The sequence below is a fragment of the Lacerta agilis genome, chromosome 8 (genome assembly GCF_009819535.1).
Source record: "Lacerta agilis isolate rLacAgi1 chromosome 8, rLacAgi1.pri, whole genome shotgun sequence".
Lineage (NCBI taxonomy): Eukaryota > Metazoa > Chordata > Lepidosauria > Squamata > Lacertidae > Lacerta > Lacerta agilis.
In genome coordinates, this window is record NC_046319.1 from 58008520 (window position 1) to 58151301 (window position 142782).

Below are 142782 nucleotides of genomic sequence, written 5' to 3' on the forward strand. Positions count from 1 at the left end.
TCAAAATATGTTTTTCTGGAACTTAAAAAAAAAATAAAAGTCCCTCACATTTTTTTAAAAAAAGATGAGAGCTTTTTTGGGTTGTTGTTGTTTTTTTAAACAAACAGGTACAATCAACTTACTGTATGGCTATAACAAAAGAAATGTTTTTTAAAAGTGGTGTCTTGGTTGCATGTAAATTGTCCTCCTATGAGTCTATAATTGGGAAGCCCACAGTAGGTGGGAAGACCTTCAGACATGCAGCTATATCTGTCTGTCAGACTGTTTTGTGTTCTCCTTAGAAATTTGTGTGGATTTCTTTGTTTTTCTGTTCCTGCAGGGAATAAGCAGCAAGGGAATATATCCAAACCATCTTGTTGATTTTTTTTTGTTAAAAAAAAACCAAAACATTTCCCCGGTTTTTCCCCTTGGTAGAACTTAACACAAAGATTCCCCTAGAATAAAACAGTATATTTGTATACGATGGATGAGTTTTAAGTTTTCTTTATGCCTCTGAAGTTCCCCAGAGGAATTTCTGTTTCTTACTCTTAAGGAAAACATAGGCCCTCCTTGAAGTTTGGCTACTGGAGCTGTGGGGACCCTGGACATCTTAAGAGCTACAGCCCTGTCTCTGTCCAGGCAGAAGCTTCAGGAGGAAGAGACATTGAGCTCCGTCTACAGATTGGAGAAAGGCTTTGGTAGCTCTTTGGATTTAATGTTAACTGGCACAGAGAGTGCATTTTTAAAACAGGGATGGGAAAACCTTTTTTTTCCAGTTAAAAAAGGGCCACGTTTGCTATTAGTAAACTTGGGGGGCAGACAAAATGTGGGGTCAGAGACAGATACAGTAGTGCAACAGCTGTGACACTGCTTTTGTCCAGCAGACCACATTCCAGCCTTGCAGGAAAACTGTTTTTACAGTCATTTACAAACCCATATACACAAGAGTCATTATCGCTGTTCATTCTAGCCAGGCAAAAGCATGTGAGAGCATAGAGCAGGGCTCACAAGAGACAGCAAGGTGGCAGCACAGGCCCCATCGTTCATAACTCATGAGCTTTAAGAAGCCAGCAAGGCAGGCACCAGTTGGCGTGGGGAGCTGCTGAAGTCCTCTCAGGGAGAGTAGGCAGGCGCCCAAGTCTGACAGTCCCCCTCTTCCCATCCTGTAATCGCTGACTTGAAGGGGACTGAATTTTCTCAAGACACCTACAAAACTGACAGCAGACAAAACCCCTCCAGGCTGCCTTTTTGAAAATCAGTTAAGTTAAAAGCCTGCTTTGGGTGTGGGAGCTCAAAGGAGGGTTCTCCTTACTGCACAGCAGGCGATGTACGGTTGGGAATGTAAGAGGGCCCCAACTTATACTCTCTTCAACAGTGCTGTTTTTGTTAATACTTCGCAAAACCCATTGGTGTCTGCCCATCAAGGGTGGGTGAGAATAGTCACTGTATACTTCAACAATTATGAACTTTCTTAATGCATTGAAAACAACTCATACACTGATATAAATGAAGGTTTTATTAAAACAGTTGAATACACTAACCAAGATGAGCTAAAAAGGTTTTCCAGAAGAGGACACTAACTAGACTTGGCTGTCAGTGGTACCTCTCGTGCAGCTCTTATTCTGTGATGCTGAGCACTCAAGGTGGTCCATATAGCAGACATTACTGACATTATTAAGGCAACAACCGATTAAGACCATGAGTAAATAGGTGTCCAATGACATGTTTTTGGTTGGCAATGTCACTACAGGATAGCCAGATTCCTGCTTTGCAATAAAAAAAAGTTCTGTAATTTGTTGAGAGTATATGATGTCACTCTGCCCTTTTGGCTGGTAACTGATAAAACCGGGTGTTTGTCTGGCAGGCCAACAGCATTCATATTGAGCAAAAGTTCTTTGCTATTAAAGCTTGCTTGCCTCTGGCGTGTATCCTATTTGCTATGGACCTCTCAATTTTTAACTGGCTGTTCATGAGTTGCTATCATTTCACATTAACTAGCAACAAACAAACAAACCCCAAGCCTTGTATTAGTTCAGGTAAGGCATCTACCACTGCTCTTCCTGTTGTGGCTGCAGTGTTACTGCAACTGGCACCCCTGCAGCACCTGGGGTGAAAAGAAGTCAAAAGAGATTAGAAATTGCAAATCTGAGTGGATGAAGCCCAAACCCTGCTTCACTCCCCTTAATAGTGGACATACTGTACTACTTAATTGCAACATGGCAAAAAGGCTACCACCAGCTATTCCTCAGTAAAGACAGTTGCTGACATCATTTTTCCAGCCACCGATTCAGTTGCAGTGTAACCTAAGCAGTGTTAGGAATTCAGATATATAAACTAATCCTTAAACCTGGGTTACGGTTGCCACAATGGAATGTCTATGCCTTTTTTGCAGTTATTAATAATAATCATTTCATTTCAATACCACTTTATATTTTAAAGGAAAAAGTCTCAAAAGTGGTTTACAACACATTAAAACATCAAATAAAACAATCCAGCATATAACAAATTTCAAGCTTCAAGATCCTTCTCCAAGTGACATTTTGCTTCCACATATTTATTTACCTAGTTAATTTATATTGCTGCCGCATAGCAGCAATATACTCAGAAAGCCAATGTGCTGTAGTGGTTAGAATGTCCAACTCTAACCTGGGAGATCATGGCTTAAATCCCCACTCAAGTCATGAAGCTCGCTGGGTGACCTCGGGCCAGTCACAGCCTCTTAATCTACCTCACAGGGTCGTTGTAGGGATTAACTGAAGAGGTACATAAACCATGTACTCCTTGGAGGAAAAGGTGGGATAGAAATGCAGTTAGCTCTTCTGCTTACCTGCTTAAGAAAGCTGAAGGGGCCGGCCAGATCGAGATGTCAGTTGCCAACCTGGCATCCAGATCTCTCTACATGTTTGCAATTGGACCTGTGCCAGTAGCAACACATGCCTGGGAATTTCTAGCTCTGAACCCAAGGTTCCAACTGCAACAGCTGCAGCAACGCCTGCCTTTACAAGAACATACAACTGAGGTGCATTATTTTAATAATTTGTAGATATCCTTCAGCATGGTGTTCAGCATGGTGAAAAACCGACAATAAAAATCAATAACATAATTATCAGCAGCTGCCCACCTAATATTTAGATACTTAAAACTTGAAGGTGGGGCTGCCCAGCTGTCAAAATCCCTTGTTCAGCTTTGCGAGTCTCCCATTTTAACGAGAGCATTCTCTGCAGCAGCAATCCCCACCCCCCTTAACATATTGGAGCAAGTGGGTAGCTGCTGCAAATACGTTTGCAAAGGATTTCTTTGTGCCGCCAATGTCCAGGGTGCAAAGGGGAGGCGTGGAGATGCTCGCAAGGCCCTTTATGATCCTCCCATTTTCCGTTCTGTATCCAGATGTCAGAAGCTAGCAAATGGCTCTGTGATCCTCCCACGTGCTTCTTTGCAAGAGGCAGGGATTCTTCCAGCTTGTTCTTGGGCAACTTGGAAGCTGCTCAAGTGGGCTTGGTCTTTTGGCCAAGCTGCACATATGGAATCAAATGTGGGGCAGGTTTGGGGAAAACATCCCTGCAGACCATACAATCCTGTGCCAGGCCAAATTTGGCTTGCAGGCTAAAAGCTCCCCATGCCTGGTCTAGGGGCAAACCGGTAGGGGCTTTCCAGGATTTTGGACAGGCGTCTTTTCCAGCCGAATCCACGAGACTGAAGATTGAATGTGGGGCCCACCACTGAGTCCTTCCCCATAGCTTGGAATACCTGTCTGTTTTTGAGCACCTCACACACGAAGGAGGGGGCTGAGTGAGATTCCCCACAGGACCAACACAGTACACGTGAACAAACTACAGAGCAGATAGGAGGATGCCGTGGCCCTCCAGAGTCTGTTTGGACCCAACTCTCAACAGCTCCATCCAGCATGGCAACCAGACAGGAATGCTGGGAATTGAAGTCTAGCGCCATCTGCAGGGCTACAGTTGGCTCCCCATCCCTGTGATAAAGCAAGTTACCCTGGAGAAAGGTTTGGGGAGGCGGAGAATAGCAAACTGTCCCTGACAGCCACAAAATAAAAATTACAAGGGTGGGCAGCAAAATCCTTAAAAGAAAACATCTGCATTTTTAGCTGGAGGAAGGAATTTAAAAAGGAGAACTCACTTTGTTTCTTCTGTCTTTACTCTCCTTTCTAATCTTCCAGGTGTGGCAAAATTTAGTAGTCCCCAAGGGGGCGCTGGACACATGCACAAGGCAGCATCAAGTGTACAGGCACCAACCAACCCTTGGAGATGCCAGCATCTATCTCTAGAAAGTAACTCTAAGCAAGCATAGAAAGGATGAGTTAATTACAAATCAAGAGATAGGACTATTCAGCGGTCTCTCACTTCAGTGACCTGCATAAGGATGCAAGAACCAAAATGGATTGAGAACTGGCCCTACTGGCTGGGATTCATGAGAGGAACCATCTCTGTATTTCACACTAGAACCTTGCCCCGAAATACATATGCTTCCAAGTCTCACTGGTTTCCAATTCATGTTTAGGATTATTTTATTAAGGTTGCTGTCTCCAGCTGCTGAAAATGCAAACCTTTTTTCCTGCTTGGAAAACAGACAGAAGCCCATTTTATCCAGATGTTGAACCCAAACTTGTGAAACTGTTACCATTGCAGCTTTTCTCCCCAGCAGAGAAACTACTTGGTCGTTTCCAGTTATCAATTAGATCTCAAGGTCTAAAACCACCTGGGAGGGAGACGAGGTGAGAGCTCATTTGAAGAGCTCAGCTGGTGCTCCAAACAAGCAATTCAGAGAAATGGGAACGTCCAGAACCATCAGTACTAAAACCATCTCGCATTCAGCACTGCATCAAGAGTTTCAGCCGGCAGGCAATGCAAACAGGATGTGGCCTACTGGGGAAATTGCATCCCTTGCCCTGACTAGGGGTAAAAAAAAGGGGGGGAGGGAAAAATATCTTTGAAACCATCCTCTTCACTTCTCTAACAGTAACAAGAACCTTGCAAACTGAGCTCCAAAGAAAGCCAGCTCACAAGACAGTTTGCAGGACTGAAATCAGGATTCCAGCTTCCCCATCCCATCCTCTCCCGCCTGCAGATGCTCTTTGCTCTGTGCTAGCGCAGGAAAGCTCTATTAAGTAGGGTTGCCATATGTCTGCAATTCCCTGGACATAGTGGGATTTGGTTGTCGAAAACAGTGCCCGGGTGGAAAATCGCTAAAAATGTCCGGGAAAATCTGGACGTATGGCAACCCATGTCGGAAGTGTAGATTTTTTGGTAAATTTCCTAAAAATAGCTCAAAACCGTAATTTTTTTTTTTTGTTTTGAGATTTTGGCAACCCTATATTAAGAAGTCCCCAGGAGGGGATGGCAGGGCCATCAACAGACAGCAGCCTCTGCCAATGGCAACAGGTGTGGGAGGGGGGCTCTCCCCGACTCCCACGCTGCATGCACACAATTCCCACCCCCCACCCCATTTCGGCTACTTGGGCTTCTCAGGTTTCAATTCCTCCGGAAGGTGTGGAGGAAAAGGTGAAACTTTAGTGGCTTCTTCTCTTTAGGTATTTCTTTGTAGGGATCCCACTGGCTCTCTGCCAGGCTCCCGGGTAAGTGGCATCTCCATCCCCTCCTCTCGCAAGCATCTGATGGGTTTTTAGTCAGTGGGTGGTCGTCTGGGTTTTCCTGTGCTGCTTGTTGTTAGGTTTGTGGTGCACGTGCAATTTATATATTTACTGTACGTTGCCTTATGCTTGAGAAGGAGGCATTGCTCTCTCTCCCCCACCCCCATGATGCTCCTGGCAGTGGAGGAACCATTGTCCCTCCAGCGCATTGCATTATTATACATTGTTCCACAGGAATTAATGGCAGCTGTTCGGTTATAGAAGAGGAAATAAGGCGTGCAGATGGGGACGCGCTGGGGTTGTTTGCTGGTCAGCCCAGCCATTGAGATTTCCTCTGCATAGCACCATCCTGGACTCAGATTCTTGGAGGAGATAAGACTGGTATCTTTTTGTATTTTCAGTACTCTCTCCCCATCCCCCACAGAAAACTCCAGAAAAGTTCCACTTCCTTTTCCTCTTCATCCTGAAGTGGTACTGTTCAGGAAAAGTCACTTGATTCTAGTAACTGTCTAAAGTGACAATCAGAGCATCAAAATTACTAAGGCTGTGTGCATACTATTCCATCTGCTTCTATCTACCTGTCTCCAGGGTCTGAATTGCTCCATCCCAGTACACTGGGATGGAGAACATGGCTACTGTCCCATAGCTCCAAACCACTGTAAACTGTAGGAGTAAACTGTCCTTGAGGTGACATGAGGTTGCTTACTGTCCCAATCCTTCCAGTGGGTAAATCCAGCACAGCCTGTAAACATTCAGCACAAAGAAGAGATGTCACCTGCCGTTTCTCCATTTTATTGTCCACAAAAGGTTGTTCAGATGCATAATACTGTCACAATGACTCTGAGCGAAACACAGCCCCAGCCTTCGCTCGCACGGAACACATACACACACACAGAGAAACAGCAGCACCCAAAAAAAGCACAGTGTGTAGGACAACGGCAGTTGTTGAGTGGCTAATGGTGCACGCGTGCACACACACACACACAAAATCCTGCAGGCATTCTGGCTGGGACCAATAGTGAGAGTTTAAATTAGAAATCTAGACACTTTCCATTGGCTGTAACAGGCAGACACACACACACACACACACACACACTCTTGCACACAGACCCCAACCGTGTACAAGGGATCAATCACCCCTGCCATGACTCAGCCCACATTAAAAAAAGTAACCCACCAAAGGCATCTCCCATGAATACATGTTTTGGGGCAGTGATACCACAGAGGTAACTGCTTGCGTAATCCCATGCTAACACTGAAGTTTATGTACATTATTAACATCCTTTGTACCCAGCCAGTTAAATAACTATGTGATTATATCGTCTGGGATGAGCTATGGGTTGAGGGTCAGTCTGATAAGGTGCATATTAAAAAAATAATAATAATCATAAAATGAGAACAGTAAGAGAAAAGAGAAGAGTCCGTGGGGCTGGGCTGCCCCCAGCCTGGCTCCTGACACCTCCTCGATCCTTGCAGGGTGGGGAGCCTTGGGCTGATCTTCTGGTTAGAGCTAGCCTGGAGTTGGCACCTTGTTTGCACCCATCCTTTGGGGTGGGGGAGGGTGGCGTCGCTGCTTTACAGAACCTCTGCAGGAGAGAAAGAAGTTAAAAAGGGATCAGAGAGACTTGGAGGAGCTGCAGGGGATCTTCTAGTCTGCCTCTAAAAAAGAATCGGCCAAAACCAGCTGCTTCTTGTTGTTCAGTCATTCAGTCGTGTCCGACTCTTTGTGACCCCATGGACCAGAGCACGCCAGGCACACCTATCTTTCACTGCCTCCCGCAGTTTGGCCAAACTCATGCTAGTTGCTTAGCTGCTGCCATTTAGGAACTGATTATGGCTTTTCAAAAGCACCAAGAAGCCTGGGCTTCTGGAATCAGTGTAACAGGCAATGCTGCGTTAGGGGGACCATGTTTACCACTAGGCCAGGTTCAACGGTTATGTGCTAATTAACAAAGCCCTGAACAACTTGGGCCCATGGGACCTTAAGGACCGTTTGATCCCAATAAAAGTTCACATCCTCTGCCTGACTTCCAGACCATTTGCCTGCCTGCTACTGCCTCTATTCAGGGCATTTGTTGGGCCAGATTTTTGGATATGAAGCACGCCCTTTAACTTGCTTAAAGCTGGCGATTGAGAGGGGGACAAAGAAGGGGGCAGCCCCTCACCTGTGATCTGTGGGGGCTTGGCTACCGCCTTGCTGAGGAAGGGCTCCTTGTTGGCAAAAGGCAGGATGGGCTCGCCAGCCATGCTCAGCCCGGGGCTTGTGGAGTGCTCCCGCCCGCTGGGCTCCTTGGGGGAGGAAAAGCCGTTCTCGTGCTTGCTGGGCTGCAGGCCGTTCACCAGGGACAGGGCAGGAGCCACAGGACAGCTGCAACCAAAAGAGGAGAGGGTGTCAAACGGAGATGTGGCAAGCAAAGGCCAGTCTCAAAGAGGGAAGAAGAAAGCAAGGTGGGCGGGTGGCAGTGTACAACAAAAAAAGAAGAAAATCCTGTACCACAGAGTGTGGAAAACTGCAATCATGATCAAGCCCTCCTCAAGTTGCATACGCTGCACAATCTGCTCTGTTCCTGGTAAGAAAGAAACACACACACACACACACACACACACACACACACACTCACACTCCCTCTGGGTTCTGAGATTACACCAAGCACTGTCCACTTATTTTTTTGGCCTATCTCCACCCATAAGGACTAGTAACCTGCTTTTTTTTTTTAAGGAAAGTATTCAGAATCGTGTATTCTGAATAAAGTATTCAGTAGTGGGCAGAATATGCAGACACTGCACCATGGGAAAAGCACAACTCTTACAAATGCTTTCCCCCCCCCCCCACTGAAATTTCCTAGGCACGACCATGTGAGAGGGTCTAGTCTTAAAGCAGGTTACCCCAGATAAAGGTTCTGGTGATCCAAGGAACGTTGGGCTTGGTGTCTGTGTTACAATAAACCACCCTTTCCCAACCTAGTGCCCTACAGTTGTTTTGGACTGCAGTTCCCGTTAGCCTGCTGATGAGAATTGTAGCCCGAAGCATATTGGGCGTGGCTATAATAAACCATCTCCTGGCAATGTGTTTAAAATGCTTCTCTGTTTCTTGGTTTATTCTGCTTCCCACAAACTCCACAGGTCACACAACCATGAGGAAGAAGGACAGGAAGCCCTGGGGAAGAGTAGCACCATAGATGCTTCTCCTGCCCCTGGTGGTCCTTTGCACACAAGACCCCCCCCTCCCCTTGGCCTGCCATGTACACATTCCTTCATTTTGGTGTAGGAAGGATCTCAGGGAAGTAGCAACTATGCTGCTCCTGTAACAGAGGAACTGGGACCAACTTGAGCTAAGAACATGTCACTCCTGCTGTAGGTGGTACCTGTGCTGGGTCCCCTCAAGGGCTGGCCCCTTGCGACTGGCTGGACTTGACGCCTGCATCTCGGGCAGCTCCTCTTCCTTGGGAAGGCTTCCAGGGCGCTTTTCTCCATCTGGGAATGTAGGGAAAGAGGTTGTTATGGGCCACAAGAGGCCTTTGAATCCAGGGACAGAGACCTCAGCCATGCAGCCCTCTGAGGTGGCCTCAGGCTTCGACACAGGCAACAACTTGTTTGCTACAAAAACCTTTCAATTGCTTGGAAGTGCTACAAAGACTTCTTTGGTCAAGTTATGCCCTCTTCTTGGTCAGGCCCATCTCACTGTCTATGTCCAGATGCTTGCAAGTCAGGTCTTTGCTAACTGGGACTGCAGCTCCCTCTCCTTGTCCTTGACTACAGTGGTGCCCCGCTAGACGAAAATAATTCGTTCTGCGAGTATTTTCGTCTAGCGGGTTTTTCGTCTAGCGAAGCGGCAATGTAAACCGCGGTTTTCGCTAGACGAAAAAAACAACAACAAAAAATTCATCCTGCGGGGCAGCCTTCCGCTAGACGAATGCCTTCGTCTAGCGAGTTTTTCGTCTAGCGAGGCATTCGTCTAGCGGGGCACCACTGTATTTGTTATGGACACAACCTGGACAAAAGCATAGCTGACTAGAGAGTGGGCATTATCCTGCAGTTAGGACCTGGATTCAGAACTGCAGGGGGCCAGATTCCAAAACCAGCCTGTGATCCTGCCCTTTCAGAATTAGCAGAGCATCCGGTACAAGGGGTAGTTCTCACCTGTGTCTGCCTCGCCCTCTTGTTTCCCTTCCTTCCCATTCACAAGTTTCTTGTTGTCTTTCTTCTGCAAAAACAAATGCCAACAGTTAAATTTGCCTGATTCTTCACGCAATAAGAGGGAGAAAATCTGTTACTGTATTTGTTCATGGACAGGGATAAATACACTACATATAAGGTTCCTGTGTTGTTTTAGCAGCTCAAAGGATCAGGTGTAATTTCACTGTACAACATGGAGCAGGGGGGGTCCTGTGTGCTGGACACCAACAATGCTAAAATGTACTTCTAGTGAAATGTACTTCTAACTAAATTTAACTCTGAGTAGACCCATTGAAATAAATGGAACTAAGTTAGTCATGTCCAATAGATTACAATGGGGTAATCCGAGGACCTGCCCTGGCTACAACCCACACTGGCTTTGTATTTTTGTGATGAACAAATAAATCTGATTGATTGACTACTGTACTGTCATCCTGTCCCAGAGGCCATGGAGAAAGCAGGTCTGGAACAAGCACACTGCAGAAGTTAAGCTTGGCCCGTTTTGTTTCCTGGGGTAGAAGTAGGCCTGCCTTGCCTTGCAGGAGGTCCTGCAAAAGTCCCTGGGATGAAGAGCTCAAGGGCCCAGAGAGTGTCAGACCATGAGATGGCAGATTATGGGAGGCACTGAGGTCAGATCCGAAAAGCCCTCCTGCAAAAGTACCATAGAAGCATACAGAGGTGTTGTGCAAGAGCAGTTGGTGTATCATTAATAATGAGGGCTGCGAGCTGCATGTTCTGCTTCAGGTACCAAAGTCCCTTGGCCCAGCAAACAGTGGCTCACCACCTGCTTAAGGACAAGCCAGCCCTAGGGCATGGGGTATGAAGGCACCTGATGCTTTGCTGAAGTTAAGCAGGTCAAGGTCTGGTCAGTGCATGGATTGGGGGACCTTGTGAGAACCACACGTATGCAGCCTTGGGGGTCCATGATGGAAGAACGGCCAGACATAAATTAAATAAAAATACGTCATCCTTGACCCATTTTCTAGAGAATGACTCACCTTGGTATCAGCGCCATCTGCTTTTCGTGTCCTCTTCATGATCTCCTCCAACCGCTGCAGACAGAAAGAGGAGGAGGAAGGTTGTCAGACATTGTCCCTGTTCACAGGCAAACATTTGCCACTTTCTCAGCCACAGGTGCCAAATGGGAGTGGGAGGAAGCTTCAATATACAGGCAGTGCAAGCCTTTGCTTGTGGTGTACAAGTGAGCACTTTGCATTTTGCAACAGTGTAGGACCGGCCGCCTTCTCTCTTTCTTCTGCCTAGCCAGCCAATCTGGGCTGTTCAGCCACCCCACCACACACCCCTGCAGAGAAAGGGCACACCCACCTTCTTCCGCTCCAGCCGCTCTTGTTCTTCCCGCTGGAAATGCTTTTCACGCTCCACCCGCTGGCGCTCGGCCTCCTCGCGTGAACGGGCCTCTGCTTCCTCCCTCTGCAGCCAACAGGAGGAGAAGTTCATACATTTGGGTGGAGTTACCTGCCCAGCCACTAAGCAAGAGGTGATGGGACATCTGGAATGGGGGCAACTGGGGACATTCCTGGTCTAACTCCAGGGCGAAAGGAATGCCAATCAATTTATTGTATATAGCCAAATGCCTTTACAATGTACAGCAGGGAATTAGAACAAGACTGAAAGCACAGAACATGATCTATAAAAGTTAAAACATAAAAAATTTACTGCATGAGTTTTTAAAATTAGGAAGCATTAATGTATCTGCTTTGCACAGTAGCAGTATCGTAACTCCTGGGAGACGGAGGGCATCCACTATATATTGAACCAGTGCTGAAAATTCTGGTTAAGCACTCACCCCAAGGTTAGATGGTGTTGGCTATTTATTGAGTATTTATCCTGATTTGTTTGCAGGGAGGTTATACAGCATAGCATCTATCAACTGTTATCCTACACTTTCTAGTGCAGTTTTCTTACTGCAAAAGTCTAACTTTTCTGTGGAAGCAGGTTTCGTTGTGCAAGAGTGTCAAAACAAAGCACGCAACCTGAATTTGCTGGTTAAATGCCAGCACGTGTGTGCACTTCAATCACGCCTATCCTAATTTGCTTGCCAGGGACACTTCAATCACGCCTATCCTAATTTGCTTGCTCAACACAGTAATCAAAGAGAGAGATTGCAGGGACCCACTCCCCCAAATTCATAGGGAATCAAAACGTAATTTCTCTCCAAGAAAATGTAATCAGTTGCTACCACTAGATGGCAGTGCTTCTCCATCCTGTCTGATTCCCTAAAATGCCCCCAAGTGCCTGAAAGCACCCCCTCCCTTGAAAAGCACACCAACCCTGCATTACAGCACCAGTCCAAGACATTCTGTCATCTGAGGCAAAGATGTCCACACACACACACACACACACACACACACACACACACACACACACACACACAAGTATGACCAGACTGGCAGTTGAGTCTTAGGGTGCCTTTAGCATGGTATTATTTTGCTGGAGGGATTCAAGCACAGACCATAAAATTTAAGTCTGCACAATCAAAGTGCCCCATAGCAGTCTGTGGCCTAGCATAGGAGGTGCAGCACAGGCTGCATGATGCCTTGCTCTCCAACATCTTGCCAATCCCTGCCTGCCCTCCAGCATTTGCCACCTGAGGCGGCCATCTCAAGTTTCCCCAATGATAGGGCCAGCCCTGCTCTACTGTAGACTGGACCATTGTTTACACTGACAGGCAGTGGCTCTCCAGGACTTCAGACAGGGTCTCTCCCGTCCCTACCTAGAGGTAATTTTTTTAACTGTAAGTTTTAAAAACTGTTAAAAACTGTTTTATATTGTTTCTTGCAGTCCCTGAGAAGCAGCACCCCCCCCCCCAGCAAACACACTTGTTTCTGCAGCCGTTCTTGCTCTTCCTGCTCAGCTCGGGCCCGATCCTGGGCCTCGCGCTCCTCCTGCTGAGCCCGCTCCTCCTCCTGCCGCCGCCGCTCCTCCTCCAACCTGGTGAGCTCAGCCTGTTGCTGTAGCCGTTCTTTGGCATCCTGCTGAGCCCGCTCCTCTGCTAGGCGCCTAAGAGTACCAAACACCACCATTACAACTGCTGCTTCGGCCCATCGACCCTCCCACTTCCACGGGGAGAACATAGCAAGTTGCCTTATACGGAGTCTGGCCACTGGTCCACTTAGCTTAGTATATGGTTTACACCAGGGCTGTCCCAATACATTTTGACACCTGAGGCGAACCACAAAATGGCACCTTCCTCCCTGCCAGGGAAAAAGGGCTGAGTGAAGATCTACATCAGAAACAAGGGGGGGGGGAGAGAAAGATCTACATTGGTATCTGCTGCCTTTCTGCATCCTGCTGCCTAAGGCAGTCACTTCGCTTTGCCTCATGCATAGTGGCTTTCCAGGATTTCAGATGATGTCTCTCCCAGCCTTACCTAGGGATACCGAATATTGAACCTGAGATATGTATGAAAAGCAGGTGTTTTGCCCTTCAGCCCTTCCTCTATACTGTTGGGGGGGACACACACAAAAAATGGGATCTGATATTATGCTAAGACTGGGCTGCCTGGAAGCCACATCCCCTGTTCTGGGAAGATTTTGCCCTAATTCCAGAGATCTGGACAATGATGGAATATACACATGCTAAAATGCACTGCGTTATTATCATTCAAGGGCCTGAAAACAGGTTTGCAAGCTAAACACGAGTGAAGCATCCCTCAGGATGGAGAACAAGCCTTTTCTGCCGAAGCCCCACCCCTTGCCCCGATTATGGAATGCTTTCCCCAAGGAGGTTTGCCTGGCACATATTTATTTAATCACAGGCATCTGGAGAACAATAATGATTTTGGCTTTCAGTTGCTATTTTGTGGTGTTGACATTTGTTTTGGAGAGGTGTGGCTATATTTGCTTTTAATTGGATGGACACTTTTAGTATATTTGTATTATTTTACAGGATAGATTGCCACTGAATGTTTGATTTCTCTTTCTGCAAGCTGTTTCGGAGCTTCCCTTGGTTGTATGATGCCAGTGAACAAATTTAATAAAGCTAAACCAAGCCCTCACTTGGCTGCATGTGCCCTGTGGCGCTGTGGTCTAAACCACTGAGCCTAGGGCTTGCCGATCGGAAGGTCGGTGGTTTGAATCCCTGCGACAGGGTGAGCTCCTGTTGCTTGGTCCCAGCTCCTGCCCACCTAGCAGTTTGAAAGCATGTCAAGTGCAAGTAGATAAATAGGTACCACTCTGGTGGGAAGGTAAACAGCATTTCCGTGCGCTGCTCTGGTTCACCAGAAGCGGCTTAGTCATGCTGGCCACATGTCTGCGGACAAACGCCAGCTCCCTTGGCCTATAGAGCGAGATGAGCACGCAACCCCAGAGTCGTCCACGACTGGACCTAACGGTCAGGGGTACCTTTACCTTTACCTTATGTGCATAACATCTAAATTCTCTACTGAAAACCTCTAAATGATTTGCCAACAAAGCCCACATCTTGCAGCCTAATGGAGATGCATGCATTTATTTATTCTGCTTCCCTTTTCCCCTCAAAAGAAACTGAAATCTTTGCACAAGAACTTGGTAGAAAGGGAAGAGGCAACAATGTGGAGACCAAAAGGCTGGTGGGTTGTGGGGACAACATGCCAGCAAAACATTGCCTGCAAGGGATTAATGCCTCTTATGCCTCAGCTTCATCTGGGATTCTTAAGATTTCACCAGCTTTACGTTTATGATCCACCTGCGCAATGAACACCCTAAGGTCTAGAAACCTGAATGTCTCAATGGCTGATCAATCTCAACCCAGGGACTCACCGCTTCTGCTCCTCCTGCTCCCTGCGCTCTTGCTCCTCTCGTTCCCGCTGCTCCCGTGCCTGGCGCCGTTTCTCAGCCAAGAGCCGGGCAGCTTCCTCTCGGTCTGTGGTGCCTGCCATGGGTTTGCCTGGAGTTGGAGGAGGAGGAGCTGGCACTGGACTCGCAGCCCCAGAGGGAGCAGCAGCATCTGCAGAGCCCCAAACACATTGTCATCTTCACTGAATTTTAATTTATGTACTGCTTAGAGGCAGAGTAGCCTTCCTGGCAGTTTAGAAAGCATGAAAACCAGTTACACAATAACTAAAAACAGAATCATTCATAATTAAAATACACAACGAAACAATCCCATTAAAACATTGCAATAATTGTTGGTGGTGCCCCCACCTGGGAAGCTGCCCAGCTGGCAGTGAAATGCAACACAGCGCCTTCTTGGTGGTGCTTCCCAGGTTGTCTGCCTCCTTTTAGGAGGAAATTAAAAACATTCCTGTTTGCTCAGGCATTGGGTGGCTGAAAGACCTGTCCCTGGCAACCCTGAAATTATTAGTTTTGAGAGGAGGTGATGGTTTTTAGGAGTTTTCACCTGGTTTTAGAAGGCTCTTTAAACATTTTTAAGAAGTTTTAATTGTATTGTTTTAGTACTGACATACTTGCCACTCTGGGCTCCTTTGGAAGAAGGGCAGGATATAAATTTTACTTGCTATAAAAACATCCGTAATAAACAATAAAAACACCAGTAATTAAGATATGCCATATATCAATCTTATTTAAAACAACACAGCAATTGAAACAGGACTTGTTCAAAGGGACCAAAGAAAAGTGTCTTTTCAAAAGTCAGCAGAATACCAATATGTGGTTAGACCACCTCACTAAGAAGAGGAGAAAACCTTCACTCAAAATCCCTCCACAATGGAGACCAGGATATCGCTCCGGAGCACTAAGACATTTTATAGCATACTAGAGGACATTCTCTTGGTGACACACAAGGTTTGCACTACACTCCAGCCCATAAGGCCTCACCTTGTGCTGTTTCGCTGCTCCCCGTGACCTTGGGGGTCTCACTTGGAGCCAGGGAGGCTGACCCTCGTTCCTTCTGCTCATCCTTCCGTTCACGGACCTTTGGCTGCCCGTCGTGCTCCCTGCGAGGCTGCACTTTGGGCGAGGACTGAGCGCTGCGATTCAGGCCTGCCCGATGTGGAGAACCAGGGCCTGTGCTAGGTGAGGCTGGGCGTTGCTTGGCAACAGCTGGAGATGCAGGCCTGGGCTTGGGGCCTGGGCTGCTGGAACACAAATACACACAGTCAGGTGGGAAAGGAAAAGCTGCTGCACCTTACCAGCCAACCAGCACTGTCCTGCTGACCTGATGCCAGGCTAGGCCCAAATTACCAAGAGCCAGTGAGGGCAAATGTGCACTTATTCCTACTTCACTCAGTATGTGGCCACAGCCTAATAGCAGAACTGGGGAATCTTTTTTTAGCTTGGGGGCCACATTCCCTCATGGGTTGCCTTCCAGGTGCCTCATGCCAGTGGCGGTGCGACAATGGTTGTGATTCTAGTAGGCCACTCAAAAAAGTCAAGAGGTGTCTATACTGTCCATCTATACATCCAAGCAAGCAAGCAAGCAAGAGCCATTGTTACATGTCAAGAATAAAGTCAAGCCCAGCAGAAGAATGGAAGGGGAGCGTGGACCATGGCCAGTCAGCGGTGTGGCCTGAGGAGGAGGCCAAGTTGGAGAATGGTCTCAAGGGCCAGACAGAGAGGTCTGGAGGGCAGCATTCGGCTCCTGAGCCTGAGGTTCCCCGTGCCTAATAAAAGGTAACCACGGCTACTGTCCTGATGTTCCTGAGGATAGGTAGGAAACAGCACTGCTGCCAAGCCTGATGCAGAGCCCAGCTTGGCAGTGCCAAACTAAGATCTGCCAAATCTCAAGTGAAGATGGAGTACCAGAACCACACAAACACCCTAGGAGCTCCTCCTACCTGTTCTCAGGTGTGTGCTGCTGGCGAGGCTGGCATGACGGCATAGACTTGTGTTTGCGAAGCGCTAGGGCGTTTTTCTCTTGGGCATTTTCCCGATCTTTATCCTTCTTCTCCTTCTTTTTCTGAGGAAATGAGGCAGGGCAGAGGGGGTGGGCGATTGGTAGAAGCACCAACAAAGTCAACGGGAGTCAGGCTCAAATACAAAACGTTCAAAGAGCATTCTATGTCACAGACATGGGCATAGGCGGCTCATCAGTGGTAGGGATGGGGGGGAGAGAGAAAGAGCACACAGTCACTCACAGGGGAGGCCTGAGCCTTGCGCCGGGGTGTCACATCAGGGCTGCTGGTTGCCGGCCGCCGTCGCTCTGAGCAGCGATGATGCAGGCGCTGGTTGTTGCAGGGGCTGACGGGGCTGGCAGAGGCTGAGCGGGGGCACACGGGTACTGCTGGGACAGGAGAGAGAGGAGTTGTCAATAGGCCAGCCAGAGAGCACAGCACAAGAAGGCCTAAGAGTATTTTATTTATTTAGAAAGATTTATATACTGCTTAATCACAAAGCGCACTAAGAGAAATACATAATACAACTGTAGATAAAGCACAGCTGATACCCACAAACATATATGTGCACGCACAGAAAACAAACACAGATAAGTAAATTGTATGCCTGGGTAGGGCTGCTGAAATACAAATAAGTTTTCAGCAGGCATCTAAAACAATAGAATGTGGGCACCTGCCTAGTGTCAACAGGCAGGGAGTTCCAAAGCACAGGTGCTGTCCCACTGAAAGATAAAACTATTTGCAAATAGAAGTCTGTAAATGAAATCTGACAATACAGAGATACTACTTTGTTCCCACTCACAACCTTTACAAACAGTGGGTGGATCTAGACCCACGGGGGGGGGGGACATCCTATAAATAAGTCAGAAATTAGATTGTTATAACAAAAGAAAAAAACCTCTCTGGAAAAATCATGTTTTAAAACTTCCTGCTCTCTGGCACCATCTGGTGTTGCATGTTTTGTAGTGCATTCAAATCGCTGTTTCTTTACTAATGTAGCTGAGTGCAATGTTCTGAAAACAGGGCAAGCTAAGCATAATCAGCGTTCCTTAATTTTGCTTCTAAAATATCTCATTCTGAAATACGAAGTACTAATACAGCTGCTTTAGAAATATTGATGAAACATGCTAAATTCACCTGGCTGATACCCTTCATTATGCTACTGTTTTACCCTTGCTACACTGTAGCACTGATTTTATTTTGTTTTAATTATTGATGTTCTATTCCTGCTTTCAAATTGTAAGCCACCTGGAGGTTGCTTTAAAAAAAAGGGGGGGGGGAGTTGGGATACAAGTTTTGTAAATGAATAAAGATGAGAGTTGGGTGAAAACAAATGAAATGCTAGTTGTCTTTCATACTCATTGGCACAATGGTTAGCAGCAAAAGGGTGCCTCTTTCCCCCACCAATTAAATGGGGCACAGGGGGGGGGGGAGTTACATGCTTATAAGAAAAGGGTGGAGGATTCAAAGTGTGGGATTTATGGGGGGGTTTAGAAGAACAGCAAAGGTGCTGCATCAAGGCCAACTCTACCATTAGGCAGAGTGAGGCAGCTGCCTCAGCCAGTGGATTTTAGGTGTCACAAATATCATTAAATTCGGTAATTTATTACTGTTGTTGTTGTTGTTTCTGCCAGTGTTGAGAGAGAGGCTTGGCTGGTCTTGGGGGTACAAATCACCTTGACTTGGTTGGTTGGTGGGTGGGTGAGTGGTGCCATTTGCTCTTCTACCTCAGGCAGCAAAATGTCTTGGGCCAGCCCTGGCAAAAAAGAACTATCCCCACCCAGTTGCGATAGTGTTGAACCAGAGATGGGACAAGTCCTCCCCCTCAACATCATTTCAGTTCCCTCATCTGCTCCCACTTACCCTGGTCTTTGCCGTTGCCGGCAAGTGTCACAGCACTCCGGCTGCGTGCCAAGAAAGACAGTGTTGGCGTCATGAGTCGGTCCACAATGCTGCTCTCCCAGGGGCTGAGCTGTAGGCTACGATCTGGTGGGGGAAAGGGAGACAAAATGCTCCTAGTTAGGCCTGCTAGTTCCAGTTTCAACTACTCCGCAAGGCCCAGCTTCAGCCTCCAGCTCTCAGCTGAGGGGAGTCTTGGTGCCATTTCGTTGTTTGCTTCCTGGTGACTTCCAAACAGGGCACAAACTCCGGAACCACTTTCTCCTCAAAAGTAGGCCAGGGACCAAGCCTACCTAGTAGACGCCGTTTTGTCTCCTAAGCAACATGCAGGGCTGGTTGCAGAGGAACAGTTCAGAAGGGAGAAAGGTGTCTGCCAGATGCAGGGCTTGTACTTAGGCCCACTTGGTTGCGAAACTAACCAAAGCCAGAGGAGTAAAAGGACTCTGCAGTGACAAGCTGACTTTCTGGGCAAGGCACACAATTTGGCAAACAATATTGACACATATTAAGATTTGGACCAGGAGCACCTGATAAAAGTCTTCAGTGTATGGATTTAGCCAGTAGGCAGCAAGTCACAATATTGACAAATGTGATGTTTGCAGTATCAAAGAGGGGGAGGAAGCAAAAGGTGTGTACAGTATCTTAAGCACGGGCATGACATATCCCACAACAAGACACAAGCATATTCCAGAAAGAAATCCTTATTTTCAATGGTCACAGTTAGGCAGATTTTTAATTCACTTTAAATAATACCACATAACTTTTTTTTGTAGGGTATTTCATCTTTGTGTTATCAGATATTGTAGGAATTGCTTCCTGTACCAAGCTTATAGCATAACATTTGTGTTTTTTTTAAAAAAAAGATTATATTAAATCAGATAAAATAGAGACACTTCTCAACAATCACTTGGAACAGAGGAATTTTGGGGTTGGGGTAGAGAGGAGTAACAAATGACACAAATATATTTTTCAAAGCCTTGAATGGGATGCTACTCTTCTCTCAGCGGGTGTGGGGGGGCACCACTCAACCCTACATTCCACATGGACAATCCCTCTGAGGCTAATGGTTCTCTTCGCAGGCCCCTCTTGACTCAGACACAGGCCTCTCCTCACTCTGCTGTTCACTTAGCCTCTTCCGGAATCTTGTTCAGATGGCCAGGGTATTTTTAATCATCACTAAGCAACTAGGAAACAAAACAACTAAGGGGAAAAATACTATCCTTTGCAGCACAGAGAGAGATAGATAGATAGATAGATAGAGAGAGAGAGAGAGAGAGAGAGAGAGAGAGAGAGACTTGGGGAAGGGTGTAGAAAGAGCAGTAAGTGGAGCAAGTATATCTCAGCACTGTGTCCAAGATCAGTGGCAAGTCAGCTCTCTCTCTCTCTCTCCCCCCCCCCCCGTGTGTGTGTGTGTTGGAGAGGTTCTTCTGCAGAGGGCACCGGTGGTCACGTATGCTTGTTTTGCACGGACTCATTCCTGACATCTCCAGCTAAAAGTTCATTGGAGTGGAAAGGCTCGGGTAACTGCCCAACCCCTAGCTGAGGCCTTAGGGAGCCAGTGGCACTCACCCTTGGCATTACTGGGATAAAACAGACAAGCCTTCTCCAACCCGTTGCCCTCCAGATGTTTTGGACTACAAATTCCATCAGCCCCAGACAGCACTTCTGTGCCACAAGCTAATCAGGCAGGCTATTGAAACGCCCTAATTTCTTAACCTCAGACCAACCCACCTGATCTGAAATATGGGGACAACAATGTCACCCTGCCTCTCAAGCGTCTTGTAAGGACAACTGTGATAGTATGCATGAACCATTTTGAATACTCAGAAAGCACTATATGAAAACCAGCTTTCTTAACTGTTCCCCTCGCCAGCAAGCAAGATGGCTCAATGCCACAGATGTCCCAACACCTGGTTAGCATCTCCACCTCCATCCATATTACCCACCCTCAATTCTGGCTTCTTCCATCTTCAACCACTCCCCCCCCCCAATCTGACCTAGCTTGTGTGGTCACCAACCATGATAGCTGGACATCCTACACCTGGAGGGCCACAGGGTCTCCATCCCTGATGTAGGAACACCTAGATTATGGAACACTCTCCCCATGAACTGGCTCCATCCTTGCTTGCCTTTCAAAGGTCAGGATTTAAACTGATTTACTATTATCTAACCAATTGGTTGATTCTGAATACTGCTATTCATATCTCATTTCTTTTAAATGCCGCTTTTATAGTACTTACTTGTTTTCAATGATTTTGGTATATTTGGTGGTATCTGTATCTATTTTTTTTTTATTTTAAAAAAATGGAAGGCAGACAGGCAGGAAGGAAGAATCACTCGGACCAGGGCTGGTTATTTTATCTGGTGTCAAACCTAGGATTAGCTATAGGAAATAGGAAAGGAGCGACTAATATGGCAAGAATACAGCTGAAAAGCAAGTGTTCAAATAATAGCCCTTACAATGTAGTCCAGTGTTAATATTGCAGGTTGAAGTTAGGCTGAAGTGAAGAGTAAGAGCAGTTTAGAACAACCTTGGAGAGTAGACCAGTGTTAGCAATGCAGCATAGGGGCTGGGCTGTGAAAGTAGCACATTAATATTGCCGGTTAAAAGGTGCAACCTACAGGTAATGTTGCAGAAGAAGTAGATCTGAGCATGTTGCCTACTCAGAACCACTCCAAGCCCAAATCCAGCACCTGGCTGCCTTGTGCCCCATCATCTTGAATGGAGCCTGGGACTAAGGAATTTTCTCTAATAGCTCTGGGAAAAGCGATAGTTTGTTAAACCACTCTGGGAACTGTAGCTCCTTGAGAAGAATTCAGATATCCTAACAAATCTCAGCACCCTTAACGAACTACAGTTCCCATGATTATTTGGGGGAGTGGCATAAGGGGAGTGGTTCGTTTCCTCAGAATCAGAGTTGATTGCAGGAAGTCCAGAATGAGCGCCTTCCCGGCACATGACTTGGTCCAACCTCTGCTTGAAGACCGCCAGCAAGGGAGAGCCCACTAACTCTATTTTTATCTAGACCATTGGTTCCATTGTCAAATGGCTCTTATTACTGTCATCATCTTTCTCCTAATGTTCAGCCACAATCTCTCCTTCTACACGTACTGCAGATATGTGGGCACAACAGGGGCTCTGATATCACTGTGCCTATCACCCAGATCTACCCGTTTACTTTCCCTATTGCATACCCTGCCGTTCAGGATCCATGTTCACAAAGGAGGACTAGAAACTTGCATTTAAAAAAAGGATTAAAGCTGAGGTCCTTACAATGCTGAATTATTTGCTGAATACCAAATTCTGTACTTCTGTGCTTAGGTGGAATTGCTACCCAAACTCTACCTATATCTTTAAAAAAAAATTGCTTTAAACGTGTTCGCCAGCCCTTGGCCAATGGGATAGGAATGGATACAGGTTTTAAATCAGTATCGCCCCTTGCCCTCCCTCACCCTGGCACTGCTGGGTGCCCCAAGGGGTCTCTTACTTCTACTGGGCGAGTTCCAGAGAGTGGCGGAAGATTTGGAGAGGCGCTTGTTGATTATAGAATCCACATGTTTGGGGAGATTTACGGCAGAGAGGGAGCACCTGCCCGCACCTACGAGAGGGAAAAGACACACGGGTGTTAAGGGCGGTGGGGGTGGGAAGTGGCGGACATGCTAGCATGCAGCGGCAGAGGGCAAAAGGTCATGCAGTGGAAGGAGCAGGAAAGGAACGTAGACATTTGGTGGAGGGGTTTCGGAGTGTGCTGCTTGGTTCGCCAGCTTGCACCATCTTGTGTCATGTCTGCAAGGGTAAAAGACCAGCACCACCTGATCACGTGCTGATCCACAGCACAACCACACCTTGCTCAATGGCATGCCAAGGCACAGTTCAGCTTGACAAAAGGAGGGTTGGCACATTCACTGTCTGAGAGTATACAGCTCCAGGAAACAGTACATCCTGGGTTTTGTGACACAAAAACGCCCTGTTTGGTAAGATATAAAGAGCCTAGTACCCTTTCCTTCTACATCCAAAGCAGAAAGTGCAGGCACTGATTTATAGCCTGTTCCTGCTGCACTTTGGGTCCCATCAAACTGCCATGATTAGTACATATAGGCTGGGACATTAGTAGCAGATTTTAAATACCAGGTTCCTGGCCTCCCTGAACACTGTTATGAAACATTTCCATTATCACAGGGAATACAAGATGGAGGCCAGACTGTGGTACAGGAAATAGCTGTGCCCAACCACAGGTGTGTCCCTCTTCAGGCTCAGACACCAAACAACAAACTGGGCTGAAAACAATCAAGACGCTTTAAATCAAAATGGCAAGATTTGTGGTTTTCCAAGGAAGGAATCTCCATTCTGAAGCAACAATGCTGAGGTTCGGGCCTGAATAGGTAACCAAACACCTCAAAAGATAGCTGGATCTTCTTTCTCAATATTTAGCAGTTGTTGGTACCCCAACTATTAAGATGTTATAATAGTTCAATATATAATGATAGTTAGTTTTTGCCTGGCTTCCACTCCTGCCACCACCATCAGAAGCCCACCAGCCCATATTCCCTGCCATGGCAACCAAGTCACCTGCCACTCAGTAGGCCTTTCATTGATTCTGGGGAAGGACAGAACTGATGTAAGCCTGATCACAAAACATATAGGGTCAGATGCAATGTTAGTTATACCTGAAATTAATGGATAAGATTAACTGAGGTCCAACAACTTTTATTAAAATCTAGTACCTTTTTAAGAGTCCACAGAGAGAGATGGCAAAGCCCTGGAGCTGCAGGTGCCCCAGTTGGTTGCATTTTCTGAGGTAAACTGTGGAGGAAATTTCCCCCGAGGCAAATTTCTGACAGACAAAGATTTCTATGGCATTTGGACAGGCCCTCAGCAATTTGATAGGAGATAGTGGGAAGTAAAAGAGTTTTTATCTGGGTATATATGTATGTGAGATGGTTGTAGCTCATGATAGTAAAATATTAAGTTTGTTGCATAGTTTGCTTGAAGGAACTATGATGCAGCCCCATGAGAGAAAGTTCCACAATGACTTGTTTCCCCCTCTCACTCCTCTGGTAGCAGGGATGGAGAACCTGTGGCCCCCCAGATACTGCTGAACTACAACTCCCCTCAGCTCCAGCACACATGGCTAGGGATTATGGAAATTATAGTTTAGCAAAATTTAGGGGACCAAGGGTTCCCCACACCTACCTTAACAGCTTACAATGAGTATCCTGGAGCTGTAAAATCCCTAAGATGCTAACTCAAACCCTTCTAGCTCTAGCAGGGGAAAACAGAGGAAGGAAAATATGTGATTTGTCCTCTTTTTGCAAAATGCAGTCCTCCCCGGTAAGAACAAAGCTCACATTTCAGACTGGCTGGAGCTCTAGATGGAAGCATTCCTCTAAGATCAGGTTCCCCAACCTTCGATTTTCAGATCCTCTTGGACAATATACCAGCCCCAGCCAGCACAGCCAATGGCAAGGAAGGATGGGAGTTGCAAACTAGCAGCCTGTGGGACCCTAAAGTGGGAAGGTTGTCTCAGAAGGGGGGGATATGCCGCAACATTTTGTTGCAGGTCTCACTTGTCATAACAAACTGCAATTTGGAGACGGTATGCCCCCTGCCCTGGAGGAAGAGCTGTCCTGTACAGAGTCACACAACCAAACAGCACTAGGTATAGATTACAACCAGGGCACAATGAGAAGTCATTACAATCCACTGGAAAAGACATGCAGATGATCAAGCTCTTAGGCAGTCACCATGAGCTGTAAGGGTTGTGGTCTTGGAGTAGGGGAGACAGGGTACTGATCCCCTGCTCAGCCACAAAAGTCACAAACAAGCAAATAAATAATGTTAAAAGAGGTACTTAAAACATGCATAGAGCATCCTTCTGCCACCATTGTAACCACCCATCAACCAACCTCAGTCCATCTAGGACTAAGGGTAAGAACATCCAGGTTGAAGGGCAAGTTTCTCAGCAGGCATGAACCCTAGTACCTATCATTTCAGAAAGGTATTTAGTTATTTATTTGGACTAGTGACCTATCCTACCTCAAAACCGAACACAGCTAATAAAATTTGAAACATACTCCGTGATACCAAAACTATAAAAAGCAAAAGAAGCCAATTAAGTAAATACACTACATTAACCCACATATACATAAAACCTCAAGTGAGACTCATAACCAGCCCCAATGCCTGTGGAAATTAATTAGATGGTTTGGGTCTTTCTGAAAAGCTGAAGCGTTTGGGAACTTATTTATGAGATTTCTTACCCGACCTTCACCAGAAGGTCACAGAGTGGGTTACAACAATAAAATATACTATAACACACACACACACACACACAGTTAACAACTGTAAAACAAGAAATGTATCACATCAGTTAAAAAACAGTTCTATATATAAAAGAAAGCAAACATTTAAGAACAACCCCATGCACATGGTTGCATATGGAATTGTTTTTAAAAGTTTGCATTGTTTGGGGTTCCATTCATGAAAGAAAGATTCTTAGGGGTGGAACCAAACAGAGGAGGCCACAACCATTGCCCTATAACCAAGTAAAAATATAGGACTTTGGAGGAGGGTCCCCAGTTCCTGATCTGAGGGCTTCTATAGGAAGAAGATCTCTCTTGAGAGGAGAGGAGACTGAGTTGTTTGTTAGGAAGTTCTCAGATTGAATTTTGCCCTTGCAATACACTCACTGAGCTTACTTTAGGCAAGCCACTTCCTCTCTCCCAGCTAAGACAGTAACACTGAGCTACATAAGAAAGTAAAGCAAGCCCCACTGGATCAGGCTAAAGGTCATTCAAGTCCAGCATCCTGTTTCCCACAGAGACGAATCAGGTGTCTCCAAGAAGCCCACAAGCAGGCATGAAAGCAACAGCCCTCTCCCCTAAGGTTTGCTTCCAGACTCTGGTACTCAGAGGTATACTGCCCCTGATCATGGGGGTTCCATTTAACAGCTGTCATGGCCAACAGACCTACCTTACAAGGCTGCTATAAGGATTCCAAAACCGTAATACATGTAAAGTGCTTCGAACACTCTAAAGTGCTTATAATGCTAATTAGGAGGAGGAGGTTTAGTCCCAGCCCACTCAGGACTTCAGAGTTCAAAACCAAACTGAGCACTGCAATAATCCGGAAAGCATTACTAGTTCACAAACATTTTCACTTGCTTGCCTGTCCAGATATAGCTATGCTAATCACTCATGGCCCAGAAGAAAATAAAAACTGATTTTAGCAAAGCTTCCCCGTCTGATTGCCTGGAGGGAATAGTTACTCACCACAAGTGACCAGGCAAGCTTTGATTATTGTCTTGTCCGCTGTCTGTAGGGAGCCCTGCTAAGCCTGCATAGCAAACTGTATACTCTCTTGCAAGCTCTTCTCCATAACCATAAGGGCTCGAAACTATCTTCGATCACAAATCTTAGCTTCTTGGGATGGAAAATTCCCCTGCAGATACTGAGCCCTTATATGTTTGTGCACTCAATTACAAAAAAAGCCTTGCACCTAAGCTTGTGCTGCCAGTGCCAACAGCATCACGTGCCTCACTGCCCAGCCCCAAGAAGACCCGCGTTGTCCAGAAAAACCTGATGTCCAGAAAATGCAAACAAGTGAGGAAACAGATGTGGGAGGTTCTGAATAGCACGGAGGCAAGGAAGGGGAGTCACCACACCAGCGCATCCAACCCCATAGTTACCACGCCAGAGCATCCACTGGCCAGTGGCCCTACTGAACAGCAAGCTGCAAAGAAAAGGCCAGCCGCCCCCATGCAAAAAGGGCTGGTTTGCAATCAATCTAATTACAAATCAGCATGCAAAGGCCCCTTCTTGGTCAAGCGCATGCACGTGCAAAAGCACTGGGCCCCACTCCCCCCATGCTACCATTAGTGATCCTATCAAGCTCACTCTGGTCAGCCTACATGCGCTTATTTATTGGCTCCCCAGCCCCAGTGGATGCATGTCTGTGCCCACACAAAAATGCACACGTGCCAGGTGTCTCCACTCACCATCCTTGTGAGCAGGGGAACCCTGGTGAAGGGCACCAGCCCATGACCACCGGTGCTGCCGGATTTCAGCCCAGGTTTTCTTTGTTGAGCGCTGGATGGCAGCTTCATAACGCTCCTGATGAAGAAGGGAAAGGGGATGAGTCAGGAAGGACAGAACCTCTGTCTGAATCCCTAGAGAGCTGCTGCCAGCCAGCATAGACAGTACTAAGCTAGGTGGACCATTGCTTTGACTGTCTAAGGCCTATCCTGTAAAAACAAGCCTTGTGTCATCTATGAGGCAGGGGCTGCTGTTGTGTGCAGAAGGCCCCTGGTTCAATCCCTAGCATCTCCATAGCATCTGACTGGCATCTGAATCCTGGGAAAGCCTCTGCCAGTCAGTGTAGGCAATACTGAGTGAGATGGACCAATGGCCTGACTCAAGATTAGGCAGCTTTCTATGTTCTGTGAGAGACACGAAACCTTCACCTGACATTCCAGAGCCTTGGAGGTGAGGGTTTGGATGGAGTGAATAACAAAGGAGGAGACAAAAACCCTTCCCCAAGATCTCTAGGTGGATATGAAGTTGCCTGGTTTACCTTTTTGGAAAAGGTACGGTATTTCATAAGCAACGTGCTCCCCCCGCCCCCAAATGAAAAGTCTCTCTTTAAACCACAAACCACTAAAAGGCTCTGGAGGTGTCAAAATAATTAATTCAGATCTCTGGAGAATAGATTTAGAGATATTTTGCTGCTTAATGCAGCTGGATTTTATTACTTGGAAAACACTGTTTCTCTGTATTATTAATATCATACTATTGGTTTTGTATTATTATTTTTTGAAGGGAGCTGTTGTCCAATATGCATTTGCAGAGCACCACAGGTTAATAGCTACCCTTCTCCTATGCAATTCCATTTCCTGCTGCCTGGCATTTGCACTGCAATCCGCAGCTTTACTCTTCATGTGCCTTGTCACCGGCTCTCCTCCCCTCTGCCTGCCTCCCTTCCTGCTCCCAAGCCACCCCAAGCCCACCTTGTTCTTCTCCAGCTTTTGACGCTGGCGTTCCTCCAGCACAGCTCGTCGCTTCTCGGCACGAACCCGCTGCTCCTCCAGTCGCCGCCTCCGCTCCTCCAGTTGCTTTTCCCGCAGCACCCGAGCCTTCTCCTCCTTCTCCAGCCACAGGGCCCGCTTGGCAGCTACTGGGGCGAAGACCAAGGAATAAAGAGGCAGGAAAGCAGACAGATGAGATAAAGCAATGTAGTGCATAGACAGCCCTGCACACACACACACACACACACACACACACACACACACACACACACTTCCTCACTCCTGGGACATATTACATTGCAAGGAAACGGTGTGGTTTTCATTTCATCCAACAAGTCCCTTAGGCAGAGAGAAGGAGAGCATTTTGTGGAAGTCTTGCAATTTGAATATATATCTGAAACAAACACTCTGCCGCCTTCCTGCTTATAGCCAGATCCTTCCAGGAATCTTGCAAACCCAGCATGAAGGCAACAGCCTTCCCCACCATTTGCCCCATAGCACCTGGTATTCAGAGGTAGGCTGCCTCTGCAGCTGGAGGCCCCACTTAGCCATCATGCCCAATAGCCACTAACAGACCTTCTCCTCCATATATTTGTCTAAAACGATATGGCCTCTTGTTCAGCTTTTAGAAACTGTTTTAATGAATGTGTATTATTATCGCTTTTAGCTCGCCACCTAGGGAAGGTATAGCAGGCTGGATGTGGAGGGATGGAAATTCTGAGACAGAATACAACAAAACAGTTCTTGCCAACCTGGCTCCCTCTGGGTGTTTTGCACTGCAACTCCCATCAGCCCCAAGGCAGAGGTGGGCCAAATGCCACACCCTCGAGGCCTCCTTTTGCCTGACAGTTGGGACTTTACCCAGGCCACACCTCTTCCCCAGCCACATCCTCTCCCCACAGGCCATGCCCGCCCCCCCATTAGCCTGGCTGGAAATAATCACTGAACTCTAATAATGGCCGAGTGTTGTGTGAAATTTAGATAGCAGGTTGCAGATCCAGCCAGCAGGCATATGTTAGCTCTGATGGGCTCTGATGAGCACTAGGATGTCAGATGCTGGGCCTTCATGCTTACACACAAACCCAAGCATTTTAGGTAGTGTATAAGTGGGAAGGTTAGACTAGTCTCTGCCTGGAGACCAAACTTGGGACTTTCTGCACACAATGCAGATGTTCTCCAAGAGTTATGGCCCTTCACCAAACAATTAAGATGCCTTATGCAGTGGTACCTCGGTTTATGAACTTAATCTGTTCCTGAAGTCCGTTCTTAAACCAAATCTGTTCTTAAACCAAGGCGTGCTTTCCCAAATAAGGCCTCCTGCCGCCGGTGCCCTTCCACCGTTCAGCTTCCGTTCATAGACCGAGGTAAAGTTTGCAAACCGGAACACAACTTCTGGTTTTGCGGAGTTCGTAAACCGAATCGCTCGTAAACAGGATTGTTCTTAAACCGAGGTACCACTGTACTGAGTCAAGGTATTGGCCCATTTAGTTCAATGTGACGGCAGAGGCTCTCAGACAGGGCTTTCCAACCCTACCTGGAGATGCCAGCCCTTGAGCCTAGGGCCTTCTCCATTCAAAGCAGATGCTCTGCCATTGGGCTGTGGCCCTTCCCCTTTAACTGCATTCCATTACTGCCACCATCATCTTCCTCATCCCCAGCGCCTCTGGATCCCACCCTCGTCCTGCACCTCAGGGGGCAAGGCCCTGAGTCGCTGGGGCTAAGGAGGGGACCAGTGGTTACAACTCTCCCCAGTGCATCACTTTGCAGTGCTGGACCATTAAAAAATAATAATAAACATTAGAAAGAGGGAGCTGGCACTAGCTACAATAGGACCCTGGCATTTGCTTCTGTGCTGATGCCAGGCCTGGGAACAGTCCAGAAAGAGGCCGACTACCTCATCTGATGCTTGTGATAACTAGCCCTGTCTTTTCATTAGGGATTTTATTTATTTTGGGGGGGGGGGGAGTAAGAAGGTGGGAGGAGATTTGAAGAGGTTGTAGTGTAAACAAGGAAAATGTCTGCACTTTTAAAGTTAGGTGAGGGGATAGATGGCTGCTTCCGTCTGCCTTGTTCCATCCTGCAGCACTGGGAGCCTTCATAAGGCAGCTGTTTCCAGAAGAACCATTGAGAGGGGTTTCTGGTCTTTGGGGTTGAGGCATAACCGATGAAGGGGAGGAGTTGCTCATTGCTAAAGAATTGATGCTTTTGAATTATGGTGCTGGGGGAAACTCTTGAGAGTCCCATGGACTGCAAGAAGATCAAACCTATCCATTCTGAAGGAAATCAGCCCTGAGTGCTCACTGCAAGGACAGATCCTGAAGCTGAGGCTCCAATACTTTGGCCACCTCATGAGAAGAGAAGACTCCCAAGAAAAGACCCTGATGTTGGGAAAGATTGAGGGCGCAAGGAGAAGGGAACGACAGAGGATGAGATGGTTGGACAGTGTTCTCGATCAAACTGCGGGAGGCAGTGGAAGACAGGAGTGCCTGGCATGCTCTGGTCCATGGGGTCACAACAATGCTTTGGCGCTACTTCTGGACATGAAGTTATTGGATATTTTTACTTTATCAGCTGGTGAACTTTATGCTCACTTTAATTTTGATGGATGTTAAATAAAGAGTTAATTGTTGATTTGTTTAGTGTTATGTTGTTACGTTATTGTAGTGATAATTCAACTTTTTATTATGCAATTATTACTCTGCAGCATTTAGACTGCTTTAAAAATGCAAACAGCTTTAGAGAACAGTTGTATTTTGTGGGACGTGGTATATAAACAAACTGACTTTGACTTAAGGTTATGGTTTAATTGTTTTTATGCATTTTGCATGCACAATGCTTTCAAATGCTTACGAGCTGCCTTGAAGCAAACTTTGAAAGGCAGGGCACAAATATTTTAACTAAATAAAAATGGGACCCATCTGCAATGGAAAGCTGGGTTGGCAGGAGAGTTGGAAGGAACGAGGGAAGATCCTGCAGGAATTCACTCAAACAAGGAGTGTGTTGCAGTAACTGAACCCCTAGCTTCAGGAATGAAGCCCACAGCTGGTGACAGCAAGCTGGGGGGAGGGGGAGGGGGGAAGACCCTAAACAACAAAGTGGATCAGGATACTAGCAGAGAGGGAGGGAGGGGGCAATGCAGTCAACAAAGGGAATGGGAAGCTGGCCTGAAAAACACATTCAGGCCAAACAATGGGGGAATGAGGGTGGAAAGTGATTTAGACTGGAGCGGCAAAAGTATCAGGAGGGGGAGTGATGGTGTGGGCAGTGCGGTGCAGAGGGAAAGCAGGAGAGAGGCCGCAGAACAGAGAGCAGCACCCAGCAAAATTAATGACTAGAGGTCTACTGCATGGGAAAGGAATCTTCTTTGCCAAGACATTACCTACAACACATCTCACAGATGCACATGACGGGGGCAGAAGGGGGGGGGGTGCATAACTGGCTGAAGTTTGTGTGTTTGTCTAGACTTGCTGGCCCAATGGAACGAAGGAAGAAAGGAAGGAAGGAAGGAGTGCAATGATTTCTCTCCCACTCACAATTCGGTACACGTGAGAGATGAATTTTCTCAAAATACAAGAGCCGTGAAAAAGTCGTGTTCTCCCAGACTCCGCACACGCAGAATTACTGTTGCGGGAGGGTGCAGGGATAAAGATCAACACCCTCACCCCACTACTGCATGTTCCTGTTGCTGCTCCTGCAGACATTCACGTGTCGGGAGCTGAATGTCTGCCATAGGGAGCCTGCCTTGTTCATTCGGAGGTGCTCTCTGGGTGATTTAGAGTCGTGGAGGATCAGGACTCTAAATTGCACAGGGAGCCTGCATACTGTGCTGCAAAAGGTCAGCTACAAATATGGGGGAATGGGTATAGGGCGGGGCTGGGAAGGTGTAAGAGGTTACTGGTCAGGGTTAAGAAGCTTCTGCTTGCTCTGCTGCTTACATGATGGGAGGTGGGGAACACAACTGATTAGGCAAATTGCATGTAAGTAAACGCATGTTATGGTTTTAATTCACCTAACTAAATCCACAGGAAAGGGTGGAGAGAAAGCTATCTATTCTGTGAAAATTTACTTATCTGGCAATTCTTTTTCCGCATTATCATATGTTTGTACCAGCCTGCTGACAAATTAGCTGCCTGCGCTTCTGTACTGGCGGAAGAGGAAACAAAATCCCCTCTTCCAAGGACAGCAAGGAATTTTTTTTAGCAGGCAAAAAAAAAAAAAAAAACCTACTCTGGTGTCTATCAGGTGGACTGACTGCCAGAGGAAGCACCAAGCAATCTGTGCCCCTTTTGGCAGTCTACTTTGTGTGCCAGCTGTGGAAGAAGCGGCTTTCCTCCATGGCCATCATAGAAACTAAGTTGACTGGTAGAGGAGGGACAGAGAGATTGATCCCTTCTTCATCTGCCTTCTCACTCACCTGTATGAGACCTTGGAGACCACTGTCAGTCAGTGTGCAATAGATAGATGGACCAAAGAGTCCTGGGCAAGGATCCCAGCAGATCTGCATGCTTCGTTGCCTGGAGAGGGCCTGAAGCTTCCTCTGCCCCACAAACACAAGCTTGCTTCTTACCTAGATGTTTGGCTCGTTCTTCCCGTCGCTCTCGAGCGAGTTTGTGCCTGGCTTGCGCCTTCTGGGTATCTGGGGAAGAGGAGGAAGAGGTATGGCTAGTTAGAAAAGTCATGTGCAAGTCCACCCCACCCCCTGCAACCCTGACGTTGATCAAATCCTCTTCATTTCTGCACCAGTCTTTCTAGACTACTGTGTCCCACTTGGATCTGAAGGGGGTCACACCAGTGGCATCACTGGCAGTATTATTACTATTACTATTATTATTATTAAACAAAGGAGAAACAAAAACAAACTATCAATGTTTATATTTTTAGAGAAGTAAAACAGCAGGGTGGGGGGGAGGAGGAAGACAAGTAAGGAAGAGCAAAATCACACAGCAAATAATATGAACAGGGAGGACTAAGGCTCCAAGTAGGACCAAAAATCTGAAAAGAAGCAAGAGAACTGCTGCAGATGGTACTGTGACTTTGCCAGCCACCATGCGTCCTTCTCTAGCACCAATTCAGGGAGCCAACTCTAGATGCCTTGTGGTGATATACCCCATGGAGGAGCAGCAGCAGCAGCAGGAGGAGGAGGAGGAGGAGGAGGAGGAGGTTATCAAGCCAGGCACATAAATAAGGAAAAAAACTACTAGCTTGCAAATGTTTGTACTAGCTATTTCCATGATGGACTCAGGGGAGTGGAGGCCCTCTTCTCCCTGGGCAGCATGGAAACGTAAGCTACTCATCTCTGAGCAGGCCAGAATGAAATGTTGCCTTCTACCAAGTCAAATGGAGATGGAGGAGGAGGAGGAGGAGGAGGAGGAGATGGAGGAGGAGGAGAGACAGAGGAATCCATCCCCTGCTCTTCTAGCCTGCTACATTTCCAGGCTGGTTGCACAAAAAGAGATTTACGGAAGAAGAGATTTTCCTTCCTCCATAGCTAGGGCAGAAATGGAGCAACCTGCCTCTCCTCTCCCAGCCAGCTCACACGCCTGCACAGAACTTGTGGTGGCCTGCTGCTAAATATGACACTTTCCTCTTTCTCCGGTTTACTAAGGACATAAAAGAATAAGAGCCTGCTGGATCAGGCCAAGGGCCCATCTAGCCCAGCATCCTGCTCCCACAGCAGCCAACCAGATGCCCGAGGCAAGCCTGCAAGCAGGACTTGAGCACAAGAGCCCTCTCCCATCCGGTGGTTTACAGCAACTGGTATTCAGAAGCATTACTTCCACCGACCATGAAGGCAGAGCATAACCATCCTGGCTAGTAGCCACTGAATTTATTCATTCCTCTTTTAAAGCCAACCATTTTGGTGGCCACCACTTCCCCCTTGTAGCAGTGAGTTCCATAATTTAACTAGGTGCTACGTGAAAAAGTACTTTCTTTTTTCTGACTTGAATCTTCCAACAATCCTCAGATGTCCACAAGTTTTAGCATTATGAGAGGGAATCCTTTCTCCTGTTGCCTTATTATATTTCTTATCACAGGTGTTTAAAAATTGTTTTATTATACTGCTGTAATTTTTAGCGCAAGCTGTCCAGAAAATTTTGTACTGAAGGGTGAAATGAAAGCATTTTAAATAAAGAATAAAAACAACACTCACATGGGACAGAGATGGGGAGCCTGTGGCCCATGGGATACTAGACTCCAAATGGGGGAGGCCTAGGATTCCTAATGAAGCCCACAGGCCAGAGGTTCTCTATTTCTTCAGACTCCACCCATCATAATGACAAACCCCAATGTGTGTGCTTTATGGGTGTGTGGGTGTGTTTCAAGCAGAGAAGCTGCAAACTTATCCTCTGTCTTTCCACAATAAATAAAACAGTTCAGGAAAATTACGTGGTGACAAAGATTCTCACCCGGCAAATTTCTGATCAGCTTCGAGTTCTGCCCCCACCCTCTGACATGCCCCAAACATACCTTGTTTGGTCCGGGGTCTGGAAGGCCCCTGGGCAGGGGAAGGCTGTTCACTCTTGGGTGCTGGTTGCTGGGTGCTTTCCTGGTGATGTTCTTCTGTGGGAGGCGATGCCTGGGCACCTATCGGCGGGGGGCGGCCATTCTTAGGGGGCAGGGCCTCTGCAGCCAGGAGCGTCGTGGCAGGCAGTGGGCCAGCCTGGTTAGTCTGAAGGGAAGGTTTCACTTCCACAGGGGGCACCACGGCAGTCTTGACACCCGGGGGACCATTTTGAGCAGGCGGCGTTGCCCCTGTGGGAGTGGCAGCAGGCGGCAGAGGGGCGGCTTCTGGTGTGAGGGGAGGGAGAGGCTGGTCACTTGGGTGTGATTCTGTCTCCCTCATGAGGGGCGCTGTGGCAGGCGAATGGCTAGTCCGTTCACTGAGGGGGAGCGGGGTTGCTTCCGGGAGGGTCCCTTCCGGGGCTGTAAGACAGAAGGAGGCAAGAAGGCTTATGAGGAGACCCCCTCCGAATACTTCTCAGGCAAGCTCTCCAGAGTTAGGCAGGCAATCCCTCCCTCCCCTCACAGCTTGAGGCAGGGGTGCCAGGCACAGCTCATTCAAAGTAAACAGCAATTGCAGCTGGGCACAGCGCCAGCAGGGCACAAAGACCCCTTTCCCCTCAGGCCCGGAAACTGGCATACTCAGACGAAGCAGCAAAGTATCATTTTATGGGCCCTACGTAAAGTTGCCACCTTTAGGGTGGTTGTCGTTCCCCCTCACCCGATAGGGTCCTTGTGCCTCTAACATCTGCACAGCAGGCCAAACACAAAACACAAAACCATCTCCTGACACCAAGTGCAGTTCACTTTTTGCTTCTGTAAGTTTTCCTGAGGCGGCTGTTTCCAAGCTTCCCTCCTCTAATTGTTAAATAGAGATGGAGGACTTCAAAGGATCTGTGGGCCCCCATTCTTCTACCCACCCACCCTGCCTGGAGCACGGGCACCCTCAGGAATTTTTCCAGGGTGTGTGTGTGCATGTGCAAAAGAAAGCACTGAAAAGTGGGGGAGCAGGATAGTTTCTTGCCAAAAAATTTGAGGATAATATTGCCTCCTATCTCAGCTTCTACAAATATTTTACACTTTCTATTAACTGGTTCATGTAGGGGGAGAAACTCACGCCCACCCTCCGCCCCCAGGTGCCTTGGCCCAGCCCATGATCTGGACCAGGAAGAGTCAACAATCCACTCCTGCTTCCAGTTACATAATTCACCGCCATCCCCAACACACACACACACACACAGTTCCCTCGTAGCAACAGAGTCCTTCGCAGACAACAATTAAGTAATGTAGCAAGAATGTCCAGCGTGAGACCTGGCGGAGGCCACAAAAGAAGGCTATAAATGCTCGCCCCGCCTTGTGCTGAAGAAGGCTCCTTGCAGACTCCTGCAGGATGGAAAGCATGAAGAAGAGGCAGGGGAGAGGGTGGGGTGAGGCCAGCCAGCTAGGTCAAGATTCAAGGGAGATAAAAGTCCCGGGGAAGGGAGGGGTCACAGTGGCAACAAAAAGGTCTGGGGTGAGCAACAAGTGGAAACCAAATATCCTGCATCAAGCCATTATTTTTGAACGGGAAAAGTGGGGGTTTGCAAGTGTTCTGACTCAAGAGAAGCTCCTCCATCAGATCGAAGCCCCCTCAAAGCTACACGAAACACCATGTCAGGAGCAATTCTTGACATCCGTGGGAGGTCATGTAAAAAGCTTAAGGGAAATTGCAAAATAAAGCAGCCTTCTCCAACCTAGGGTCCTCCAGCTGTGCTGGCTGGGGCTCATAGCCCAAAACATCTGGAAGGCCCAGATGGACCGTTAAAAGAAAAGAAAAGAACAGCAGTTAATACAAACTCCTAGCTTTGGATAGTTATTTTCATATCTAGAAGTCATTTGCCATGCTGAGCTCTTGGAATGAGCATTCCCCCAACCTGGACTCACCAGTGACTAAGTTGTTATGCTGCTGTTTTCTGCTTTCTTCTTGCACAGCTTCATAGCAAGGATAATTTGCTAAGCATGCTTCTCAGCTTGCAGGAATTCCTGATCTGAGTCACCTTTGTCCCTTGCATCTCTGTGTCACAACCCTCCATCATCACTCTGGCTGTAAACAGCCTGCAGCGGCTGCCTGCAGAGAATCCTCCTTTAAGGCAAGAGGTTGTCCTATCCTCACATATATCCTCTCTGCTCTTCAGTCTGAAGGCATCCCTTCTCCTTGAGCGAGTGGAAAGACTTGCTGTTGCACTCGGGTCATGCTTGTGGGCTTCCCATGGGGGCAGTGTTTCTCAAATGTGGGTCCCCAGCTGTTGTTGGGACTACAGCTCACATCATCCCTGACCACCGGCCCTGCTAACTAGGGATGGTGGGAGTTGTAGTCCAACAACAGCTGGGGACCCAAGTTTGAGAAACACTGCACATAGGGACATCTGATTGGCCAATGTGAGGACAGGATGTTGAGCTAGATGGGCCTCTGGTCTGATTCAGCAGCCAGGCTCTTCTGAGGTTCATCCCTGCAACTCAACTAGCCTCACTTCCTGCAAGCAACTCTGCCCATTCTCCTATACTTCCCCTTATGCCTAGAACTCTGTCCCAGAACACCTTCTGTAGGACATCACTTCCCTTTGCTTCTTTGGACCCCAACACAAAATGCATGTTTCAGTGAAGCCTATAACTTCAATCTTCAGTCCTTATTCTGAAGTGATATACATCCCAAGTGCATGTAACAGAATTCATACACTTTTTATCCCTGCAGTACAGGCAACTGGGGTGGGAGAAAACGAATGAAAGCAACCCAGCAAGGTAAGGGGGGGGATGTGTTGAACTCCCCCCCCCCAAATTATTACATGTATAAAACTGAAACACACCCACACCCAGCTTTATATCTCAACAGGCCACATACAGTGGTACCTTGGGTTACAAACACCTCGGGTTACAAACTCCGCTAACCTGGAAGTAGTACCTCAGGTTAAGCACTTTACCTCAGAAATTGTGTGCCAGCGGTGCGGCAGCAGTGGGAGGCCCCATTAGCTAAAGTGGTACCTCAGGTTAAGAACGGTTTCAGGTTGAGAACAGAACTCTGGAACAAATTAAGTTCGTAACCAGAGGTACCACTGTACTTTGGTATCAGCCCTGTCATTTGGCCCTTAGTCGGTGTTAGAAATTCCCTTGGTGCCAGGCGCATTTTACTACTGACACGGGTTCAATTGCAACTATGTGGAGATTTCTGGGTGCCAGGCTGGTGACGGACATCCCCATCAAGCCAGTTTAAAAACCTCTGCCTTAGTCCATAGTTAATACCATTTCCATTTCCACTATGTGTGTTTCTCCTTCTTGCATATTAGGACAAGTGCAAGCTATAGGCAAGCAATGTAGTTGAGATGATAGAATCGCAGAATTGTAGCGTTGGAAGGGACCCCGAGGGTCATCTAGCACAACCCCCTGGAGAATAGACATTCCACTGTGGCCACCATAACCCAGGTTTAAAGTGCCATTTGGTGCCTAGCTTAGATAGCTGAGTTTCTAACACTGCCTTCGTAGGCTCTTTGGGTGCTGTCTTTACATTTCCAGAATTCTGTAGAATTCTCATGTACATTGCTGCCTGGGAGCCATCGCCAAGACCACATAACACCAGTCTTGAAAGACCTACATTGGCTCCCAGTACGTTTCTGAGCACAATTCAAAGTGTTGGTGCTGACCTTTAAAGCCCTAAATGGCCTCAGTCCAGTATACCTAAAGGAGCGTCTCCACCCCCATCATTCTGCCCGGACACTGAGATCCTGTGCCAAGGGCGTTGTGGCGGCTCCCTCGCTGCAAGAAGTCAAGTTACAGGGAACCAGGCAGAGGGCCTTCTCGGTAGTGGCACCTGCCCTGTGGAACGCCCTTCCACCAGATGTCAAAGAGAAAAACAACTACCAGACTTTAAGAAGACATCTGAAGGCAGCCCTGTTTAGGGAGGCTTTTAATGTTTGACAGACTATTGTATTTTAATATTTTGTTGGAAGCCGCCCGCAGTGGCTGGGGAAACCCAGCCAGATGGGTGGTGTATAAATAATTTATTATTATTATTATTATTATTAGGAGCAGTAGCAAAGCGTCACATGGAAACACCTTAGGGAGCCTCATTCTGTCAGTCCCCTGAAGCCCACTATAGCGCAGCCTTCACTAGAAGGTGCTTTCTCAGTCCTCGGGCCTCAGAGAGGTACCATCACCAAACTTTATTACGGTTACAGACCAGCGTAAGATAAAAACATGCTAATAAAATAAAGCACATAAGACTTAAAAAGAGGAAAAGGATCAAAGTAATTATAACTCACAAAACTTAAGATAGAAACAAAAGACAAGCAGTTAAAAGCAACTATATAAGGTGGGGGGGGGCAAGAAAGTCAAGAGCTTAAGAGCACAGGAAGAGAATCTACTGAATCAGGCTAAAGGCCCACCTAGCCCAAAAACCTGATCTGAAACCACAGACCCCCTTGAGATACCCAGCAACTGATATTCAGAGACATAACAATTTTTATAACGATTTTTTTTATTTGCACCCCGCTTATCTGACAGAGTTGCCCCAGCCACGTAACACCTCCGACACTCCATGCATTTTTTCTGATCCTCTTTTAGAGTCATATAGGTTGGTTGCCATCACTGTGGGGGCCAACTCCACAACAGCTTCATGCCCTGCATGAAGAAGATGTAGCGTGTCTTAGGAGCAGAGCTGAGTGGACTCCCTGATGGTGCCCTCCTGGCAGGCCCTTGCAGAGCCAGGCAGAGGCCCGGGCCAGGTAGATAATGTGCCCCCCCCTTTTTTTACCCTGGGGATCTACAAAGTCTTATAAATAAGTAAGTATATAAATAATTTTCACAAAAGTTATGCTGACAAACAATTTTATTTCAAGGCTTGAACCATATCTGCATATAAAGACAAAATGGAAAATATAGATATACAATAGTGCTTTTTAAAAATACATAGGGAAAAGGATTATTTTAAGTATTTACATTTAAATAATGGTGAGCAATTGTGAATATGCTGACCGAGGCCCCCTTTGGAATCGGAGGCCCGGGCCAAGTGGCCCATATGACCCCCCCCCCCCGACTGGGTCTGCCTCCTGGTCTTGCTCATCACCTGCCCACTGTTCCTTTCTTAAGACTCGAGGTGCCCAGGATTGAACCAGGGACAGTCTGCTCACGAAGCTTGAGCTGTGCCTCTGAACTCTTGCCCCACCAAGAGACATGCAGGCAACAGAAAATGCTGTATATTTTCTGCTATCCCCAATCCCCCCCCCCCGCCATTCCTTTAAACCTTTAACCATCTCTGCATTGTGTAATTAGCAGCTACAAGTTGCACAGTCAACAGAATCGCTCTGTTGGGTAATGATGGATGGTGCATTTCCATGCACGAGACAAAGGGACCTCAGCAGACAGAAAGTAAAGAGAGAGGGAGGTGGAAATGGGGGGTGGGGGGGAGGACCGGCGGAGGAGAACAACCGAGTGGCAAGTATGGAAGGGATGGCGGTTGGCAAGGAGATCTGGAGACAACCAGACCCCAGAGCATTTGCGAAATCGATTCCAAACAGCGCTGCAAGTTTATTCTAAACAGCATTAACAAGTTTCCTTTTCATTCTGCTCCTCTTCCACAGCCAAATCAGTTTAATCATGCCACCCAGGAATGCCAAACAGGGGTGGTGGTGTGGGCTTTCCTGCGCTATCATAATTAATGTTTTGACTAACAAAGCCGTTCTTCCAATCCATGTTAATTAAGGCCCATGCCACAGCTGCTGCAGAGTATCCAGGTGATTTGGGGGGCAGGTCTTGGGGAAACATCACTGCTGCCTGAAGAAGTGGGGAAAAGAAGCAGGACTGCAAAAAGAAAGCCCACCATGACTCTTCCCGGAAACTTCTGAATGACATTTGGCGGGGTCTGCTGAAGACAGCTGTTTCTGCAGCCACGTCTCTGTCGAGGGAGGATGGACTTGGCCCTTCTCTGATGGCCTTCTGCCACTGTGCAACAGCCTTTCTTTTCCAAGCTGCTAATTTTAGGAAGGAAATTTTATGGAGTCCAGCCATTGGTATCGTCTCTATGTCATGCGTAGTGGACTTTTTTTTGGCCTGAGGGCCACATATCCCATCAGCTAACGCTCCAGGGGCCACATCTGTCCATTTTTGTTTCTCATTTTAAATCTTAAGAGTTCAGTTCTCCACTCTTCTACTTGAGTTTGGGATTATTATTTTTAAGTCCCAAAGAAAATTCACCAGCATTCTAATGTGAATTTCTCCAAATATTTGTTTGCAATTTCCTCCAATATACAATTTTCGCAAAGCAATTTCCCCATTACTGTATCCTATTTCCAAGAATATACGTATTTTGTGCATACGGTACTTTACCTCAGTATATGCATTTTTGTACACTTTATTTGGCAACGGAACTGCACAGAAAAATCAGGGAGTTTTGAAGGACAGCGGTGTTTCAGTTTGCATGTTGTTTCAGAAGTGCAAATTAGCTAAATGTACCCACTACTATGCTGAGCTTTCCAGTCCCCACCCCCACTTTTTGCTGTCCTCACCACTCAAACGGGTGAGTTTCTGGGGGGGGGGAAGTGAGCAAGCAAGCACTGACAGATGCTCTATCAGCGAATCACAACCCTTCCTTAATTTTATTCTGATGTGTTTCTTTGGCTATGTCCCCACCCCAGCCCCAATATTTGGCATTCAGAGGATTGGCAAATAGTGCCCTAGGAGATGACATCATTGTTCTTGCTGTGAAATAAGTGGCTGTGCTTTATCCCATCTCTGCCCTACTCTGGGGAAGGGCCATAGCTCAGTGGCAGAGCACATGCTTTCCATGCAGAAAGTCCCAGGTTCAATCCCCAACATCTCCAGAGAAGGCTGGGAGGGATTCTTTCCTGAAATTCTGGAGACTCGCCGCCAGTCAGCACAGATGAACAAACGCCCAACTCGTTATAAGACAGTTTAGTAGGTCCGTACCTACACCACTGTCTGTAACTGTAGGCTCTTGTAAGAACCTCCAGCTCCAGATTCACCAATATCCTGTTCTTTGTTCATATAGCTAGAACACTGGCAAAGACGGAACATGTACACACAGAGAGAGACAAACACAGAGATGCGCCCATCTCCTTCCTTCTTTGGCACCTGCTGTAACCCAGGCTGCATGAGGACACATTAATGGCAAGACTATAGTAGAGTCAGTCTGCAAGCTCAAACAGGAATATTCTTTGTAAGTAAATACCATTTTCAGAAACACAGCATGTGACTTTGGTACAAGGTTCCAAAAACTGATCATAGCAGACACTGTTGGTGCACCTGGCCAATAAAGCACTTGCCTTAAATTCTGCATCTTGCCCCAATTATGCAGCTGGAGGTGGAAACGTCATCACTTAGCTACCATAGCACAACCTATTCAGATTGCAAAAACAGTGGGTTTTGGAGAGGAGGGAGGAAGGCAGATTGCTTCTTTTTTATTATTAAGGATTTTCTTGTTTTACAAAGGTATATGCAATGTCTCTCTCGTATGCTTCTGAGCTAATCCTTCCTCCTAGAATTGCCACCCTTTGTTTACTCACTTTTTACGGAGTTCCCAGTTAATGTCACTGTCAGCCTGTTTGTGGTGTTCTGTTGTGGTCTCCCCTCAGGCCAGATTTGTGGCAATTTTGGGGTAGTAAAATACAGCTGCTGCACAATTTTGTTTTGTGCAGACAAGTGATGATGACTCTAAATGGCTACTATAGCTTTAATTAAACACTTCCTGTTTGCAGTCTCGGGTAATTTATTGCTTTGCATTCAGTGTGGCAGTAAAACTAGTGGTGAATGTCCTATTAATTGCCTGCCATGAATAGCCTTTTTAATACAGCCTCCCAGAGTCCATTTCTCTTCCCAAGGAAGGGGGACGATTTAACTATAAAAAGTAGAATTAAAGCTTTCTCCCCTTGCAGAAAAAGAAACTGACATGGGGTGGGCAATTTTGAGGCAACATTTAAGGGGAAATAAATCTGTCACTAATCTTATTGCCATGCTCAACATGAAACAATAACAACATCAAATAAAAACTGAATACAGGAAACTTTTAATTAACATTAGAAAGGACATTTTGCTGAATGGAACTTGCTTATGAGTAATATTATAGAAGGGATCTTGGCCATGGGGAACAGCATTGCAGTATAATCTAGCACTATATGCTTACGTCGAACTTCTAATTTCACTTTCACAAAATTGTGGGAAAGCACTGCATAAGTAGGGCTAAAGGCTCTAATCTAGAATTAAGCAATAACAGTACAGTGGTACCTCGGTTTAAGAACAGCCGTGTATACAAACTATTCGGTTTACGAACTCTACAAAACTGGAAGTAGTGCCCCGGTTTGCGAACGTTAACTCGGTCTAAGAACAGAATCCAAACAGTGGAAGGGCACCGGCGGCAATAGGCCTCATTAGGGAATGCACGCATCAGTTTAAGAATGGTTTCAGTTTAAGAACGGATTCCAGAACAGATTAAGTTTGTAAACCAAGGTACCACTGTATTTGCTGTTTATACTAGAAGAAGGGTATATTGGGGCTTGCCGAATGCAGGCAGGAATGGGCTTGGTATCATTAGAAGCTTCACAGTGCAGAAGGGATGAGTAGAGAAATCCAGCAGACAAAACTGGTTTGCATGAAGTAGCGGATTAATTACTTATTTTTAAGGGGGGGGACAGTAAATGCCTGGGGCCCATGTTGAATTACTAAGATTATTATATCCTCTGGCCAAAGGTAGTCTGATGTAAGTCCACTTTTTTATCTTACTCTTTTGCTGTAGACTATCCATGCTGTTTTTTGTGTGAACATGAGGACTAGAAGCATGCTCTCAAAAAGATTAAATAACTACTACATTTAAAAAGGAAGTAGTTGCACATTTTCTAATCTCTGGTGTGTTCACAGATGACTCTAATCCCCATCTCAGGGTGTGTTCACATTACCGCCTTAAAGACGCCAGTGAATGCATTTCCCAGCTCTTTCCCCTCCTAGCTGTTCACATCAGCAGGGCTTCATAGTGTCATATTCATTGCTGTTTGTGTTAGCACACAGGGAGCATGGGAGGGGATATCTCTACCCTATGCAAAGGTGTTTACATCTTGGCTAGAGAGGATAGGAACTGGCTTAAGGATCCCAAGGCTTAAGGACTCCAATCAGATTGAAGCTTGTTTGAGAAGCATCACATCAAACAATAGTTTTCTGTAACGAAGAACTACAGGATACATATGTCCTGTGATCATGCATTAAAAACCCACCAAGCACTGGAAACGCAGTCAGTGTGCAGGAAATGGGAGTAAGATGGACACAGTCTCAGTGCAAATGCCAATTTAGCATCCAAGTTCCAGCAAGACTCCGGGCAAAGCAATGTAGAGTTACTTTCTATTGACTTTAAAAGGCCAGAGGCAGAGAGCCGAGTTCTTCCAGTCTGACCACACACACACACACACACTTAGAAAAAGAGATGCAAAAGTTGAGCAATCTCCTCCAGCTATTTTTCCACCAAACTGCATTCAGTTAAAAAGTATATTTCCACAAGTGTGGACAGGTTCTGGGTGCAAGGTTCCCTTCCATCACCGGCAGCTCGGTTTTAAAGGGTTGGGGGGGGGGGTCCTGCACTTTCTGTCCATGCACGATGGCATCTGCTAATGGAAAGATGTAACTCTGGGTAGCCTGCAGGACTCTTGAAGCTGGGAGTGCTTTCAAATTGGTCACAAGATCTCCCTTCTTTCAGTTTTTATTCCACACCCGTGATTCTTTCCAGTTTACTGCGGGACAGGGTGGGGGGCTGGGGAAGGAAAGATGCTCAGTTATTCTGTACACACACACACACACACGTGTCAAACCAAGGCCAAATGAGCAAGATGGGAAAGGCCCGAAGCGGGGGGGGGGGGGGAGTGAGGCAGGAGGGAGAAGGATGGAATTGCTTGATGTAGTTAAGTCATGGGAACCATGAGTGATTGGGGTGGGGTGGGGTGGGGGTGAGCAGGAGGTGATGGATAACATAAAAAAAGGTTGTGGCAGGGCAGAGATACATTTGGCATCAGGGACGGCTTTGCTTTGAAAATTGCTGTTATGACAAAAATTACATAAGGCTGTCAAGTAACTCAAGAACGCGTGGCTAATTGAATCAACTGCTTTCCGCAACCCCCCCCCCCACGTTTTTCTTTTTACTAAGCCTGAGCCCCAAAGCAATCTAAACACACACAGACACTGTTATGTATAGAAACACACAGTCACATCCACGTTTGAAGCACAAGGCTCCCCCAAAGTATCCTGGGAACCTACAGAGCTGAAATTCCCTTAAACTACAACTCCCAGCATTCTTTGCGGGAAGGCATGTGCTTGAAATGCACGGTGTGGGTGGGTGTGAACCAAGTCACCACACGAGATCCCAGCAGTGGGTTCCACATAACACACCTTCCAACATTTCGTAGACCTTTCGTAACATTCCTGCCCGCACGCAAGGATCGCTGCTGCTCAAAGCCCCCCTATCAAATGGTCATGCATTACTGATGGCTCTGGATCAGGTAGAGCTTTGGCCTGACCCAGCAGCCAGGCTCCTCTTCTTGTGTTCTTATGACCACTCTCAGGTTCTCCCGATGACATGTTCCAGGCCAGATAATCAGATCGACACTTGTGTGGTGAAGCCAGAGAACATTCAAGACTCCAAATTTAGTGGCACTCAGTTAAACCACTGCAGTCGGGAGGCTGCCGGTTCTCCATCAGACTGCTTCTGAAATAAAGATTAGACGCTTAAAATAGGCACTTTCACCCCCACGCAACCTTTGTGGCCATAATTCGGCAATAACGGGAGGCAATTTCCTGAGTGGTGGTATGTTGGCATCCTATTACCTCTCATGCTAGAGATCCGCCTTGTATACAGGTGGTCAGGTTTAAGAAATGCCTACAGGATCTGATCAGCATCTATCTAGTCAAGGGGTCTGTTTCCAGGCCTTCAGAAGCTCACAAACAGGATGTGACCACAGCACTCCCCACAAGTTTTTTGTACCCAGCATCTGGCAACCCTAGCTCCAACTATGTAAACGTTCAGCAGCTTCTGCCACCAACGGCAGAACAGACTGCAAAACAGACGGCAGCAAATTGAATTTTGATACTTTAATGGAATGCAACTGAGCATAATTCTGCATATTACTTGAAAAGCAACAGCAGGTGCCCTGCAACAGGTGGTGGATGCAGTATGCCTGAATTGGGAAACCCTCTTCCTCTGAATGTTTACCCACAAAAGGCTGAGCATGCTTCGATCAAGCCCCACCCCCCACCCCTTTTCGGCAGGGTGCGAGGAGAGATACAGAATGAGCAACACCAAAGCACACTAGCTCTGCAGAGTACAGTAAAAGCACCTGGGAAGCTACTGGAGGAAGCAAAGAGTTTTCAAAGCAGAAAACTACTCTCTCTTTAGGATTCTTCAAAAAGCAATGCTGACAGCTGGGGCTGGTGAGAATCAAAGGAGACAAATCGGGCTGTTTGGAGACGTGGATCTTGAAAGCGTGTGGATGACAGCAACACTTGCTAAATTTCCTAAGCTGGCAAATGCATTTTATTTATTTTATGTGCGGTATTTACATATTTCCCAATGACAAAAAATGTTATCTTGGTGATTCACATTAAAGAAGGCTTGCCATTCAGGCAAAAAATGCCATCAGGTGTGGGGCAAGTAAAGCCGCAGTTGCAAAGGAACAACAGGAATTTCTGAGTGTGTTTCCTGATTGTTCTTTTGCAAGTGTGGCTTTGCAATTCAGCAGCTTAAAAACCTGGCACGCAATGGAAGCCCCGCTGTTATGAGTGCCGCTTGGGAGCTCCCAACTGGAGTTAATCACTGATGAAAGTGGGAGTTTGCAATCGGCACCCAATTTAAACAGTGCCAAATATAAGCCCTGCTGCATTTAAATAAATCTAAGTTAATAAACCTTGATTTAGCTTTATATGAAAACCCAGCCTGGTGCCTTAACTAAAGCCTGTAAATGAAAATATGCCATGGTTGTTGTTGGATTACTCTGGTCTAGTTTGCACAATATGGTGAGCTGAACTATATGGCTTACTGGGACCACACAAACCAGAACTTTGCTAATATAAAAGTCAGAGGGTTTTAGCAAGAAGTTACAGAACATGCCATGACTGGAAACAAAGCAGCATGCGCTACCTGAAAATTATGCAGGCGCAAACAGCATTGAAAGCGAGGTTGCATATAGCCATCCCAAAACCATAATGAGCGCAAATAATCATAAACACACAATAAAAAAGGGTGTTGGGAGGGGCCCTTAGAACTACACCATTAAAAAAAAAAGGTTGGCGCAGGGGTGTGTACCCAATATTCATCGCAACCACAGCATTCAGGGAAAAGGGATTTGAATCCTTTCTTTCCCAAGGGCAGTTCCAACAAAAAAAAACACTGCCAAGAAGATGTTGTAATGTCATCTTGGCATGGTCTATGTTCTAAGACCAAGGGGCATTGCTGCTTTTCCCAGGCATGCTTATGCTTGATGGGTTCGGATCCTAATCCATATCAGTCACTGGAGGCATTGGAGTTGGTCCCGACTCTGCATTAGTTAACTTGGAGGATGCCCCAACACATGATCTTGTCTACGTGGCACCAGGAAAGCCCTGGCAGGCATCAGATAGGATTTTGGTGCAGGATATCAGGAGCAGGGAAGACAACTGGGCTCAACAATGACCCACCCAATTGCATCCTTCTGTAATTAGGGGATGAGAATGTGGGGAGGAAGGGATATCAGGATATTTATTTATTTTTTACCGCCGTCAGTGGTGGCAGCCAGTCTCATGGACTCCACAATACACAAGTAGGGAAGGCAGCTAAACTTCTTTACACAGAAGGATTGCAGGCTGCATTTTTCTCTCCGCCTGGTCACCAATTACAGGGCGGAAGAGCCAGCGGACCCCATCACTGAAGGGAGCCTCAGAGAGCTTTAAGTATGGGGTTCACAAAGCCACAGCTGCAAGAGCAGGCAGTCCCTGCCCTGCCTCCTTGGCTCCAGCCCGCAGAGGCACATGTGGGGCAAATGGATGGGTGCTTAGCAGGGCTGGATTCTGCTGTGTGTCCAGGGAGATCCTTTCCACTGCTGCACCCCACCCTGCTGCACCAATGGGGCCAGGATGGGTGCCTCCAGAAAAGAGATGCAAGAGGTGTGCCTGGATGCAAGCCACAAGAAAGCGTCTCCCATGCTAGCTGCTTTGAAGGGAAGAGGCACAGTGCCAGAGGATGCCTGCATTCTGATGCAACTCCCGTTCGCTGGAAGCTGGGCTTGCACAAGGGAAGTGCATTGTGCCAGTCAGCAAGACAGAAGCTTGACTAGAAGCTGACTTTCTTAGCTTACTGTCTTCTTTATTCATAAAAGTATTTGCACACCGCTAATTCATATAGAAAAGATCAAAGCAGTTCACAACAACTGCACATAAATCCATATAAAGAAAGTTTTTTGTGGGGTTTTTTTTTAAAGGAATGAGCTAACTGTTGTGGAAAGATGTATTCTTAACTGCCTGCATAAGCCTGAAGGAATAGAAAAGTTTTCAGCAGGCACAGAAACTGAAACAGAAGGCTGACTCTCTGTTGGCAGAATATTCCACAGGACTGGGCGGTGACACTTAAAGGCACAGTTCCATGTTGTCAAATGAGCCTCCCCACCTCGGGGGGGGGGGGGACAGACATTCCAGTGACATTCCATCAGATGATTATCAGGGACAGAGCTTAAGCACTCAGCACTTACCGGTAAGTTGTTCATCGCTTTGTAAATGAATACAAGAACACCACTGAACCCGTGTTAGAAATTAGGCAGGCACCAGGCGCGTTTTGCGACAGGTGCGTGTCCAACTGCAACCAGGTGGACATCTCTGGATGCCATGACTAACATCTCCAACTGGCTGGCCCCTCCAGCTTTCTTAAGCAGGTAAGCAGAAAAGGTTAATGTACTGTATTGCATTTCTTTCCCACATATTTCTCCAAGGAATACGTGGTTTACCCCCATCCTCAGTTAATCCCTGGAATCACCCTGTGTGGTAGGTTGAGAGACTGTGACTGGCCCAAGGTCACTCAGTGAGCTTCATGACTCAGTGGGGATTTGAACCATGATCTCCCAGGTCACAGTCCGGCACTCTAACCACTACACCAGGCACCCCCAAACTCAGCCCTCCAGACGTTTTGGGACTACAACTCCCATCATCCCTAGCTAACAGGACCAGTGGTCAGGGATGATGGGAATTGTCCCAAAACATCTGGAGGGCTGGGTTTGGGGGTGCTTGCACTACACCATACTGGCCTCCTAAATACTGCTATGGGGCAGATATATCAATTAAGTAGGTAAATAGATATGCAGAAAGAAAAATGTCACTTAGAGAAGGATCTGAAATATTTTCCCAAAGCTTGAATTCATTTTATTCTGGATTGTTTTATTCTGATGTTTTAATGTGCTGTAAAGCGCTTTGAGGGATGTGGGTGGCGCTGTGGTCTAAACCACAGAGCCTAGGGCTTGCCAATCAGAAACGTTGGCAGTTCTAATCCCCGCAACGGGGTGAGCTCCTATTGTTCAGTCCCAGCTCCTGCCCACCTAGCAGTTCGAAAGCATGTCAAGTGCAAGTAGATAAATAGATCCTGCTCCGGCGGGAAGGTAAACAGCGTTTCCGTGCGCTGCTCTGGTTCACCAGAAGCGGCTTAGTCAAGCTGGCCACATGACCCGGAAGCTGTCTGCGGACAAACGGCGTCTCCCTCGGCCTATAGAGAGAGATGAGCGTGCAACCCGAGTCGTCCGCGACTGAACCTAATGGTCAGGGGTACCTTTACCTTTTAAACCGTTTTGAGAACCCTGAAAAAGATCAGGTTTGTAAGTAGAGGTACCACTGTACAGTAATCCAGCCTTGAAGTTATCAATGCATGGACTACAATGATCAGACTATCCCTGTCCAGGAATGGAGAGGCAATCTTGATGGTGCATTCAGCCACATACTGGTATTTGTTAAGAGGAGGGGGAGAGACAGACAAAATAAAAAAAAGAAAATATCAGGAGAGGAGGAAAGGGGTCTTTAAATGCACTTTTCAAGCTGAGCTTGCTAACATTACCATGCCCTTGACATCAGCTTGCCAACTTTGCCATATGCGTCTACAGACAGGGCCTTGAAGGTGCTAGACTGGAAGAAATGTCAAGCGGTGCAAACCCCACCTTTGGCACACAGACCAGATTAGCTGTTTTTAAATCTTCCCAAGATAGGCTCTGATAGACTACCATTGTGATTTTCCACCCCAGACGTCAGCCCTCAGGCCCATGTCCCATGCAAAGGTCACCTTAGGAGCATGCAGTTTGTGGACTACAACTCCCATCTCCCCTGAACACTGGCTATGCTGACTGGGGACGATGGGAACCCGAGTTCAATCCCTGGCATCTCTAGATAGGGCTGGGAAAGGCCTGATGACCCAAAACCTGAAGAGCTTCCACTCAATGCAAATAACTCTTATCTGATGGGCTTTCTGTGTTCCCCCTTCTTATGCTCCGTTCTTACGACCTGTTCACAAGTCCTTGCTCAACAACAGGCTCACATGTGTGAATGAGACATTGCAGATCAAACACTGCTGGGCAAGACTTTCATCTCACTTAAAATGCAGCACTTTTCCAGCGGGCTGAATTCAAACTGTTTAAAGGCCCCAGCAACCAGCATTACTCTGGAAAAGCCTCAAGAATATCAAGTTTGCACTTCCCATGAGAGAGTTTGTGTTCAGTCCAATTTTAGTTTGCAACTAGAAAACAGAGCGAGACGGTTCCCAGATTGTTGGGAAACAAATGCGACTGTACTTGGACTGCTCTGAAGGAGCCATTCCTTTCCTGCAGGACAGAAATAGCCTGATAAAACACCCTTCAGTCTCCATTACACCCTGAAAGGGAGAACTGGGTTAGCTGTCCACAGCATGAAGTGAAACAACGGTGGAGACAACTGGAGAACAACCGACTTAGACTAGTGGCGGGGAGTCTCAGGCCCAGGGGAGAAATGTGGTGCTTCTGACACTCCTATCTGGTCCATGGGACTCTGCCCAGCCACACCCTTCACTTCCTTGAGTGTTTTTGCCTGGCTAGAATATGTCTTTGAACCCTGATAAGCCTGTTGCTTGCCTGGTTGGAGGATAGAGAGGGATCTGTGAGTGTGAAAAGGCTAGCGTATAGTGTGCACATGATCCCTGACCACGAGTCCTGCTAGCTAGGGATGATGGGAGTTATAGTCAAAAAACAGCTAGAGACCCAAGCTCAGGAAACACTGTTCTAAGATGACTTTGCAAATCTGTGGTTCTGTCCCTGCCTCTTAGGTGGCCCCAGAGACTCAATTCTCCTCAAGGATCCTGATAACAAGTTTCCCAACATTCAAGCAATGTCTCCAGACAAAACAATCCCTGTCCTTTTAAGCCTCCCCCCCCCCAAGGTTCTGCCTTCCCTGCTAAGTAGGCCAATTTTGCAACCCTGCCCTGTTTTGTCCAAAGGCTTTCCTGAGCTCCCATCCTTTCTACCACAAGGTAGGACCCTGAACCAAATGCCCTTGCCTAGGTGTGCAGCTGGGTGAGGGACAGGTGGTAAACAAGAGTGAAAATGCTCTGCCCAGCTACGAATGGCAGAGCTGAAGAAGGGGTTTGTGTGAAGAGAATAAGTCACCAACCCTGCAAGGGAGACCAGTTTTATTCTTTCAACATTTCAAACTCATCAGCAGAGGAAAAAATGACACGTTACTCTCCACCCTGTGTTTGCTGAATATTGTGAATTTGTAAAGGGTCATTTTTAGGGGGAAATGCAGCTGGCCAGAGGGTGCTTAACCCTTCCTCTCCCTGCTGCTTTTCCTACTGCAAACTTCCTGGTAGTTTCCCCTGCCTCCCGCAATGCATATGAGACATAAATCCAGCTGTGAGAAAGATGGTTGGGGAAAGGGAGTTGCAATGGGTGGAGAAAACCTTTAAGCAACTCTAGCCCACCAGTCAGAAAAAAGGTGTATACAGGGTTCAACTTTGATTGAAATGACCCATTGAAACGAATGGCCATGACTAACTTAGGTCCATTAATTTCAATGGGTGTGAGCTGAGTAAAAGTGAGTTGACCACAACCTGTAGATACCGCTCTAAACATTCACATTAATTAGCAAGCTCAGAGTTAAGGAACCTATGTCTGCCGAAGTCACATACTCTCTAAACTTAGGCTGAATTTGTTAAGGCAAGATTCGAACTGAGGACTTTCCAAAGGGGGAGCACTGATGCTGCATCCAACAGTGCAAATCAGGAACGATAAGGCTGGCTGGTTACCTTTAGCGAAGCTTAGTGCCCTCCCTTAAGGCATGGCTGCTTGATCACAATGACAGGTGTTCTCAGCCAGGTGTGAAAAGGTACACTTGCGAGTTAATCTGCAGGAAATATTTGTGTGTCTGTGTGTTTAATGAGGCGTGCATTCTCTCTGGGCATACAAGCTGTGGCAGGGCCCTTCCCTGGGATGTATGGCCTTGTGCAAAGACAGGAGGGCAAGGGGAAAGAACCCCTGTACCTTGGGGGCTGGGGTGTCATTTCAGTGTCAATCTAGGATCAGCTAGCTAGAAGGGAATCAGGAAATGGGTTTCCTGGAGCTTTCTTCCAGTTTGGGAGAGGCCAAAGCAAGAAAAATCAAAGCAATTGTTTCCAAGATTCAGGAAGCAACTTCCCGGCTCTGCTGTCACTGACCACACCCTGAATCAGCATTTCACTATGTAGATCTCATTAACAGCAGGGATATTTGGTTGCTGGAAAATGACTGATGTCACTTTTGTGGATGTATTTGCAAAGCTACCCTGACCAAACTGGATTCTAGAGAGCAGGTTGGCCTTCAATGCATTTAAAGCTCACAACAATGCGCTCTCCTAATGCCCCACAACCTTGAGGACTAGTAGGTTATTGTGTGAGCTGACCCTATTGAGAAACATATTGGTGTTTGTTGTGACGTAAGGCTGCGGGAGAGGTTTGCTCACTGTGTTTGATCCACTATAGCGCATTCACAAAAGCCAATGATCTCTTGAGGCTGCAGTCATAAAGAAATTAACATGTGTGTGAACCAGGCTTTGACTTGTATGTGACAGGAGTCCTGTCAGAGGCACATCATCACATTTTTAAACTGGATTAAGAAACCTGGAATAACCACCACCCTTTGGTACAACATTCACAGAAAGAGTGGACACAGGTGTCCCTTACACATGAGGACATACATATTCACACCTTTGAATTCCTCTGCACAATGCATAGTTCTTATGAGAAGCAGACCTAACCAGAGTGTGGGTGAAAAGACACATCCTCACTCTGCCCTCAGCAAGGATATTACCTACACACGAGTAATGTGTCAAGAGGGCTAAAGTCAGCCCCACACTAGCAACCAAACCAGATGTGGCCAAATAAATTAATGACAGCTGGTGGTAGGAATGTTGGGACTAGGAGCTGGGAGACCCAGGTTCAAATCCCTGCTCAGCAGTGAAACTCACTGGTTGCCCTTGGGCAGTCATTGCCTCTTAGCCAAACCTACCACATAAGGGTTGTGGTGAGGATAAAATGGGGAGGAAGAGAACCACCTTGAGCTCTTTGGGGGGGGAGGTGGGATATAAATGGGATAAATGAAGCCAATCTGAAGTGCAAGGATATGATCCTGTGTATATAACACCGGAGGGAAAGGAAGAAAATCCAGGTGGTAGGGGTGTCAACAAACCAGGTGCTCAGACAGGACAGGTTAAAAGGGACCACTGGGGAGCGAGGCCAGCCATTTCCCCCACATTGCCCAGTATGCCACAAATGCCTTAATGCCCACCCTGCCTTGGGCTGCATACACACCACATATTTAAAGCACATGCCAGCCCAGCAAAAAGGAAAAAAAAGAATCCTGACTACTGCAGTTTGTTAAAGGTGCTGGGAACTGTAGGTCTGTACGGTGTGTACTCAGCTCTGGTTCTCATTTTTACTGAAGGGAAAGGAAGGAGCCGCAAGCAGAAGTAAGCAAGCAGGTGTCACGTGGAGAACCAGGGGCTAGAACACAGGTATCCAACACAGAGCCCTCCAGATATCATTCAGCTACAGCTGCTGTCAGCCACAGCTAGCATGGCTGATGGTGGAAGTTCTCATTAGACTGTCAACATCTGGAGGGCCCCCACAGTCATCTATTTGCCTTTAAGTGTGGTGAGGTGAGAGTTAGTGTAGTGTTGTGGTTAGAGTGCTGGAAGACCACAGTTCAAATCCCAATTCAGCCACCAAGCTCAGCCTAACCTACCTTGCAGGACTGGGGTGGGGGGAACAATGTATGTCAGCATGAGCTCCTGATCCACTAGTTTTCATTTTCCGTTATCCATCTGCAGATTGGCCACGTTCAGAAGCAGGATAGAACAGCCTTGTAAATAAGCTGACAAAATTTACCAGCAGGCCAAGAAAAAAAAAAGTTACTAGTCTGCTGCAAGCAGACAGATATGGGGCAGAGGGGTCTGTCCCTCCCAGAACAGCTTGGTTTCTACGCTGCGTACAGGGGGTGGTCAGTGTTCTCTAGCCTTCCACCGCCAGCTCACTCCCTCAAATGTAGTGGAATCCCATGTCATGTGTGGCTTACCAGGCTAGAGCTTAATTACAAGGGTGGGATATAGGGCATTATGAAAGTCTCTATGGCGATATTCTTTTCTTTTTTTAAAAAAAAAACCAAGTTAATGAATCATTTAACCTTTTTGAGATAGTTCATAGCTGAAAACAGCAATGTAAAGTTTAACCATTAAATAATTTTCTTTTCCCATACGCCATAAAGCTTCAGTGTTGGCAGAACCAGAGTGAAAATTGAAATGGCAGCCCTAGTCAAAAAGGATCAACATTTTCTTTCCAGGCTTTGAAAAGCAGGGTAAAAAAGGTTGGGTGTCTCAAAGGCTGAAAAGAGTCAAGTGCACCAAAGAGAGAGAATAGATGTTAAAAAGTAACATCTGCTTTTCTCATTGTTAAATGACCACAAGGCAAAACGCAATACAAAAATGACAAGAAGCATTGAAGAGAGTTCAGATTTTCTTAACACCAATTGCTATTTTCTCCTCTGTCACATATGGGGAAAGGATTAATTGTTTTAAATCGCTCAAGGACCCCAATGAACAACTGCATATTTGAGCACAAGGAATGATTACTCTTAATAAGATGATGAATCTCTGCCAAACTTTATCTAGCAAGCCTGAAGAAGTCATCTGTCCGAGGAATTAAGTTTGCCAGTCCTACCTGGCATTAACGGGCAAATGGAGGATTTATCAACCTACAGGATCTCAAGAAACATAAGAACTGCTGGATCAGACCAGAGTCTGTCTATGTCCAAAATCTTGCTTCCAACATCAGCCAGCCAGGTGCTTCTGGAAACTCACTAGACACACTATAAAGATGATGGCCTTCCCAGCTTCTTTTAATCAGAGGTATACTGCCTCTGACCACAAAGATTTGGAAGCTGCATTATAGCAAGTCAGAGCATCAACACTAACTGGCAGCAGCTCTCCAGAGTTTCAGACAGGAGTCTTTCCCTGACCTAAGTGGAGGTGCCAGGGATTGAACCAGGGACCTTCTGAATGCAAGGCATGTGCTCTGCCACTGAGCTATAGCCCTTCCCCAAGTCAGACTGTTAGTTCATCTAACTTAGTACTATCTATACCAGGGATAGGGGAACTGTAGCCTTCCAGTTTTGCAACTCCCATCAGCCCCAGGCAGTATGACCAACAGTCAGGTTTGGTGGGAGTTGTAGTCCAACAACATCTGGATGTGACCCATTTCCTGGTCAACACTGACTGGCAGAAGCTCTCTGGGGTTTCAGGAAGTGGTGGTCGTTTCCCAGCCTTTCTGGAAATGCTAGGATTAAACATGGGACCTTTTGCAGGAAACACAAAAGTTAAGCCTTTGACTCGGCTGCTGTGTTGATTTACTTTTCCTCCAGCCATGGCAGCGAGTGGCCATTGCCTCACCTGAAGAGTAGGGAGCTTCATACATTAATTCACTGTGTGAAAGGAAAGACTTCTTTTCGTTTGTCCCAAACCAACTTGTGCAAATTGCCTTTAGATCAGCTGGCTCAGAGGTGTATTGTTATTTGTCCGCGGGAGGGGGGGGAGGATGTCTCCCTCCCCCAAGGTTTCCGGTCCATGGCAAAAGCACAAGGAAAAGCATGTTTCCAGATGACAGCACCTCTCTGCGCGTAAGCAGTCAAAATAACTCTTTTTGCAGGGTGAGAGAGAATGTAGATTGCTTAGAAGAAAATAAACTTAGAAGAGAGTGGTTTTAAGAAAATCCCTGAGGGGACCCTGTACAAAACTCAGGCTGAGTCTGAAATTGCCGGGCCGCTGAAGCATCCTTTGTGGATGGATGGCCTATGTGTGCACACGGAGTGCGCTTTTCTATACGTGTGTGCACACATACCCTGGAGAGACATCAAGAAAAGATAGCGGAGGGCTGGAGCCATTCCGTACCTGTGGCTTGGCAGGGACTAAGGGGCTGCGTTAGGCTCTGGGGTGGGAGCCAGGCGTTGGCTTACACTTGGGTTAAAATATACATGAAGGAAAGCCAGCCAGGGAACCTGAGATGCCCTGCAAGGCCTGTCACTCCCAATCACAAGTGCTCTGTCACGGTGCAGCTTTCTCCAAGCTGAAAGACATAGGGAGCCCAGGGAACGCAGTGCCAGGGCACCTGCTACTTCTTGGCTATGGGAAACGGTTGGGCAGATTTAGAAGAACACCTTGGAAAACGACAGCAGGGGCTGCTATAGGGCGCCTACACATGCACACACCGCTCAGAAAAATCTGGGGTGTAGGCAATCGTCACAGGACCACCCAGCATCTGTGCCCTTTCTTGCAGAAATCCAGCCATGATCCCCAAAGCGCAAATGGTGACTGAGGGAAGGGGAAAACACTTTGTGTGCAGAATCATGTGCTGGAACAGGGGCTCCACAAACATGCACACCAAGTTGCCAGTGGTAACCCCGTCCTTTGAATTGGAGGGTGGAGCTGGGGAGAAGGCTCGTCCCCATGGCTGCACTGAGCTTTAGAACTATCTAGAAAGCAATGAGAACCTCACTGCTTTCTAAGCACCTCCGAAATACAGTGGGACTTTGTGGACGAGTCCCTTCCTCCCCAGCCTCCACCAGCACCAATGTGTCCCCAACTGGGCTTCAGAGGTGCTCAGAAAGAGGCCTGCAGACCAAATAGTTAGATGTATTAGGCAATGTCAAGCAAGTAAAGTCATACACTGGCTGCATTCACACATAAGGCAATGGTTTGTTTTAACCATGGGTTTGTTCAACAAACGCCAAGCCAGCTCACAGATGACCAAAGAATCCATGGCTTATTCCTACGCTTAGCTTGTTTTCCATCAGCTCTTGTTACATGCCTCTGTAGCCTGAAGCGCCTCTGGAGAGGGGTCACCAAAGAGACCACAGTTAAGGTACCAGCTGGGTTCAGTCGTACACCAAATGATAGTTAAAACAAGCTGCAGTTTGCAAGCCGACAACAAATCATGGTTTCATGTCATGGTCTGTTGGCAGGAAACAAGCCATAGTTAGTCTACTGAGCTGGGTTTGCACGTTCAAACAAACCAGTCAAGTGAAACAAACCACAGTTCAGTGTTGTGTGCACCAGGCCACTAAATAGCTCCTTTCTCCCAAAGCACGTCTACCAGAATCTTTCACAGCCCTACCTGGAGATGCCTGAGATTGAATCCGAGACCTCTTGCGTACACAGAAAGCGCTTTGCCACTGAGCTGTGGCCCTTCCCCTGCTTTGATGCTTCCTTACAACGGCTCCCCCCCCCCCCGGAACCCTGCTTGGCATACCCTGTGCACTGCGCACAGATTCCACAACTGCCTGAGCCTCCCCCATCTGGAGATCATCGAAACAGGAAAGGAAAGGAATGTCCTGCTTCATTCTAAACAATGGAAGGCTCTGAATTTTTCATCTGCCTGAGAAACAGGCAGCTAGGAGAGCTAACACAGAGCTTTGGTTGCTCGACAAAAGAAAGTTTGATCAATTAATTCATTAATTCAACCATCTGACGCAGCAATCTCGGGTTAGGGGTGACTCAGCCATCTCTGCAAGAGGGCCTGCCATGTGGGAGGGGCTTGTTCATCTCCTTTTCATTCCTCCATCCCACACAAGGGGCCACCAGGCCATGCTTAGCCATGTCTTTTCTAGCCAGAGCTGCTGGGTGGAGCTCATGAAGCGTACGCAAAGCCAGCCTCAGGGCAAACTCCGATTATTCAGCGATCACGCTGAGTGTACATTTGGGGCCTGGTCACTTGTTCCCTACCAGAACGATTGCAGGACAGCAGCAAAAAAGAGTTGGGGTTGGTGGGACTGCAGTGACCGCTCAACCATACAGTGGTACCCCGTGTTACGTATGCGATCCGTTCCAGGTCGCGCCACGTAACCTGGGCATACGTAACGCGAACGCACACACAAAAAAAGAAAAAACCGGAAGTTCGCGTTTTTTGCGCTTCTGCGCATGCGCGAAGTGCGCACCGTGGAGGACTTCCAGGTCGTGAACGTACGCAACTCGAACGTACGCAACACGGAGCATACGCAACACAAGGTATGACTGTACTCCAAGCCGTCTCCTGTTTGTGGCTTAAGAAGCTGCCACATATCTGGTCAAGCTATTGCTCCACCCAGTACTGCAGGGGGACAAATGGAGTGTTTGTTAGCAGCTTGGGTGGATTCAAAAGAGGACTGGAGAAATGCACAGAGGGTAAGGATATCAATGGCCATGTTCTACCTCCACTGCCTTAGACTTCCAATTGCTAGGTATCACAGGTGGGGAGAGAGCTTTTGCTTCTGGGTTCTCTTTGTGAGCTGCCCATTGGAATCAGTTTGGTCACTGCAGAATTTGGCCTGACCCAGCAGAAAAGCTCTTCTGATGTTCAGGCTTGTGGAGACTGTTCTGTGTGCTTCTTACTAGAATCCTGAGATCCATATACCGGAGCCAGCTGCAAAAAACAAGCATTTAGCGTTCAAGAGTTCTGAGTCTGGGAAGCTATTCTGAGCACCAGAAATGGCCTGAACTCAAAGTCCTTCCATACAGACATCAGCTACTGGCGGAGTAAGGTGGACCAATGGTATGACTCTACCTAACACAGCTTCCTAACTCCCGAATCTAATGGAAGGTCTGGATGGATGGTTTGCAGCGCACTAGGGCTACAGGTGGGAACATCTTGCTAGGCTGGAGGAAGGGCTTTCGGTCAGTAATGGAGCACCTTCGGCAGTTGTAATCCTTGCACACACACCCCACCATATGACTGCAGCCCTGAGCTGGAAATCAAGGAGCAATAAATGAGTTGGTTCAGCTGGGGTAGGGTGGGAATAGAGCACCTATTTGGCTGGGGTGCTGCTGAATACAAGCCCCAACCAAGAGGCCCACAAGGCTCTCTCTCTCTGCAATGCCAGACTGCTGATCCTCAGGCCTGTGGAATAGTATTTTCCACTGGATTATCTTACTGCAGAGGTGGGTAGACGGGTGGGAAGCCTGTGGCCCTCCAGATGGGGGTGGACTCCAGCTCCCATCAGTCTCAGTCAGCATGGGTGACCGGGGATGCAGTCCAACAACACCTGGAGGGCCACAGGTTCTCCACCCCTGCTTTGTGCAGGGAAGCCTATCGTGGGAAATGTCTTGTCCCACACTTCAGTCTCCCCATCCCCCACCAGAAATCTCTGTTTGCCTTGTATTTACTTTTTCTAATCTTCTAATATGGCGAGGGGGGTCAATAAGTTTTTGGGTTTTGCAGCAGCAGGAACTGACAGCAAAAGATAGGGCTTGCTCCCAGGTCTGTGGCAAAAAGATGATTTGAAAACCTGATCCAAGCCTGACCCTTTGTCCAAGGATCAGGGCCTAAAGCAGGCGAATGTCTGTTTGGAAGAACAGGTTGGTGGGCATCAGTAGGCTGCACAACCTGCAATTAATGGGGAGAGAAAAGGCAGAGAAGAGCAAGCAGCCAGAGGCCAGGCTGAGACTAGAGCAAAGGCTGGTTGTCTACCTTGGGCACTGAGCTAAAAATGTGAAGCATGATAAAAGCCACCCAGGCTGACTTGTCAAGGGAGGAGAGATCAATTAAAACATCATACAACATTCCTGATAAACAATTCAGTTTTGAAAGTATTAACATCTCCAACGCATTAAACAGGCAATGCCAGTCATGGTTTGAGGCTGCATAAGGGGCTGGAGCCACAGCTCACACAAAACAGGGGGAACTGATAAGCAGCAACACGGATGAGATGCTATGGCAACAAGCAATTTCACAAATGGCCATTTAGCGAGCACATTGCAGCTGTGGGGTCCCGATCCTGATTGAAGCTCAGTTGTGGGATGGGGTGGGGGCTTTAACCCTTTGGCCCCTGCTGCAGTCCAGATTAGATTTCACCCCCCTGCTCAATGTTTGCTGCTTACTTTTTAAAAGTAATTCATGCAATTGATAATTCTGTTAATGGCATCTCATCTAGTTTGGCAGAGAGAGAGGGGGGGACCTACGAACCTAATACAGACACTGCCAGGCCACAGTTTCACCTAGCTCAGTATTGTCTGCACCAGGGATGGGGAACCTCGGACCTAGGGGGCAAATGTGGCCTTCAGGTCTCTCCACCTGGCCCTCGGAAGTCTCCTGAAGGTCACGTGCCTCATTAGCCCTGCTGGAGTGTTTCTGCCTAGCTGAAATGTCTTTGAACGGATGGATGGAGAATTGAGAGGGGTTTGTGACATTTACACCAGTATTTCTCCAGCTGTTTTTGGACTACAACTCCCATCATCCCTAGCTAGCAGGACTGGTGGTCAGGGATGATGGGAATTGTAGTTCCAAAACAGCCGGAGAGGCCTAAGTTTGAGAAACACTGATTTACATTATCTGTTCCATCCATTTTTTTTTTATTTTGCCTCTCACATGTGGTACCCAGAAGGTAGACCAGGAGAGAATGTGGTCCTCAGGCTGAAAATAGTTCACCACCCCTGATCTAGTGGCAGCTTTCCATGGTTTCAGACAGCATGTGCTCTACGGTTGAGCCACAGCAGTATTGTCTGCAATGACTTGGCAACAGATCTACTGGAGTTTTTCCCAATAGTACCTGAAGATGCCAGGGATTGAACCTTGGACCATCTCTGTGCAAAGCAGAAGCTCTGCCACTGAGCTATCTCATCCCTAGTGCACATCCATAGAGAAGCCTGCACACAAACATTAAAATGTATCATGCGGACACGGTACACAATCCTCCATTTCATACACTACAGATGCTGAGATGCACTCTGAACTGTTGAAAACCTACTGTAGGGCAATTATGGTTTTCTATCCTATCTTTAAGCACCGTCTTGGCTTTCAGATCCATGGAAGATAAGCTGCTGCATAGGAAACAACATTAGGAGCAGGCAGAGGAAAGTGTGATGCTCGGCATGTCAACAAGCATGACCCCATGATCATGCTGCAGGATACTGGAGGCTATGAGCTTCCCTTCATATATACCATCCAACACACAGCCCACATTGCTTAAGACAACTACAAGTCATACTAGAGTATAGGGGCAAGAACCTGCATGACCCACACACATGCACACAATTCAGGCCCAGAATGCAGCAACGCAGAGCTCGCCTGCCCCATAGCTTGGAATGGTGCAAACAACTGAGAGGTCTCTCCAAGGGCATGGAAATGATCTCCAAGCACTTGAGAGAGAATCAAATTAGCACCAAGAGGGCCTCCTGTCAAGCAGCCTCTTAGGAGTGAGGGAAAGGGGGAGGGGGGAGCACCACCAGGCCACATTTCCTTGCTGCCTTTATGCTGTTCATATTCCAGCCTCTGCCTGCATGTTTCCAGACGTTTTAAATCCCACAATGTGCAGTTAATTCTAGCTCCAGATCCCCTGTGAGGTCTCTATGGGAAGTAGCAACTTGGGGGGTGGGAGTGGCTTCTTCTTCCACCTCCATACCTCAGAAATTGAGAGCTACTTCCCATTGCTTCTTCCTAAGTACACACATTAGAAGCCTGGAAATTTGGGGCAGGCCTTTCCAAACCTAAAAAAAAAAAAATGAAAATAATGAATCCAACCTCATCCAGTCAAGCCTGTTGGCCTAGATCCAAAAACTAGGAGTTTGTTCAAATAGCTTTCCACATATCTGCATTCTCAGAGCATCTGCTTTGCATGCAGAAGGTCCCAGGTTCAATCCCTGGCATCTCCAGGGAGGGCCAAGAGAGAATCCAGCCTGAAATCTTGGGAAGCCGCTGCCAGTTAATGTAGACAATAATAATGAGCTAGATAAACCAATGGTCTGACTCGGTATCAGGCAATTCCCTGTGCCTTTGGCTCTTTCTGCATCACCTCTGGGATACCCCAGCCAAAAAACCTAGCAACCACTTTCCCTTACCCAGGCCTTCCTACTTCCCCATGTAAAACCTCCAGTGCTTTCCAGTAAATGCACCCCTCCCTGTCTATAACACACTCAACCCCATCACTGGCAGTGAGTGGTGATAGGAAGTCCCCCATATCCCACTGGTTTTGCCACTCCCCTTTCTTGTTGGTTGCTTCTTCATTGCACTCAAGTCACCAGTTACTTGGTAGGAGTCAGCAAAACCCAAAATAAGACAACTCACAGACACTGCTTCATCTGGCCAGGTCCCAGGCATGCTAAAGTGGCCTCAGAAGGCAGCCACACCCCTTCCTACTTTAACCCAGCATTTGCCAATTCCATGGCCTTCAGAACAACCCCCTTGTTACTGCCAGCCTACATTTCACTTGGCAAGATTCCCCACTGCGTAACTACACCAAAGTAACCACCTCACTTTCCCAACATTCAGAGAACAAAACCAAAGTTTGCCAGTCAAGAAGAAATGGTTCCACTTTAGCTCAATCTTCCATGGGGGGACGGGGACAAAAGGCGTAACCAAGAACTTCAAATCTTAGCAGTTCAAAGTAAGCTGCAAGGCGAACATATTGATTCATGAGGTCCTTAACACTGGACCCTGCTTATTTGCTGTCATCTTCTAAAGCCGGTCTCTGAAACCAAGGACAAAGGAAATGGCCAAGCCCTGAAGTTTTCAAAGGAACTTTAAGCCCCAAGCTGCAGATGATTTCAGAAAGCAGGCCTTTAAAGAGTTCTGGACAAAAAAAAACAAAAAACAAAGCAGAACTCCAAAAAGAAACCCAGAAAGCAAATTCTCTACAAATGAAGCAAACACATACTCACACAAGCACACAAAACGTCCTGTCCAAATTCTAGCCAACACAGCCCACACACATGTGTGCCGGCAAAAATTTCCAGGCTGTACAACAGAGACAGGATGTTGCCTTTGCAGACAAGCAGATATTTGGTGTCTAGCGGGAAAATGGCAAAGATTATCTCTCTCTATTTGACTGCACACACACAGAGAGAGAGAGACACAAGTGGCAAGATGCTAAGATTCCGACAAACTTCACTGGCAGAGGACCAAGAGTTCCATCTCAAAACGTTCGCCAGGGACAAAAAAAAATGACCCTTTAATTGGAGAGCCAGTCCCAACTTTTCCCTCCAAGCGGCAGGGAAGTTTAATCCATTGTGGGGCTGGGCCCTGCCCCCCTTCCCTCCCGAGTCCACCCTCTCACAAAAAACCCAGTCGCACAAGCAAGAGCAGAACTAGGCCCACGACGGAGCCCTTTCTGTGGCCACCCCGGGGTCCTGGGCCTGGACACCTTCAAATTCGGCTAGGCTGAACTTGGAACGGCTTTTCTTTTTTCTTCTCAACAGCGACCAGGGGTTGACCTCCCCCACTCACAAAGTCAGAAGAAAGGGGCAGGTGGTCTCCTCGAGGGCTTGGTCGCCTCCCAAAGGCAGCTGTCGGGAGGAATGCCAATCCGGGGTTGGGTAGGGCTTCGGACAGAGGGTTATTTATAAACCCCACATCAGTGACCTGTGGAAGGCCGGGCACCCACTGCCTCAATATCACAGCAGCGTGGCCTCCAACCGGCCCCCTCCCAAAATGCACCATTCCCTGCATGGGGGATAAGGAATCCTAGTTAAAGAATCAATACTGTATCCTCCTTCACATCCATCCAGCACCCCCGACTCCCCACCCCCCACCCCAAAAAAGGCCCCTGTAGCAACTTGTCCATCAGCTACAGCCAACCGCACAGACAAAATAGCCAGGCGATGAGTTCATGTTTTTGGAAAGGGGGGAGAACAATTAAGAGAACGAATGTTCTACAACTTGCTGCAGCAAACAGACACCCCGGACCCCCTTTTCTGTCCCCACTCGCAGATCTGGGTGGAAATCCGGACACAGATTCAAAGTCTGTTGTCTCTTTCCTCCTCTGCCCCCGCCCCGCTACGCCGCCCTTTCAACAATTTGCAACATCATCCTCTAAAAATGACTTCTTAGCAGAGCAAATATTTACCTCGGATATCATCCGGCTGTTGCTTCACCGAAAAGGCCTTTGCTGCCTCTTCCTTCTTCTCCATGGTGGCTTCTGGGTTGTTGTTTTTTTTAGGTGATGGATAGGGTGGGTGTGATTTCCCTCCCCCACCTTGTCTTTCTCTCCGGGTTCTTATTAATCCCTCCCTCCCGATCCTCTAATTTCTAAAGTAAAGCAGAAATAAAACATATAATCCTATTAGAAACAAAAATAAATCAAGCCCTTCCTCTTTTTTTCATTCCTCCTCCGCCTCCTCCTTCTTCAAGATGATTCCAGCTTCCACCACAGTTTCCGGGCGTGTGGTGGGTGGAGAGAGAATATCCAACAAACTTGCTTCCCGCAAAAAGACTCATAAAATTATCTTATCCGAATGCAACAATATTGGGGAGGAAGCCCCCCCCCCACTCCTTCAAATAAAAAAAATCCTTCTAATTTCCCCACTCAGTGCTGCTGGAATTTGAAAGCGGGGAGGGGGGGATATTTTGCAGCCAGGGAGATTGAAAGCAAATCAAGGGATATATATATTAAAATATATATATTTAAAAACACCACCAGCATAAATCAACCCCGTCCCCTCCTTCTCCAGTTGCAGCAAAAGCAGCAGCTGATATTGCAAAGAGAGTTCCAACTATTGTACAGTCCCTGCCTAGTCTGGCCTCTGAAGCTGGGAGCTACCATGACCAGGGAGACAGAAGGGAGGGATGGAAGCCTTGTTTTACACTCACGCCATGCTCACTTCAGCCCGACTAGTGTATAAAGACACACACATTTGGAGAGCCGAAAATATTTGGACAACGTTTCAAAGCGCTTGGACACCGAAACTAACAGAGGAGCTTTGGGAAACCCAGATTGCCAAACGCACGCACCCCTCTTTGCTTCTGCCTCTTGGTCGCGGCCGTGAACATGTTGAGACTCTGAAAGAGTGACTCATTTAGCAAAAGGGAGAAAAGTTGGTGGGGGGAGAGAAGAGAGAGGATGTAAGATGAAGCCTGTTTGGGGGAATTTCCAGGGCAGATGTGGGGGGCGGCACTCACCACTTCACTTCCTTTACCCGTCATAACAGAAAAGTATGAACAGGCATTAGACGGGGTGTGTGTTTGTGTGCCTTAAACTGTTCTTGTGAGGACCCCCAGCCGTAGGGCTTCAGTGCCACAGCTGGGCCTGACCGCGTGTGCAACCCCCCCCCCCATCAATTTGTCATGCTCTCCTCATCCTGATCTGGTGAGTAGGGCTGTAAGCTGTTGTGCTTAAAAAAATATGGGGGGGGGAGCGGACAAAAAACCCTGCCACTTTGAGCCAGGTGCTTCAAAGCATATGCAGAGTTGTCTTCTCCAGAGGGTAGAGCTTTTCTTCTTTTAAACATTATCCAAAGGCAAGTGCCTGTGATGGACATGATCCATCCAACACTGTTCAAAGGCCTAGTGTCATTTGTCTGAGAAAATAATTTTTTGTTTTGTTTCTTTGCTTTTAACAAGGGAATTTAGTGAACACTGGGTCTCTCCAGATTTGTTGGGACACCAAATTTTACCAGCCACATAATCCCCCCCCCCAATATTTTTATTAGCTTTCAGTATAGCAAAATACAGATTCATCCAGCATAACTTGTATAACCAGTGGGTAAGGAAAGTATGCACATTCTACAGTATCAAGAATATGTCATTTCACGTTTTTATTACTTTTGTTATGCATGTTATTATTTTTCACTGATGGCTGCCACATAAAGAAAGCGAATGAACAGGAGCCATGAGCATGTGCAGAGTGTGCTTTCAGCTCAGAATTGAACCAGCTTTCCAAATAAATTGCTGAGTTCCCCCTTAGTTTGCACCTGGCCCTTCTGGAAAAGTAGCATCCTTTGCCTTTAAATCTACCTTAGATTAGATAAAGTAAAAATAAAAACCAAACTTGTAAAGTGCAGTTAGTGAATTGTAACAAAACTATACTCCTTAACACTCCCACCACTTGTTTTTAGTACATTTTATAGATGCTGTAGGGATTCCAATGCATATAGAACTATGGTGTGGCAGTTCTTCAGGATTAGTGAGCATAATAATTAGTAGTGAAATCATCGCAGGATGTGATCAAGAAATCCAGGGTCCCACTCAGCAGAATGTGCAGGAAGACCTCCAGATGCACCAGGGATGGCTTTCCTACATTTTGAAGTGACAATAATGCACATTACTATCTAAAAAGCCCTGCCCGCACCCCCTAAGACCATTAAGTCCAGATTCTAACATTAGCTAAATGCACCATCACTGGGTAAAATTTTGTGTTGGTAGCATTAGTCAAACGGGGAGACGGAGATCACATCTGCATCACCCATTTAAAGTGCTCTTGTGCCACTTTAAGAGTAAGGGTGCTGAGTATTGTAGGTCTGTGACAAATAAACTGTATGTTTAAATGCATGGTGCGGATGTGACCAGCACTTCCATTGCCGCATATGAGCTACGCTACAGGGAGGGCAGTAGGTCAATGGCAGAGTACTTCCTTTGTATGCAGAAGGTCCCAGTTTCAGTCCTGAGATCTGTAGATAGATATTGCAAATATCTCCTGTCTGAGGCAGCTGGGTTCCTATCAATACCATTGAAACATGGCAGTAGTCATGGATAGACGCATCCCTGGCTGCCACAGCAACTCTCTCCCTCACCAGTCTGAGGCTGATTCGAGAAAGGCAGGGCAGGGGAACCTGTGGCCCTCCAGGATGCTCATCCGCTCAGGCAGCGTGACCAGTCCTCATAGAATTGTAGAGTTGGAAGGGACCCAGAGGGGCTGATGGGAGTTGTAGTCCACAAATATTTGGAGAGTCCTAGTTTCCACAGACCTGAAGTACAGTATAGGAACAGGAGAGCACCCTTACATTCCATCCCCGGTGCAGACTGTGCCCAGAAATTTGAGTAAGTCTTGAATATTCCTCCTTCCCTGCCTTCAGACCTGGCATAGGCAAATTTGGCCCTCCAAATGTTTTGGGACTACAACTCCCATCATCCCTGACCACTGGTCCTGTTAGCTAGGGATGATGGGAGTTGTAGTCCCAAAACATCTGGAGGGTCGAGTTTGCCTATGCCTGCTTCAGACTATAAAAACAATAGATTTGTGTCCAGTTACAGAGGAGTACAGTAGCTGAATAAGCTAGCAAGAGGAGGCTGTGGTTAAGGCAGAGGCCGGGGGTGGGGGGGACAATGACAAATGGAAAGACATCTCCTTGAAAAGGTCCTACTTTGGGGCCAAGAGGAGGATTGGAAAACTGGGGGTTTAGATATATGGATTTAGATATATGGTCAAACCTGAAATTATCTCTGTTGGGCCAGATTTCAACAGTTAAGATGAATGTGCTACCAAGAATGTTATTTTTATTCCAAGTGATCCCTATAATAGACAAGGTGAAATGTTTCAGCAAATGGAAGAAGGTATTATCTAGGTTTATCTGGCAGGGGAAGAATCCAAGAATTAAATATAAATTGTTAACGGATACAAAAGAAAGAGGTGGATTCTCCCTGCCAGATCTAAAAATTTATTATGAAGCTGCAGCATTTTGCTGGTTGAAAACTGGTTTACTTTGGAAGATTCAGATCTCTTGGACTTAGAAGGTTTTGATAATGTGTTTGGTTGGCATGCTTATGTTTGGTATGACGAGATAAAGGCCCACAGAGGTTTCAAAAATCATATAATTAGAAAATCACTGTTCAATGTTTGGATCAGATATAAAGATTTGCTAGAAAGAAAAACACCCTTGTGGCTTTCACCATTGGAGGCTAAGCCCATAAAAGGTTGACTACGGAGGCCAAATGGTTAAATATAGAGATGTCCTGATTGAGCTAGAAGATAAATACATGTTAAAACCATATGTACAGCTTAAAGATAAGTTAAATGATTGGCTACAATATCATCAGATTAATGAAGTCTTTAAAATGGACATGAAAAATATTGATTTCTCATTTGAAAAGTCACGTTTGGAAACAGAGTTGCTTGATACAAAATCAAAAAAATTATCTAAAATGTATACAGTGATACCCCGGGTTGCGTACGTAATTGGTTCCGGTTTACAGTTTGTAACCCGAAAAGTACGCAACCCGAACAAGCGTGCGAAAAACCCGGAAGTAGCGGTTTGCGCATGCGCGAACTGCGCAGAACGCTTCTGCGCATCTGTGCGTCGCGCGCTCCGGGTTGCGCTTCCGGGTTACCGGAGTTCGTAACCCGAAAAGTACGTAACCCGGAGCATACGTAACCCGAGGTACGACTGTAATTTGTTGTTGGAGTGGCACACAAAAGATGAGCAAGTGAAGTCAGTGATGATTTATTGGGCAAAAGATATAGGGCATAATATGTTGAATGACTGGGAGAGATTGTGGAAAAAAGGTATGAAATTTACTGCTTGCAATGTATTGAAAGAGAATATGTGGGAAATGATGTATAGATGGTATTTAACACCTGTGAAATTGGTAAAAATGCATCATGTATCTGATAATAAGTGTTGGAAATGTAAGGAAAAAGAAGGTACCTTTTACCACATGTGGTGGACTTGCCCCAAGATAAAAGACTTCTGGGGGGAAAATTATAACGAACAGAAAAAGGTGTTTAAAAATACCTTTATTAAAAAGCCAGAAGCCTTTTTGCTTGGAATTGTAGGAGACGAGATCCCAAAGAAATACTATACATTCTTTTTGTACGCCACAACAGCAGCTAGGCTATTAATAGCCAAATTCTGGAAAATGCAAGAGATGCCTACGATAAATGACTGGCAGATAAAGATGCTGGAATATATGGAACTCGTCGAGATGACTGGAACGATCCGCGACCAGAAAGAGGAGAGGGTGGAAGAAGACTGGAAGAAATTTAGAGAGTATTTGAAGAAGTATTGTAATATATAATGTATCCTTATGGAAGTACACATAGGTTTTCGGTAATATATATGATTTAACTTTTGGTCGGAATTAGTTGATTTTCTTTTTATTAAAATTAAAGATTTTAGAAGAGGAACCTGCTGTAAGAGATAATTGGACAATGTAGCTCAGAGGGGGGGGGACTGAGGGAAGTCCCCACACAATGGAAAATAGCAATGTGATGGATTGTGAAATTTTTATGTCTTGTTTGTATGTTGTGTTGTGTTTGTTGTTGTTTTATAAAAAATGCAATAAATATTATTATTATTTTTTTAAAAGGAAAACTGTGGGGATTCCTTCCCATTCCATGATTGTCTGTAGGGGCCTGCCTGTAGGATATGGCAATGGAAGAGCATTAGCAACAGAGAAGCAGAAACACACAAGGGAGAAATTGATCTTCAAAATCCAATCTGGGCAGTTTAGTACCAGGCCCTGTGTAACTGAGGAGGAGGAAGCTATCTGGGGACAACGCCTCTGGGATGGGATTAAAGGGGTTGGATAATACATGTGGGGCAGAGGAGACTGGAGGGACATCCAGCAGGAAGCACACTCTCCCCAGTATGAGAATAAGGTCAGGCGCCTTTACTGATGTGCTGAAGCTCTGCTGGAAGAAAGTGGTGTGTCTTCTGCCCTCGAGAGCTCAGGGCAAAAGAAGACTTTTTTTAAAAAGTGCCTAATTCCTACTGTAGAAGCTACCGCTGAGCAACAAGCACATCCAGCTGACTGGAATCTTTCCCAAACACACTAGCCAGGCAGGTTTCCTGATCCCTGCTCACTGGAAGCGTAGGTGCTTGAGCATGATTCAGACAAAAGGAATGGCTGGGCACTGATGAGTTGGCACACTCAAGGGGTTTCCTATTAGCTGCAGCAGAGGGAGAGAGGAAGCGACACCACGTCATTTGCATGACACACACCAACTTCAGGTGCGGCTCAATAGGTGAGGGTGTTAAATGGGGCCTTTAGGTGGGGCAGCTAGTGTGGTGCCTTCCAGTTGTTGGACTCCAGCTCCCATCAGCCCCAGCCAGTATGGGCAAGGGTCAGGAATGATGGGAGGCTGTAGTCCAATAACATCGGTTCCCCCTATGAGCCGTTCCCAGCAGCAAGGCCAAACTCCAATGTTCCTAGAATTGCCTGGGTTTTTAACAGGCCATGTGTCTTTCAACAGCAGCTGAACACCTGCAAACATTTAGCTGTTGACACTTTCCCTGCCAGGGAAGTGCAGTGATGCAGAAAGGCTTGCCTGCTTCTGTGTTGGGCGAAAGATTCCTGCATTGCAGTGGGTGGGCTAGATGATCCTCGTGGTCCCTTCCAACTCCACAGTTCTATTATTCTATTTCAGTGTATCTGGCTGGCCGCAGTTAAAGCAGGGGTGAGGAGAGTCAGGACCAAGGGCCAAATGGGGTCCTCCAGGCACTCTGCCTGGCCTTCGGGACTCCTTCCAGGCCACACACCCTCCCCAGCAACTCACTTACTTTGCATCCTCCTTAAGGGATTATGCCTGGCTGGAATGTTTTCGTCAGTTCTGACAATGGTTCTTGCTTGTTGGATGGTGGGCAGAGAGGGATGCGGGAGCACGGAGAGAAACTAGCCTACTGTACAAAAGTAAAATTCATGTTTGCTGCTCTGGCCCTGCCCACCCTGGGAACACGGCCCCCAGGAATTTGCCCAGAAGGGAAGGTGACTCTTCAGTGGGTTTGAAAGCAACTCTTCCACATCACAGATCTCTAAACCAGACCTTATTTCTGAAATCGTCTCCCGATTCACACTTCATTCCTGCTTCTTCCTTAGCGAGCTTTAGTCCCTGGCAACTCAACCTCTCTTAGCACCACCTGTGCCATTGCCTCTGCCACCAGGAATAGCAGCTGCTGCCTTCTGTGCAGGTGTGCAGGTCACCTTTTCCTAACTGGCAGTGGTTCACTCCTCCCACTTGAGTGTCCGTGGCTTTCAGGATAGAGAACTGCAACTTCAAGGAGCTCTCTGGCAATGCGCAAGGGGCAGGAATTGCCACATTTTTGGGATTGGCTGTACTCCTGTGCCTTTGACAGCAAGCTGACACACAGAAATTTAAGCAACCGAAGCTTGGTGTGTGGGTGTGCATCAAGCTCCTGTTAAAGGCCCAGAGGCAAGGCCAATAAAATGTGGCAACCTAATCCACGTGAGATCAATCTTCCACCCATCCATGTTTTGAAGGTAGGATGGGAAAGTGCCTGGCTTGTTTCTCTGAGCACAGGAACTCCTGAAACAAAGTTCTGAGCAGAGGCTGTTCAGATGCTACATTTTTCTGTATTACCGCACCCTTTGTTTTTGCTGGGCTTCTGTGCTTTAAATATAAAAAAACCTACACAAGAGACAAAAGTCCCAGACCTGGAACTCACGCCATTAACAGCATCTTTCTGTATGCACCTATTGAATTTCTGTCTACCACGTAATTGTGGCTGCGCTCTGAATTGTGGCCAGCTTACCCTGATCCTACTTCTCCTCCAGCAGTGCATCACTGCATAAGAGGCAAAGGTTTCCTGCGAAACTCTATCCAGCCCCGTCTCCCTGCCTGACTCAGCGCCAGGAGAATGTTGTAGGCAGGGAAGCAGGTCAGGGTGAAACCTGACTCGCCCGACAGAGAGACAGGCCTATTCCAGAAGCACATGGCAGAGATGAATTAGACAAACCTGCACAGACTTGGGGGAGACTGAAAATTTCAGCCACTGAAATCAAAAGGCATTTTCCAGTGGTCTGTTTGTGCTGGCGGGTTCAGTGATTTGTCACCATGTTGCACTGCAAGGATTGTGATTGCTCCATTGTGAGCCCAGAGGAGAAGCTCAACATCACAAATGTACTCAATTTAGAAGCTCACAGTCACAGCCAATAGTGGGCAGAGTCTTTTCCAGCCCCTACCTGGAAGAAATGCCTGGGATTGAACCTGGGACCTTCTGCAGGCAAAGCATGTGCTCTATCACTGAGCCACCATGTCTTTTCCTCTTACCCGACCATTTGCTTCCTGGAAATAGTTCATGAGCCTAGGCTTGCTTTCTAGCTTTGCTCCAGTCTCTCTTCCTCCTTGACTTTTCATGTCCATCACCCATTGTTTCCTCAACTCCTTGCCTTTTAGGCTACTACATACTGTTTAGGTCAACACACTTCATGTAGCCATCCTGCCTCTCCACCAGCCCTTCTGGCACAACCATTTTCCTGTCTGCAGTGTCCAATTTCTCCTCATCTTACTTTTGAGACCACCCCCCTCAGCTCAATTCCCCACCTCCTCCATCATTTCCCCATCCTCCTTTCCTTGCATTCTCTTTCTCAACCTGCTTACCTCCTGTGTATATTTATATTCCCTCACTAGACCTCTTCCCAGTCACCAGCCTTTTGCTAGGTGAGTTTTTAATCCCTTCCCTCACAGAAGCTGGACCGCAGACAGCTTTGTTCCCTGAGCAAATAAATATTCCAAGCTTTAACCGCAGCTCAACCAACCCATCTGTCTTAGGTACAAGCACAATGTAGTAAAGATTTTCCACACAACTCTATGTGCTTGAAGCTCATGCCAATTATACCAAAACTAATGATAGCCATCTTCAGATATCTGAAAGGCTGTCACATGGAAGATGGAACGAGCTTGTTTTTTCCTGCTTCAGAGAGCAATCAGTTCAAATTACAAGAAAGGAGATTCCAACTAAACATCAGGAAGAACTTTTTGATGGTCAGAGGTGAAACAGTTTCCCATGGGAAGTTGTGGACTCTTTTTTCCTTGAAGGCTTTTAAGCAGAGGTTGAATGGCTATCTGTTGTGGATGCTTTAGCTGTGATTCCTGCATTGCAGAGGTTGGACTAGATTACCCTTGGGGGGGGGTTATCCCCCAGCGTGCCAATATCTCCTTCTTGTGTGCAGCTTTTGGCAACATGGCCAACATTACTTATCATACCACATTGAAGATAGTGTTTGGGGTGTTGTTGTTGTTTGCATTTTAAACTGGTGTTAAATGAAGTTCAACCACTGCTCAAATAAAGTATTGAGGCACTACATTTGAGTTTTCATGTCAGCCCCCAAAGTTAGAATTTCATTAGGAGAATAATCTCCACCACACTCCTAAAGGAAAATTACACCAAAAGGGAAATCTCTTGTCACTGCAGGAGTGTGGTAGAGATGTGGGCCCAGTTGTTCCCATAAGCTCAGCATGTTCATTGCCCACATCTCAGGGCTGACCTTGCCTGGTCCCTATACTTCGGAGGTGAGAGAAGCACAGCTTGCATCTCACGTGACATCCTGGGGCTCTATCATAATTAACTCATAGATTTTTCCATAAGTCGCAGAAGGGCAACCGCTTCTGAGAGGAGGCAGGGCAGGAACTCAATCTACAGAAAAGCTATATTGATTGATTTTACGGTCATTATATAAACCCTGCCGACTGGCTATACTTCCAGTCACCATCCCAACACACCACAGGCAGTGGTTGATGATAGCCGTGGCAGCCAGGAATATATGAGGGCAAGCTTTTCCCATCTTTCTTGCTACTGTGCCAGGCAAAGCTGGATGCTACATTTCTGCCTGGAAGGATGCTGTTAATTACATTGGAGCTGGTCCAGTAAAAAAAACAACCCCTATCATTGGCAACCTTAATTAATCTCCCCTCCGTCTGTAGCACTTTCATGTTTGTTTGTTGTAAACCACATGAAAATTCACATTTATTTTTGTACACATTAGCAGTGGAGAAGCCAGTGTGGTTTAGTGGTGAGAGAGTTGGACTAGGACCTGGGAGACAAGAGTTCAAATCCCCGCTCAGGCATCAAGCTCACTGGATGACCTGCAAAAATAGTAGCAGATCTCTGACCCTGTGACCCTGGACCTCTGTGAACTTCTTTCAAATAGGTTGCTTCTTGAATCTTGTAGGTCCCCTCAAGCAGATGGTCTTAGCAGCTTCCAGCTCCTGCAAGACTCCTGAAGAGGACTGGCAGCAATACAAGAGATACGAAGTCTTCTCTCTCTTGTAGTCTTTGTTTCCAAGGAACAGAATCCACAATGTGTGACTGTGCAGGCGGTAGGCAGACTGGATCCTGAAATTTGTCAACAACAGCATCCACCCTAATGGTGACCCTGTGAAAGCACACCCCATTCCACTTCCTTGCATACAAGCACATGGTTCCCATTAATTCCATTGTTGGTTGTGGAGATAGAGTGAAAACTGTCCTCTAGCCCTAGCATTGGTGACCTGATGTGTGTGCAATGTGGCATGTTGCATCATCCACCTCACCACCCAGGAATATTTACAAAAACATGCCAACACACACACGCACACACACCAGTCATTTTTCAAGTAGCTTGTTACACCTTCATGTGACATCATCACTCTTCCCGTAGCAGTTTCTCTCCAGCAAGGCATCTTTTGTGATCCTACTTCCAAGCTACCTCACACCTGCATACCTTAGATAAGGGGAATCAGCCCTTAGAAGTACACCCATCCTTTTGGAGCAATGCATCAGTCATCCCTGGCTCACTAAGGATGGCCCTACTGAATTCCACACTGCTTCACAGACACCCTTAAAAATACCATTGCTTTTCTGCACTCCATTTCACTGGCTTGTGCAGTTTGGCTGGTTCAGTGTCTGAAGAATAAAACACTGTATTATTTATTGGCAGAAGTAGTTTCACCTCTTGGGCTTGAAGATGGATGTTGCCCTCCTACTCACCCTCTCCCTTTGAGGATCCAAACGATGCTTTAATATTCCTTGGAGAAGGACCCCAAGAATCCAGCAATGTAATGAAATAAAAAGATGCATGAATCTGCCGGCTTGGATAGTCAACATTGTCCCAAACATTTGAGAACCTCTCAAGTTCTCCCATTTCCTCTCTTACCAATGATCAGTATCTGCCATCACCTAGTAAAGGCGTAAAGAAGATTGCTGCCTTAATTTTTGTATATGCTCAAGCCAGTTTTTGGTCTTAATTTGGGCAGCTAAAAAGGCAATCTAGGTGGACTTGATTCCTGCTCTAAGTCACCAACTTGGGCAAAGTCTTGGTCCCTCAGCCTCACTTAACCTTCAGAACTGGGAAAGTCAGTTCACCACCTTTTAGGCCAGATGTCAGCAATTTAGGCCAAATCTGGTCCATCTGGGATAGGTAAAATTAAAGCCCCTCTGGCCAAACCTTTTATTGTGCATGCTTGCATGATCTGTGCTCAGGGTGGTATCAGGGCAGTTATACACAATTCCCACTTTCAATACAGTTTGCGCCTACAAAAGTTTTGGGCGGTCATATTGCTTCTTTCCCCATCACTGCATACTGCAAATGTTCGGGGTATGTGTGCTGTCCCACTTGTTGCACTGTAGTGGAGAGTACCCCTCCAAACAGCAATAACGTAGTAACATTGGGGAAGTATCGCAGAACAACCAATAAAGCTGAATGATGTGTGGGTAAAGGCCAGCATGACTAAGCAACATAACTAAGTGTGGGTGGTCCAGTGTAAATCCACCACTACTATTGCATCCATGACACCTGCAAAAAAGAAAAAGAAAGAAAGAAAGAAAGAAAGAAAGAAAGAAAGAAAGAAAGAAAGAAAGAAAGAAAGAAAGAAAGAAAGAAAAAGAAACCTACCAGTCTGGGGGATCCATTAGCCCCCCACCTCTCCCAACTGTGAACTCCAGTGGCAAAAGGAATTTGTAGATGAAGGAAACTGGCCATAGACATTGTAGGGATGAGGATTGTTCCTAGACAAACATATACCACGTGGTCCTCCAGAAAGCAGAGCAGCTAGCCAGCCTCATAACCTCATGATAAGTAGGAAGGTGGTGGAAACATGTGCAAAGCCTCCACCTGGTGGACTCATGGTCACATTGCAATGATATTTCACAGTGGAAAAGAAACGGGAGAAGTGGGGGCCGCTATCAGCCCCAACCCAATCAAAAACTCTTGATTACCTTGGACAAAATTAGCAAAGCGCTGGTGGTTGAGAGGAGAACTAAGAAAACACAGGAAGTGGCATGGTACAGGTCAACTGTGCTCTGACGCACACCATTTTTAAACAGATGCCTGGCAGAAGAGCCAACATAGCTCATGGGCAGAGCATCTGTTTTCTATGCTGACGATTCCAGGTTCAACCTCCACTGCCTCCAGTTTAAAGGATCTCAGGTAACAGAGACTGACAATTGATGCTCCCCAGTGAGACCTGCGGCCTGACATCATATACGGCAGCCTCATATGTGCAACAGTCAATTTATGTGGGAATAATTTCATTGCCCCACAGTCTGCCCGCAGCCAGCCCCCACTTGCCTCTCTTCTTACCTGCACCCGGCTCAAGGGTTGGCACTGCCTGTCAGCTTCCTCCTCCTTAGTCTGTTGCCCTTGCAGAACTCAGCAGGGAGGAGGATGGGGACAAAACTAGAATTACCTGGCTCTGCCTATAACTAGTTCTGGAAGACACTCAAACTCAAGACGAAAGGGAGAAACGAGCTAAGAGAAAGGCACATTTGGCAAACCCTCTCCATGATCAATTCCTGCCCAGAAACCTATGTCCCCACTGTGGAAGGACGTGTGGATCCAGAATTGGCCTCCACAGTCACCTACGGACACACCGCTAAGACCGTGTTCATGGAAGACAATCTTACTCGGCTATGAGTGATCACCAAAGAAGAAAAACTGCTGGCTTTCCTGCTTTCTGCCTTACCAGTTGCAGTGGATGTAAGTGCCCCAAACTCCACCTCCAGGTGCCTATGACACATGAGATCGGACCAAAACAAGCATCTTTCAAGCATCCTCCGCTTGCTGCTATTTGAGCCCTTTATTGCCTATTCAGTTTTAGCAAAGCTAGCTGAAGACATGATCAATGACTTTAAAAATCAAACTGTCATCATCCTTTCAGAGAACAACCTTCTGTTATCTCAGAGCCTTCTTCTCCAGATTAGCCCCAGCCTCACCAGTGCTCCACTGAAAACAGTTCTTGCCACGCAGGCCACAAAAACAAGGCTGGCGTATATCCAGAGGGATATTACCCTCTCCCACAGTTCATAGGGCCTCACAGTCTCTCCCTCCTCCTGCACATTTTTCTTAATGCAGAAACTCATCTCATATATACATGGCCTGACCTAGTGAGATGCCCTTTTGCCTTTCAGGGGGCTCCTCCCTCATCTGTTCCGACGACTAGCATTGGACGGTGCGGCAGGCCTCCCCGGAGACTGTAAAATCAGCTTGCAGGATGTTAGAAGGGGCTCGGGTTTCTTGGAAGGGCTGCTGCCCCCCAACAAAAAGGGTGAAAGTGCCAGGCTCCAGGCGCCACTCCCCAGCCCAGATGGCTCTCTGGCTGAAGTCTAACTGGAAGGGTACTTTCACGGCATGTCCCACAGGCACTGGAATCCGGCGGAAGCCAACCAGCTGCCAGCGTGGCACTGGCACGGATGCCCCTCCCCAGCGGAGGTAGAGCTGCACCACCTGCAAAAGGAAGGAACTGTTAGGAGGAGAAAACCCCAAGGCTCTTTCTTCTAGGAGTTTCCACCCATGCATGTGTTGGTGGTGGAGGCAGCGGCATTGTTTGGAAGTAGCCTGAACTGCAAACTACAAAAGGCAGGTACATGGGGATAATGTCCCATCTACCTGGAGACAAGGACACCAAAACACCTCACCCACTAGTTCCAGATCTGAAATACATGGCCTATATAAAATGATGCATTTTGACATAGATTCTCTTGCATGGTTTATTCTACTTCTGTTTATCATAAGGAAGAGCAACACTGAGCTCAGAAGATCCATCCCAATCTCATTAAACCAAAGTGGCTGAAGGCACTTCCTGGCTCCTGCTATTCAGTAAGGAGCTGCAAGCGCACTTGGGGCAGGGAACAGGAACCAATTTCAGGCTCATGCTCAGAAATCTCTCTAGCTTCTAAGATCACACCAGGAATTTCACACACTTCAAGCATATCTTCACAGCCGTACGGGCTAGAAACTTTGCTTTTTTAATGGATGTAGATTCCACAGTCCTTTTCTATGCTTGAGAGGAACCACAGAACACACACATAGCCCTAGGTATCATTGGTCCAAGCTCCCCATTAAAATATTGGGCAGGATAGATGGCAATGAGGAATGGGGGCATACCGCATTAATATCTTTCCTGCTACTGTCTGCTCACCGAGAAATTGCAAAATCCTGGAAGCTGGCAGTCAGCTAAACGTTTGAGCAATGGCTTCAGAGACTTTTGCATATTCCACTTGCAGAAAAAATGACATTCAGCATAAAACTGCCCAAAGGCAAAACCATTTCACTTTTCTGCTACTTGGAGCTTACTTCTGGAATATGTTAAAGGGCATATACAAGGTCTCCATCATTCGTCTGCCTTCCTGAGACAGTGGAACACTGACTGAAGTGGCCTCTATCCTCTGTCATTTGGAATCTAAAGTTTTCTGCTTTGGGTATCCTCATAAGCTTTTCAACTGCTTGCTCTTCTGTTAACTTCTATATTGTCGTTGTATTGTTTTCTCATGAAAATCAGTAATATATAGATATAGATATTATTGGGAGGGATTCAACCACCTAGTCCCGTTAAGCAGAAATTCTTACATTAACATGGTATGGCTTTCCTCCCCCACCCGAAAATTGGCTTTGGACACATCAGGAGAACCCCCAGAACAGCAGCAGGAGGAGAGGGTGGATTGTTCCAACCGGAGGGGGGGGGAATTTTCCATCTGAAAAAGCTTGCACTGATGGAATGATTGCCATAGCTCTATGGCAATGGTTGAATTCCTCCCTCTTCTCCCTGCTATCCCAGTTTGTGGGCAAATACACACATGCTGCCTCACCTCTTCACCATCCCTGGAGCCCACATTCTTCACCACTGCAGAGATGCTGAGGTTACCGCAAATGGGCAAAACATCGGCACCTAGCACCAGGTCGCTGTATTGAAAGGTGGTAAACGAGAGCCCATAGCCAAAGGGGTACAGCGGAGCCTCGTCCCCATAGTAGCGGTACGTCCGTCCAACCATTGTGTAGTTCTCCATTGGTGGAACCTGTGATAACGGCCACAAATGAGTGAACGGGATGGGAAGAAGCCCATGGGCCAAGCCAATCTGAATGAGGAGGCACATGGAGGGAAATGCACAAGGTACACCCAATAGCAAGGAGTATATCTTAGCTCAGGGGTCGCCAATGCTGCACCTGTGGACACCAGTATGCTTGCCAGTAATTCCCATGGTGCCTGTAAAGGGTCTTAGCAAACATGTCCTCAAAAATCCACAATGATATTTGCTTTTCCTGCTCAGTTCCTGCTTGCAAGGCTCAGGTTCATGTACACCCTTAAAACATGCTCATATTTCATTGGATGCCATGAAGGAATACACACATGCAGCCAATGCAGCAGAATGTAAACCCCACTTGTAGGCTGAAATTTTGCTCAGAGAACAGGTGCATAGCAAATAAAGCCTATAAAATGCAGGCTTCTTTCCTTTCTCCAGAGGATGGGACAAAAAAGTGCTTTGCCATCCCAGTGCTCTGTGCTTCCCAAAGTGTTGAGCATAAGGCTAGCAAGGCCCCTTGTGCTGTGGTTCCGAAGTACCCACAAACCAGCTGGCTGGTGGGTGGCTGGGAACCCCACAAGGGATTTTGACAGGTGAGTGGGACAACCCACCTGTCTATCATGTGATGTCATAAAGCATGGCTGATACTGGTATGGATCTAGCCCATGGAGCCAAAACATCATTCCTGCTTTAAGAACTGGTGCCTGAGCTTGCTTTACCCCTCCTCCCTCCCTACTCTTTTTTTCCCTTGTATGTCATGTCTGTTAAACTGCAAATCTGTGGGGGCAGGGATTGTCTTACCTACAAATTTCTGGACATCCTAATCTTACCTGGTGCATGCCTGCAGGCCACGTAGCAGGGAGTCGGCCAGCAGGATTTGCCCCTTTAGCTCCCACCAACACCTTGGCAAGAGCCAGGCCGGTGGCCTGAGCTGGGTAGAAACAGGCTAAGATCGCTCCCACGCTGTCCTGTGCCTTGGCCCAGCTCACGTCAAGTGGGCCTGCGTTGAACAGCAGCAGAATCACTGGACGTCCAGCAGCTGAAATCAAAGCCCTAAGCAATTAATAAACAGGGCAAATCAACGCCATGCGTGCAAACACTCCTTAATGAGCCATAACCCAACACTCTGGAGAGCATGGAACTTCAAGTCCAAGGTTCAAATCCTTATTCAGCCAGGAAGCTCTCTAGGAGCAGCCAACAGTGAGCATCAGTAGCCCTCGGAGTACCTATGACCTACTTTCAAAAGCCTTCTGCAAGTTATCAGTTGAGACCTCTGGAGAGAGCAATTCTTCTGTACTCCAGAGCCTGCTGGTTGGGAAGGAAGAGGGAGAGAAGAAGGCAGCAGGGAGAGAGATGGAAATGGAGCAGGCCCTGTCCTCATTTGGCTCTGGGCCTCACTCACTGCTGCCTTTGACCCAGCCCACTGCCAGCATGTGGCCCCAAACTGATTATCCCAGAAGGAATGCAGCCCTCGATTTGGACAACACTAAGCTAGATGGACCAACGCCTGACTCAACATTGGCAGCTTCCTAAGGGTAAATCTAACAATTGCCAAAGGAGCCCCACCACCACCACCAAACAGCTCGATTTCACAACTGCCCATGAGCCACAGAAGAGTTTGGACTGGCTGCTTGCTGTGGGTTACCTGCAGGCCCCACCTCCTATAGTGCTTGGTGCAACCAAGTGCCCTTGGCATCCCCCTTCCTCCTCATATAGTCTCCCCTCGGGGAAAAACATCACGCTCACCCCAGGCCACAGCATCCTGAAGGAGTTGCAGCTGGTGGCCAGGCAAGGCCAAGTCCTTCCGGTCTTTGGTTTCTGCCTCCAGATCAGTTCCTGAGCAGAGGGAGTTAGAAGGCATGTTAAACAGAGCCCACGCACTCCCTTCCCTCTTGTCTTCATCCTAAGCAAACCAAGGAGGCTCCTTTCTGAAAATCTCCTTTCCAAAAGTTTGAGAAAAATGGCAAAGTACCACTCTCCAAAAGCAACAGATCAGTCTTACTGAGAAGCCAGGCTCCACTGATGGAGTGGCTTGAGGTCTTTGCTATGGATGAGGAATCCTCCGCATACTGGTGGATCACAGCTCCCATCACCACTGACCATGTTGGTTGGGGCTGATAGGAGTTGGGAAAATCTGGGAGGGCCACAGAGGTCCCCCCCTTTCTTGGTTTAGATTTTTCTAGCAGATGGTGGGCAGCTGGGCAAGTATGGGAAACTTAACATTTATTTATTTAGGTACTGCTTCATGGCACAAATAAAACCTTTAAGCAGCTTACAACTTCCTAAGCATCACAAATGAAAAGTTACAGGTAGGTAGCCGTGTTGGTCTGCCATAGTCAAAAACAAAACAAAACAAAAAACAATCATTCCAGTAGCACCTTAGAGACCAGCTAAGTTTGTTCTTGGTATGAGCTTTTGTGTGCATGTACACTTCTTCAGGTATTCTTCAGGTATCTGAAGAAGTGTGCATGCACACGAAAGCTCATACCAAGAACAAACGTAGTTGGTCTCTAAGGTGCTACTGGAAGGATTTTTTTAATTTTTAAATGAAAAGTTAGATTCCAAAAGATACGGTGAAAAAGATTCACATTTTAGAGCAGCACAGATGAAATAAGACTTCCTCTTTAAAGATCAATATAAACTGAAACATAAAAAGTACTAGCAGATCCAAAATGCAGCATAGACAACAGCCCTACCCGCCAAATATGCAAGCAAATACACAAGGTAGCAGCAGAGAATCCCAGAGTCTGTGCACAAACACATAGATGGGGAAGCCTGCACATGCACAGGCTTCTATGCACACGGCTTTCCCTGCCATTCAACTCCAATTGCACAGGTTGGCATCTTGCGCATCTTGCATGCATGTAGGCTTTCCTTTGCAGATGTCCACGGAGGTGGGGCCAAGGAAGCTGTGTGAGGTCAGGAGCAGGAGCGTGCAGTCCTTGAACTTGGGGAGGCCTCTTCACATGACTAAGCCATGGAAGGGATTTTATATGTAATTGACTGTACAGAGGAAAATAAGCTCAAGTTGTGTGGGCATGGATGCATTTGTATGTATATAAAAATGCACATGGATTTCTCACCCTGTGATAGACAGAGAATTAAAACTAAAGAATCACAGGCTTGTTCAGTGCTTGCAGATGGGTCTCCTGAGTCTTACCACTAAACACGTGAAGTGAGCGTTGCACCATAGGGAAAAGCATGGTGGTGTTCTTACCCTCTTTCTTCACCAGATGAGGGGCTTACCTATACCCAGGCACACAACCACGATGTCTGCTGCTTCTACCACGGCCTTCACTTGGGCTGGCATATAGGAGCTGCACATGGGATTGGTACATCCGGCGGCAAAGGTGACATTCGCCGCAATTGTTGCCAGGCCCCTCCTGCACCAGGCAGAGATGAGAACAGCTCTCAGTATCTTAAGGGCAAACACTGGAAGCGTATTTGTTCTCTGCCAAAAAACATCTAGATTTTGCTCGTATAACCCATGGACTGCAAAGCCAAACCAGCCACATAGTGGGATCTGCCTGGAACTTAGCCCCATCCAACCTTACACACACACTCACACACACACACACACATATACACACCCCTCACCACATATTTACTGCCCTGAGTAGTAGGGTGTAGGGTGCCATACAGGGTGGTGGGCTGTGTCTGGCCTCGTGGGGTGGCAGAAGAAGAAGAAGAAGAAGAAGAAGAAGAAGAAGAAGAAGAAGAAGAAGAAGAGTTTGGATTTGATATCCCGCTTTATCATTACCCGAAGGAGTCTCAAAGCGGCTAACATTCTCCTTTCCCTTCCTCCCCCACAACAAACACTCTGTGAGGTGAGTGGGGCTGAGAGACTTCAAAGAAGTGTGACTAGCCCAAGGTCACCCAGCAGCTGCATGTGGAGGAGCGGAGACGCGAACCCAGTTCCCCAGATTACGGGTCTACTGCTCTTAACCACTACACCACAGTAGCTTCTTGGACTTTTGAACCATGTACCCCCAAAGCCTGTGGCTACAATTCACTATATCGATTAGAGCAGGGCTCAGCAAGGTTTACCTCACCTGGGCCAGTTCACTCCAGCGGAGATCCCTTTGTGGGCCAGATCGCACATGCGCCCGTGATTTTCGGCGTCTGCACAGACACGATTCCCAGCGACGCAGAAGCAAGTGCCTGTGCCATGCTGCACCGATTTTGCGCAGTGCACAGGGACTCGCCGAGTGGGTGGCTTGGTTCAGGGGTGGCTTGTGGGCTGGTTAAACGATCCCTCGTGGGCTGCTTGTGGCCCATGGGCCTTAGGTTGTTGACCCCTAGATTACTATTTGCTTCTTTTCAATAGAGTGTTTGGCTACCAAGGGCTGGCCTTGACACTAGGGGTTCTGTTTTGTTTTGAAACAAAGGCAGAAGAGGAAAGTGAATAAAAATGGAAAAATAAGTGCCAGGTGTGGGAGGGGGAAAGCAGAGTGCTGGGTGTGGGAATGCAGATTTCCTGGGGCTCAGGGACTCAAAGCTTCATTTCCAGAGAGAGGTTCTGACTCTGAAATGCACATGATGTGGTTCTACTGGCAAAACTAAGCAAGTCATCCCATCAAGGATGGGATAGGAAATGCAGCGAGCCATTCTGAGCTCTGGAACAGCATCTACTCAAGCCTTGCTCTTGCATCAAACAAGGATGTGTGCATGAGACAGCCCTACTTAAAGTGCAGTTATGGGTCTGGCATACAGCATATCATCAGCTTGAAGGACTCCAGTCCCTTTTGAAAATTATCATAATTTCTTGTCATCTGTTGCAGAATCTGTCTGGCAAAGATGGCCCTACTCTGCATGCAAAAAGTAAGGCCAAGCCTAGGGTGCAGATTGGACCTAAATGAAGATATAGCTGGTCCAGCATCCTACCAGGAATGCCTTCTAAGGATGGATCAGGAGGGAGGAGGAGAAGAAGAAGAAGAAGAGTTTGGATTTGATATCCCGCTTTTCACTACCCGAAGGAGTCTCAAAGCGGCTAACATTCTCCTTTCCCTTCCTCCCCCCACAACAAACACTCTGTGAGGTGAGTGGGGCTGAGAGACTTCAAAGAAGTGTGACTAGCCCAAGGTCACCCAGCAGCTGCATGTGGAGGAGTAGAGACACGCACCCGGTTCCCCAGATTACGAGTCTACCACTCTTAACCACTACACCACACTGGCTCTCTGTTTCTGCAGGACTTACCTGGGTGTATAGATGTACTGAGGATCTGGGACTGGAGCATAGTTCCCAAAGAGAACACTAGGATTGTCAGCAAAGGGCCCAACCACCTGCCAAGAAGAAATTATGGGCCACAATGGGATTCAGACGATCTAGAGAGTGGGAGGGCCAGGGGCTATGCAACATTATTAAGTTATTCATCACCTTCCAAACAACAGTTTCCAAGTGATGTACACTGAAGATAATTAAAAACACACAGACAGAGAAACAGAACTAAAACCACACAAGGTAGACACTCATGGAAAACATCCATTTATCCAGCTGGGAAAGCCTGTTGGAACAAAAAACGTCTTCAATTGCTTTTGGAATGTGCAAATAGTGGGCACTTGTTGTGTCTTGACATGTAGGAGTTGAGGCCTGATGTGAAAAATAGAACTTGGTCACTGCCATTCCAGCCAATTGCTGGAAATTACAAGTGGGCACAGTGCAGTTGCACTCAGGTCCACCGAGCCCAGGACTGTCAGCAATTCCTCAAGGACTTGGGACAAGGGCCTCTCTTCACCCTTCAGCTAGAGATGGCAGGGTTTGAAACAGAAACTTTAATGCACGCAAAGCACATAATGCAGTAAATCAATAGTTTAATCTTTCAATACTGAGTTCTGCATTTAGTTTCTCTGCTGCAGTCTGCCCTGAGTTCTACAGACAAAGGGCTGCATCCATTGTGAATGCAAGAATTTGTGCTTGCATGACAAAAAGTTCCCCTCCCCTCCCCCACCCCATGTGCCCCCTAAATATGTTCTAGGGGTTCCCCCAAATATCTGCAGCAGTTTTAGGGAGGGCACAGGGCATAAATTATTGTGCTAACTAATGGAACAAGGGCATTGCATGCCACCCAAAGGTCAGGATATAAATTCTAAGAAAAAAAAGAGTAAGAATACAATAAATGTGCTCTACCACTGAACTACGGGCCCTCATCTCACATAATCTTGCCCCTGGACAAATGACTGCATTCTGGACTCAACCATTTCCACAGGGTGGGAGGGAAGAGAATTCTCACCCCCCATGAGCCTTGATTGCTTCATTAAGATGTCCCACACAGTGAATGTTCCAGTGTTGCAAGAGGCGATGCAACTCTATGGAGAATGAGCAAGGGGCGAGATGCCCTCCCCATCACACCACCCCTTGGTGAACACTTACTGCAAAGTCCTTCCTCGACACATCTGGGGCCTTAAGAGGTAGCATCCCGTGCTGGTTTTTTAGCAGGACAAAGGAATGAATGGCAGCTTCAAGAGCCAGCTGGCGGTGGGCCTCCGTCTGCACGTCCTCCAGTCCCAGGGCATTGTAGGGGTTCATGGTCGGTGGGTCAAACTCACCCAGGCGCATACGGGTGCGGAAAAGTGGGCGGACACTGGCCCTGATTGTCTGCAGGAGATAGTAGGAGGGAGGAGAGGCACAGAGCTGGCTAGTGAAGCAGCAGTGTAATGGAAGGATGGAGATGGGTGAAAGATCTTCACTCCCACAGACTTCTAGGGAAAGGGTGGGGAACCCATGAAACCATGTCAGCCAAGCCTCGCTCACCTCCCCTTCCCCTGATGTCATACATAACTGAAGAGCCTGTACAATATTACAGAAACTTACACAGCTCTTAAGATCCCAAAAGGTGTGTGTTTGTTTTTTTAATTTAAGCCTACCGCAGGCATAGGCAAACTCGGCCCTTCAGATCATAGCTGTCAACCTTCCCTTTTTTGTGGGAAATTCCCGTATCAGTACTATACTATAGACTATAGTACTGATAGGGGAATTTCCTGCAAAAAAGGGGAAGGTTGACAGCTATGCTCCAGTTGTTTTGGGATACAACTCCCATCATCCCTAACCATTGGCCATGCTGGCTGGGGCTGATGGGAGCTTAGTCTAAAACAGGGGTAGGCAGCCTAAGCCCTGTGGGCTGGAAGCGGCACAATCGCCTTCTCAATCCAGCCCACGGATGGTCTTGGAATCAGCGTGTTTTTACATGAGTAGAATGTGTCCTTTTATTTAAAATGCATCTCTGGGTTATTTGTGGGGCCTACCTGGTGTTTTTACATGAGTAGAATGTGTCCTTTTATTTAAAATGCATCTCTGGGTTATTTGTTGGGCATAGGAATTCGTTCATTCCCCCCCCCCCAAAAAAATATAGTCCGGCCCACCACATGGTCTGAGGAACAGTGGACTGGCCCACAGCTGGAAAAGGTTGCTGACCCCTGGTCTAAAACATCCAGCAAGCACAAGGTCTCTCTGGAGCAAGAGGTAAGAGTCTTTTGGGGAGGCACTGTGGATGCTGTTCTAATTTTTCTATTTTCCAATGTTTTAATCTGTTTTGCATTTTGTATTACAGTGGTACCTCGGGTTACAGACGCTTCAGGTTACAGACGCTTCAGGTTACAGACTCCGCTAACCCAGAAATAGTACCTCAGGTTAATAACTTTGCTTCAGGATGAGAACAGAAATTGTGTGGCGGTGGTGGCACAGCGGCAGCAGGAGGCCACATTAGCTAAAGTGGTACCTCAGGTTAAGAACAGTTTCAGGTTAAGAACGGACCTCCAGAACGAATTAAGGTCTTAACCCGAGGTACCACTGTACTTTTATGTAAATTACTTTGAGACACAATATTTAATATTTAAATATCTTAACTAAATAACTAAAATGTTCACACAGGGAACATGCTCCTCAGGTGCCATTGTCTATCTGCAGGATATTCTTTAGGAAATAGGATGATTTCACATTTTGGCATGCGTGAGCTGCAATTGGATCAAATCCCCACAACGGGGTGAGCTCCCGTTGCTCGGTCCCTGCTCCTGCCAACCTAGCAGTTCAAAAGCACAAAGAGCAAGTAGATAAATAGGTACCGCTCCGGCGGGAAGGTAAACAGCGCCTCCATGTGCTGCTCTGGTTCACAAGAAGTGGCTTAGTCATGCTGGCCACATGACCTGGAAGCTGTCATGTAAAGCGAGATGAGCGCTGCAACCCCAGAGTCGTCCATGACTGGACCTAATGGTCAGGGGTCCCTTTACCTTTTTAATAACTGAATCCACTGAACCCCTCACTGAACTTTTCCCACTCCTTGTTCCTCTTGGGTGGAACCACTTACTTTGAAGGAGATGTTGCCTTTGGCAACAGCCTGGCCTATAAACGTGAAAGCATTGTTCCGCATCCCGTATGAAACTTCCAGGTTGCATCCGGCATTCACAGAAGCTGCAGCAGGAGAGGTAGAGGAATGGGATCATTATAGTCCAAGAGTTCAGAGACACAACTTTTCCTTGGCTGAACTTAACTGCATTGTATCTTTTTTAAACATACGCCCCTCTGGATGTGTTACAAGCAAAAGAATGGGACAAAAATATTAATCACAGAAATACATAATAGATTGTTTGGTGCCCTCTCTACATTAAGACTAAAGTTTCTAATTTCTAATAAGATATACACATTCTGGTATGCAGCTTTGAGTAGTGTACACCATTTTGCAAGCGACGTCCTGATATAATGTACTTCTGTGCACGTTATTTTCACTAATATATAGAAATTTACCCACACATTCTCCTAATACAATCCATTTTGTACACAATACTCCTCCATTGGCTCCCAAGACAGACATATGCCAACTGTTTGATTGGAAAACTGCGTTGCAAAATTAAGACCACTGTGGGTTCTGAAAGATAAATGTGTTTTGATTCATATTATTGGTCCAAGAACTACAAAATGGGTCGTGTTCTCATTAAAGTGCAAACCGGATCTAATTTCTCACCCCGTCCTCGTTATGGGGAGCTGCCCACTCTGGGCTGAGAGCCAGACGTCAATGCTGGGTAGTGCTCACCTATGGCAGACTCCAGCAAGCTGTGGGTATAGTTGTGACCAAGCCATAACAGCTCCACAGCTCCCTCATCGCTCACCACATAGCCCTGGAAGCCCCATTCTCCACGCAGGATGTCTGTTAGCAGGTTCTTGTTAGCGCAGGCGGGGATTCCATTAATCCTGGGAGAGGCGAGAAAGAAAGCTATCAGGCTCAAAAGCGTTGCAAACATTGCTGGTATGCCCCCTGCTCTAATGACGAACAACAATTCGGGGTGGGAAACTTTTTCAGCCACATTCACTTGGGAGAAACCTTGGGGGCCACAAGCCTAATGTCCCATTGCCATCCAAAAGTTAGGGAGAGAACCCAGACATACCTGTTATAGCTGCACATGAAGCTGAAGGTTCCAGCCCGTACGCAGGCCTCAAACTGAGGCAGGAAGGTCATGCGCCAGTCACGCTCCTCCACCTGGTACAGAGCACAGATGTCACTCCCTCCTGGCATACCACCACCACCACCCCAAGCATTGTTGGCAAAATTCCAGGACACCTAGAAATAGGGTCAGCCCGAGATATTTTGCCGCCTGAAGCAAAGAACAAGATGGCGTCATTCTCCCCATTCTGTGTAGAGAAGTCAACAAGACTGGATGCTGCATCTTAGTTGAACACTGGCAATATAACAACACCCTTTACTGTATCAAACAGCAGCAGGATAACTTAGGGAGTGCAGAGCAATCTGCATGTAACACATAGTTCTGCCCACCAGCAGAGGGGAATAGCTATGGGGATCAGAAGCAGCAGTGGGGGAACGGACCCCACTGCTGTTTGTTGTGCAAGAGCACCAAATCAACTTCTGTTGCTCAACCCAAATTTGCTGGTAGAAGAAGAAGAATAATTTGGATTTGATATCCCGCTTTATCACTACCCGAAGGAGTCTCAAAGTGGCTAACAATCTCCTTTCCCTTCCTCCCCCACAACAAACACTCTGTGAGGTGAGTGAGCCTGAGGGACTTCAGAGAAGTGTGACTAGCCCAAGGTGCATGTGGAAAAGCGGGGACAAGAACCTGGTTCACCAGATTACGAGTCTACTGCTCTTAACCACTACACCACACTGGCTCTCCCAGTGTATGTGGTATATGATTGAATTCCACTCACAAAGCAGCAACAGTTTGGAAGGGAGGTTTAGGGGATTCAAGATTTTGGAGCCAAGATTTAATTTCAGTGGTGCATTATTTTTGCTGCTTTTGTGATTCAAATTTTAGTAAAGAGTATGGGTTAAACCACAGAGCCTAGGGCTTGCTGATCAGAAGGTCGGCGGTTTGAATCCCAGCGACGGGGTGAGCTCCCGTTGCTCAGTCCCAGCTCCTGCACACCTAGCAGTTCGAAAGCACATCAAAGTGCAAGTAGATAATTAGGTACCACTCCGGCAGGAAGGTGAACGGCGTTTCCATGCGCTGCTCTGGTTCGCCAGAAGCGGCTTTGTCATGCTGGCCACATGACCTGGAAGTTGTACACCGGCTTCCTCGGCCAGTAATGCGAGATGAGTGCTGCAACCCGAGAGTCGGACACGACTGGACCTAATGGTCAGGGGTCCCTTTACCTTTTTATGAGGCTCTTAGTCTCAGGGTTGTGGGTTTGAGCTCCATGTTGGGCAAAATATTTCTGCATTGCAGGGTGTTGGACTAGATGACCCTTGTGGTCCCTTCCAACTCTATGATTCTATGATTATTATGAATTATAAGGAGGTTGTTTAATTTAATTGAATATTTCTTAATGAGATTGTTTCATTAACCAATTTATTATCTCAATTCTGTTATAACTTGTAAATTAGTGAGTTGCAGTGAGCCCACCACTTATGTGAGGGTTCTGTTCCAGGGGTCCATGTGCAAAGGCAGGAAACCCCCCCCAGAACCACCCACCCACCAAATTAACCAACCCTCATCTTTCCAGAGTGGGCCTTGCCCTCTGCCTCATCGGCATTTGGGAAGGTTGTACGAGGGTTCTGGGAGAGTCCCAGAGCCTCACACATCCTTCCCAGAGGCTGGAAAACAAGGTGTAGAGCTCTAAAAGACTCTTTCTGTAGCAGGTTTTCCCCTCGCTCCATTTATTTATTTTTCAGCCGCGAGCCTAAGGCCACAATCACATAAACAAATTGTGCATCAATGGCAGGCCCACTGTATGTAACCTTCTTTGTATTGTGAGCTGCCTTGAGCATAGTTTACTATGGAAATGTGGCATACAAATAAATGATAATGATGATGGCGGAAGCAGGGAGGGAGAGAATGAGCCAGCACACAGGACAAGGAAGCCTCCTCCATTCAGCCCTTGCCACCTCCAAGCTCCCAACCTGCTAGTCACACTGACCTTAGCATCGAAGGACAAACGGGACTCAGGGATGTTCTCGGGACCTCCATGGACGGAAAAGTGCTTGCAGCCAGCGCTGGCCTTGACATAGCGGGGGTGGTCACCCTGCAGCCCTGTCACAAAAGCCACACCCAGCTCCCTGGTCAGGAATGGATCCTCTCCGTAAGTCTCCTGAAGAATAGACAGACAGACAGACTTGGGTCATGCCAACTCTCTGTGACATGTCCCTCCTCCTCCTCCTCTCAGTCCCTGGTGTCCACACCTTTCATCACCACAAAGGAACCTGCTGTCTGGTACTTCTGGTGACAGAGCCACAGTCATTCCCTCCCTTTGTAAATTAGATAAATGCCAACAGCATTACATCTTAGAAACTTATTTAGACCTCTTTACTTACACAGGTTTCTCCTGTGGTGTGACCCAATTAGCATATTGTATTACTGATTTATGATGTTCTGTTTAGTTTGTGTTTTATTTTTGTTATATTGCTTTTGAACCGTACACAGCTTGGAATCCATATTTTAAGCAGTACTGGAATTTTGGTAAAATATTTTAAAACAAGCAACATTTTTCTATATTTCTTGTCTCTTGCATTTCCTTAAACTGTACATCACTTAGGTTTTTTTTTTTTTGCTGAGCAGTACAGAGGTTCTGATAAATAATAACAAGCAAACATATTTTTTCTTGCATTTTTAAAATTCCCCTTCTTTTGGGCTAAGAATCATGTTTTCTCATATTCCTGAATTATTTATTCTTTCGAAATTACCGGTAAGTAAAGAATAAACAGAATATGAAAATATCTAGAAATAATACCGGTAGCAGCCAACCCAGTACTCTAGGCTTGGTAATAGGAGTAACACCTTTGACCAGAAACATGTCATGTGTTCCCCAATAATTCATATTTGGCTCTTATTGCCCACTTTAGGCACCACTATGGATGGGGAATAAATGAGATTCAGTTTTCATTTAAAGGCAGCCCTACTTAATTTGCACTTTCTGAAACAAGAAAAGAACAGAAACACAACCATCCTTTGAAATTCGTTCTTTTCTGAATTTTGAAGTGCAGTTTTCCAGCCAAGAAATGTGTACAAACATGCACATGCTAGTGTAAAGTGTGCATAGAAATGTTTGTATTGGTGAAAACAGCATACAAAAAAGGCATTATATTGGGGGAAATTGCTTTGCAAAAAGGTTCATATTAGGAGAAATCCGCACTAAAACGTTGATGAATTACTGCCAGGACTTTTTAGAAGGGAAATTACAAACTGATGTAGAAATGTGGAGAATTGAACTTAAGAGTAGAAAATGAGAAACTGAAATGGACAGGTCTGCCCATCCCTCTGTATCCTCCCTTGGCCCTGCTCTCCCAGCTGTGAAGTCCCCATTTCCTAAACCGTTCATACCTGGTTTCTGCCCCACAGTGGGTGCCTCATAATGTTTAACACAGGGCTGAAGCAGCTCAGGCCAGTGTGGTCGTCGTAGTTACCAACGGAGATGAAGTAGTTGTGTTTGGCACGGACCTCAGTGGCTGTGGCATTGGCCACGCGATAGATGAGCTCAGGGCTGTCAGCAAAGAGAAGCAGCAGTGGAGAGGAAGTCAAAAAGGCCATTTTGATCTAGCAAGTTGCTATTGAAGCTGAAGGCAGAGGCTGGGGTGGGGGTGGGGCAAACCTATGTCTGAGCTGAGGCACTTCAGGAGACATTTTAGGTCCTGTTTGACTGAATGCTTGAGGCAAAAATGTCCTCACAACTGAGTTTCAGAACTATGTGAGGATTTTATCCCTTTTCCTAGTCCAATTACACCACACTGGCTATATGGAGGGGCATTTAAATCACGTCAGCTTCCCACCAGCATTTTTTTTAAGGGGCCTTGGAATAGATTGACTACCTCAGTGAGGCTAGAAAACATTTTTTTTTTCAGAGGGTTGAATCTGGTTTTCAAGAGGCACCCATATTTCTTTATTCCTTCTTCAGCCTCTGATCCACCTGGCTTTTGAAATTATACAAAACCTGTTTACTAGAGGTGACAAGGGAATGTGTGCACACATCTCAAGAAGTGATTCCTCTTTCAAATAAACTTAAATTCTCTGGGGGGGGGGGAAATGATGCTGCCTCTTGCAACTGACAGAAATGGAGGCCGGGTTGCCATCTGACAGGGCTTTGTGTCATTCAGGAACCTTACTTCAGGAGGGGGAGAAGACAGTTGGCAACCAAGTAGAATTGCTTCTCTTATACCAGCAACCATTTCTAATAATTAGAAGAGTAATTTTCAGGCAGCAATTTTAGGAAGAGCTGAGATGGTGTGAATGGAGAACGAGGCCAGGATTGGCTCCAGAGATGAAGGAGCCCTCAGTACATTGCATTTTTAGGGTCCCTTCCTGCACTCAAGGGACCCCTCCGCATGCTGGGCAACTGCCATTTTAAATTTCAAAAAAATCCCTCAGAAAGTGATTTTTATTTTATTTTTAAAAACAACATTTCTCTAAAGCAGCTTACAGGAAACATTTAAAAATACATTAAAATGATCTATGAAAGTCAAAAGTTAAAAAACAAGCTGATCTAAAAGTAATTCCAAATATCAATAACATCAATAGTTGAAAATATAAATGATCGCAAAAGAAAATCACACTTTAAAATGCATGTTAGCTTTGGATATCTGAGTAGGCTTGGAAAAACAAAAACATTTTTATAAGGTGCCAGAAAAAATGCCAGAAAGGTGCTTGCCTAATTTCATCGGTATAACGGGGCAAGTTCCTACAAAGCACACTGGGAAATGAAAAATGGCGGCTCATGGTGGTCTGCCACTCAGCAAGGCAGGACCATGGCAAAGCCCCAATGGGCCCCCAGGGGACAGAGCCCCAGCAACTCTGTTGGGGCGAAAATGGGACACTAGTAGAGTAGGTTCAAAGGGAATCAAGGGGAACCTAGGATAAGCAACAGCCAAGACCCACCTTTCAACAGCAGCCATACCTGAAGGAGGCAGCCAAGCCCAGGGCCTGGGGGAAAGCAGTTGCCCATCCTGGGGCCGCAACGTCTCCACGCAGGCACTCCGTGTTCCAGCTGTAGGGCCCAATGCCCAGTCGTTTAATGGGTGGCGCTGGGCTGTTGCCCTCTGCCCCTCCTCTTGCCATCTGTGGGTGAACAAGCCACAGCGCCAGTCAGCAGATGAGGCAGCCCCTCAGAACTCTTCCCTACCTGGTCTTTGTTTTGCAATGAGGTGGCATTAAGCTTACAGCTCAGGGAATCCCAAAGGGCTGATTCCTTTGTGCACTGGGATGGCAACTTCCGCTAGACCACTGAGTGCATATTAAATGCTTCTAAACACCAAGTAACCAGTGGTAGATTTTCCTCCCTCCTTTCAACCCACACTTGTGAGAGAAGCAGGGAATCAATTCTGTCTATGCTAAGGCAATCATAAGGTGGTTGCTATTCCAAATTAACGAGGCTTGCAACATTGATAGCCCACTCCCATGCATGTTTACTCAGAAGTAAGTCCAACTGAATCCAATTAGACGTACTCCCAAGTAAAGATGCATCAGAAGGGTAGGAAACCTCAGGTCCTGGGGCCAAATGTGGCCCTCCTGGCCTCTCTCTACACTCCCCGGGACATTCCATAAAAATGTGGAGCCCAGAGGAGCTGAATGGCCCATTCCATTGGGTTAAGGATTACATGCCTTACTACATCCCACCAGTTACATAATGGGTCTGTCTGCCAGGGAATGCGGCCGATAAGATAAGAGCCTCCTGGATCAGGCCGGTGGCCCATCTAGTTCAATACCACAGTTGCCAACCAGATGCCTCCGGGAAACCCACAAGCAGGACCTGAGTGCAACAGCACTCTTTCCTTCTGCAGTTTCCAGCAACTAGCATTCAGAACTGCCTCCAACATGGTTAAGGAGCCACTGATAGCCCTATTCTCTGTGAATTTGTGTTGGCCATTAATCACTACACTTTGTGGGAGCGAGTTTCATAGTTATGTGTTGTGTGAAGAAGTACTTCCTTTTGTCTGTGTTAAGAGAGAAGGAGGAAAACTTTTTATCTACCCATTTGCTCTGCACTATGCATAGTTTTATAGATTTCTATCATGTTGGATTGTAGAGTTGGAAGGTAACATGAGGACCGTCTAATCCAGGGGTAGGCAACCTTTTTGAGCCGTGGGCCGGTCCACCGGCCCTAGACCTTGTGGTGGGCGGGGCTATTTTTTGGGGGGGGATTAATGAATTCCTATGCACACTGCACATATCTTGTAGTGCACAAAAAACAGGAAAACAACACAATATTTAAAATAAAGAACGGTTTTAATAAATAAAACTTTAATAAAACTTATAATTATTTCAATGGGAAGTTTGAGCCTGCATTTGGCTGACGAGATGGTTGATATCCGGTTCCATATTAGTCACTGCTATTTGTAGCAAGTGATGCAAGTGTCCATCTGTTAGTCTGGATCTGGTTGGAGATTTCAGGTGTTTCATTCTTGAAAAAGTCTGCTCACAGACATAGGTGTTGCCAAAGATGGTTGCAAATCTGAGTGCATGGTTCCTGAGATTCAGATATGCCTCAGAGGGGAGAGATGCATAGAAATTTGTGAGGCTGTTTGATCTGAATGCGTCTCTCAGAGAGTCACAAGTCTGTAGTTCCGCCAACTCCATTTGGAAAATTGGATCAGCAGTTTCAATGTCCGCAGAAAATGGGTTCCGGAAAAGAGGTATGCCCTTCTCATGGATGTGAAGCTCTTTAAATCGAGTTTGAAACTCCTTTTGCAAAATTTCCAGTAAATCCACACGTTTCTTCTCGGAATGCAACTGCTGGTTTTCCTGCCGACATGTTTTGAGTTGTGGGGAGATGGCAGAAGTTTTGCTCCTTCACTTGTTTAATGAGGAGGTTCAATTTAACTTGAAACGCTTTCACATGTGGAAACATATCACAGATGAGCTTCCCCTTGTAGTAGTTGAAGATTGAAAGTGTTGAGTATTTCTGTTACGTCTGTCAGAAAGGCAAGCAGCCATTTCCATTCTGCATCTTGGAGCTCGGGGACTTCTTTGCCTTTCATAAGCATAAAATCATAAACATAAGGAAGTAAGTCATAAAAACGTTTCAAAACTCTCCCTTGACTCAGCCAACGGACTTATGTGCGGTACGGAATATCTTCATGGTCAACATGTAACTTAGACAGAAATTCCTGAAACTGTCTGTGTTTAAGTGCATGAGATCTAATGAAGTTAACACAAGATACCACAGTTTTCATGACAGAGTCCAACTTCAGGGATTTTTTTTTTACAGCACAGCACTTGTTGATGGATGAGGCAGTGTATGGTTATTGGATGTGGATGGTTGTGTCTGTCCATTTCTTGGTTGATGCGTGCAACCACTCCTCTCATAGATCCCACCATGCTAGGAGCACCATCAGTTGTGACACTGGCTAGTTTTGCCCAGCCCAGCTCCAAATCACGCACAGTTTGGCAAACTTTTTGAAAGATAACATCTCCTGTTGTTGTTCCATGGATGTTTTGCAGTGCAGCAAGCTCCTCTTTGACTTTGAAATTATAATTTGTCCCATGAATGAAAATCAGAAATTGTGCTGAATCCCAAACATCTGTGCTTTCATCAAGTGCCAATGAAAAATAATCAAGTTTTTCCGAGGAGTTTTGCAACTGTTGATGCAAATTTCGCCCCATTTCTGTAATCCTACGTGTAACTGTATGTGCTGAAAGACTCAGTGTTAAAAATAAATCAGTCTTCTCTGGACACATTGCTTTGGAAGCAGAAAGAAGGCATTCTTTAATAAAATCTGCCTCTACGAAGGGTTTGCCAGAGGCTTGGAAACCTCATAACTTGCTTGCAATTATGAAATATTTTCTTGGTTTTGCTTCACAAAATTATTTTGCTAACTTGTCAAGCCAGTTTTCAGTTTTGATATTTCAGTTTTTCTCAATTCAACAACCAAACCAGAGTATTTAGCTTGGTGGAAACTTTTGTAGTGTCGACACAAATTGGGCACCTTGAAGACAGCCATTGATTTTTGGCAGACTAGGCATACAGTGGTACCTCGGGTTACAGACACTTCAGGTTACAGTTTCCACTAACCCAGAAATAGTACCTTGGGTTAAGAACTTTGCTTCAGGATGAGAACAGAAATCGCATGGTGGCAGCGCGGCGGCAGCAGCAGCAGTGGGAGGCCTCATTAGCTAAAGTGGTACCTCAGGTTAAGAACAGTTTCAGGTTAAGAACGGACTTCCAGAACAAATTAAGTTCTTAACCCGAGGTACCACTTTACAGCTTTTTCTTTGCACTGTATGAAGAAGTAATCATAAGTCCGCTGTTCGTTGAAGACCCTGCACTCAGCGTCAACTTTTCTTTTTTTGGACATAATTTCCTAGGGATTGAAAATGGCTATTAGTACAATTAAAATGACTGGTGAAAAAATGCCATGGAAGCTCACAGGCCACACACAGAACCCATCCAACAGATCCAATACAGTGGTACCTCGGGTTACATACTCCACTAACCCAGAAACAACGCTTCAGGTTAAGAACTTTGCTTCAGGATAAGAACAGAAATCGTGCTCTGGCGGCGCAGCAGGAGGTCCCATTAGCTAAAGTGGTGCTTCAGGTTAAGAACAGTTTCAGGTTAAGAACAGACCTCCGGAACGAATTAAGTACATAACCAGAGGTACCACTGTATTAAAAAATAAAGAAAAAACATACAGCTTACCTGTGTGTTGCGCAGGGGCTAACGGCGGAGGTGGCAGCGGCAACAGAGGAAGCTCCGGCAAGGGGGCTGGAGCGCTCGCCCTGCAGCTGGAGCTTTGGCTCCTGTGTTGGGCTGGCAGCGGCAGCAGCAGTGGAGGCAGGAGGAAGCTCTGGTGGGGGGCTGGAGCACTCGCCCTGCAGCTGGAGCTTCGGCTCCTGTGCTGGGCTGGCAGTGGCGGCAGCAGTGGAGGAGGCACGGGAGGAGACGGCAAGCAGCAGGCTCCAGCATGGGGCGCTGCAAATGGCCTCAATCCTTTGTGGGCAATTGGCCTATGGCTGCATTTTGGGGGGGGGATGTGCGGAACTCCCACGCTGATCCACGGAATGGCTGTGGGCGGTTCCAGGAGGCCCACAGGCCGTAGGTTGCCGACCTCTGATCTAGTCCAACCCTTTACAATGCAGGTATATGCAACTGTCTCATACAGGGATTGAACCTTAGCATTATCAGCAACTCTAGCCAACTGAGCTATCCAGGCTTTCTATTTCATTGCAATTGGCCATGAGATCTAAGAAGGACCTCCATGTTCTTAGAGAGTGTACAACTAAATCCTAGTTATTGTGTGTGCTGCAGGAGGGTGAAGCTATTGCCTTAAATTCCAGCTTATGGACTTCCCGGAAGCATCTGTTGGCCATTATGAGAAAGAAGCTGCAGGACTCAATGGTCCTTTGGTCCATCCAGCAGCAATCTGATGTTCCTTACAATTCCAAACCAGCCCTCCTCCCTTCCTGCAGCTTTGATGCCCTTTGCCAGGCCTCCCCACACCTGCTCTGCCCTGCCACCTCTGTCAAATGGTCAAAAAGTCTTTCTTGTACCTGCAGTATCATCTCATCCAATGTCAGCCTGTTAACCAGGTCGTCCAGCCGCTCCTCCCAAGGCAATGTGGGGTCCCTGAAAGGGAAGTCCTGGCCCATGCACAGCCCAGCCACCAGCAATAGGACGATGATGTGGAGCAAGGCCATTGCTTTCGGTACAGGAGAGAGGAAACAAATATGAGCACCACCAAGGACAACAATCACACCCTCCAAAGAAGGACCCCTTCTTTCCTTGAATGGCATCGTGGATGAAAACACAAAATGGTGGTGAGTGCCCACTGGGACTGGTAGGGTGGAATGCTGGGAACCCAACAGTAGTTGGCACCAGAGCCAATGGCAGGTGCTGCCAACTAAGTCTTGTTTTGTCTCCATCCTTGTCCCTGCTGAATTCTACAAGGGTGAAACTGACAGCTAAGGGAAGACTTGAGTTTGGTGGGGCAAATCTAGAGGGTATCATGTTCCCCATCCCTGTTGTGCTCCCTTGCTTCTGTCTCAGACTGGCAGAATCCAGGTACAAAGAACTCACCCTAGACACATCCCCCCCAATCTGCAACAGAGGAGAGCACTTTCCTTGTGCTCTGGGTGTGGCTCTGAAAGCATCCAAACAGCATGTTGAAGCACCCCTGATATGTACCGATAAACATATTAACTCAGTAATTAAAGACTTCTCAGATGAGTGTGCCCACACACCATCTTGATTTTAAATGTCATCAGCATTGAAGCCATTCCAGTTATACAATGTGACGCACTGTGCTCATTCATTATGTTATTTTACGGATTTCATTCTCTGAAACCAATACATTTCTAAAAGTGGCACATTTCCCCCAGAAAAAGCAGTAAAAAAAAGTTCTCTGAGGAGCAGTAACCCTACTTTGCCCAAACTCAAGAGATGAAGGCTGCAATCTTATACGCCAGTGGTTCCCAATCTTTTTTTGGTATAATGACCTATTGGTTTATTGTCACATGACCAAAGGTCTTCAGTAGCCATCGGTTTTATGCATTTTAACTGCAAATTTGCCTATATTATAATTGTTACTTGAGGCATCCATGCAAAAATTCTCTTAGATTCATGTGGAATTTGTTGACATATTTATAGTACTTAACAAATTTACACAATTTTGTTCATGGGACTGTAAGAACACCAACTATCTGATTGCATTTCTAAAAACACATGGTTATACTAAGCAGTACAAAATAAAAAATAAAAAAAAATTCCTTCCAGTAGCACCTTAGAGACCTACTGGAAGGAATTTTTTTATTTTTTATTTTGTTTTGACTATGGCAGACCAACACGGCTACGTACCTGTAACTACACTAAGCAGTGTTAGATGCAACAAACTATTTTAATAGTTTCATTCACAATGAAGTTCATTTATGCAAGAACCAGTGGGATGGTGGAGTTTGCATTTTGCCAACAGGTACATCAACGCAGGGTTTGATGGTTGTCTCAGATCATTTCACCTTCATGACTCTCAGTGCTGGAGAACCTGTCTTGCAAAGATCTATACTACCAAATGGCAGCAGCACAGAAATGTCTTTGTTGGCAAGCACAGGTTTCTCAGTGGTAATGCAGCAACTGAGAAATTTTGGTAGCATAAAGCCAAAATTTGAGTAACCTCATTTCCAATTTTTTTAAATCTTTGATTTATCACGTGACAGTTAAAGGAGTTGTTCTTTTGCACAAAGGCAACTTCCAGTAGGATCATTCAAACTCTACAGCGGAAAAGGAGTAGACAAATCTTGACTAAGGAAACTTCAAATCACCCTGTGTCCGTGGCCGACAGCTCAACACAAGGTTGCTCTGAGCGTCGCCTCTAATGCACAGGCTGTTTTTGCTCAAAACAACTCCCTGTACAGTACAAGCCCCTTGTGGCGAACTATCACCGCATTATTATATGTCAAAAAGAAAAGGCTGTAAGAGATATTTCACCACACTCGTTAAGGGTTAAAGCAAAAATAATTGGGTTGGGGGGGGGGGTATCTTAAAATGCCCTTGGCCCACTCGCTTACCTGTAAAGCACCCCGCTTAATCCGAGGAGGACTCTCTTCCAAGTAAAGGTAAGAGCACCCGCTGCGCCGCCTAGCGCTCTCCGCCCCCCTTTTCCCGGGAAGCCGAAATCTAGGCGTGCAGACGTATCTGTGCACAAATCGTCCGCCCCGCGCCGTTTTCCTCAGCAGGCAGATTGCAAAACGCTTATCAGGCCCAGGCAGCTTCCTTCAGCCTACGCAAGCCGAGGGTGGGATACAGGCTGTGCCCCCCTCCGGTCTTTTGGTAGGGCGCCGCTGGATCCGGGCCTCCCCTTCCCCCGTTTGCGGGAAGCGTCTTTCCAGGCCCGGGAGTGTAGTTCAGGAGGCTGCAGGACTTGTTCCCAAGCGGTGCAAGCTGCAACAGGAAAACTTCTCCGTTCCCTTTTGCAGCCTCCCTACGTGCCGCGGGCTGCTGCTTCAGCCTGCCGCCGTCGGCTGTCCATCGGAGGGCGCGCGTTTCTCATTCACTGGCTCTTGGGAACGCGCGAGCACCTGGCCAGCTTTCGCAGGGAATCGCCCGTACTAAGTTCCAAGCGGTGCTCTTCGTGCCCGCAAGGCTGTGGGTTGTGTGTGTGGGGGGGGGGGGGATAGTCCCACGACATCGTTGTCATTAAAATCCCGCCCGTGTACTCCCCGCGCAATTTTTTAAAATCTGGTTCGCCGAAATCCAATGAGGGCTCCTCCAGACGTCTTTTTCATTGCACATTTGGGACGGTTTCGGCTTGTGATGCTATCAGGTTGGGTCACATGATGTGATCCCACTTTCAGTACTATTTGGGCAGGCAAAGGGGTGGCCCCGCTGCTTCATTTCAAATCAGTGCATGTCCAATAACTTCCTGATGAAGTCCTGCAAGTTTTTATATGACAAATGTTTAGGTTAATTTCTGCTCCGCTATAGCATCTCCAGGGACGCGGGTGGCGCTGTGCTCTAAACCACTGAGCCTAGTGCTTGCCGATCAGAAGGTTGGAGGTTCAAATCCCCGCGGTGGGGTGAGCTCCCGTTGTTCGGTCCCAGCTCCTGCCCACCTAACAGTTCAAAAGCACATCAAAGTGCAAGTAGATAAATAGGTACTACTCCGGGGGGAAGGTAAACAGCGTTTCCATACGCTGCTGTGGTTTGCCAGAAGCGGCTTAGTCATGCTGGCCACATGACCCAGAAGCTGTCTGCAGACAAACGCCGTCTCCCTCGGCCAGTAAAGCGTGATGAGCACCGCAACTCCAGAGTCGTCCGCGACTGGACCTAACGGTCAGGGGTACCTTTACCTTTACCTATAGCATCTCCAGGCAGCAACAATGGCTGTTTAGGGAAAGCATCACCAAACTGGAGCAAAATAAAGGCACCATTAATGCACTGTTAATGTGCAGGACATGTTCCACAATAAACCACAAGTCTGGAGGGGCCCTGAGTTTCAAAAACAAAACAAGAAACCTGATCTCAGTGTTCCATTTGCAAATCAACGCCTGAGAGAGGAAATTCACAGGGTGAGGAAATAATTCATTTCATAGGATCAACTGATGTTCACCAAGTCATATCCAGGCTCTTATTAGTATTTTTTCCACAAAAAATATATTTTACATATATAACAGAAATGAGGCCACAGAATGCAAGTTTCTGTGTTACACAAGATTCTTTTTCAGGTGAAATGGTCACAGAGAATATTTTTTTCAAAGGAAGAATTGAGACTTGTATTCATATTATTTTCAGTCATGGAGATCAAGAGGCATGGCTAGCTCCAGCACTACGCAGGTTAGTGAGGCAGCCACCTCAAGCAGCAGATTTTGGGCGTCACAAAGGGCAGGTAATAGTTTTTTAAAATATATTATTGTTTTATTTTTACTCTGATGAAGAGGTGCTTGTGGGATTTTCGGCCTCGAGTGCCAAAATAACATGGCCAGTTGTGGTGCTAGGCACCTTAGCTTGGGCGAGCTTGGGGTTCCAGCTTCTACATGTATTCTGTATTAGGCAGTAAAATGTGTTGGGCCCACTATACTCTCAGGCATACCACAAAATCTTAATATTATGCCTTTTCCAATTTATTTCCATGATCAGATAAACTTGAAACAGGAGATGTGCTGCTATTTTTTTTTAAGCTGGATTCTATAACAACTATAACATTCCTATTAATAATAATACAATAACAGTGTTTTTCAATCAGAAAACCTGATGTGGAATGGAATCATGGTGATTTTATGCTAGACACTAAGGAAGTTTTCAGATGACCCATTCCAAAGCACTTATCCTGGTTTGTTTGCGTGGAGGTTAGATTCCACACTTTCTAGTGCAGTTTCCTATCACTTTCCTTGCTGCAGAAATCCTTATATTTAAGAGGAGTGCGCTTGTTGCGCAATGCCTCCCAATCACCTATAATTGCACAACTGGACTGAATCCCACCCCAAAATAGTGACAGTCTAGAACATTCTTTCTCAACCATGGGGTCCCCAGATGTTGGACTGCAAGTTCTATCATCTCTAGCTAGCAGGGCAAGTGGTCAGGGATGATGGGAGTTGCAGTCCAACAACATCTGGGGATTCAAGGTTGAGGAAGGCTAGTCCAGAAGCACGCTAGGTTAAGGAAAGACAACTAACTACACGGTGCATAATTACTCTCTGGAGAGTGGGGAACCTGTTCCAGATGTGGCTGGACAACAACTCACACCATCCTTGACCCAATTGACCTTGCTGGCTGGGGCTGATGGGAGTTGGAGTCCGACAGCATTGAGATGCCGCAGGTACCCCCCTCCCTTTGTTCTATGAAATTAATTTTCACAGGAGTCTGCAGTGCCTATTAAGTGGCTTTTAAAGAAGGAATGGATAACTTCTTAGCCAAGATAGCAAGGGATATTGGGAAGCAGTGTACATATGAGTACCAGATGTTGGGAACAAACAATAGGAGATTCCATCACAATCACACTGTGCTTGTAATCTTCCCAGGGACCTCTGGCTGGCTCCTCTCAAAGATGGGCTATAGCCCTAGATGGAACTTTGCTCTGATTCAGCATCACGATTCTTACACTTCCTTGCATGTAAAGCCTCAGAAAAGACACCTTCACATAGACCTTCAAAGAAAAGAAAACCACCTTGATTTTATTATACTTTATTTATTTATTTATTTAAATCTGCCCTCAATTTGACATTAAGGCAGCGTACCAAATTAATCATGACAACAGTCATAAAGAAGCCACAGAACCAAATGAAAGGGTGTATCCAACTAAGTTCTACTCAGAATAGACCCATTGAAAATAATGGGCATGACTAACTTAGGCCCACTAATTTTAACAGGTCTACTCAGAGGAGTAAAGGTAGGCAAATGCAACCCAAAATGTATCTACCTTCAGATAAAAACAGGTTAGTAATCAAATACTGATTAGCTAGGAGATATTTCCTTTAAACTAGAGTATACCGTCTAAGACCAGTCTAACACCATAGCGTCACACTGCAGACTCAATTTCCCCCACCACAAAAAAACAAATCCCATCACTGTTTACTGTATATACTTTCTCCAAGCCTGCTAGTCGCCAGATGAAGATTAAAGGAACCTCCAATTCGCTAACCTGATAGCATTTTTATTGGCCTCCATTATATTCCTCCACCCTCTTTACTGGGTCTAATAAATCTCCTTTTTTTAAGCATTCAAATTAAGATAGGAACAAACTTCTACAATACATTGAAGTTTGAATCGAGCTGAAACTTGATTCCAGACATGTGGTTGCTTCCCAAACAACTGGCCTTTGTACAGCAAGGTGATAATGAGTCTTTGGACAAAGGGAAATCTTTGGGGATAGAATCACTGTACAGTAAAAGTATAGTGATTTTTCTCATTGGTCTGCTCTTATCCTTAGCACCATCCTGGATGGACTAGACAGGCCTTTGGTAGTGGCAGCTGGTGGGGCTGCTAGGTTGTCAAACTGACATGTCCAACGAGGTGATGGCAGTATGTTCAGGTTCTGGTTTTATCCCCATCTTACTACTTTGACTCAAAAGAAAGTGATTTGTATCCCTATCGGGACCCTGGGCTCTCCCCACCCCCGTGCTACTGCGTCTACTTTATTGGGTCTGGAGGACAAGGCAGCAAAATTTGCTTGGGTTCCGATCAGGTCCTCAATACTAGGGATTATCCACCTGATTTAGTGTGACATAGCAGTTTCTGCCTTTAACAATGACTTGTTCTTTTAATTCATACCAGACCCTGGGAGCAAAGGTGGTAGTTGTGGGAATGTGGAGGGTGCAGAGATTTCTTAGCAATATTTCCTCTGCTACAGAAATGCAAGAGAATTTTTGAGGGGTAGAAGTTTTATTTTTTTTCATATTTCATTTAGCAAAATTTATATACCACTTACTCAACAGAAAACTCATAAGCAGTTTCCAAAAGAATATGTATTATCCTTCAACCGGAGGCCATTCTGTATACTCAGAAGTTCTCTCCAGCTTCTAATGTCTCTGAGCTGGATGGCTTACTTTTTGTAAACATTTACAAGTCTGAACGGGCGTAGATATCTCAATCAAGATTTATTGCAGCAAGCAATTCAGCATTTGATGGTGAAACCTTAGCACCAATATCTTGTTTCATCTGAATTGCAGATGATGGTTCCCAGGCACATACTTACATTTTAATTTTATTTCTGCAGTCGAAGGAAAAATCAAATGCTGAGTATTACAATGATTTGATATAAGGTAGTTTGGCCACAATTCTGATCACCCCTTTGTAGAGGAGATGTTGTAGAACTGGTGCAGAAAAGGACAGCTATCATGATCTAAACTGGGGCTATTTCCCAAAAGGAAAGTTTGCAGAATTTGGGTCTTATAGTTGTTGTTGATGGGGGAGTTCTAAAAGAGGACATAATATTTATAAGATTAGGCATGCTTTGAAGAAAGTGAACAGAGAATATATATCCTCTGCCATAGTACTGGAGTAGGAAAATGTTGACCCTCCTTTATTGCTGAACTACAACTCCCATAAGCCCTAGTAAGCCTGACCAATGGCCACAGATGATGGGAGCTGTAGTCCAACAATAGCTAGAGGTCCAAAGGCTCACTGCCCCATATTAGAAGTTGCAGTTATTCAGTGAAACCAATTGGCAGCGGCAGATTCCAGATTACTCAGGACTCTCAAGTGATCCTCCCCATCTGGGTACTGTCTGGGCCTGCTTAGCTTCTGAGATGAGACAGAATCAGAACCATGAGGGAAATGTGGCAAGAATAGATTGTGGGGAGGCAAAAAAAAAAACCAACAACAACCCCAAACATCTTCACATCATGACACAGAATTAAATTCATGGCAAAGGAGACGAGACAGATTCATAAGGGAGAAGGCTATCAATGGCTAAACAGCATAGCAATATGACTCCAGAGGCAGTATAGCCAAGAGGATCACATGCTGGAATACAGCAAAAGGAGGGGGCTTCTGCCTTCATGCCCTGCCTGCCATGTCCCCGAGGTGGCCACTGTATGAAACAGGCTGGTGGACTTGATGGACCTTCAATCTCAGGCAGCAAAGCCCTTCTTACCGGTATGTTCTTAACTTCTTAGGCTGCAGAATCCGCTTGAATCTAGCACTGTTTAGTTGTTTGTTAATTACATACATGTGTATACTCACACATCAGCACACAACTCACAATAGAGTTAAGTGTGGAATAAGAAAAAACCAAACGCTTCAACTTCTGCCTTCATCTGCCAGTGAGAGTCAATAACATTTTGCATAGAACACTAGGGATGGTTGAGAATTCTGCCAGCCATACATGGGGCAAGTAAGAAATGTTTAAACATACCATTAAGGCACACAAAACAGTGAGTGCATTGTCCTCCAAACTGAATTATTAAGTATACATGGACATATTTTCCGAATTTACTCTGCTCACGGAGGTGTAAACCAGGAGCCACAGAGAGCACAGAAGAGGTTCCTGCCTGACTCCAGAAAGTCTAGCTCAGCTCCTCCTGCAGCACCTGAATGTTTTCAAGCCATAAATGCTCTCTCTCTCACACACCCTCCCCAGGCCTCCTGTTAAAAGTCAAGCCATTTTCAGCCATTTTCTGACTTTATAGGAGTTCCTTATATAACACAGGACAGGCAAGGATGCATCTAGGATATGCCTGGTGCTGCTTCTGTGGTTAGTGCCAATAGAAGTACAATGATGTTCTTTGACTCCCAGAAAGTACACCCACCCATACTTCCCCTTTTGAGATTGCACAAGTTTGGAGAGAGACACAACGCTGCATTCGAGTTTCAGTTGATCTTGCTGGAGCCTGCGCATCTCAGCCACATGGCGAGCTCCTCTTATTCCTCTCTGAAATCCACAGGGCGGATCATCATGGTGGTCACCTTCAGACTGTGGCTAGGGCCTTTCCAGTAGTGCCACTTCATGCCGTTGTACCTGTTCATGGCAGGGCTGGGCGGGTAATAAATGCCATTTAAGTTGGAGGGTCCACAAGCGTCAAACCACCAGCCTGGAGACAGAGGGAGGAGGAAAAAGAGAAAGAACAGGGAACCTTGCGGTACTCTGCCCATAAACCCTGAAGCAAACCCTTCCCAAGTCACTCTTCCTAAGCAGATTGGCGACCCCTGCTCTGAGGCATATGAATTTGCAACACAATATAGGAGTTGTGTGGCACACACTTCCCCTCCCCTTCCGCTCATTACCTCCACCTGCCATCTGTGCACACCTGCATGCACAGTGGTCGTTGTCGACGTCCTTGGTGCTGAAGTCTGTCCCTGAGGGACTAAGGCTGCTTGTGCGACCAGCCGTGCCACTGTATCTCCCGACATAAAGCCTGCAGGGGCAAAAGAGAAAACGTACCATTGTCAGCTACAATCGGTTGCCTCTCCTCTGAAATTTGAAACAAGGTATGCTTCCTTGGCCTTGGGTGAAATGTCTATTTCGAAAAGTCTGTTTTGAACGTGGTAGGGCTGTGCCATCAGTGTCATAAGCAAGCGGTTTGATTGTTTTGTTTATCTCTGTACTATGCAGTGAATCCCTGTTTTCCTGCAATCCAGGAAGATCTCTTTCCTACCTGTTGCCATGCACTTTCATGGCTACCGGTAGCTCTCAGTAGTTCTAAATCAGTGATAACAGAGCTGAATGCTTTTGGTGCAGAGCAGACCATTTAGTAAGGTGTGCTCAAATCCTTATCCCAATCTCTTTCTTAAAACTGTGGTTTTAGGGCCAAACTAGATGTGACTAGGGATGGACGAATTGGGACACTTTCAGTTTCTCATTTCCCCCAGTCTTAATTCAGTTCTCTACAGTTCCTTAACAGTTTGTGATTATTAGTATTTTAGTCCACATGAAAACTCATCAGCATCTAAGTGCAAATTTCACCTAACATAAACATTTTTTTGTATAGTTTTGAATAAAATACACTTGCCCCTAATATGCACATTTGTGTATACATTATTTGGTTGGAGGGCTGAAACACAAAAACTGGTGTTCTAGCACCAAGAAATAACACCAAGAGGTTTTTAAAATTGTGTTTTATTTTTAAAATGGAGTCCAGCAGGTTTGGTAGGAATCAGGGCTGGACCTTTCCAGAGGACTTCCTGAGTAGGACTAGTGGTGGTGCTAGGCCTGAAATTTCAACTGACCTTCATGGAATAGGGCCAGTCAGCAGCCATGGAGCTTGTTCTCTGCCTGAATAAGGTGCTTATTTTAGCACCTCAAGGAAAAAGGCTCCTCACCGGTAGTTATGTTCCTCAGGGCCTACATGGAAGTGGTCATACAAGGCATAGGCCTCATTGTTTTCCCAGTCTTGGAGTTTGACATGAAGGTAGTAGGAAGTTTGTGTGGTGAGCAAGTGGATGAAATCATTGCCCAGCCAATGCTCTCCAGGTGGGGACCCAAAGCCCTGCAAGAGAAACACAGAAATGTCAGAGGAAGCACAGATTAACAGAGTCCTGATACAGCACATCACAAAAGTTACAGAAGACTGTCTCACCTCTTAGATAATGTTTCTAACTGTTTTCATTCATGCTTTTACTTGGAAATTGCTTAGAGATATTTTAGGGAAAGCAGTTCACAAATGAACCACATAAAGAAATACTGAGGCTACAGAGCCCGCCTGGTCTGGTATGGCAGAGATGGGGGGGGGGGAGAGATCCCAGCTGGTAACCAACCTGGTTGGCTTCTACTAAGGTGGTGAACCTGTGTCAGGACTGTACCACTTCAAATTGCAGGTAGGGGATTCAGAGGACCGAATGTTCCTCCAAAACAAACAAGAAGTTTCCATTTGGTAGTTTCTAATGATAGAAGCCACCACTTGCAATCTGCCTCTGCTTCTTTGTAAATAGTCTCTAGCATTTGTAGAACCTGGGATATGAAGCAAAACGTACAGGTTCTATTCTTCTCATTTTCTGTGGCAAGCTAGCCTACTCCTTACTAGGGTTTGAACTTTCAGGAAGGTTTTCTTTCACTCGCTTTCAGAATTTCCTAGTGCAAAATTGGCTCATTTCTCATTCTACTCACAAATGACCTTTGCTAGTAGAATGAGAAATGTGACATTTCTGCAAATCACTTCAAAAAAATTTTTGTTCCAAGAATTAATTGTAAAACTTAAGTGCCCCACCAGGGTCTTGCTGCACCAGTGTTCTCAACAAACAAAGGGTTTTCTTCAGTTTACCTTATGCAATCACACCTTCCTGTAATTTCTTTTCTATTTCACAACTTGCCTCAACTTGAAAGGACCACTCATTCTTTTGGTATTTTAATAGTCCAGACTTTAATTGTTTAGACCTGGAGTTGGTGGGTGGGTTGTTTGTTCCATTTTGATTTATTTATTTTTTACAAATTTTGAGGATGGCAATGTGGTTTTCTATCCGTTAAAGGGTTTTTCTTATCCTTTTGTCCTGCCTATTATCTTCATTTGTCATTTTGTGTTGGCTAGCCTATTTTTAATATTACTTTCGTTTTACTCATCATCATCCAAATAACTCTGCTATCAGCCCCCTCTACCGATCCCCACCTGCTGGCCCCAACGTTTTCATATGAGAGATCTTTTACATGTACAGTGGTACCACGGGTTACAGACACTTCAGGTTACAGACTCCGCTAACCCAGAAATAGTACGTCAGGTTAAGAACTTTGCTTCAGGATGACAACAGAAATCACACAGCGGCAGCACAGTGGCAGGCCCCATTAGCTAAAGTGGTATCTCAGGTTAAGAACAGTTTCAGGTTAAGAACAGACCTCCAGAATGAATTAAATTCTTAACCCAAGGTACCACTGTATACGGTTGTCTGAACTGCCCACCCATTCCCCCACCCAGGGGCGGAGGAAGGGGGGTGCAGTGGGCCCAAACCATGCGTATATCCTGGGAAAGACATGGTGGCTTATGTGTGCAGGCTCTGCACTGCCCCAAACGGTCCACTTGCCACCTCCTCCTCAGTTGTAGGGCAGCTGAGTGGGAGGAGGCAAGCAGACTCCTCGGAGGCCCCGTGGAGCGTCCTGCCTTGGCTGGCCCCACCCCTGGGCACAGGGCAACGCATGCCGCCCCAGGTGCCTGATCGGCTTGCTCCGCTGCTGCCCCCACCCACTCACTGGGAGTAGTAGAGTCACACTTCAAACAGTTTCAAAGAGGAATGGAAGAAGGCCCATTTGAACACCAATTTATTTATAAAGCTGTCCAGGCAAGTCCCACCTCATGAGAAGAGAAGACTCCCTGGAAAAGACCCTGATGTTGGGAAAGATGGAGGGCACAAGGAGAAGGGGACGACAGAGGATGAGATGGTTGGACAGTGTTCTCGAAGCGACTGGTATGAGTTTGGCCAAACTGCGGGAGGCAGTGAAGGATAGGCGTGCCTGGCGTGCCTGGCGTGCTCTGGTCCATGGGGTCACGAAGAGCCGGACACGACTGAACTACTGAACAACAACCACAACAACAGGCAAGTCCCACTGAGATGTATGACCCCACTATGATGGAACACACCCACACAGACACACCCACACACCCCTGGCTGGCTAGCAGTAGACAGGACTTGAAAGACAATGAGAAATGTTGATGGCTGCCATAAGCATAGTAAATGGTAGGAGACACTTCAAAGGGGAAAATCTATGCAGATCTGGCATACAAATTAGTTGCACAATTTGAGCTGACATAAAAAAGTAGTTGCAGAAGTTGTGCAGGTGGTCTGACTCATTCTCTGTGCAGCAGTTGCTGGAATAGGTTTTGTCACGGACATAAGGAAGAGCACAGGATCGTATCAGCAGCTGCCACTGGCATACACAATTAAGTGAACCTGCCTCTGCTTGATTTAAAACTCTTTTTTTAAAAAAATAAAAAATCAAGTACATCTCTGCTTCTTACAACAGATAAAATACTCCGCCCACCTGCTTCCTTACCTGTTTATACTCCTTCCAGGTGCGCTGAAAGTCAACAGAACCATCCGTCCGGTGCTGGATTACAGTCCAGCCGCCTCCACTGGTCTCCATGTCGCAGAGGACCTGCAAGGATTGCAGTACATTAATGGAGGGAAAACTTCACAAATGTCCAGAAGCTGCAGCTGGGCCTGAGGTTCCTCAGCTGTGCCCTAAGGGACAACAACTCTTTCAATTTTGCATCATCCATTAACACCTTATATTCAGAGATGGACAAAGAACCCACAGATTGTGAGTTTCTCAGGTGCAGGATCACTTCCAGTTTCAGAGCCCTGGGTGTTGGTTGGTTGGTTGTTGTTGTCTAAGAGGGAGGATATGTGGAGAAAAGTGCTGTGGGAAAGTGAGCTTCAGGAGGGAGGGAAGATTTCTACATTCTAGGGAATTCAGAGGGGTGTGCACACAATTCTTCCTAAGAAGAATTTGCCTGGAACTGTCCATCTATGGGTGCAAAGGAGTAGCAGAGCATCCCTTAACAACTGCACATACCTTGGGAAATCATCCACCACCCACTTCCTAGATGTTCCTCTAGATGTTGCTGGACTACAACTTCCATCATCCCTGATTGTTGGTGATGCTGATGGGAGTTGAGAGTCCAGCAACATCCGATGGGCCACAGGGCCCCCATCCTTAGTGTGTCTAGACCCTGATGCCTGCACTCACTTTTGCGGTGGCTGTAGTGTTGGGGAACTGCAGTGTGTAGATGCCACTAGCGGTGAACCCTGATTTGTATGCAGCTGCACAGTCTTTGAATGTCTTCTGCTCTTCTGGGTGGATGTGAGAAATGTCTGCAAGGGTCAGACAAAGAGATGCTTTCAGTATAGCCATCTTCAATCAGTGCAATGTCCATGAATGCATTTTCGTAGGCCTAGACTCAGAAGGTTAAAAACATAAGAAAAACCCTGCTGTATCAGGCCAAAGGCCCATTTCATTCAGTATCCTGCTCTCACAGTGGCCAACCAGATGCCTATGAGAAGCCATCTCCTTGTAGATGTTTGTCTGCAGTGGATGATTCCCAGGGATCTTAGGAGTGCAGACAGAAGCATTCAGCTGTGCCCTTGGGCAACACACCCACCCACACCCCCTCAGGTAGTCTGCCTCCTCACTGCAGCAGGTCTCAGGAGCTCACATCAACAAGCTCCCTACTGGGATGTGGGCCTGGGCAGATGGCAGCCCTTGACACCAGCCCCAAAGTGCAGTGAATAAGTAGAGCAGGATTCTCCTTGAAAAAAAATCACTTCGGGAAAACAGTTACTTACGGTTGCACTGGGACACCAAGCCTATCAAGAGCTTCACAGTCTCTGCCAGGGAGGCCTGCTGTCTCTGGAGGACTGTGTTGTTGACCAGGGCAGTGCCCAGACGCTGTTCCAGGTGCCCAACGAGGTCCACTTGCTTGGACAGCAACCTCTGCATTTCCTGTTTCTCAGACCTGAGGCCTTGAAGCTCTTCCTCACGTTTCCCCTCCATAGCCAGGACCTTCTTCTCTAGGAAGCTAGGGAAAGGAAAGGATAATGGGAATCCTCCACAGACAGGCCAGCAATGTTAATTGTATTATTTCCTTTATAACACTCATACCCTGCCTTTCTGTCTTAGAAAGTGTACCCAAGGTAGTTAGCAATCTACGAAAGATACAAAATACATTATCAGTGGTTTGGTACCAAGATAGCTTGAAGAACCACCTGTTCCCATATGAACTTGCCTGCTCTTTCTCACCTGAGACAACCTAGGAGCCTCCTGCTACCCCACCTCACAGTGTCATCAGCTGATACTTACTGCAGACACTGCTAAGAAGTTTTGCAAGGTTTCAACAGTACCTTGCTGTTATGTACTGAGCTGAATCCTAGAACAATAGGATCCGGAATGCAGCAGTCTGATTGGTCCGCAGGAGCCACCCAATCCAGCTCCAGGTGGAAGTGAATCAGCGACCTGATTGGCCTGCAAGAGCAGCCAATCAGGCTCCTGGATGAAGTGAATCCGCAACCTGATTGGCCTACAGGAGTAGCCCGGAATTAGCCAATCACGTGGGGCCCATTGTGTAAATAATGTATATATGGCAGACGTTTTGGGGAAAGATTCATTGCTACTATGAGCTGAATAAAGAGCATGAAATTCACCCTTGACTCCGAGTATATTTCACTTGCCAAGCGGCTGCTGATCATGGGAGCTTGAGTGGCAAGCAGTGAGTGGCAAAGAGGTATGCTTATTGCCAGTCCAGTGGAGGCTGCTGCCCATCCCAGTCTGCCACCTGAGACAAGTGGCTCAGTGTGTCTCATGACATGGCCAGGCCTGACAGCTAGACATCAAAAATTCTGCAACCAGAGTAAAATTACATAAACATGCATGGATTCTGTTACTTTGCCTTGATTTGTTCTGCATGAAGGAAGCACAGCTCTGACCTGTTCCTTTCTTGAAGTTTGCTGATCTCCTGAGTCTGCAGCAGCAGCTGTTTCTCAAGCTTGTTGGTAGAAAGAGAGTTTTCCAGCACTTGGATTTCCAGCCGCGAGGTCTGGGTGAAAACCTGGTTGGTGTGAGTAGAGGGGAAAACAAGCAGCTCAACAGTGAGGGAGGGAAGTAGAGAGGCAAAAAGTAGGCAGGGCCAGAGCAAATTATATGTGGAGCCAACTAATTCTGGTTTTGTCCACATCATCCACCTTGCTGAATTTCACAAAGGCAACACTGAGAAGGAAGAAGCCAGCCAGTGTCACCACTCGTACTGGTTGCGAGTAAGGGGGAATTGAGGTGGGGCAGGCTGAGCTTGGTGGACCAACCTCCATGGCCCATTTAATTGTCTGTAACAGCTGCTTGCCTGTAGAACCCATGTTGGCAAGAAATACAAGGGTTCCTGAAAAAATAATCACACATGATCTGAAGTGGAGAAAAATGGGGTTCAGAGTTCTCTGCTCTGCCTTCCCTAAACAACAGCCCAGCTTACCTGCATCTCTACATCAGTGAGCTTGCGAGTCTGCTCAGCCGTTTGGTTCAGAAGGCTGGTGCCAATTTCCAACATGGCCGCTGTGTGGTTCTGCACAGCACTGAGGTGGTTGTCAGATGTTTCCATTCTCACACTATCCTGGATAAAGTTCTCCAGCTGTTTATGAGGGGGGGGAGAGAGATAATAAAAGTTTGTACTTAGGAGGAGGACTTAATACTCCATCACACATGCACCACAACTTCTGAAAAATGGAAGCAGACCAACCTCTAGGTTGCTTTCTTCTTCCCTAAAACCAATGGAAGATCTATGCCAACCTTAAAAATGTGGGGCTTAATTTTCTAAGATGTCCTTGATTTTCACCCCTGTTCTTTCATTTGCCTGAAGCTTCATCTAGCAACTTGTCTAGCAATTACTTAGGGCAGGCAAGTGTCCTGTGGAAATCCTGACTGTTGTTTGCTCCAGTTCAGCGGTAAAATGTGGGTTTTCACTGAGACAAAAAAGCAACTGCTTGGACTTGGACCTGGAAACCCTGGACTTGTGCTTATAAATGTGGTGCTAAAGGAAGTGCGGAGTCAAACTCCCCCTTCTTATTTGCCCCACAGTCCTGGGACCAACTCAGACTTACTGCTATTTGCATAAGAAAAGTGTGCAGAATTAATGTCACATTATGTCTAGTTCAGCTTCACTCTTCAAATCATTGTATAAAATATTAACCAATATTTACAAGTACATTTTGGCACCTGGAAACTATGTTCCTGATAATCGGCAACATGACCACCCTATAAACCACTCTGCCAAAACAAAAGCAGCGCATGTGTATGATTGCACAGCAGTTTCAGATCATCAGCATGAAAACAGTTTCCCATGGCTTGTTTTCAACAATGGTTGTCTGATGTTTTAAAAAACTAAAAGATGTTTCCTTGCAAACAATGAGATATATATTTGGCTTTCAGCTCTCAGAAGCTCTTTGCATAATATTTCTTTTCTTTCCTCTCTTGTTTATGCAGATGATTTGGCCAACACATGTACAAACATGATCATCCCACCAGAGTCCCCCCCCCGCCCCACTGGACTTCCTATTATTGCGAACTTCTTCTTCTTCCCTTTCTTCACACAACCTATTCCATAATTCAGCCAACCTCTATTGTGTTGCCTCTCAGTTGTCTTCCCCCGCAATTGTTGTTGTTCAGTCGTTCAGTCGTGTCCGACTCTTCGTGACCCCATGGACCAGAGCACGCCAGGCACGCCTATCCTTCACTGCCTCTCACAGTTTGGCCAAACTCAAGATAGTCGCTTCGAGAACACTGTCCAACCATCTCATCCTCTGTCGTCCCCTTCTCCTTGTGCCCTCCATCTTTCCCAACATCAGGGTCTTTTCTAGGGAGTCTTCTCTTCTCATGAGGTGGCCAAAGTACTGGAGCCTCAACTTCAGGATCTGTCCTTCTAGTGAGCACTCAGGGCTGATTTCTTTAAGAATGGATAGGTTTGATCTTCTTGCAGTCCATGGGACTCTCAAGAGTCTCCTCCAGCACCATAATTCAAAAGCATCAATTCTTCGGCGATCAGCCTTCTTGATGGTCCAGCTCTCACTTTCGTACATTACTACTGGGAAAACCATAGTTTTAACTATACGGACCTTTGTTGGCAAGGTGATGTCTTTGCTTTTTTAAGATGCTATCTAGGTTTGTCATTGCTTTTCTCCCAAGAAGCAGGCGTCTTCTAATTTCATGACTGCTGTCACCATCTGCAGTGATCATGGAACCCAAGAAAGTGAAATCTCTCATTGCCTCCATTTCTTCCTCTTCTATTTGCCAGGAGGTGATGGGACCAGTGGCCATGATCTTAGTTTTTTTGATGTTGAGCTTCAGACCATATTTTGCGCTCTCCTCTTTCACCCTCATTAAAAGGTTCTTTAATTCCTCCTCACTTTCTGTCATCAAGGTTGTATCATCAGCATATCTGAGGTTGTTGATATTTTTCCAGCAATCTTAATTCCGGTTTGGGATTCATCCAGCCCAGCCTTTCGCATGATGAATTCTGCATATAAGTTAAATAGGCAGGGAGACAATATACAGCCTTGTCGTACTCCTTTCCCAATTTTGAACCAATCAGTTATTCCATATCCAGTTCTAACTGTAGCTTCTTGTCCCACATAGAGATTTCTCATCCCCCGCAATTAAAACCCCCCAAATACATTAGCTTTTTCTCATACAAAATATGTTCTTAATTCCCTGATTTTTAGCTTACATTTTCCACTTCCTTACCTCCTTTTGAGATGAGGCAACTAGAATTGTATGCCGTATATTCTAAAAGGGTGAGATATGAGCATCATTTTACACCTACACTGAACAGAGCCGTCTCATCCATAGAGGCCGGTGGCGCGGTGCGCCAGGGCGCAGGGCACCCCAGGGGCACCCCCGCGAGCCCACCGGCATACCGGGCTCCCCCTCCCCAACCCGCCCCCGCCCCCACGGGCAGGCGGGCACTCGCGCGCCGGCGGGCGGGCGGGCTGTAAGCCGCCCGCCCTCGCCTCCCGGAGCCCCAGCTGGAGCGCTGAAGCGGTGCGGGGCTTTGCGCGACCTTCCAGCACTCCAGCTGGGGCTCTGGGAGGCGAGGGCGACCGGCTTGCAGCCCCCCCCCGCCGGCTTGCAGCCCGCCCTCCCGCCGGTGCGCAAGCGCCCGTCCGCCCGCCCCTCATCCTCCGCCCGCCGGAGCGCGGGCGCCCGCTCCAACGCCACGCCTCTCATCCCCCGCTCGCCCACCCCCCATCCCGAGGGGCGGCCAGCGCGGGAGGGAGGCGGGCGGAGAGGCGGCAGGCTGGGGGCGCCGAGGGATCGCTGCGCCAGGGCGGCAGATCCCTCTAAGATGGGCCTGACACTGAACATAGTTTGCCATTTTGTTGCTCATTAGGGCTCATCCACACTTTAGTTTGTCACGTGATTTCTAGGCACAAGACCAGAAATCTTAGTGAGTTTTTTTGCCCCACTGCTTTTCCCAGGAAAACTTGCTGGCTACTGCTGAATTGTAACTGATGTCAATGTGTTTTCTGTGAATTGGTATTTGTTCTGGCCCAGCAGTAAACGGGGTTTTCCCAGGGAAAACAGAGGGACAAAACTAAAACCTCTTGGACCCATGACCAGAAATCACGGGACAAACAGAATAACTTACAGGATGAACAGATGTGTGGATAAACCCTTAGTTTGGAGAGCCTCATCTGCACTTTTTCCTATTAGCTTCCAGAACCAGTTCAGTGCTGGGGGAATGAAAGTCAAGAGCCTTCCATAGGTACGATTTTAGATTGTCGGAGGAAATGCTGATCTAGATCCCACCTCTTAACAGAAGAGAAGCTGTGGCCCAACAGATGCTGTTAGACTATAGCTCCCATCATCCCTGACTGTCCTGGCTGAGGCTGATGGCAGCTGGAGTCAAGCCACTGCTGTGTTAGGTGTGAAGTAATACTGCCTGAACTGAGAAGGGGTGAGCAGTATACAGAAAGGCAACCTATGATTCAAACCCATCAAAATAAATGTTACATTTTTTTCAGGTAGCAAATAAAATTAATCTCCAGTGAAAGCAGTTCGTCCTACACAACTTAGAAACAAACACGGGCAAGGTACGTGATTTGATCCAGAATATCTCCCCCAAATACATTTGTTTCATCTCTAGCCTCCTACTGATTCTAGAAGATTTCCTAATGAAGAGGAAGACTTTTCCAATAAACCCCAGAGAACGGGAACCTTCAAATGTTTTTAAGAGCATTGTCTAATAAGGCCCCCAAAGCTCTCTCATTTCTATAGTTAAAGGCTGCAGGCAAGAAGCCGCCCCATCCCACCCCTGGTTACTGCAGTGCTGGCTAATGGGCAGGAATTATAGGGCGGACAGATTGTTCTGAGTGTCACAAAATAAAACAGGGCAGGAAGCAGAGTCCTTTGGAAACAAGATTGCCCGACCAAATACTTGTAATTAGAGAGCAGGCTTGGCGCCAGAGGTTGCAGAGGGGGCGCAGTTAGGGAGCTGTCTGGGCCCAGATTTGCTAATGGTCCCACAGACTAACTTAGCTTGCCAATGGGGTCTCACAAGAGCAAAATCCAGGGCTGGCCCAAGACATTTTGGCACCTGAGGCAAACCACAAAATGCTCCCCCCACCAGGGAATATGGACCAGGGAATGAACAAGGGGGAATAAAGATCTACACTGGGAACAAAGGGGGAATCAAATCAACCTTACCAATGGTTGAAGTGAGTCTCAAAAGCCATGGGAGGCACTCTGAATCACGCTAAGTGCATGCAGTCCCAAGGGTGGGAGGAGACCGGCAGCACCTCCTATTTGCCAAGAGGCTGCTGTAGAGGTGGCATTGGGGTGGGGGCTGCTGATGACACAGCAGATCCAGCCTCCAAGGAGTAATAATAATAATAATTTATTATTTATACCCCGCCCATCTGGCTGGGTACACTGTAGCTGTTGGTTCTACCATTGCAGCAGCAAGCAATGCATTCCTTGGAGGCTGGATCTGTTGCCCCTGTGAATCCTGCTGCCCAAGGCAGTCGCCTCACCTTGCCTCATGAGTGGGCCAGCCCTGACAGTTCCATACAACAATCGTTTCACCCTTCCCTGCCCCCTTCTTAAGGAAATAATATGGTTTTAGACCTCGGGGTCAACCCAATCCATGCAATCAGGTCTCCATAGCTGATAGATACCTCCATGTGGAATGCTCATGTGAATGCTCATGTGTAATCCTAAGCCTGTGTCTCATCCTGAAGGAAGCATCTTCCACCTGCTGCCCTCAAAGAGCTGAAGCAAAGGGAAATAGTATTCTGGCAGGGAGAGCAATTGCCACATGGGTATCTCAGGATATTAATGCCACCAGACAGCCCCTTTCTAGTTACTGGGCCTGTACTAAGAGAGTGTACTTTCAAGAGAGTGCATTTAAAATTCAATAATTTTGGAGTCATGAAAATGTCCACATGCATATCAAAATGCCAGGCTGGAAAAAGAGCGGCACTGTATATGCAATGCATTCCTAAAGTACATTGCCCCCTCTCCTCCCTTTTTGTATCTGTCATTCTTCTTCCCCACCAGTGTTCTGCATGTGCATAGCTGAAAAGCCAGTTGCACTGTTATTTTAAGAACAAGAGCAGCAATAAAGCAATTTGAAAATGACAGAGACACATCATGCACATTCACTGTGGGGAAACTGCCTGCTCTTGATTAATTGTTAAAATGTTGGCTGAGGTTACAAGCAGAGGAGTCACTGTGGTCATCTTACTGCGTATTCCTGAGTCACATCCGCCACTGTTTTAGATTAGGGTTGCCAACTGACTGGGGGGGGGGGAATACCTAGTATGCTCCAGTACCTTGATCAGCAGGTTGCTTTGTAGGTGAAGTATTCACATTTATACTTTTGATTTAGACTTAATTGTGCTAATAATGCATGCTGTTTAACCCTAAAATGGAAAATCACAGAGCAATATACATATTGTTACCTTAGTATTACTACTACGGTAAATGAAAACTAGCTCCACAGTGTGGAGGAGAAAGGCATTAGAATGTGGGTGGCCAGAAATAAAAAAGAAAGAAAGAAAGATGATAGGTAGATAGATAGATAAATATTCTGCCTTTCTCTTGCCACATTGCAGCACCTGTGGAAATTGACAAAAAGCATCTGATCAGAAGAATGTGTCCTGGCCCAGACATGCACGTCGTGCTTCTTTGGTCACCCTAAGCTAGAATCCAACATGGCATCAACAGCTTTGCTGTGACCCACCTGGTGTGGCTTTGTGACCTGCCTGTGGGTCCTGATCCATGGTTGAAGAGTAAAGTGTGCATAGAAATGCATTATATTAGGGGAAGTTGCTTCATAAAAAATGTATATATTTGGCAAAATTGCACACAAAGATGTGAATATTAGAAATACTAAAAATGCTGGTGAATATTCATGCAGCCTTTTTTTTTAAAAAAATCACAAACTGTAGAGAACTGAACTTAAAAGTGAAAAAATGATAAACCGAGGGAAACTGAAATTGATGGATTCACCCATTCCTAATTCAAGGCAAAGGCAAGATTCAAAGAGATTTTCCAATTCACAACTCAGTCGTTTAGTCACATTGTGACACTCTAGGTCAGTGTTTTTCAACCTTTTTTGGGCAAAAGCACACTTGTTTCATGAAAAAAATCACGAGGCACACCACCATTAGAAAATGTTAAAAAAATTAACTCTGTGCCTATATTGACTATATATAAAGTAATTTTTCAATTTTTCCCACGGCACACCAGGCAACATCTTGCGGCACACTAGTGTGCCGCAGAACAGTGGTTGAAAAACACTGCTCTAGGTGCATGTTCACTCCACACTCAGCCATGCCCAGTCCCTTGTGCAGCTCTCATGAACGCTAATGGAGCTTGTACAGGAGATCTCCCCACCTGACTGTGTTCTTTGTGGATCTCTGCAGATGACTTATACAGATCACCCTGGATTCTGTTGCACAAGGGGGCTGGAGGTATGACGCTGCAACCTTCCTGAAGCAAAGTAGGTCTGGGTCCAGTCAGTGCCTGGATGGGCGGCTCTCCAGAAATCCCATAATGAGTTATTAACAGTTAATGGCCTTTTAGGCTTCCTCCACATGAATAGTTCACTTTTTGAATTATAAGAATTATATGTCACGGGGGGTGGGTGGGGTGGAAATCAGGATTTTAGAGATGCTTAGGTGGAGCATGGCCAAAAAAAGGGTTGGGAACTACTGATCTAAGGCCATATATACACCATATATTTAAAGCACACACAAAGGAACCTAGAAAATGTAGTTTACCCCCTTGCAGAGCTATAACTCCCAGCACCCTCAACAAACTACAATTCTCAGGATTCTTTGGGTGGTGGGATGTGCTTTGAATGTATGGTGTCTGCACAGCCTGACGACATGACATTCCCTTGCAGATCCAAGCCCCTGGTCTTACCTTCTGTAACCACTGGGTGTTATTTTCCATGATGTTTTCCAGCTGCTGAAGCTTCTTTACCGGCCACTTGGCCTCAGCTAGGGAGGGAGCATCCCTCTGGAGTGAGTTGGAAACCTGGTATTCAGCAGCAGGCGAGTCACAGCCCCCAAGCTCTGGCAGCAGGAAAGTGTAGGTGCAGGAGCCATGCTGCAGCTGGTGCTGGAGGTGCCTTGCAGGAGCATCCTTCCCCTTCACATGGGTGCCAAGTCCTAGAGCCACTGGATTCACCCCTGCCCAAACAGGGAAGAAGAAGAGATATGCCAGTTCTCCCCAGCTCCTCATATTCCAGTCCTGCCTCAGAAAGCTTTCCTGTGTATCTGAGCTCCTTCAGTCCCACGCTGTGACCTATTGCACCTTCCTCTGAAGAAGTGTGATAGGAGACAGCCTTCAAGCACTCCGTGTCTGCGTGCAGGGAAGCCCCGTCAATTGCTTCTCCAATCCCTGGCTCACGTCCTCCTGACAACCGCAGGAAGTTTTATTATTATGATTTTTTTTAAAACCCTCCCACCATCTCCCTCCTCTCTTGCCCCCCTACAGGTCTTTGGAACGCAGCCTGGCTTAATTTAAAGATGCTTTGTCTCTCTGCTCACTGAGTCAAGCTCCACTTCTGATGAGATAATTACACCGCAAGAATGTACACTCGAAAGTCAATTGCGCTTGGATCTCTCTGCCTTTCTCCAGCGCACTCCTGTCCGCAACCACCCCCTCTGCCAGCCAGCTGGATAAGAGAAAGAAACAAGAGTTTCTGTTTCCAAAATTGGCACCTGGGATATGACTGACAATAAATCCTGCTTCTGTGATAAAGCAGGAGTACAGGAAGAAAATTTCCCCAAAGCAGGGACAAATGGCATGGGAGAACTTAGCATTAGTGTTTAGCCTTCATAATAGGCGCATGCACCATGACTAAAAGCATTAACCCTAAATATCTGGGAAGCAGATTGAAGCTAAACATTAGGGGAATGTTCTTGATAGTAAGGGGCTGTTAACAAATGGCTAAAGGGGGTTCTCCTTCCCTGGAGGTATTTAAGCAGAGGCTGGATGGTTATCTCCCAGGGATGCTGTACTTACATTGCACGGAGCAAGGATATCCTGTTTCAGGCCAGGTCCCAGCTAGAGAGGGGGTCCATAATAAACCCAAGTCTAAACCCCATTTAAGGCTAGGTCACCTAACATACGTATATTCCTTTAATCCTTAAAACAGCCCTGGCAGGTCAGCTGAGACCTCCTAGAGACCTCACAGCTGATTTTACGCAGCATCTGCATGGTCCACAGCTCACATTCAACAGCCACTGCAAAACACACCCGTCACATCTGCTTTGTCTAGACGTAGGACTTCCCTTTAACAGCCCAATTTCTTACTTGAAACCCGTTCTCCAAAGCTGTGCTTTCTAAGTAGAATCCCAAACATTTTTTTAAACTGTGTTTCAGGAAGATCTATTGCTCTATCCTACAAGGGTAATTAGGAGCGTATTTGTTCCAATAAATGTTTATGGCTCCATTCCATGGAATCCTACACAGATTGTGATTTATCTCCCTTTTCTCTTATTCTTTTTTAAACACAACAACTTCTCTAAATCCCTGCACGTTCCCAGTTGCATAAATGCTGGTTGGTCCCTTCTACACTAAAGAAACTTTGAATGAACAGTTTGAGAGTCACTTGTCTGCATAGGTCTGGTCTGAGGAATCCCTGCCTCCTTGATCCAAAATAAGATGGGGGAAAGCTAGACCAAATGGAAGAGGTTCCTTTGTGTCAGGGCACACGAGACCTGTAAAACGTGCCAATTTCCGAGCAAGAGGATGCACATTTCAGACAGTAGTTGGTTTCTCTGTGGGTGGGCTTAAGGTCTGAAGGGGTCATGGGTGAAGGGACCTCTGATGGGTCCCATCCTGTCAGTGGGTCCTGGATAGACTTACTTGTCATGGGATTCCTAGTTAGAGCTCCAGAAGTACCTAACAGACTTATTTATTACCCTCCCTGATAAAATGATGATAATAATAATAATAATAATAATAATAATAATAATAATAATAATAAATTGTTGGCACTTAATGTAAGGGAAGGCCTGGTGAAGGGTGATCTATGGGTAGTGCCCATGATAGTAATTACATCTATGTCCTTAGCCTCAGCAAAACACAGTGGATACCAGTGTTTGCTGGGTGTGTGTGTGTGTGTGCAACCACTCTGTGTTGGGGCTGGATAACAAGGCAAACCATAGTTATTTTTCCCCTTTCCGAATCAAACCACAATGTCAACAACATGCCCACACAAAGCTTCATGTGGCTGTTGTTCTGTACTCCTCACTTTTCTCTGTGCTGCCTCTCTGTGTTCTGTGTCTATGTTCCTTTACTCTGGTCCAGGAGTTTTTAACCCTAGGGGATCCATGATTAGGCACCCATAAACTGGGGGCAACCCATGTAATAAAATAAAATGTATGCAATATTTTGTTTCTGCATTTTTTAAAGGAGGGGGTCCATAGCTTTAATCAGATTCTTGGAGGGGCTCGTGAACCCCTCCCAAAGGTGAAAAACCAGTGCTCTAGGTCAATAGGCTTTGATGCACTAAAGAGCTCTGGTGGTTTTCTTTATTTATTTTTATTTCTTAAAGCAGAACAGCAGAGGAGTTTGTGGCTTTTTTAAGTTAAAAGTTTAATTTAACTTAAAAAAATAATAATCTGCGGCTCTGCATGGGAGGAAAAAAAATGCTCCAGAACTCCTAATCCCACCCCAGGCAGTACTAAGTATATTTTCACCTGAAATGCCTACTGAAGGGTATCTTCTCCCAACACTAAAAAAAGTACGTGGAAAGTCAAGACAGCCAGCATGAAGCTGCAAATATGTATTTTTTAAATATACAAGCTACTCAGACACCCTTCATTATTTTAGGAAAAGAAAGTACAAGAAACAAACCCTGCTTCCCTCAAAAATGTGAAACTAACATCGATTTTGGTGTTTTACTTGGCCTAATAAAAGCATTGACCTAATATAGATCATGGAGTAAAGTAAATCACTTTAATTCCCCTCACAAAAGACTCTGAGCTTATTTGTCTGCAATTTGGCAGGCTTAATCCACTCTGGAGGAGTTCTTGTGCTGGCAAATTTCATCTATTTCTGCCAAATGGGGGAAAAAAGTTATACCGGTAAGAGTTTTTAGAACCCCATGAAGAGTGAAGCGGGAACACAGGGCTTCATTTTAACACAATGGCTCAGAACCCAAACTACAGAGCAAAGAACAAACATATAGGATTTTTTTAAGGTGAAGCCTGGGGCCTGTGCAACCCCTAGTGTTTTTTGGTATGAGAATTGCTAACATGGTGCAGTTTCATATAGAATTGCTCACAGGGGAAATGTGGGGTCGGGTGGGGAAAAATAAGTCATTAACTGTGGCAGTATGAGCCTCTTAGAGGAGTTCAGTGTTTTATCTAGTCATCTTCTATCTAATAACAAAGTCCCAGCATGTCCTGCTTCAGAGTTCCAACTATGTTGGGGGCCTCCTGGCATAAGAGGAAGGAATTTGGCATGATGTGGTTTCAAAGTGGGGGAAGGCTGTTTTGATTCCCACCTCTATGTTGTTGTGAGTTTGGGGGTGGGGGTTAGGCTGCATGCCTGAGTACCTTCTAATTCCTGGATCCAACAATGATTCAATTGTTGGGATAGCCAGGCAATCTTCTTGGTAACGGCCCCTAGGTACAGGTCATTAAGGTAATGAAGTAGCTCTGTGCTAGAGGGAAAATGGGTGGGCTCCCTTCCCTCAACTGGCTAGTAGTTAGAAGGACAAAAGCCAGAGTTGAGGTGTGTGAGAGGACTAGAAGTTAGAAGCAGGCTGGAGGCAGAAGTCCGAGAGGGAGAGACATGTCTGATTTCTGTTCAAATCCAAGGCTGTGGCTATGAGAGAACCAAGACCCTCTTAGGGTGTTAATGCTGTGAGCCCCTCCAACATAGGCTCAGGTTGTATATATGTGTAAATAAACCATATAGCATAAAGACACCACAGTCTCTGGTATCCCTCATTCCAATGAAACTGAACCTTGGGTAAGCGCTTGGAACTCCTGGAATCTTGCACCACTCAGAGACTTGGGTGGCGTGCAACAATATTTTCTGACTTGGATCTCTGCCCAGGTGAATTTTTTTCTTACAAAGTGCTGTACATATTCAATTTGACTCTTTCTGTCTTCCTCTCCCCCCCCCCCCACACACTTTGGACATCCTGTCTTTATGTCACTTCATCTTGGACCAAAGTCTGGGAAATGTTGTAGGCCCCCAAAAGTTTGGGATACTATGCATAATTTTATATACCTCTGTAATGTCCCATCCTTGCCTTTCCCCCTTTCTAGTTGCAGAGTTTTAAAATGTTGTACGTTCTCACATTTCCTTCAATATATTAAAAAATGTATTTTTGCTGAGCCTTTGGAAGTATGAAATTTATGTAAAATGGAGATGATTAAATACTCAATTCAAGGGTATACAGTTAATAAACTAGAACTCCTTTAAGTGGCCAAGAGTCCTTGTTTTAAACAGCCCGTTCTGCCCTTCATTCCCCCTCCTCCTGAGAAATATCTTGCAAAATAGTTCATCCGGATCACTGGCCCCTTGCATATTTTAAATTTTGTGAGATGTTTGTGTGTGTGGCTATGCTCATTAATATCTCTGAAACACAAATATTTTGGCTAGCATAATCACTCTGATTTAGAGGTCATCGGAAGTAATATTTCTGTCCAGCTCTAGAGCATTTTAAATTGCAAGGCTCCTTATCCGGGCTGAACGTACAGTCTGTGGACATTTGGAGAAAAATCCACCACAGAACAGATGCTTGGACTAGAAGCCACCTCCAGGCCCAAGAATTACCCTGTAGTGCAACAAAAGCAGGTTCAGAAATAAGCCAGAACATTTATTGTGTAAAAAGGTACAGGATTTCAGCAGAAATTTGCAGGTGATGCGTTGATTGGAAACAAAGCAGTATGTCCACCACACTCTTGCAGGCACAAAAGACAGCTGCAAATAAAACATTTTAGGTGCAATATACAATGTGACACTAGATGGCGATGGTGAGACTTATGGAAAATTCAATGTATTTTTTAAAAACACTTTTTAAAAAAGCATTTTCCGAATGGTTTTTATACGTGTGTGGATTCCACCAAAGTGTCCTGAAAGTGGAATCATGCTCCAATACCAACATGAATGCAAATCATGATGAATTCACGATTAAAAGGGCTTCTGGAGCCCCCAACACCACCAACTCTCTGCCTCCAAGGGGTAAACAAAGTCTTTTTTTCTCACCAGGTCAGACTCTCCTGTTAGAAGACTTTGTACTATCATCTCTAACAGACTCCAGCACACCACAGATGCCAATCCATGGTTGAGAAGAACACTGACTTGAGGATAATCTTACATACTCAAGCAGGATAATATCCAAGTCTTCTCTTGAAACTGAAACTGTGATTGCCAACTTGGGGGATTATGTCATGTGCATTAAACATATAATTTCTATACATTCAGGCTTCCACTCTCAGTTTGGAAAGTGACCCTGGTTATGATGAATAGATTTTGGCTGAAAAACAGGATTGAATTTGGATACATCTCTGGAACGACTGCTTGGTTTTTACAACAGTCGCTGCGATCACAATCTCAAGCAATTGTTGTTCTGGCTTTACTTCTACATGGGTGTGGAGCTGGAGGAAGCTGCTGCCAGCCAAACATTGCAGTCCGAGTGAGTATAATGGTAAGAGCCGGGATGGGGAACTCCCAGCCCATGGGCTAGATGTGCTTCAGGGGGGATATGCCCCTGGCCCATGGACTAACCTCCTCACCTTGCCCCCAATGAAGAAGAAGAAGAAGAAGAAGAAGAAGAAGAAGAAGAAGAAGAAGAAGAAGAGTTTGGATTTGATATCCCGCTTTATCACTACCCGAAGGAGTCTCAAAGCGGCTAACATTCTCCTTTCCCTTCCTCCCCCACAACAATCACTCTGTGAGGTGAGTGGGGCTGAGAGACTTCAGAGAAGTGTGACTAGCCCAAGGTCACCCAGCAGCTGCACGTGTAAGAGAGGGGACGCGAACCCGGTTCCCCAGATTACGAGTCCACTGCTCTTAACCACTACACCACACTGGCTCTCAATGGGAAGCCAATGGGAGGCTATTTTTGTCATGACCCTTGAATCTAGCAGTGATCTAGATTCTAGACAGGTTCCAGGCTCAGAGCTGGCTGATATGGAAGCTATGGAAATAGTATGTTAGACTGTTCAGCATGGGTCACCAGCTTTCCTAGGCCAGTGGGCACATTCGGAATTCTGAGAAAGTGCCATGGCACCAGTGTCCCAAAATAGCTGCCATGGAGTGGCATAACACAAAATGGATGCAGAAAGAAAAAGAGACAGGCATTGTCTACACTGACTGGCAGTGGTTCTCCTGGGTTTCAGGCAGTGCTCTCTTCACAGGCCTACCTGGAGATGTCAGGGTTTGAACTTGAGACCTTCTGCACGCAATGCAGATACGGTCATTGCAGGTTGGGATGTAATCCAGATCACATCCACTCCCCCCCCCCCAACTCTGGCTAAAAACACCAGCTGGGTCTGATCGGATCTGACAGTGCCACAGTTCCTTGCCATCTGCTTTTTCTCTGTGCCAGACAGCAGGAATAGCTATGAAGTAATGGATGGCCAACACATAGCACATGGAAAACTCCAGAGGTCTGCTGGGGGGATCAAGCTGCCTCCCCCCTTGGCCCCCCGCAGCTGTTTGGATGAGAAGCCAGGACTTCTGGCATATCCATAACTTGACGAGACCCTTGGAGCCTGAGCTTGGCCAAGAGGAACCAGAGTCAACGTGCTTTGGCCTGTTCCTCACCCACAATGGAAACTGCAGTTTTACTGTCAGCATTTTCTGTAGGTGAGAAAGAAAGGCTTCCACCTGCGTAAAAAGGAAAACAAAAGCCCCAAGAGCCATCCGTCAGGCTGATAGGTTCCAGCTAAAGTTCCAAATGGCTGCATGGGGGAGAACAAGAAAAGGAATGGAGGCAGCTGGAGCGAAAAAGAGAGAGGTCAGGGCACACCATTCAGCTGTGAGGTGAGCTCAGCTGCAGTGCAGAAATGGCAGGTGTGGAAACCAGTTACTGACTTAGCCATCACTCTTCTCCCTCCTCTACACTTAAAGGTGGGCTGCCTGCCATATGTATATGAATTAGCACTGCATTAACATTTGTGCAAGGGACGCAGGTGGCACTGTGTGTTAAACTACTGAGCCTAGGGCTTGCCGATCAGAAAGTCGGCGGTTTGAATCCCCGCGACGGGGTGAGCTCCCCTTGTTCGGTCCCTGCTCCTGCCAACCTAGCAGTTCGAAAGCACGTCAAAGTGCAAGTAGTTAAATAGGTACCGCTCCGGTGAGAAGGTAAACGGCATTTCTGTGCGCTGCTCTGGTTCGCCAGAAGCGGCTTAGTCATGTTGGCCACATGACCCAGAAGCTGTACACCGGCTCCCTCAGCCAATAAAGCGAGATGAGTGCCGCAACCCCAGAGTCTTCTGCGACTGGACCTAATGGTCAGGGGTCATTTTACCTTTTAACATTTGTGCATGATATACCGGTATTCATCAGCTTATTCATTTTTCTCTTTTCAAGAAATCATGTAAGGAGAGCCCTGTTGCCAGTGGCCCATCTAGTCCAGCATCTTGTTCTCATAGTGGCCAAACAGGCACCCCACTTCTGATTCCCAACAATGGATGTAAAAGTTACCTTTGTACACTAGGCTACTTTTTATACACACCCCTCTCTGCCCTCCACCCACCAAGCAAGTGTTTATCAGAGCTCAAGGACACCTTCCAGCCAGGTAAAAGCAATAAAGGTTGGTGTGAAGCAGGGCTGGCGATAGGTATGTCCAGAAGAGAGTCCAAAGGGCCATGAAGAGAGGCCGAAAGGGACACATTCTGTAATGTTTACAATAAGTCAATTCTCTTTATTACGGCTCTCGGTTGCTGCCACTCACCCACATGTAAAAGCCTCTCCTGCTCCCATATGTTTTGAGGGGAGAGGCAGTTGAATTTTTCTTCCATAGTTGGTGCTCAGATCAATAATTCCCAGGCAACAACGCAACAAGGTTCATGTGGACCACCATCAGCACTCGTGTGCTATCATTACAAGCTGGGAGAGAACAAAGCCAAGACCATCTTTGTTTGAGCAAAGGAGAGTTCACCCATCACCTGCGGTGATGGTCATTTTAAAATGTATCATTTTGTAGTTTTGTGAGAAGAATAGCAGTTTATATTTTAAACTCCTAAACCTCACAGCTTCTGAGCATAGCAGCAAAGGGCAAGCATAGGAAAGAAAGTACTTCTTTACCTGTTTGTCAGTTCTCTGTATTGTATTGGGCTGATGATTAAAAATACCACAGAAACGAGACCAGCGTGGGTCAAAGTCTTGCTTGCTGCTGTGATGTGTGGATAATGTAACTACACTAACAAAACCAATCCAAAATCCATTCCCAACGAAGCTAATCTGATATACATGGATATATTTAAATGCTATTTGCAGCATCAGCAAAAACCAAGTTGCATCTGTGTTTTCTCTATAGTGTTCACCCCCACTGATGCCATTATCCCCTTCAGCTCTCCCTTCCCCAGAGGAAACTGACTGAGAGGAGGAACTCACCCATCACCCCCATCTCTGGAAATTCTCATTATGTTTTCAATCCCACTCATTTATTTTGGAGGGGAAGGGGGCATTCCTTCTTCCTTATGCTGTTTTTGTCAAGCAAAAAAAGGACCCCACCTAGTTTAAAAGCCCCATAAATTACAGAGAAACATTTGCCCCCATGTAACAGCAAGGCCCCTTGGCTATATTAATGGTGGTATTGGGGCCTTCTGCCACTCTTCAAAGACCAGGGAACATTCCTTGGCTGCTCAAGAGAAAAAGGTGAGCCACTGTTGATTTGCAAAGCCCTAAAGTATCCTGGGTTAAGTCCAGTGATAAACAGAAACCCCCCCAAGTTAAACATTTGGGAGTCAAGAGTATCCATTCAGTATAAGCACCAATTGCAGCTTAAAGCGCAGCTATGAAGTGCGGTTTGGGGTAGGCCCCTCATCCAGGGGACTGGCAAGATAGTTTTTCTGCTCAGCTTTTCTGTCACCCAGAAAGGCAGTGGGATAGTTGGGTAATTACCCAACTTTGGACTTTACAGTCTTACGAACAACTCCTCCTCTAATCATTATCGTCATCATCTACAATTTTAAAAGATAAGATGGTTCCTGTCTGCAGGCTCACAATCTAGTAGTCATGATACAAAAGGAAAAAAGAAAGGAAAGGAAAGGAAAGGAAAGAGGGAAAACAGGCATAGGAGCAACTGAGCTGACACCAGGTGATGGAAGGAGCCAAGCCAATCTCCCTCTTGCCATGAAGCTGCCTTGTACAGAATGACAGCTCTGTAGATCTACCAATCTAGCTCAGTAGATCTACCAATCTGGTGGCAGCAGCTCTCCATTGTTCTCTCCTAACCACATTTGGAGATGAGTATGATTGAATCATTTAGATGGCTGAGTTGGGATTTGAACCCTGGTCTCCCTAGGCCCTAGTCTAACTCACTAACCACAAAATTAAACTTGTTTTGGGTGCAGATTTTGGACGGCTGTGGTATGAAGTAAACACACAGCCTTCTGCCCCTCTGGCACCCATCTTCTGTCTCTGCTCTGAAACATGTTCCCTCGGGTGTGAGGCCTTGCTCTAGGGTTATCAAAGCCATGGGATGAATTTGCAACCTCACACCACCACACTTTATTAATAGAGGCAGCTCTGCCTTTCCTATCTATGGGAGACAGTTGTGCCCCTGTCATGCCAAACAGCTGTCACAGAAGACTATGGCAAATGTCACCCATCAAATGCTTGTGATAGCTTTCCTTGAAAGCAGCAAGGAGGTGTCATAAACTTGCTCGTGATTATGCAAAGCAGGCGCCTCTCTAGGGTTGCCTTCAGGCTGTCCATCTTTTGCAGGAGGGATTCGGGCACAAACTGCAAATGTAGGTTAGTGCAATTAAAGTGGATTACAGTGGTCAAGTCTAGTGCAATAAATCCCCCCTTTTAAAGGAATGTTGCAATTAGAAAAGTGATGAGGAAGAACTGAAAGTGTGAGATAAACAAACAATTAACCAGGATGATTAACCATCACACGATCAAATCAGAAGGAATTTTGAATGAATGTTGTATAACTTAATAAATCAGAAAAAATGCTCAATAAAGACTGGACTTAGTCTAATGTCCATTGTGATGGAGAATGGTTGGGGATGGGGAAAATCATGGGATTTATTTTTTTGACTCAGCACTAAATATTCAGAAATAAGTTTCCCCTCTTAAGAAAAGCACACAGTTGAATACTGCCCAGGAATATCAACCACTTAGGAAAGTATGGGAGTGTAAAAAAGAGGTATCACTTGTTCTTTTCTCTGTCACTGCAAAATCCTTTGCTCCTCCCAAATAAGCCCCACTGGCACAGATACCCCTTTCATGGGAAAGGAGACACTGCCTCCTATTTAATAGGCAGGAGTACAGGAAGCTGCCTTACACTAATTTGGCCCAAAAATTCATCTAGTCAGGACAGACCCACAACATTTTGCTGCCTGAGGCAGAGCTGCAAATGGTTCTCCATGCCTCCCCCTTCAGCTCATGGTGCATAACATCTGAGGCCAGTCAAGTAATTTTGGCACCTGAGGCAGAGCTCCCCACAAGTGCCTATCACCCTCCTAGGGAGTATAACTATAATAAGAAGAAATTAAACAACTGACAATTTGCTGCCCCTATTATGACACCCAAAAGAAGCTGTCTGAGGCGGCTAACTCAGTTTGTCTAATGGTATGGCTGGCCCTGCATCTAGCTCAGTACTATCTCTACTGACTGGCAGTGGTTTCCAGAGTTTCGGACAGGAGATGTCAAGGATTGAACCTGGGATCATTTGCATGCAAAGCATGACCATAACATCCTATTTCTTACAGTAGCCAGTCATATGCCCCAGGGAAGCCCAGAAGCAGAGCATGAAGGCAATAGCTTACTCCTGCTCCCCAGCAGCTGGTATTTGACAAAGACCTTATGACTAGTAACCATTGGTAGATCTATTGTCTATTTATTCATCTAATCCACTTTTAAAAACACCTAAGCCCATCAAGATATTCAGAGGCAGCAAAATTCATAAAGTAAATTATGTACTGTGAAATAGTATGTTTCCATGATATCATTTTCACTTAGGGTTAAATTAAACAAACAACGGTCAATGTGATTTGCCTCTCTCCTCCTCAACTCCCATTATTAGTTGGCAGAGCTGCACCGATGTCACACCACATATTGTATCATGCACTACAAACATTATTCTGCTTCTTCTTGGCCCTTAAAAAAATCATAGTATTTTTCTTAACTATTTTAAAAAGAATTAAATTTAAAGGGGGGAGGAAATAACAAACAAATGTGACATTTAGAAATGCAAATATATTGTGGCTTTTAGTGGTCCAAGAATACCCAGAAAAAAGAAGACCCTATAATAAAAAATGTTGTTACAATGTCCTTAGTATATTTAATATAGACCTGCTTTCTTTAGGACTATGTTCCCTCCAAAGCAGATTTTGCAGAAAACAGCTCCCACCTCTGGTCTGAAGTTAGATCAGACTGAGACTTAACTTTGTGAACCATGTTGGGAATTGAAGCAATATGATCTACTCATCGTACAGTAAAAGTAATGCAAAAAGAAAAGTAAGCAAGGGATATAGGATCCACATTTCTTGTTTCCACTGGACTAAGGCAATGCACTATGGCAAGGGGTAATGGGAGTTGTAGTCCAGCCATATCCAGAGGGCCACAGGTTTCCCATCTCCACATTAGACAGAATGAGGTCGTCACCTGGTGTTATGAAAGGGCAGCAAACTGTCCTTGTTTCATGGTTGTTGTTGGTATTGAATGCATTAAGGATTTTATTTGGCATGGGAATCAACATAAACAGGACACTTCTTTTCAATGCTTTGTCACCACCACCCACTCATATTTATTTAATATTTAAGTCGCAGGTTAGTAGCAACATTGTATTAATGAAGTTATTTCTAAAAGTGGCGAAATCATCACCATGTTGTGATGGTGGTATCAATAATAATAATATTTTAGAATTTAACTTTTTTTAATCCTAAAAAAACCCCAACAACTATTTGAAAATCACATTTTTGCTCGATCTAGAAAACTCTTTCCTTCTTTTAGTTCCTAGGACTGGGTGGATACTCACAGGGAAGCTAAAATCTTGTCTTTCTCTAGTGAAGTCTATGACTATGACCTTTGTTCTGCCCCCGGGAACAAAAACACTGATTCTCCCATTTAACCCGCAAATTACCCATCGAGAAAATAATATGGTTTACTCTAGTTCTGAGAAATGTGGAGCCGCTCTATGCGTCCCGCTTTTCTACTGCTCCGCTTCACATCGGTAACCGAACACGGCTCTATGGCATTTTGCAAAGCGGCTACAGGAGCATGCTGGGAGTTGTAGTAAAGCGTCGTCTCCCGCGCCTTCTCCAAAGCATGCTGGGTAGGGAATCAAACGCGCAACCGTCTAATACAGTACAGTACAGTACTGTACAGTACTGTATAGTTTTGCTAGAAGCTTCCCAGGATGCCGCGCGAGAGAAACGGGAACAGGGCGTCCGCGCGGTGTACCTTGGGGGTTGTAGTTCTGTTCCAAAGGTGGGAGGAGCGGCGTCGACTTAAAAGTCAAGGCCGGGCAGTTTCCTTCCCCTTCTGAGGATTGTCGTACCGACCGCCGCGGCCCGTTTTTCGCAAACCGCCGGGCTGAGGAGACCGACGACAGAGGAGGAGGCAGAATGGCGCGGCAGGGCAGCCGCGGGGGCGCGGAAAGCAAGAAAATGGTAATGGCGGTGCGGGGAATCGAGGGGGCGGCGGCAGGAAGGGAGCCCTGAGGGGCGGGAGGGAGACGCCTCCGCCATGGAAAGCTAGGAGGCTTAGCGGAGAGGCTTAACTTCTGCCTTATGCATTTTCCTCCCACCCTGAATAGGGCCGTGTTGGTTGTTCCTTCATTCCTCTTATTAACTTACCTCTGTCGAAGGCACGAAAGAGGATAAAGTCTGAATAAAACTATCCCCAAAGACCGGTTTGCTCACTTCAGTTACCGCAAGACAGGCAGCTGCTATTATTATTATTATTATTATTCCCTTATAATAACACCTGCAATTTGAATTGTAGGCGTAGATTGAATGTGAGGGAGGAGGCCCTGCTTGTAGGCTCATGATGTAAACACCACCATGCAAAAACTACACCCCTGTATGAACAGGGAAGAGGAAAGTCAGGGTTGGAGTAGCTGCAGCTTTGCCCTCCCGTAGATGGAGCCAGGCTGGTCTCCCCGCTTCCTATCATGTTCTTCTGTCTGGAAGGCCAGAGAGTACACAGTCTCTTGGTGGCCCTCAGCCTCCTGGCAGTGGCGGCAACCTGATTGTGCCTCCCATCACCTCCGCAAAATTTGGTCATTTAGATGTCATTCAGAACCAGGTTTAAAAAAGAAAGCCTCCTTTTTATCAGGCTTTTCAGAGCTAATGGATCAAATCACTTTAAAATTAAGTTGATAATTATGTAATTTGCATTTTGAATGTTTTAAATATTATTTCATACTATGTTTTATATCACCTTAATTTTGTTGTAAATGTCTCTGTGACATTTTTTGGGTCAAGGGCAGTGTAGTGGTTTCTTAATAAATATATTTACAAGTACCTGGCGATATGTACTAGTTGGAGATTGCGGGGTGCGGGTGGCGCTGTGGGTTAAACCACAGAGCCTAGGGCTTGCCGATTAGAAGGTCGGCAGTTCGAATCCCCGCGACGGGGTGAGCTCCCGTTGCTCGGTCCCTGCTCCTGCCAACCTAGCAGTTCGAAAGCACGAAGTACAAGTAGATAAATAGGTATCGCTCTGGCGGGAAGGTAAATGGCGTTTCTGTGTGCTGCTTAGCAGCTTAGTCATGCTGGCCACTTGACCCGGAAGCTGTACGCCGGCTCCCTCGGCCAGTAAAGCGAGATGAGCGCCGCAACCCCAGACGTCGGCGACTGGACCTAATGGTCAGGGGTCCCTTTACCTTTACGTACATTATAGGGTTGTTGAAAGAATTACTGAGATAATGGTTATGAAGACACAGAGAAAGCATAAACTATCCTTCATTTAACTATGGACAAGAATCCCTGCGTTACTGATCTGTATTAATGAGATGTGGGTAGATGTGCTTGGTGGAGCTGAACTTTCTGAGCTTTGTCCACCTGGATTTTTGATGTAGCAGCCATTTAGGGTTAATGGAGGAGGGTTGCAATGATTTCTATGAATTCCATCTCCTTCTACTAGACTTCCTTTGAAGATGGTTAGGTCATGTGCACTTTTTCAGTCTGAAGGCTGCATCATCTCATAGGCAATCTTCTGGCGGTGGATTTGAATGTTTGAGCAATTGTGACAGATCAGAGATTCTGTTGGAGCTTGCCATCCATTCCACTGATTAACCATCTCCCTATCTGAGCTGACAGAAGTGGGCTGAGACTAGATGTTGAAGTCCCCTTAGATGGTGGTGCTGGAGGACCTTGAAACACAGGGTGATTCTGGACTTCACGACTGCCATGACAGTTCTTGAGCTGTCCCAGCATATAATCCACCTGATTCTCATGCTGGAGATCTTTGGATCTGGTGCTTTCATCTGGGCAGGAAGGGGGGGGGGCTTTCCTTTAACTGTCTTGACTTACACCGTTTCACCCAGAGCTTTAGGCTTACTATGGTGTTCTTTTTCTCTTTATAGATGGGAGGGGCTGTTTAAATGGTCCATCCCTAGAGGCTGATGGGTCATGATACATTCTTAAATGCCCTTGGGAAGGTTCCACCAAGCATGGCTATTGCTCCTGCCAATATCTTGGTTGCTCTTTGGAATTTCAAGATTACTTGGGCAGATGACACAACTGCTCCTAAGTGCCCTCTGCTGCAGACTATGGTTCCTTGGTTCACTAGGTAGATGGGAGCAAAGAAATGGGAGTTGAATAGGCCTCTCGAACGTGGTTTAGGAAGGCTTGAACCGAAACTGGTTAAGTATAAATTAGAGCTCATTTTGGATCTTACTCTGTGGCAGTGATCACAGTGAACAGGGCTACTATGCTGCATCTTCATAGTGCTGTGCAGTAGAGCTTTTCCATGTGGCATAAGTTACTCTCCATTTTGGCCAACAAGATGTAATGGATTCCTTGGAGAAAGAGTTGATCTCCAAGTAATCCATCCCATCATCTTGTTGGTTTGTCAGGCACTTGGGATATTACATTGTTTGTGTTTGTATTGTGATTTGCTTTATGTGCAGGTCCATTAAATTAATTTTAGGGGGTTGTACTAGATAAGGAGTCAGTAGAATCTGAAATAGGTAGCATACCTAGTTGCTGGAGGGCACATAATCCCCAAAAGTGAAGTCTCCTATCCTTCAGTTTTAGGATCCCTCTGCTGAAGAGCTAAATTTTGTCTTCTTCAAAACATACTTTTAAACAGAACACTTAGGGCACACCCACACTTCACGTTTGCTTCAATGCTTCCCCCCAGCGCAACCTGCTGTTTACCACTGATTCAGAGCAAACATCTATTGAGTTTTGACATTTGCTTTGATTTAGCGCTAAACAGTTTTTCCTTGGGAACGTGGCAGGGCAAAGGCAAAACCGCTCAAACCCATGCCTATAAAGTATGGGACAAGCGGAAAAAATGCTCAGATCTGAGTTTTCTAAGGCACGGAAGGGGCAAGCGGAAGTGTGGATGAGCCCTTACTGTCAGCCCTGATGGAAATAAAGGATGCTTTATCTACATTGTGTGAAGTGGCCCTTACGTGTATGCAGGATCTCTGAAAATTACGTGAATGGGCAATCATGCTGATTGTTACCTGATTTTTAAGCAGTAGTGAGATAGGGCCGCAAACTCATTTTATTCATGTTAATAAGCAGGCCATGCTGACTGGGGCTGATGAGAGTTGCATTCTAAAACATTTGGAGCATGCCATGTTGGTGAATGCTACTTTAGATTATATAGAAATAAGTTCTGTTATGTGCTAAATGTTTTAATTCAGGCTATATTTTGTGTGTGTGTGTGTTGGTCTTGGTGCCTTTCTCACGTTTCATTCTTATGTCTGTTTCTAACCTGGTTCTGTGTTAGCAGTTCAACAAAAATGGGGATATTGCTACAAAACCTTAAATTATGATATTGTGACAAAACTCAAAAGAACGTGGGGGGGGGGCGGTATCACTGCTGGATTTTTTTGGTCTTTTTTTTCTTTTCATCAGGCTGCGAATATCCACTATTCTAAAACTGTAGCAGGATTGTGTCCCTTTAAAATTACCGTATATACGTGAGTATAAGCCGACGCAAATATAAGCCAAGGCACCTAATTTGACCACAAAAAACTGGGAAAACTTATTGACTTAAGCATAAGCCGAGGGTGGGAAATGCAGCAGCTACTGGTAAATTTCAAAAATAAAAATAAATACCAATAAAAGGCTTGGAAAGAAAGGGTCTCTTACAGGGAGGGCTCAGGGGGTAAGGGGGCATATTGTGGGTACATTTCAGGGGGCAAGGGGAATATTTTGGGAAGGTTTTGGGGGGAGGGGGCAGATTCTAGGATGGATTAAGGGGTGCGTGGGGCATATTTAGGAAGGGCATCAGGGGCAAGGGGGCATATTCTGGGAAGGTTTCAGAGTGGGCAGTTTCTAGGGTGGGCAGAGCTGGGATGGGCAGGGGTTAAGAGGGAAGGGTCGGAAAGAAAGGGTCTCTTTACAGGGAGGGCTCAGGGGGAGGGGGCATATTCAAGGAGGAATTAAGGGGGGAGATTCTGGAATGGATTAAGGGGGAAGGGGGCAGATTCTGGGAAGGTTTCAGGGTGGGTGGGGCATATTTAGGGAGGGCATGAGAGGCAAGGGGGCATATTCTGGGAAAGTTTCAGGGTGGGCAGTTTCTAGGGTGGGCAGAGCTGGGATGGGCAGGGGTTAAGAGGGAAGGGTTGGAAAGAAAGGGTCTCTTTACAGGGAGGGCTCAGGGGGAGGGGGCATATTCAGGGAGGAATTAAGGGGGGAGATTCTGGAATGGATTAAGGGGGAAGGGGGCAGATTCTGGGAAGGTTTCAGGGTGGGTGGGGCATATTTAGGGAGGGCATGAGAGGCAAGGGGGCATATTCTGGGAAAGTTTCAGGGTGGGTAGTTTCTAGGGTGGGCAGAGCTGGGATGGGGAAGGGGTTAAGAGGGAAGGCTTGGAAAGAAAGTGTTTCTTTACAGGGAGGGCTCAGGGGGAGGGGGCATATTCAGGGAGGAATTAAGGGGGCAGATTCTGGGAAGGTTTCAGGGGTTGATAGTTTCAGGGTGGGCAGTTTCTATGGCGGACTGAGCTGGGATGGGATGGGGGCAAAAGCAACAGGCTCTCTGGGACTGAGCCGGCTCGCGCGCCTGCTCGATACTCGTCCTCCTCCTGCTCCCGCTGCCCCCGTCGCTACCTCTGTTCCCCTTCAGGGAGAAGGGACGGGAGGAGGAGGAAGCTGTGACTGCTCTGTGCAAGGCATCAGAGAGGAAAAAAACATCGAGGAGCACTTTCTCCCCGCTTTCCCCTCCCCGATGCGTTGCGCAGAGCAGGCACAGGATCATAGAGTCTCAGTGCAGTTTCTACAGTGGGCAGAGCTGGGATGGGCAGGGGTTAAGAGGGAGGGCTTGGAAAGAAAGTGTTTCTTTACAGGGAGGGCTCGGGGAGGGGGCATATTCAGGGAGGAATTAAGGGGGCAGATTCTGGGAAGGTTTCAGGGGTGGATAGTTTCAGGGTGGGCAGTTTCTATGGCGGACTAAGCTGGGATGGGATGGGTGCAAAAGCAACAGGCTCTCTGGGACTGAGCCGGCTCGCGCGCCTGCTCGATGCTCGTCCTCCCGCTGCTACCTCTGTTCCTCTTCGTGGAGAAGGGACTGGAGGAGGAGGAAGAGGCGATCCTCGCACAGAGCAGTGACTGCTCTGTGCAAGGCATCGGAAAGGAAAAAGCATTGAGGAGCACTTTCTCCCTGTTTTTCCCTCCCCAATGCCTTGCGCAGAGCAGGCACAGGATCAGAGAGTCTCAGCGCAGCGGTTCTCCAATCCCTCGGTGCTGTGCGTGCTCTGCGCAAGGCATGGGGAGAGAAAAGCGGCCAGGAACGCTTACTCCCCACTTTTCCCTCCCCGCAGGACGAGGGATCAGAGAGCAGTCACAGATGCGGGATCGGCAGGGCAAGGGAGACAAGCAGCAAGAAAGGATCCATTTCTTGCCGCTTGTCCCTCTGCAGCCGCCCGCTTCACCCGAGTATAAGCCGAGGGCGGCTTTTTCAGCCCAAAAAATGGGCTGAAAAAGTCGGCTTATACACAGGTATATACGGTATCTGCTGGAGTTGTGAATAGTTGGCAAACATATACAGAAGCTATTTTAATTTGCTTAATGCTAATATAGCTTAATGCTAATACATTTCATTTGTGGCCATTGCTGTCCTTTGGTGCTTAAGGTGCAATACTTATTTTATTACTGGGTAACTCCTCTCTTGACCGTAGGTCAGTGATGGCCAGACTTGGCCCTCCAGCTGTTTTGGGACTACAACTCCCCTCATGTCTAGCAAGCAGGACCAGTGGTCAGGGATGATGGGAATTGTAGTCCCAAAACAACTGGAGCACCAAGTTTGGCCATCAATGCCTTAGGTGTACTTAAGGGCCTAAGTGCTGCTTTTCCTCCACAACAGTATTGGGATTATGACACTGATAGGATTAAAGCATGTGTCATTGAAGCATGTGTAAACTGCAACTTTTTTTACTATGTTTTCCAGTTAATTGCAGTGGCCAACCAGCTTCACAATTTAGGCAGTCTGTTTTTATCAGGTTGTCTTTTCATAATGCTGTTGGAAGAGGTTTTTGTACATTTGGACCTAGGGTGGATTTGATTTATATCAAATCGATTTAAATAACAATTTAAATCACTAGTCAGTAAGACGATTTAAATCACTAGTCAGTAAGACGATTTAAATCACTAGTCAGTAAGACTTGATTTAAATCATTTTTTTACACAGTGATTCATTCTAGCTGGTATAATCTTAATATTTACAACCAGATGAAGGTTTCATTTTTGTAATAATAAATTTTCAGAGTAGTTTTTACAGTTATATGAAAAATTACTGATTTGGTTATACAGTACTATTAGAAATACATAGACAGATAATTATGAAACTATTGTGAGGTTTAATAAGTTAACTGTTTATAATTGGACAACTTTTCTGCTGTACTTTATTGGAAGGAGAAAAATAATCATTTCCTTAATAACAATTTATTTAAGTGAAACAATAACATTATAGCATATGTATCCATGTTTGTTAACTGATGTGGTTAAACAATTAAAAAAAAAACTTAGACTGAGTTTTAGCACACATGAAAAACTTAAAACAAATCCTTATTTCCTGATGAGTAGCCTTTGGACTATAATGTAAGTTAAATAGAAAAATATATTTAGATATATTTTTTCCTCCAAAAGCATTTTATTTTAAAAATCTGATTTAAATCAAAAACATACATTTTATTTTATTTTTTTAAATCATTGATTTTTATCCACCCTGCTTGGACCATAAACTTCCAAGTTGTTTTACTTTCATGCCCTTGTTTTTTTTGTAAGATTATTATTGAACAATTGATCCAAAATGGTGAACTTATATGTGCACCAACTTAAATTTCTTCTTTTTACTACCTAGTGATAGGTGCATTGAAGGAGATTGGACTAGATGTCCCTTGGAGTTCCTTCCAACTCCACAACTCTAGGAAATGCTCATAATTTAAATAATTTAATGACTATACCTTGGATTGGTAGCAGCCAGGCATTCTTCATAAACTGTTCTGTTCAGCTGCTTTGCCAGTGCTTTTACTAACCTGTTAATTCTCTTTTTTTGCTTGTTAAGTTCCTTCCCCATACATGAACTGGCTGAGTCTTCTGATTTTCAAGTCCTGTTACTCTCTAAAACAGACCCTTCTGATTTCAAAGATGAATCTGGGGTTGCAAGACGGTTGGCCTTTTCTGTCTTTTTAAAACCAAGCAAAACCATCATCTCTTAGCCTTCTGAGAGGTGTCTTGACGGCTGGCTTCATCAGTTGCTGCTAGGTAGAAATAGCATGTTTGAATCCTAAATAACATCTAACGTACCTTAATTCGAAATTTGACTTGACTCTCTCTTCTGCACTTTGACTTTGTGTTGAGCTTGTGAGAACGTGGTGTGATCTGTGTTGTCTCACTAAACTCTGACATTGTCTCTTTTTTTCTCCCTTTCTGCTTGCCTGCTGCTTTCATTCTGTAGTATTGGTATTTGCCATTCATTTCACCTTCCGCATCTATGCATCTCATGGTAGGTGATAGGTTTCTTAATCTGAGACTAGACATTTTGCTGTATAAAATGAAACCTTAATAAAACCTAAGGCAGACCATACTCTATATAGCTGACACTTACTTCACAGATATTTTAATAATTCTGACAGGTTTCAGTTTTTAACAGGAAGGTATTTGTGTAACTACAATTCCGATAATCAGAGGATTTAATTTGGTTGTATATTTTACTTACTTCATGCTTGGGGAAATGTGAGGGAGACATTGTAGTTTGTTCTTTCCTTTGTTTTGTTGATGCTATGCACATCTCTACTGCACATCCATCCTAACACCAAGGAGGCTTTGTTCCTTTGAGCTCTTAAGCAGAATGTTACATTATAAATGCTGAAGATGGAAGAACTGTTTTTGATGAGCAGCTGAAGATTGTCAAACTTCTGATCACATTAGTAGCCCCCACCCCCAAGACAAATGTGTTTTAAATTTGAAGCTGGAGACACCAGCAGAATTCAGTGCTTAGTGTGTTCCTATGAGGCTGAAGCTTCCTTGCCCATTTCATTTCTCCATGCCAATCCAAACTGTGGCAGTCTCGAAACATGTGTAGATTGTCCTATCTTGGCCTAAATTAAATGCATTTTGAATTTGTCTAGAGTTCGGAGCTCTTCACTCTGACTTATGGCGCTTTGGTCACTCAGCTGTGCAAGGACTATGAGAATGATGAAGATGTCAACAAGCAGCTTGACAAAATGTAAGTATACCAGCGGAGGCAGAGTGGAATCATTACAAAATATCAGTAGCTAGAGGTACTGGATGATCTCTTTCTGTGGGACATTCACTTGGCAGAATTAGAGATGTGAAGGCCCAGAAAAAAGCTGGGAAAATTCAGAGGCAGGGGAAAAACATTCTTTCCTGTTTCACCCTGGATAATTGTTTCCCCCAAAACCCCAGGGAGGAGGTCAGGGTTTTTTCCATGGTTTCAAAATTTCCAGAATTTTTACATCTCTAGGCAGAATGAATCTTATTTTTCTGAATTCACTGGAGTTTTTGAAGAAAAGGGAGAGAACAGACTTTCTCCCTTCTACTTTCTATCCCTATAATGTTAGACTCAAGTTGGACTCTCTTACACTGTCAGTTTTATAGCGTGCTGCTCTTTGGCTGCCTTGACAGGGGCTACAACATAGGCGTTCGACTCGTTGAAGATTTCCTGGCCCGATCCAATGTCGGGAGATGCCATGACTTCCGAGAAACTGCAGATGTAATAGCTAAGGTGATGCCTGTCTTTGATTATTCCCCTCTGTTTCCAATATACTAGCCTATTATAAGATTTCCATTGTGGGGATATAGATGTCTAAGGACACAATTTTCCTGCCACATAACACGTTTCATAATGGCATCATGCTGAACCTTTTAATGGCAGCATCATATGCCTTCTTTCTTTTATCTGTCTAAAAACACAATCTAGGATCAAATGTTGCTGGACCACAATGTTTTCTAGGAGAGGATATATTGGATCTGGCATGGGCAAGTGCTTTCTACTGCTTCTGATCAAATTTTCATTACCTGTCTAATGCAGCCTTCCCCAATCTGGTGCCCTTCAGATATTTTGAATTATACCTTCCATTAGCCACAGCTAGCACAGCCATGTTGGCTGGGTCTGAATGGAATTATAGTCCCAAACATCTGGAGGGTGCAAGGTTGGGGAAGCCTGGTCTATTGTGTAGAAAGAGGTTTGCATTAGGTATGTTACGTAACAGAATTGCTTCTGGTTCTTTGGCCAGATCTTTAGTGACCCGTAAAAGAGTTTCATGCTAAACATTGTGCTGTGTAAGCCTAGTCCTTTGTGCTTGTCTTGTTTGGCAGGTGGCATTTAAAATGTACTTGGGTATCACCCCAAGCATCACAAACTGGAGTCCAGCGGGTGATGAATTCTCCCTTATCCTGGAAAACAACCCACTGGTGGACTTTGTGGAGCTTCCTGACAACCATTCATCTCTCATTTACTCTAACCTATTGTGTGGCGTGCTGCGAGGAGCCCTGGAAATGGTGAGGAAAGGGGGATACTAATTTCAGCAATGTTTAGACATACTTTCTCAGTGATGGAATGCATAGAAAATTGGTGGGGGAGGCTGGTTTCTGTATCTCATTACAGTCCAGATTCAGATTTACAACTATATCTATTCACCTATTGGGGAACAATAAGGGGGAGAGAATCACTAGTGTCATAGACCATGGAGGATAATCAAATGAGAAGGAATAGAGGGCTGTTAAAAGCCACTCACATGCCATCATCACCTGATAAATCAAAATACATTCCAGTGCTGTCTTAGTTTCAGAATGTTTTATTAAGCATTATATGTTTGGGTTCTTCCTTGCAATCCTTGCTGCTTTATCCTTTCATTTTAACAAAAACTTTGATTCTCAAGCTATTGAACTGCCATATAATGACAGTCAGGGTGAGAGTGAAGGATTGTGTATTGTGTTTTTAACTTATAACTGACATTGAATGCAATCTGCGCCAGGGTGCTGTGACAACGCATGGAATATAAATTGTGTGTATATAATAAAATACAATTATACAAATAATATTCACTGTGGTCAGTGACCAAAATCAATCAATTCATTCATTTATACAAATAATATTATGAATGCCACTTTGAGCTCTTTAGAGGAAAGGTGGGTTATAAATGAAATAAATGAGATAGTCTGTTATTTCTGGTAGACATGTAGAATACATGTAGCCATTTGTCTGCAAATTCAGAGTTTTCAGAGTTAAATTAATGGAGTTGTGCGTACTAAATTCCAGTTGCCTAGAAGCAGAAAAGAGGGTGGTAAGGATGGCACCCACTGATGTGTATAGAATCATAGAATTATATTGTTGGAAGAGACCATGAGGGTCATCCTTACAATGCAGGCATCTATTTTGTCCAACACTGAGCTCCAACCAACAGCCCTGTGATT

At 46.2% G+C, this 142782-nt stretch overlaps 4 protein-coding genes across 13 annotated transcripts in view; 1 reads left to right on the plus strand and 3 right to left on the minus strand.

Annotated features, from left to right (window-relative positions):
- Positions 1–6361: 6361 nt before the first annotated feature.
- MAP7D1 (MAP7 domain containing 1) lies at positions 6362–63802 on the minus strand. 8 transcript variants are annotated; one of them, XM_033157694.1, is made up of 18 exons: positions 63364–63802; positions 33950–34405; positions 32049–32117; positions 27464–27630; positions 26456–26570; positions 21947–22057; positions 18423–18545; positions 16803–16948; positions 16503–16624; positions 15544–15800; positions 14527–14713; positions 12607–12787; positions 11093–11197; positions 10765–10818; positions 9731–9794; positions 8956–9064; positions 7756–7958; positions 6362–7176 (listed from the first exon to the last, which is right to left on the minus strand). In XM_033157694.1, exons 1-18 carry the CDS (start codon positions 63425–63427, stop codon positions 7166–7168), a joined length of 2544 nt encoding a protein of 847 aa, XP_033013585.1. In that variant the 5' UTR covers positions 63428–63802; the 3' UTR covers positions 6362–7165. The 8 variants fall into 8 exon arrangements, with proteins under 8 accessions (XP_033013585.1, XP_033013586.1, XP_033013583.1 ...); XM_033157695.1 differs by having other exon boundaries at positions 27464–27627; positions 63364–63801; XM_033157692.1 differs by having other exon boundaries at positions 15544–15803; positions 27464–27627; positions 63364–63801.
- Positions 63803–75984: 12182 nt separating this feature from the next.
- Positions 75985–99275, minus strand: LOC117051369 (probable beta-D-xylosidase 5). Its single transcript, XM_033157699.1, has 15 exons — positions 99175–99275; positions 97165–97313; positions 92573–92733; positions 91006–91165; positions 89606–89776; positions 87619–87710; positions 87267–87424; positions 86544–86647; positions 84614–84838; positions 83441–83526; positions 81491–81627; positions 79991–80080; positions 79075–79283; positions 78032–78238; positions 75985–76670 (listed from the first exon to the last, which is right to left on the minus strand). The coding sequence occupies exons 2-15, from the start codon at positions 97309–97311 to the stop codon at positions 76383–76385; spliced, it is 2235 nt and encodes a 744-aa protein (XP_033013590.1). The 5' UTR covers positions 97312–97313; positions 99175–99275; the 3' UTR covers positions 75985–76382.
- A 3967-nt stretch (positions 99276–103242) lies between these two features.
- LOC117051370 (angiopoietin-2-like) lies at positions 103243–119971 on the minus strand. 2 transcript variants are annotated; one of them, XM_033157700.1, is made up of 9 exons: positions 119433–119971; positions 112483–112638; positions 111947–112068; positions 110810–111042; positions 110214–110338; positions 109518–109628; positions 106862–107028; positions 105827–105957; positions 103243–105633 (listed from the first exon to the last, which is right to left on the minus strand). In XM_033157700.1, the coding sequence occupies exons 1-9, from the start codon at positions 119751–119753 to the stop codon at positions 105464–105466; spliced, it is 1536 nt and encodes a 511-aa protein (XP_033013591.1). In that variant the 5' UTR covers positions 119754–119971; the 3' UTR covers positions 103243–105463. The 2 variants fall into 2 exon arrangements, with proteins under 2 accessions (XP_033013591.1, XP_033013592.1); XM_033157701.1 differs by having other exon boundaries at positions 109518–109619; positions 119433–119969.
- Positions 119972–132147: 12176 nt separating this feature from the next.
- The window catches only part of TRAPPC3 (trafficking protein particle complex 3), a 13282-nt gene continuing 2647 nt past the window's right edge, over positions 132148–142782 (plus strand). Inside the window, exons 1-4 of one of the 2 annotated variants that reach the window (XM_033157704.1) lie at positions 132148–132334; positions 140475–140572; positions 140992–141091; positions 141685–141867. In XM_033157704.1, coding sequence (XP_033013595.1) covers positions 132290–132334; positions 140475–140572; positions 140992–141091; positions 141685–141867 — 426 coding nt within the window. In that variant the 5' untranslated portion in view covers positions 132148–132289. Of the gene's footprint in view, positions 132335–140474; positions 140573–140956; positions 141092–141684; positions 141868–142782 lie in introns of those variants that run through there. The other variant, XM_033157702.1, reaches the window with a different exon arrangement.

Bases quoted from the DNA above. Each gene is read 5' to 3' on its own strand.
- LOC117051370 (XM_033157700.1), bottom strand. From the start codon at position 119,753: ATGAGGAGCTGGGGAGAACTGGCATATCTCTTCTTCTTCCCTGTTTGG. The intron at 111,043-111,946 runs GTCAGAGCTGTG...TCCTTTCCCTAG, and splicing joins AAACTTCAAGAAAGGAACAG to CTTCCTAGAGAAGAAGGTCC. The intron at 109,629-110,213 runs GTGAGTGCAGGC...AATGTACTGCAA, and splicing joins ACACTACAGCCACCGCAAAA to TCCTTGCAGGTCCTCTGCGA.
- LOC117051369 (XM_033157699.1), bottom strand. From the start codon at position 97,311: ATGGCCTTGCTCCACATCATCGTCCTATTGCTGGTGGCTGGGCTGTGC. The intron at 86,648-87,266 runs GTGAGCACTACC...CTCCTGCTGCAG, and splicing joins CTTGCTGGAGTCTGCCATAG to CTTCTGTGAATGCCGGATGC. The intron at 81,628-83,440 runs GTAAGTCCTGCA...TGCCTGGTGCAG, and splicing joins CAGTACATCTATACACCCAG to GAGGGGCCTGGCAACAATTG.
- MAP7D1 (XM_033157691.1), bottom strand. From the start codon at position 63,427: ATGGAGAAGAAGGAAGAGGCAGCAAAGGCCTTTTCGGTGAAGCAACAG. The intron at 26,571-27,463 runs GTGGGCTTGGGG...CTTCTTCATCAG, and splicing joins AAAAGCTGGAGAAGAACAAG to GAGCGTTATGAAGCTGCCAT. The intron at 9,795-10,764 runs GTGAGTCATTCT...TTGTTTTTGCAG, and splicing joins CAGATGGCGCTGATACCAAG to AAGAAAGACAACAAGAAACT.